The sequence below is a fragment of the Neltuma alba genome, unplaced genomic scaffold (assembly GCF_004799145.2).
Source record: "Neltuma alba isolate B1F8T4 unplaced genomic scaffold, ASM479914v2 tig00011119_pilon, whole genome shotgun sequence".
In the NCBI taxonomy this organism is placed as follows: Eukaryota; Viridiplantae; Streptophyta; class Magnoliopsida; order Fabales; family Fabaceae; genus Neltuma; species Neltuma alba.
In genome coordinates this window covers 299,049-443,227 of record NW_021635856.1, presented here as the reverse complement: position 1 = coordinate 443,227, position 144,179 = coordinate 299,049, and the positions used below count along the sequence as shown (strand labels likewise).

The following is a 144,179-nucleotide window of genomic DNA, read 5'->3' as shown; positions in this document are numbered from 1 at the left end:
GTTATTATATATCTATTTTGATATTTTGTTAGGATGAACATTTAGTGATTTTAATAGTATGATATTATGATTTTAATTTATCAAAAGAATTGCAAAAATGTCGAAAAGAAATTATAAGTATATAATTATTTTATTAGTGATTTAAGATATTTAATTGATATTTAATTCTTAATAAAAATTTAAATTATTTTTTAATTTTTTTTACTAGTTTGACCCTCGATTTGACTATGATCTAACCTACAATCTTAACTGGTTTAATGATCGGTCTGATTTTCAATACCTTGAAAAAATGATATTACAATAGCTACTTTTACTTTTTTCAGCTTTTAATTAGACTTGAAAATAATCTTATACCATCAAAATAGGTAAATGCATACTTTTTTTTTAAAAAAAACATGGTATTGACCTTTTATTAGAGCTAAAGATAGTGTGGGAGGGTGGGAGATATATGAGACCAATACTTCGTTTTCATGCTGCCCTTGCACGGTCTCCAAAAGTGAAGTATGGAATCGAAAACCTTGAAGACTGTGGGTTGAATGTGATAATAACGTAGCAACTAAATAATTAATTAACGGCGTGTGTATAGAGTAAAGTACCCACTTAAAAAAAAAATTGTATATCATTCCATCGGGGTGTTTTTTTTTTTTTGGCCTGAAAATTGCGTGGAGTGTTTGAGTCCTAAATAAAGCTATATTCATAAAGTTAGGATTGCCTATATAACTATATATTTTCGATCTATAAGCAATGCAAATTTTTTTGGCAGAAAAAATAAGCAATTTTATGGCCAATGAATTGTTGGCTAGAGATGCAAAAAAGAAAAAAAATAAAAAAAATAATTAACAAGTATTGATCTTATTGGAAGGAATTTTAGCCGCTTATACATAAGATTATGATTTTGAGTTTATCTGAATATAGAAAACTTTAAACAGAATAAAATCTTGGAAAAATCACAAATAAAGACCCGGAATTATCAAAATTATGCATAGGTCACTTGAATAAGCAAAATTAATATGAGGGACTCAGTCCATATTGCAAATATGAAATATTGGTGAAATGTCTGAAATGCTTCTCAGCTAAATGACAAGTTGACTATAGGAAATAATAAGTTCATTTTAACGAATGATAACTTCAGTAGATCAGATCACAACTTGGTTGGAGGTATGTCAAATAACAAGTTAACTATAGGAAATAAAAGTTTATTTTAGCAAATGACAACTTCAATATACCAAATCACAACTTGGCTGAGGGGCATTTCAGACATTTTGCTAAAATTTCATATTTACAATATGAGACTGGATCCTTCATGATAATTTTGCTTATTTAGGTGACCTCTACGTAATTTTGATAATTTGGGGGTCTTTATTTGTCACTTCCCCTAAGATCTTTTTGTTTGCCATCTTTAAGAGATCTGCTTCCAATTGAGCTCCGCAATACTAAAGCCTAATTTAATTAGATAATCAAATAAAAAGATTCAAAAATTAGAACAATCTCTCAACCCCGTTGACTCAGTCTAGAAGATTGCCTTCCGTACATAAAGCAATGCTGTAAAGTGGAGTCACTGAGATCAGAAACAAACAAACAAGAAACAACACTACAAATTTTATATGATTATCACGCTTTCACCCCATTAATTATAGTTGATTCAGTCTTTTAGGATGTTTGTTTAATTAACAAAGTTCAAATGAGAAGGAAGAGGACAACGACAAAAAACCAAATGCTCATGCATTGGGACGGATGGACCTAGTGGACCCACGTGTGTGATTGTCGTTGATCCCACTTTTGATCCAAACATGGTCTCTCTGTTTTTTCCCTCTTGCCAGCCAAATCTTGTCCCGCAAGGGTAACATATTGCAAAAATTTACTCCGTCCCGTGTTATACATAAGCTTTAAATTTGAAGAGAAATATAATATATTTTATAAGTTTTAATTTGAATTTGTTTGCATATTTAACGCATTTTTCTAATCTTATTCTGAACTATTTATTATTACTCATTAGTCATACTCTATCTTATAACTTTTTTCATTAGTTTTCTTATTTATTATACGAGTATATTTAAAAATAAAAATATATTTTTATTTATTTATTAATTTTAACTAATTATTTGTTATTTTTAAATTAATTATTTGAAACCTATAATAAAGATCGAAGAAGTATTAAATATATTAATATTAATTCTCACAAGGCAAATAAAAAAAATTCAAATCATTCAACTGTTGGAACTTTCGTCTGACTCTGCACTCGGCATCTCCGTGAGAGGGCAACTGCAAAGGAGATATATGTGTGTGAAATCCACAAACAAATCACATTTAGTTTCTTGTTATTGAGTTTTCCATTTAAAATATTTTGGAATCATTTGAGCTCTTGAAAAAAATATATGCTATGCTTTGATGGAAAAAGCCTTACGATGGTTCGAAGAAAAAGAGGCATAGCCACCAATACCTGAACTACCAGAATCGATTAACTTTTCAACTATGTTTAGATTTATGAAGTTACAAAATTTTTGGGTGGAGGTTACTTAAAATTGTTTTATCAGATATAAACCATTGGATTCGGTGCAACTAGATTAGTGTCATTAACTGCCACAAACAACCATAGAAAATGGCTTCTTTTTCTTGGCCTGACTTAGAACAGATACTTTCAAGAACTGGCCAACCAATCAAACGGAACCACAAATTAACGTATCACAACTATCAAGACTCACAAGTGCTTGGTAAGATTACAAAACTTGGCTTTACGCTATATCTAAAATTAATCACTTTGAAAATTACTTCTTCTGCCCTAATGAAACTAATGAAAGACCTAATTAACTAATCCAAATAGATTAATAATACTACTTCTAATCCTAATTATAAGAGCTAGTTAACTAATTTGAGGAGATTAAAGAAAAAATTAAGTTATTTATTTGCCATAAATAGGTGTTGTCTTTCTTAAAATATCCTTGCTAATCAATTATATTGGTTAGAACTACTATTATTAGAAGGACTATCTTGGACAAAAAATACATAAATATTAAAGATAAAGTGGATTAAGATCTTATGTTAAGAACCGGAGGTAGTATTAGTTAAATTAATTAGTGTGATATTTTTTCCTAAAATATTCTAAATATCTTTCTTAATTCTTTTCCTTTCTCCCTCCTTTACTTGATTGTCGTTAAAAGAATATCAGTAAAGTTAATTTGCGAAAAAATTGATAAGCATGTAAAATATATATTACATATAGAATTAATATCAATTCCTCAATCAGGTTCTGAATACCACAGTATAGTTTTTTTTCATAAATTTAAATTAACACACAAATGAACATCCCAACACACTCGTTTCGAATAGCCGAACACTCCCCTAAAGAATGAGGATTTTGTGCTACCATTTGTTTTAGCCTAACATCCAACTGAAGTTTGAGTTATTTTACACAAGAAAAGCTTCGAAGTTATACACTAGCTCCAGTAAAAACTATTTAAATATAAGATTTTAATTTATTTTTTCCCTCTAATTTATAATTTGTTCTTAAAAATACTTTTATCTATTGTAAAACATTTCCACCCTAGTGTCATAAGTGTCATTTTAATACATATGATTGAATAAAAATAATTTGAAAATACAAATACGCATTTGTTACAAATAACTAACATAACTAATTTTTTTAATCTCATCAAATTTAAATTAGTTATCTAATTCTTTTCAATCATTCAACTCCTGTTAACAGGCCTCTACTGGAAAATCCGTGGGGAAGGAAAAAACAAAAGGTCCAACTTGTTGAATCTGATAGGCCGTTAGTTGCCACCAACTTGTCTTATCTCCGGACTCCCGGTAACATGGGCCCGTATTTCGCAGCGATAATTCTGATGCTGCCGTCTGTTCCATGAATTGCATACCGTGGTAGTGTTACGATGGGCATCCAACGGTCAATGACATCCCTTGAGAAGGCCATTGGCGTAATTATCTTCATGAATATATGCTTTTTCTATCAGATATGCACAGTGAATTTGACAAAGACACCAGTAGTCATAACTCACAAGAAAAGAGCCGCTGTATTATTTCCATGTGCAGTATGTCACATCCCCTCTAAACCACATATTACATACTTAAACCAAAATGCTTGGAATATCAGAAAACGCAAGCACACACAAAAGAAGCTAACGGAGAGGAGGGACTAAAGACACGCAGCATCATAAAGACATGTGGGGGGGGGGGGCTCACAGAGCTTTGATGATATCTTCAGCACTGGAGACTGTGAATTCTCCTGCATTCTCAACATTTGCAACCTTCACCTTGAGATCATCAACCAAGAGGGCGTACCTCCTCGAACGGGTGCCAAGGCCTTTCTCTGTAAGGTCAAGCTCCAGCCCGAGAGCTTGGTTATATTTGGCGGAACCATCAGCAAGGAACTTCACATGCTTGTTCTCAGGGAAACTTTTGGCCCATGCGCCCATTACATATGGATCGTTAACTGCAACATTATATTTAACCACAAATCAGCCACCTAATGAAACGATCTATATCAACATAAATCTCATGCTTACGAGCTCATCCCAGTTACATTAGTTTCATTTTGCACGGCTCTTTGAAATTTAGGAGACTCTTGTCTTTTATTCAACTCACGACACTACTAATGACAAATCCTCCTCGAGCCTTGATCCATTATGAATAATATTCATTCTCGAGTGTAAAAACCTTAAATTTTAATTTATAGGATCTTATGGACTTCATGGAATCTCCTTCATGTATTTCTATAAATGAAATTCCACAAAGCCTATAAATTAAAATTAATGAGTCACATAATAAAGGCACAATTAAACCTGATTCAAAATTGAGTACACTATAAGACTTGCAGATAATTTTCACTTAAATAAAATAAAAAGCCATGGCTGTGCAACATATTCAGAGTTTTGACTGGGCCAGATTGAATGAATTAAAGGCACCGGTGAGTAAGCGGCAGCATAGGAAAGTAGTCTATACCATTGATAGAAATTCACTAGCGCATGCATCTTTTGGATGAAGATCCATTCGGAGAAAAAAAATTTCGGGAAGAGAAATTAAGAAGCGATATATTACCACTGACACAGATGATTTCATCCACACCCTTTCCTTTCAGCTCCTCTGCTCTCTCAATGAAGCCAGGCACGTGCTTCAAGCTGTTAGATGGATAAAAATGTAATTTTAAAATCAGATAAAAAAAACTTTATACTCAGTTCGAGGTTGAAAATATATGCATATCCTCTTAGGATAGTTATGTATTATTCCAAAATATAAAATTTTAGGATCCTATCGACTTTGGCTTGCGACAATGACAGTGTCTTTCACGGACTTTTATTTCCTATCTGTTATTCGTTCAATAATCATTCCGCAGTCCCAAGCTCCACAAGAATTTAAACAGCTGAGGAAAACATTCAGACTTGGGTCAGGTCTATAAAATGAAGTAACCAGAAGAGATAGCCCCAACAATTTTACATTCAATACCTGAAAGACACAGACACCCTACCATCGACTTCGATCAAGAGAAAAAGGGCGAGATTAAAGCGACGCACAAAAAATGCAACAGGAATTAAAAAAACAGCGCATTTTGATCAAGGCCGATTCGCTGTACACTGATTTCGGCCAGAAGCAGTTTGATCGGGTAAACTTTAGGGTTCATTATGGTCGCAAATTTCTTCTTCGCCTAACTGTCATATGCAATAAACTGCGGATAATAGTGAAATCGAAGAGCTCTCACCTGCAGGTAGGAGTGAAGGCACCGGGAACACCGAATATGATGACCTTCTTGCCGGCGGCGATAGAGTGGATAGACACGGTTTGAGGTTTGTTATTCTCATCCAAATAGGACAAAACTCCGTCGGGAATCACATCTCCAACTGCGATAGGAGCCATCTATGCCGCCTGAACAAAGTGAAGTAACAACAATGGCGGTGTATTACACTAATCCCGGTTCAGTGGGAAAGCCGCAGACCCGTGTGCTATATATAGGGGCAAGCCCTGCATTTCCACGGACCTTACTCGATATTGTGCTATATTTGATAATATAATTTGGAGTCCGCGCATTTTAAACTCGCTTTTAAAAAATGATTTCATAAAAAAAAATTCAATGGCCAGGGTGTCTGACTTGGACTATGATTACTTTAGCCCAATTAACTAGTGCCACGTAAGAAGAGTGGGCAACAACATCCAATCCAAAAAGAAAAAATGGAAAATGAGAAAGACTCAACATGACAAGTCAAAAAACGTAGCAGAGTTTGTTCGCTGGCTAAATTAATCTAATTTTAGATTAAATTAAATTAAATTTATATAAAAATAATTATTTTATAAATTTTTAATAATATCTCATACTTATTATTACCGATAATGTAATTGTAATGTCTTAAGCACTCACCTGAAGCATTCACATGTTTTATTATAAAATTTAAAATGTCAAAGAAAGCCAAGCAGTATTTGGGATAACTCTGATTCATGTCAAGAATGTGTGAATGGAATAAATCCGTGATTCTGTAGACTGCGGGATGGTCAATATGTTTTGGTGAAGTTATAATTATCGGATATTTTCATTCCTAATTTCAGGTTCTTTTTTTGGGGTCAAATCATGATCTAACAAATGATCATTAATAATTTAAATTCTGCATCTCTTTATCACATTCATTCATGCATTTCACCAAACATGCACCCAGCAGGACAGCGGCAGTTTTGTTGGCAAACCTTGGTTGTAACTTGTAAATTATTACTTTTAATCATTAATATAAAAATTAGTTGACTAATTTAAATAGATTAAAAAAATTTATTAGGTTACTCAGGTGTTTTTTCCCCTAGAATACCTTTATTAATTATATATTAGCTAAGACTACAATTTAATTGAATATTTAACATATGCAATCTCTACAAGAATTATTTTGAAAAAAACTAAATAAATATGAGAGATAAAATGTATTGGTGTCTTATATTTAAAACTAAATTAAAAGTCAAACTAACTTTTATATTAAGAGCCTGAGGTAGTACTTTGCACTGCCTCAGTATTCTTTTTTTAATTAAAATGGAAACTTACATTTGAATATATAATTGTAAATATAAACTGTTTTTTTAATTTGTCATAACTCATGTATTATTATAGTTAAAGATTTTGAAAAAAATTAGAAAATAATCTATTGTCATTATCTATATAAAATCCTCATAATTATATGTACCTTCTTATATCTACAAATGTCTTCCAAATTTATATTGAGGTTTTAAAAATTGGGATAGTCATTAAATTGGCTGAAGTGTAAGTTCAAGGTTCGCTTAATAGAATCTTGGATGAATTGGTCCTCATTAAATTAACTTATTTTTAATTTGATATATTATTATAGGAAAATGTTCAAGAACTAATGTATGTTTGAGACATGGAATGAAGAGATGCATTCTTTGAGTGCCATTAACGAATGAATATTGAATCAGATATATATTCTTTATATTCATTAAAGAATAAACATTCATTCAAGGATGTGTATCCTTTGAATGAAAAATTCTAATACATATTTTATCCAAGTTCATTAATAAATGGACATGATTACTTGTTAAAGGGTGCCAATTAAAAACTCCATCAAAACAGATCACTCATACTTTCATTTATCATTAAAATTTAGAGAAACTGAAGCATTCTTAAAGGTTTCTCTACTCCTTTCTTCTCACTGGTTACAGGTTTCTCACCCATTCAACAGATTTTCAATTTCTACAACTCAATAGTGTCAAATTGTAGATGGTTTTGGTGTTTTGATACAGAGCACCATGTGCTATGTGAGGGATACTTATCTCCCATTTATATTGACCAAAAGAGAAAAAAATAATTGCGCCAAGCAAGGAGAGAAATGAGGCAAAGCTAGAGAAAGACCAAAGAAGAATAAGAGGGGAGAAATTACCACTGAATGATTTAAACTTTAAAATTAACATTTGAAAGGCCTTTATTAAAAGTATGCTGAATTTTCTGGGCTATAGGGTGATTTTGTCTTGAAAGTATTCATGTAGATGTTTTTAGTATAATCAATTTAAGAACTTACACACACATGTTAATGATAAGTTCAAACTTGAGATCTTATCTAAACATAATGAGTTCATTTTTAATACAGTCCCATGTCCCCTGTTTGGCACTGCAATGGCGGATGAATGTCTACTAGAGAAATAAATCACAATAAATTCCTCTTCTCTTTTCTCCTATTTGTTATCTGTCTCTGCAAGTGATGTTAAACTTTCATTTGTGTCACTTATTATTCCATTAACCAATGAGTAATTGTAATTCTGCACGACATGTGAAATTACTTTAATTCAGAAAATTAATTAATTCAAAGGACTAAAATAATGGAGCTTATCTATCGATAATCCAACTAAATTGACAATAATGTTTAAAAAATAAGTAAAATCGTCAAAACTTACTTTTCATTTTTTCAATAGTAAACCAGATGATAATTTTTTGTTTGTGAAAAAAAATAAATGCTCTGAGGTTTAGGAGAACAATGAAAGTTTATTGCCATCCGAGTTTAGTCTTGTATATTAAGATAAATTATAATAAGAAAGAGGTTAATTAGAAAGGAGAAAATAAGCGTAAAAGGGCAGACAGTTGCTTTATATTCACACTCTTATTCTTCACAAGTTTCTGCTAATACTTTCTTCGCTAGTTGAAGGTTGAAAAAAAAAATAAAACAAATGTTATTTATAGTACAATTTCCCCCTTTTGGATCACTTCATTCATAGATTTTAGCTGTGTCTCCGAAACGGGTCCGAAGAAATGCCAAGTTGAATGATAAAAAGCATCATAATAGTCCTCCCAACAACTTGAATCTTGAGAAGTTTGATGATGATCCTGAAAAATTGTTTTGAATCTGAACTCATTTGTAAATGTTTGAGCGGCAAGAATATGCCCCATTGAGTCTGAAAGAAAATTCCTTAATGTCCTTTTGTTTGGTTGATGAAGATACCCCATAGAAGAATCTATCACATCTTTACATTCCTTAAAGTTGTTTCCGCATAAAACAATGATGTTACTCAATAGATCAGGCTTCCAATTTGCTTTCATGAGATTGTTGTATAATCCCAAAGCACAGTTTTGCATGAAGAACATAGTTGGTTTCAAGAATCGTCGCATTTCATGTTCCTTGAGCAATAAGACGGAACAACCAAAAGTTTCTAAAACTTGACATTTAGTTGCAGAAGGAACATAATCAAATACTTCTATGCTTCCAATCCATTTGAAATCTTTTTTCATCAATATTGCAAGACTAAGATGTAACATAAAATTTCCTTTCAATTCGCCAATTCCATAAATTGCAATTTGCATCTTGGACCCTGATCCCAAAACCTTAGGTGAAAATTCAGATATCAGCATATTTTGTAGCTTGTCTCGAAAACTATGATAAAATTCAGAGACCTCAAAATTCTCCAAGCATCTTTTCACTTCTTGAATCAAAATTTCAACTTTGTTGGAGTTTTTCCTTTCTATTATCTCTCTATTTAAAGAGAGATTACAATTTTTCCTTTCTATTCTACCTCCATCCAAAGGACGACCATTTATAAGTTGGAGTTCTGTCTCCGCAATAGGGTTAAAAAACTGCCAACTTAAATCTGTAAAAGCATGATGATGATCACTTTTGAGTAAAATTCGAGTGTAAATTTTGCGGCAGTTGAAATATGTTTCATCTGATGATATCTAAAGTCTTCAACCTATTCCCAAATAAGACAATGTTACTCAATAACTAAGTTTCCAATTTGCTTCTAAAAGGTTGTTGTATAATGTGAAGCTACAGTATGGCATGAAGAACATGGTTGGTTGTAGAGCTTTCCTCCTCCCGTGTTCGTTTGATGATAAAACAATACAACCAAGAGCTTCCAAAATTTTGCATTCAGTTGCAGAAAGAAAAGGATCAAATACTTCTATATCTCCAATCCATTTAAAATCTTTTTTCATCAATATCACAAGACTAAGCTGCCATCTAGGATTTTCATGCAATTCAATTTTACCAATACCATAAATTACCATTTTCATATTTGATTCCAACCCCAAAATTCTAGATAAATGCTCAGATATTGGTGGAGTCTGTAGCTGTTCTCGAAAATTATGATAGAATTGCGAGTTCTCAAGTTTATTTATATATCTTTCCATCTTCTGCTTCACTAATTCTTCTTCGATAGGATCATCCAAACAAGTTGGAGTCCATGGCTCTGGATCATTCGTTGGTGCAGCCATTTATCCCTAACAGAATAACAAAGTTCAGGTGGCGGAACACGCTGCACGTTATTAGAAACCTTCAGTTGCAGTACGTATTACTTATCCAACTATCAAAGTGATAAAATATAAATCGACCCTTGAAGTATATTATATGGGAAACAATTTCAGATGATGGGCACTATAAATTTATCAAATCTGAATCATCTGTATTTCATTTAAATGGTTCAGATTTAATTTTTTTATTTATTCAAAATAATTATTTTAATATGTATAAAATCTAAGATAAAAATAATCTCTTAATTATCATTCTTTCAAAAAATAATTCTTTTCTGTTTAAAAATAATTAATTAAAAATTTTAAATCAGATATAGACGATATAGGTTTGATGATTTTAAAGTACTCATTAAAATGATGAGCATTCAAACTGGTTGCACCTAACATCATAAAGATTTTTTTTTTTTGGTTAGTGTAAAAGAAAAAGACCATGAATGAGGCAACTAGAGAAGGAAGAGAGCTCAAATACTAAAAAAGTGTTTGGATGAAACCAAACCCTAGTTTTAAAAGTGTTTTTACGGTTTACGAAGTAAATATATGGAGGAATTTAACTCGTTTTACGTAAAAGTGCTTCTTAAAATATTTTTCAAGATTGCCAAACACCCCTTAAGAAGGTGCAATCATTTCATCACCAAATGCTTGTGAGGAATGTCTGTGGCCTCCTTTGTGTTGCCAACTATAAGTGCTTATAAACACATTTTATATATTTCAAAACAAAACTCATCTCATATATATATATATATATATATATAATATTTTATAAACCATAATTAAAAAATCACTTGTAAGTCATTTCCAAAAAGGCCACTAAATAGTTAACATTGGATGACTTGACATCCAAAATTAAACGTACATTGATAAACTAAAATAACGGAGGAAGTTGGTATAGAGTATAATTTATTGTTATTCCTTATGATGTATGACCCATGGCTAAACATCAAACATAAAAAATTAAAAAAAAAAAAAAACAACAACATAAAATCGTACATATATAAAACCTTGACAGTCACGTGAGGACAATGTCAACATGAAATCGAAGTCACAGCATATTAATCAACATGACAATTTTTTAAAATTAATAAAGTTAGGGGAGAAAAATACCCGGTGCAATGCAAATGATAGATGTCTTCCTCTGTGTCTTCTTTCCTAGTCGCTCTATCTCCTTCAATTACTCTTCACTAAGTCTACCAATGTCTCCTTGTCTCCGTCCTCTTTATAAATATATAAGGGATCAATCTGAAATCATACAGTGTTTTAGTGTGGGGAGGAAATCCTGTGATAAATCCATTCACAGGATTTTATTTTGATTTGGATTGGATTAGAAAAGGATTTGAAAACACATCACTGAAAAAAAAATCGTCAAAACTAAAACATTATTAATATTTTTTTACATCTTTCAAAAATTTAAGAATCACACTTAAAGTAGTATTAATAAATTTTTTAAATTTTTAATATTTTAACTATATTATTTCGAAAAGGAAAAAAAAAAGATCTTCGACGATTTTGTTAGATTGGGATTAAAAGGATTCGAAACAGAATTTATTTTATTTGAAAAATATTTTTTGCATTTTTCTAAAATTTAAGAATTACATTTAAAATAGCGTTAATAAATATTTCCTAATTTTAATATTTTAACTGCATTATTTCCAAAAGAAAAATAATTCAATGATTTTGTTTAATTGGGATTTAGGGAGTGTTTGGTAAACTTTAAAAAAACACTTTTAAATATCATACTATGATTTGGTTTGAAAACCATTCAAACGCTACCCATTTCAAGAAAATTATGGTTTAGCTCAAAACCATGATTTTAGTATAGAAACTAAAGTTTTAGAAAAGGTGAAAAAATTTTGCTGATGCCCGTGGAAAAAAGAGGGAAGGTTTAATGGAATTATTTAATCTTATATTTTATATACACACTAATTCTTCATTAATTATATAAATTTATGTTTATTTATTTTTTAAAAAAATATTATGGGATTTCATGTTTAAAATCTTTAAGGTAAGATAATCATTTTTCTAAAAACACATTTAATTTTATATTTTATAAATATATACACAATAATTATTAATTAATTATATTTTTCATATATGATTTATTATGTAGGCAAAAAAAATTATTTGCAAATTTATTATTTCAAACAAAAACATATCTTTTATAAAATTATTATATTAACTTATATCCTTTTTAGTAATCTGCACATAAAAAAATACTTCTGGTAACAATTATTTAAACATTCTTTATCTAAATCACATCACAAAATCTATTCTCAAAATAATTTTATTCGCAAAAGTTATTCTTCAAACCATGATTTAATTTTATCCAAACATTCTCTTAAAAGGGTTTGAAACAGAATCATATTTGATTTTAAAAATATTTTAACCATATTATTTCAAAAAGGGGAAAAAAAAAGATCTTTGACGATTTTGTTAGATTGGGATTAAAAGGATTCGAAACAGAATTTATTTTATTTTAAAAATATTTTTTACATTTTTCTAAAATTTAAGAATTACATTTAAAATAATGTTAATAAATATTTCTTAATTGTAATATTTTAACTGCATTATTTCCAAACGAAAAACAATTGGATGATTTTGTTTGATTGGAATTCAGGGAGTGTTTGGCAAACTTCAAAAAAGCACTTTTATATACACGCACACTTCATTAATTATATACACACTAATGATTTGGTTTGAAAATCATTCAAACGCTGCCCATTTCAAGAAAACCACGGCTTAGCTCAAAACCATGCTTCAAGATTCTGACGTCCGTGGAAAAAAAGAGGGAAGGTTTAATGGAATTATTTATTCTTGTATTTTATATACACACTAATTCTTCATTAATTATATAACTGTATGTTTATTTAATTTTGCAAAAAATATTATGGGATTTCATGTTTAAAATCTTTAAGGTAAGATAATCATTTTTCTAAAAACACATTTAATCTTATATTTTACAAATATATACACATTAATTATTAATTAATTATATTTTTCATATATGATTTATTATGTAGGCAAAAAAATATATTATTTGCAAATTTATTATTTCAAACAAAAACATATCTTTTATAAAATTATCATATTAATTTATATCTTTTTTAGTAATCTGTAGTTCTGCACATAAAAAAGTTGCTTTTGATAACAACTATTTAAACACTTTATCTAAAACTTTTTCTTTATCTAAATAATTTTTTTCGGAAGTTATTCTTTAGATCATGGTTTAATTTTATTCAAAAATTCCCTTAAAAGGGGTCGAAACAGAATCATATTTGATTTTTAAAATATTTTTCCAAATACTATAAAAATATCAAAATTTGTTCCTCCATTTTTTTATTAAAAAAAACCGCCAAATATCAGGCTGACAATTTTTTCCCCAAAGCTAATCCAATTTGATTCAAGATCTTTTATGTGATTTTATAAAGTTGTCGCAATTCCACATTTTGGAGTTTCGGAGTCCATGTTTGAATTCATGTAAAGATATGAATCTATGTAACATAGGTTATCATGCATTTCTAGGGTTAAATTTTTTGTGATAGCTCAACGCATTATATGCAAGAATAAGCATCCGAAACATTTTCCCCCTTTGTCCTGGGGGAACAAGATATGGCATAGTTTCATTGCATTTGCAACTTCTGCTAATGACTTTGTTTAATACTATAGATACACCCTAGCGTGAGGAGGAGGAGGAGATTTCTATGCGTATAGACTTTTAAGCCATGTACATCATACAAAATATATCTCAAACAAAAACATTTCAAAGGGTCAACGAATTTAATAATATCGGTCAGATGAGTTAGCCTTTCCTCTCCAGCAGAAAAATTATTATCACCCTCTTAGTTTATTCCCCATGCCTGCAAATTATCAGAGGATTCAGGAAAAGGGATTAAACAATATTGTTTAATAATTAAACTTCCTTTTCCATTCGATCGGAAAAGCCAACCATGTATGCTTCTAAGTGAGTAGCTATAATGAAGGAGCAAACTTCGAATACCAAAAGAGAAAGGAATTGTAAAAAATGCATGCAAGCGAAAAATAGGATTCTAAGGGAGAAGGGTACCTGAATTCGGCCATCAGAGGTTCCAATGACAAAGGTTTCTTCATTTCCATCGACAGCCATGCAAGCAATCTTGCCATTTGTACCAATCCGTATTGTATCAATTCTGTCCTGTTTCTTCCTATCCCAAATTTCCACAGCTCCTCCCCTGCATCCCAAGTAAATTAACTCTGAGCTCATTGCCATCGTCCTCACTTCTGATGCAATTACCAGTGATCCAATCATACTGTAACTGGAAGTGTTCCATATCTTGCAAACAAACACGAAATAGTGTTAGATGAGTAACTTCGGCACAATATTCATTGAAGTAGCATCGATCAACTTTATTCGTTTTCATGCTACAAAACTCTCAACCCTTGGGCAAGAACTGTCGTTTATTCAAGAATCTGAATAAATTCTGGGGTGATGAAAACAACAAAGGAGAATGAAACTCTCGTGTCTGAGTTATGAACTATTTTAAATTTGTCAACATTAAGTTTGAATTAAGTTCATTCTGGAGGTAACACTGATGTGGGAATCACGCGATTTGTTTAATTTTCCGTTCTTTTTTTTTTCTTCGATACATTTCCTGGTAGAGATATGTCGAAATTACATTTAGGAAGGATACCTTTATAACAGCTCCATCCAAGGAAGAACTGGCTGCATACATATGTTCACCACGAATTTGCAGGGCATAAACGGGATTTGCTTTACCAAGCAATCTTTTAGAACCACTTTGAATGGTACTGACTGTTCCTGTTTCCAAATCTATCTCCTGAAATTTCAAACGAGTATTACTTTTAGAATGGCGAAAATAATCACGGTGGGTTTAGACTAACAGAACTCAAAAGACTTGTTACCTGAATACTGTTGTCGTGGCATCCGCAGTATAGTCTCTTATGAAGAACAACCAAGCATCTGACGTATTTGTTACTGTTTAACAGCCTCGATTCTCCATTCAATGATTGAACCTTAAGAAATAATAACGTGGGTTCAGAATTTAGAAGAATAAATGATTTTGCTTTTTTAACTAGTATGTAAGGATTGACTGTTAAGCATTTTGCTTTTTTAACTAGTATATAAGGATTGACTGTTAAGCATTTTGCTTTTTTAACTAGTATATAAGGATTGACTGTTAAGCATTTCATTCATTAGGGAGAGAAGAAGCATCAAGTCCAGGAGAGCTAAAACTAGGCCACTTGTAGATTTATTTTTTAAAGAAAGAATCAGAGAGAGACAAGTAGAAGAAAACAATACAACAAATAATCATAGCAATTAATCAAGCAGGATATTCGGGGTACCTTAACACCATTTCCCTGAGGAATGTAGCAGAATTTGCTATTGGCTACAGCAAAATTATGAATCTGATCTTTCATATCATGCACTTGTACACACTGTATTACTGACTTTCCTATAGACCAGACCTGGTCATCAGTGAAAGGAGAGTTTCATTAAGATGAAAGTGCAACAGTAGTTTTTTTGTTCCAAAAAAAAATGCAGATGACATTACCTTTACAGATCGATCAAGCGAACCACTGTATAGCCTGTCACCAGATTCTGAAATTGCCAAACTTGAAACCGCCTTCATGTGTTCTTGCGTCTCTTGAATCAGATGGAATAAGCTCCCCCTTACTGCCCAGACCTTCAGACGTTACAAGGAATTTGTCAAATAAGCTTAAGTTTTTATATTGCACAAAGTTGTTAGACAAATCAGATCATAACTTTTGTATTTATTCAGATGCTGGTTCGTCCTTAATTTCAAGCTCAAGCTGGCCAAAAAAAAAAAAAAAAAGCTATTCAATCTACATCAAGCACGTCCCATAATTGCATGTCATTGGATTCATTATTGTCAATAATAGATCTATGTTTGAACATAATTAGGTCTTGCATGAACCCAGCATTTCCACTAACTATCAATCACATATCGGTAGTTTAATGACATTTATATTCGTTAAAATAAGCAATGATTTAGTTTCAGTTGACTACCTCAGGTATTCAAGCAGTTTGTTCTCAGCACATAAAAATCATTGGAGGTGCTGAAAAAATTGTAACAATTTAATCACCTTGATAGTTCCATCTGAATGGCCTGAAAAAATTTTATCCTTATGACAAATGACAGACAACACTTCTCCATTCTCACTGCAATCTACCTGAATTAACTCTTTATGCATCCAGATACCCTGTTTCAATCAAGAACATTTACATCACTAACACAATGGCTCTATTTTAAAATGATTTTATAATATAGCAAACTTACAGCTTTAGATTCATTCTCTTCAACCAGAACTTTAAGCATTTCAGACGCTAGAGGGGAGAATCTCTTCAGCTCTCTCAGACCTTTTAGGACATCCTTAGTGTAGGAAGCAAGATCAAGCAATCCATCTGAGAATGTACAATGTCAAGCACAATCCCCATTTTCTGAACTACAATAATGACACTGAGGCCTTCTTATATGTATCGGCAAACACTATAAAGGAGAACAAATCAATTTACTTTAATGCTCGAAGCTTTATGCTTACAGCATAAGGAGACTTGGTTGGCATTATTCAAAGTATGAAGACGCCAAAATTGTGATATACATAAAGTCTGACATAAATTAGTTTGTTGCAGTCTGTGTCTTACTTTTTCACATTTCCAGGAGCAGGTCAACCTGCTTTTTATTATTTCTTAAACAAAACTTTTGCTTCTACCAGAAAAACAGTGCCTGTACAACTTACCAGGGTACTGAAGAAAGGTATTTAGAGCAAGCATAGAAAGGATTCTATCTTCAGTGTCCTTAGCAGATTTTAATATAGATACAAAGCGCTTGAGCATGCAGACACAGGCTGCTCCCCGTATTCCTGTATCTGGTAGAACGGTAAGCATGTATGTAAGCCATGTGGCTGATACAAAGCATGCCGAACTTAGTTGTGTACTTCGGCTTTTCAGGCCTTCAGCTAAAGCCTCAAAAAGTAGGCCAAACTCATGGCCAACTAAAACCGACGCAATTTTTCTCTCCCAATCATCAGTTGCCTTCTCTTCTTCCTGTTGATATCAATTAGAATTAGAAATGAAAATAATAACAAATAAGGAAACCAAAACCATCATCTCTAATGTCAGGATGCCAGACTAGATACAAGAGATTAAAAAAGATGTTTGACAAACAAGATCCGGGACTCAAAACACAGTAGTAAAGATTTAGAGAAATATACTGGATTCGTTTCAAGTTCTCCACTGATATGGCTGATATCATCAATCTGATCAAGATTCTTATAATTTCTGTTAAAGCCAGCACGTTTGAGCAGGACTTCTCTGGTAAGAGACTTTCCAGCGAAGTTGAATCTCCCTTGTAATGACACTATCGTCTCAGCAGCTACTACTTGGACAGCCGGGAAATCACTGTTTCTGAGGCATGAAATAAGAGTATCTAAAGACTCTTCACGGTATATGCTCATCTTTCTTGGTTCTGCCTGCAAACAAACCTATGATTACAACTTGCTAGCACAAGTACAGCAGTTCAGCTTCTCAAGTTTGAAGGCATAGCTAACATGCAAATGTTCCTTTCCATTCTTACAGGTATGGTGAGATCTAACATAATTTCCACACAGAAGAAGTGGATAAGAGGGATAGACAGATTCAAACCAGAAGATCAAGTTGGAGTAAGAGGCCAGCTACGACTGGACAGTGATCTTGAAGGGCTGTTTGCATATAAACGAGGAAAGTGTGCATTGTACTGAAAGCACCTTCTTCCTTTATAAAGTGGAGGATTTGTTCATTGAATGTCCTCCTGAAGGAAACCGAAAGGTTGAATTAGCCAATTAAGGAGCACATAATAACCACAAAGTAAATTAATTTGTTTAATGAAAACATATATATGAACCAGATTTACCTATTTAATTTGACTAACTCAGAAAAAAATTGAATTGTCTTAAAACGTTCTGCATCATTCGCCCCAGTGAAGCTTTCCAGAATGGGAGACGGCTCAACTTTTTCAGCAATGAGATGCCTGCAAGTTCCATCTTCCTGGATGCATCTTAATAAGATATCCACCGCAGCAGTCCTCTCCTCTGCCCACTCAGCTCGAAAACTGCCCACTATACATCCAATTACTCTACCGTTTATCAAAGTCTTGGCTACTGATGATGCGATTCTCTCCTCATTATTTCCAAGAATCTGTGCCAGTAAAAGTACAGCAGCTGACTTGGGCTTTATGTACATCTTAAGCAAGTCTTCCTCTTTCTTATCGAATACTGTTATGAGAGACTCCAATATGGCCATTTCCGCGAGAGTCGTAGTAGAAGGCTTCAGGAGATATATCAATACAACAGCCTCTGTCAAGCCTTTCTTGAAAAGAGCCATAATACATTCTACATCCGAGTCCACTCGGGTAAGCGTCTGAATAACAGCATTGTCCCTAGAACCCATCTCGGCCAGAAGAAAAACTGTTGCTTGAAGCACCTGGGGATCAACAGAATTAAATAGAATCTCCATGAACCCATTAATGATTGGAGGTTTCGATAACATGCTTTGGATATCCACTCCCAGGTTTGCTTCTTTCCAACATTGCTCAATTTGAAGCACAGCCATTTCAGACTCCTCGAGGATCTCTGACAGATACAGGTTGTTAATTGCATGTCGCAACTCACTAATCATCCCATCAACATTGGCTTGGGTTATAACACTACTAGGAGAAGTTGAAGGCGTTGCTGACTTTATTGCTACTTCAGCTTCAGCATGCAGACTCTCAGATGGAGATGGAGATGGGATTGAATTGGGATTCTGTTCTTTCCAGCCTGCAATTAGTCGTTTGAGCACATAATTTGTTTTAGGCAGCTGGGTATTTTGCAGCTTCTGGCGGGTGATTGGACAGGTTGAGTTCCCCCAGTTGAACCATTCTTCGATCGCTTTTCGTTCATATGTCTGTCCTGTCTCAAGAGTTACTGGATCATCAAATAGATTGCTAGTTATTGGGCAGACAAAGTCCTTGGGAGGCGTACATTTTCCATTTCCAGGGGGCTGGTGATCATAATCTGCCATGATGTAGTCTGGGGAACTGGGAACAGAAAGAATCCAAGTTTGAGAGAACACAGCAAACAACAAAACTATGATAAATGAATATTTCTATGGCATACCCTCCGGGTTCTGCAAAATTAATTTGCATGGATTCTTGGATTTGGCTTCGTCGAGGCTCCAGCGGTACCACCGTGTCTTTTTCCTACGGGACATAGCTTCACTGCTTCAGAGCATAAACTATAATAACCAGCATAGTAAATTCAGTCCGCATTGGATTTTGCTCTTCTTGTAATTATCAATTACCTTAGTTTCTGCCTCAAATTCTGACGAATAACGAGGCATATTTTCGTCCTCGGAAGACTCAGTTTCAGCGTCCATGTCTGAACGGGATGTTACGGACAGTTCTTTAGAAGATTCTTGGTGTTTGAGGATTTTGGGAGAGACTCTTTGAGGGTAAAACGGTGCATTCAAGCACTTGGCGCTGAAACTGCTACTCGAAAATTCAATAGACGTCTCTGTTTCGGTCCAAATTGGCTGCGGTCATGAATTAAAAGAAAAAAAAACGACATCATGTATCACTGACAGCCTTGAGTAGTTCCAATAGGATTAAAAAGTTTAGGGTGTTCGATTAGTGAAAGATCACGATTCAATGTGCAGGAGACAGAAATACTGTCCAACCTAAGATCTGTTGATCCTCTGTGTTTTGATATAAATATGACCCAACCATGCAACTTTTTTCTTTTCTTTATGAGAGGAATAACATATACTTACTAGAATCCGGACGCTTGAATTAATGGAGTCAAACTTTTTGCCTTAAGCATCTATTTTTTCCTCATGCGGAATTGAAGCATTCCCTCAGGAGGCGTTGAAGTTCAAAAGGGGGAAATTCAAATTGACATTACCGTTAAGATTTGTATTCCCAGGCCAGAAAAGTGCTTAAGTCCGTTCTTTATGATATTGATCAAAGAACTGATAACTAAATGAAAATCACACACACACACACACATATAAACCAACAACTTGGAAAAATATAACAAAAGTACAACATTACATTATACCGTCCGTTCTTAAACAAAGGTATATCTGTTTGCACCATCTCCTGTTGGCTCTGCTTCATCTCTGCATCATCTCCGCTGTTCTTCAGAACCGACAGTGGCAGACTGACTGATGAGTCGCTAGTGTTACTCACCAAAACTTCTTTGAAGTACTCGGCAACAATCCTGCAATTGTCATCAATAGTCTCTTCGTAGTCTCTCTCTAATTCCCTCAGCTTCGAGGCTTGATCGTTGGTCATTCGCGATAACAATTTTGTAGGGGGTAAGACAACAGATTCGTCCAAAATTGAATAACCATCTGGATAGCGTGCTGAATTTTCTGATGTTGATGGCAGTATTTTTGCTCTCTGTTCATCGAAGGATCGGAAAACTGGGAGGAGGTGGAGAGAAAACAGCTGCTCGTAGAGAACAGGAGCGATTTCCGAGCGGGCCAACGAAGGGTTTAAATAGAAGACTTGAAGGAGACTTAAGGCGGCTTCGACTTGTCGTTTGTTGATCGTGTATATGAGAGAGAGAAGGAAAGACGAAATGGGATTCTGAGGCAGAGGGAGGAGAAGCTTCTCAGCGAGGGTGAGGGAGGAGGATCGGATGGTGAGGCTGGAGACAGATATAGCATTATCGAGAGTGTCAGCCGCGAGATTGAGGTGTTTGAGGGTGATTTGGTTGGAGATTGAAGAGCGGCGAAGGAGGGTGGAAATGAGGCGGCGTCGGAGTTCAGAATGCGAAAGGACCTCGGAGAGGAAGCTGGTGGTGTGTCGAAGGATCTGAGAAGAAGTGGTGGCGGTGATCATGGTGGGACTGAGGAAGGGCTTCGGAGGATGAAGACAATAGAGTCAGACTTCACAGTGTTTGAGCTTTGAGGCTATCATTGGCACCGGCAATACTCGTTCAATTTGCTGGCGCGAAAAGTCTCTGAAGAACCGGCGGACGGCTAACTCTGAAATGACCAATTTGCAATTTTAAAATCGACATGCAAAAATTAAAATTATTTAATAGCCTGCTGATCTTAAATATAAAATCTCAATCTATTTTCTCTCTTATATTTATATATTTTTTTTCAGAGTAATCCTTCTAACAATGATAATTCTAGCCAATACACTTGATTAGCAAAGATATTTTAGGAAATATAACACATATTTAGTACAAATAGCTAACTCAACTTACTTCCTTAATCTCTTTAAATTAGTCAACTAGCTTTTATAATTAGAACTAGAGGTAGTACTTGAAAAGTATGAAAAAAAAAATGATAATCAACATTTTTAAATAATGGCAATTTGGTTTATGGCTACATTTAGGAGGTGTTTGGATACCCTGAAAAGTGCTTCTCAGAAACACTTTTTCACAAATCGAGATAAACTCCTCTACATATTTATCTCGTAGACCGTAAAATTACTTCTGAAACTATAGTTTGGTTTCCATTCAAATACCCTCCTAAACCGTGCTTTCAAGGCTATAAGTTGACTGAAGACTTTTAGCGTTGAGTGAAGGAAAGAGAAAATCATGATCAATCGTCAATTGTAACGCGCTACTTCGTATATATTTGTTCTCAATATTATATAATCATTATATGCCATGTTTAAATTTAGGAACTCATTCAGGCATGGCCAATGGTATTTATATTGAGGTAACTAATTTTTGATAAGGAGATTTAGTTTTTAGAAGTGCAAAATCCAATAAATTAAAAAAAAAGTAATGATTAAATTATTAATTTTAGTTTGTATATTTGTACGTGTTATAGGGATGAGTAAGATGACACTAAATGGAAGTATATTACACCCTTCAATATCACAATGCTCATTTTAATTTTCACATCTCAACATGGCATTCAAAAACTGCTAAGGGGCATTATTGTTATATATGGGTCTAAAGCAATAGTTTCATGGTGTTTTATTTGATTAAATTACATTTTTTTCATGTTTTAGTATCATGCTTTTTTTTTTTTTTGCTAGTGGGATGAGATAGGTAGGAATGGGGTATCCAAGTTAAAAAAAAAAAAAAAGAGGGAAAAAGGAATGAGATAGAAGGGAAAATTCTTTACCCCTGAAGTAATGATATTCAGTTTCTATTCAAAAAAAAAAAAAAAAGAAGGGAAAATGAAATGAGGGGTATTTTGGTGATTTCATTGGCTTTAAATTTTGAGCAGGGAACCCGGATATGCCGCCCCGCCGGCCTATTTGACCGTTACAAATAACTGAACCTTAAAATTTGGATGTCCTTGTCAACCCACATGCATAAGCGAGCAAAGCCTCCTCTGGCCCAATTTCATACTCTATAGAACACGTTTTTTTTAAAAAAATTTTATTTTTTTCCCTCCACACATCTTAATATCTTATTTTGCCTTGATGCATTTTTATTTTTATGTTTATTCTATTTATTTAATAAAAACTTAAAATAATGTTAAATTATTTTTAAAAAAATGTCTGAATTATTATATTTTTCCAGCTAAATCAATGTAACCAAGGGCTTGGAAGGGCAACCTACAAGAGGAGCCCGATGGAATTTCCTACCTTTATAAAAATGGAGGCCCACTTAACGTTTTTGGGATCAAAGATTTCGAAATCAATACCTGGGCTTATCCTGGAAGGCCGATACCTGGGAAACAGGTCCGGCCCAATCAAGACATTCAATCGTTTTATTTTGTTATTTTTAATAATACTACTAAATACTCTTCCAGTCCTAAATATAAGAGTCTTATAGTATAGAGGTCTTATATTTAAAATCAGAAGAGTAAATAAATAAATAAATTTACTTGGCATCATTTTCAGCCCTTGATTGGTTAAACAAATGGTGAAATATGGACTAGTGACGATAACACAACAAAAGACCCTCCCAAAAAGGCATATAAGACGAAGAAGAATATGACCATGAAACGACACACAGCTGTCAGAGCCTACGTTGGAGGCCCCGATGGACGACATGTATATATATGTCGCATCATCAAACACACGAAAGAAGAATAAATGGGCAATGGAAATCACATGGCCTGGCGTTTTGGGATTATTTGTTGTAAATAAAAATAACCCGTTCTTTGCGTTGCAGCGAAGCACGTATTTATCATGACAAAGTTATTTAAGGAAACCAACTAATTTTAAAAAACAAATATTCAATTATTATGTCATAAAATAATACAACAAAAGCATAAAATTTTTTTGCTGCCTCCACCACATAAAAAGCATTTCAAGTCACTGCATATATTTTCAAAATCATTCTTAATTATCCCATCGATATGTTCTTCTTAGGATTTGCCAAGACAAAATCAAATAGAAATGGAATGTTTTCGATAATTAGAGTTATTGTTTTGAAAATTTGGACGTGATAGATAGGGATAAGATGCTATATATTTTAATTTCCCGTCGCTGTTCTATGTGATTCTCTAATTTTGCATGGATTATATCTCGTTATTGTCATCATGTCATGTATATCCATAATTTTGAAGTCATATATGATGCTTGCTTGTTTTTGTCCTTCTTCGAATCTGTTTTTCCCCCTTAGTCGGGTGCATCGCAAGAAAGGATTTAATTTGGTCACGAACATAAATATTATTCAGTTAATATTTAAATTTACAATAATCAAGTACTATATATATTAGCAACAAAAATTCAAATTTATATTAATATATTAATCGTTCTCATCATATGCCGGATAGAGCATTTATCACAACATCTTAGATATTAGACATGTAATTCGATCAACTTAGATGTTAATTATTAATAATGCTTCATCATGCCAACAATTTGCAACAAAAATTCTAGGGAGGATTAAAAAAATAATCAGTTAATCAATTACATCTTCTTCACATCGTATAATAATACCCGTTTGGTTTTAACTGTAAGATACATTTTATAGTATAAATTACATTACAAAATAAATTTTATATTTAAGATCAAAGGAGTATATTGTAACAATCACATGATGTTAGCTAGGCATTCCCTATTCAAACCTTAACCTGTCAAGTTATGAGGGATTAATTATTTTCACTAGACCTAACCCCATTAGTAAATGAATAATGTTTTTATTGCCTTAATACACATGAAAAAGTTTTGGATGAGTTAAGCATGCATGAAGGCACGCTAATCAAATATAGGGCATGCATGTCTTATAATTCAAAGATAAAGATTAAAAAAAAATTGAAGAGCTAGATCTCGTGCTAGAGATGATGAAAAAGACGAGGGCGTGCAGTTAATGGAGCTTGGCATTCATCAGATGATTGATGATTGATGATACAAATAATTAAAATCTTGATAGGATAGACCGATATACATAGCACCATATATATCGTTGAAGCTAATTAAGGGAAATAATAACAAAGAAAGCTGAGATGGATTTGCGTGCATGAACAATAATAGACGAAGAAAACTAGTGTTAATTAACAATAATAATTAGGAGGAAGCAAGGGATTGCAGGAAAAGTGGGAATGAATCAATTGAGGACAGCAGATGAGCACGCAAGCTAGCTAGCTAGAAGTTTTATTGAGGACGAAAGAGTATAGCATCATGAGCAATCAGCCTTGGAAAGTCTTAGAGCAGATTGACTGCTCATGATGGTATCTCTTTTCCTTCAATTAATTGGCATCATCCATCTGTCTTCTTCTTCTTCTTCTTCTTCTTTAATGGCGAAGTTTTGATCTATCGAAACCCTGCGCCTAGTGCAGGAGCCCAATAGTCTGCTCCATTGTCACTCCCAACTTGCATTGTGCACGACACTGGAACCAGACACAACCCTCTACTTCTCAGGTCCTTCTTCCTTTCTTCTCTTGATTCCTACACACACACACACAAAACAAAATCGTCAATATATATATATAGATACTGGTTCCATTTATCTTTAATTTCAATGTTTTATCGTAGCAAGAGTATACTTAGAGGAAAGAATTATTAATTACCTGCTGATTACTGCCAGGCGCTTTCCTCTTCAAGCTGTTTTCATGCAGAAGCTGAAGATGAAAAGCGGACAGAAAAATTACAATGAGATGAGAATGTGATGTATATACTCAGCATCTAACCTCTATCTTTTGTTTAATATGAGGTAAAAGTAATTAATGAACCACTTGTATCTTCTGAGTAGCTTTGGTGTAATAATATATTAAATCTGACAAAGCTGGTGAAACGTCCTTTTAGTCATATACTTTGTTCATTTAATAACAATAAGAAACTGCAGCATCTTTCCAAATGCAAAAGCCCCAGACCCATTTTTAAGGGGTTAATGGATCCAATGAAAAAGCCATCATACCTGACCAGGGTCTTCAGGGAATATACAATTATTCTCTCCTTGAACCTAACAACAGATTATAATATTGATCGCAATTAATTAATAATCATGACTCAATTACTAACCAACACACACACACAGCTGAGACTAAAACAAAAGCAATTAAATTAAACCAGGCACATGCAAGAAATTAAGGAAGAACTCTTACTGCAGATTGTTGTTGTTGGTGCCTGATGTTTGATGAAGCAGTATTGCCCAAGTATGGTAAGCTGAGAGCCTGCAGTAGAATCCGAGGGGCAGATTGAGAACTTCAAGGAAAAAGGAACAAAGTGAAATGGAACTTTAACAGCTAGCGTGCAATGCCATCACTGACTGACTCATATGGTTGTTTGGTAAGAAAAGAATGAAGAAGCATCACCTCGATCTGACTCTGAAGGAATCTGATATACCCAATAGCTTCTAACAGCACAGACGCTGTGTCAGTCTGCAAAAGTCACAAATAGCACACCCCACTATATATTAATCATGCATCCACAATACACACACACACTCTCTCTCTTATATTTTGACTGATACGGAAAGTATTATGGACGTGAAACTTCATATATGACCTTATATAATGAATAAGAGTTTGAACGGTGAAGGGTTTTTTTCCTTTTTAAACTCCTTTTTTGTTTCTATTTTTCATTATTTGAGAAGCGACTTTTATTATCATTTTCTTAATCGAGAGATTCAATTCTCCCATACAGAAAATGCATTACCCATTTGTGTCCCACACTTTTTCTGACACGAAAAGTCGAAAACCTCATGAAAATGAGAGAATCATGTCTAGACTCATGCTCATGTTCGACATTTATGTGATCAGTGTTCAAATAAATTTACATTTTTTACTTTGAAAGTATATTGGGAAGGCCAAATTAAAATAAAGTATAACTGTAACTTGTAACTAGAAAAAGGTAGATGCTTTTTATACTTGTGGGTTTATTTTTTTCCTGCCCTCACAGAGATTTATATTATTTTTTTAACGGGACTTTTGGGTATAAACTATAATTTATAAATACGTGCATTTTAATTTAGTCGTCTAAATTAAGCTAGGCTTACCTTCCCAAATGGAGAAACTAGCTGATGAAGGGCTGTGATTCTGTCACCCAGCTTCTCCTTCCTAACCTGAAATTGAGAAGATAATGACAGGCACACATATGGTTGACAGTTAGTTTCACACATGGATTGGTTGTTTCAGTTGCCTGAGAATAATTATTCTTCTTCTGGGTTAATTTGAGGAAGAAAGAGACAAAGAATCAGCATGATTGAGAATAGGACAAGTAAAAAAGACAAGAATTACCACTCACACATGATGTCTGTGTGGGTGTGCTATCTAAAAGCCTAAAAGAGAGCTGAGGTTTTGGAAATTTCTGCCTGGCTAGTTTATAATACGTTGTTTTTGCATTCAATACCTTGAAGGTGGACTGAGCTCCAGAGGAAGCTTGAACCCTAGCCTTCTTCACTGCCCCACCACTTGCACTGCTGTTGCACTTGACAACGAAATTTTGGTCCATTAGAATTAATATTTCATAAGCACGAGTAAGACTAACTGGAAATGAAGAAGAAAATTGAAGTAATAATAATTATTATAAGTTGGTTCGAAGACAGCACAAGGAGACATGAAACTAAAAGGAAGAAAACGAATCCCTAGCAATTCACAAAAAGCAGGATGCGCGAGGAACTCTTGATATTCTTAAAGACACGCTTTCAGGTGTCTGGAAATTAATTTTTCTTGCAGAACCCAAGACTTTAACTGAACAGAGAACACCTTCTTTGACATAAGTTCCAAGGGAACCTAATGTCTTGACTTTTTCTAACTCACAACTTTTAGACCCTTTTTTTGTTCTTAAAAAATTCTCATCTATCGGATACCGCCTAAAGGCATCGAGTAATGGTAAAGTTCCATAAACATAGTTTCTGTAACTTGTCCGCAAGAAGAAGATGAAAACAACAAGGAGCTGCGATCGGGAGTGTTATTATAAGTATGCTTATAGGAAATCTGGTATCTTTCTCTTACCTCAGAAGATGGATCTGGCAGAGACGGCTTAGCATCGGTTTGATTGTTAGAGAAATCCAACATATTGCTGCTGAAACTTGTGACACAGGACTTCGGGGAAGAAGCTGGTACTACCATTTGAGGCCAACCTGCAGGTTTCACTGCTTGAAATTCTTCGCTGCTTCCATGTCCATAGCCATAGCTGTTCACTGAACTTTCTTGCTTAATATCCACGAGAGCAGCATTCGGTGCCTGAAACTGACCCATACCTCCTCTATCTTCTTCAGCCACCGATCCAGCCCTTTAACCAGAAACCATAAGTTTATCACCATCAGGCCAGCTGCTCAAACTAAAATAGATATACATGTACATATCGTGCAGTATAGGAACTATATATTATATGTGTGGATACGTACATGAGAAGTTGGGTCCATGAGTCAGGAAACTGTTGTTGATTGTTGAGGTCATGTTGCCAAGAAGGAAGTTGCTGATGATTGGGTAGAAAATTGGAGGGAGAGGACAAGAAAGGAGAAGGTTGTTGAGGTCGCATGGTGTTAATATTGATGTTCCACCAGTTAGGATTGGCCATCATTTGCTGCACCGGTGAGCTCTGATGAAGAAGATGACCTCTATTCATGCCTTCTTCTGATACTGCAACTCTCTCTCTCTCTCTCTCTCTCTTCTTCCTTCTTCTTCTCTCTTTCTTTAATTTCTTGATGCTCCTTCCCGGACAGGGGTCTTTGTAGAATCTTTGAGAGGTCCTCCTGGTGTTGATTATGTAGGACTAGCTAGGAGAGGAACCATACTGCTAGTTGGTCCCATATATATATTTTTTATAATGCCATTTGAATAGAGCTAGCTAGAGTTCTCTGTGAACCGTCTCTGTCTTTTGTTTTTCTCCCTCCCCTTTCTTTCTTTATTACTTTGCTTTGCTTTTATTTTCTTCCTTCCTTTCGATGTTTTTCCTTTCTCGCCTTTGCTTTTTTTCTATTCCCCCCGCCTTGCTTTTGCTTTATCTTAAAGTAGGACAGAAAAAGGTAGTACCAATTCCCATTAAATTAAGAATTCCAATATATATGTGTGTGTGTGTATGTGTATGCATCTCATGACTCATCACACTCGAGTGCATGATATTTCTATGATATGAAGCTACGTGGCCCTTTCATGATGCCACCTGTGCATGTTGCATACCCTTTTGCCCTCTGTGTGGCAATTAAAAGTAAACGAATGTGTAAATTTTTGGGAATTTTGACTTGTACAATCCAAACACTATAAAGGATTCCAAACCTTTTAATCAATGCGTCATTCAATATTATTCATATACCTAATATCTCCAATGACTGAAGTCGATCGTGTATTTTGTGTGTGTACGTATTGATGAAAAAAAAAGTTTAAAGCATATATGTTGCTAATTAATTATTTATTTATAGTGTCAATCCTTCCCTGTTTTTTGGCTTTAGAAGTAATTCTACTTTTGAGAATATGATCCTGTTTGATGTGCATGGTTGATTATATTGAAATATATCTAGTTATAGTGACGGATGATAATAAGGATGCGTTATATACTTGCCAAAACCTTGTTACTTACTTGGCTTGCCCAAATAATGTGTACATATATATAATCTTGATTTAGTAATAGATTGAAATAAGGAAAAATTTGATTTGCTCAAAACTCCATATTAGGTAGATTAATTGAAGTAGGAGGAGAGTGAAAATCAATTTTACTTATTGCTTGAGAAATCAAGCGTTGATGATTATTATTTTCCATATATAATAATACTTCCATTGGAGCCTATGCTCTAAGAGTCTCGGGTTCAAAATATAAAATGCATTCGTTAAGAAATCCTTGATTCGTAATACAAGTTACCTATATATAGAGTTACTAATTACTATTTTTTGATGTTATCCCTATTTATTAGTGCCACAAATTTGATATCGAGAAAGAGAAGAGAGGTGACGGATGAGAGAGATTGAATAGGGACAAAATTTTTTAAAAAAAATTCTCTCAATTTAAGAAAAAAAACTTAGAGTTGATCCTCTTTTTCAATTTCAGCGATCCATGTCATTGAAAGTAAATTATATTTTGAACCAGGCGATAATTTTTCAAATGGTACATGTGTTTGTTAATGAAACCAGCAAATTTATATTTGCTTTAGAGATACACTCATAAAAGCCAATCATCAATAGAATGAAAAGAACAATTGCAAATCTTAATAGAACGACGAAGAAAATATATTGATTTACTCTGACTTTATGTTGTATGTGATATTTTAATTTCTTGGCTAGCTACTTAATTTGGCGTTTCACAGTATGATGTTTACAATAATCATATAACCAGGAAATGATGTGAAAAAATAATTTATCAGAGATAATTTATCAGAGGAAATCACGGAAAATATCTTGGGACTTAAAGTAGGGAAAAAAGATCCATGCTTCTTTGAGTCAACATCCAATTGTCATTTTAAAGATAAAAGGTCCTTAAAAGTAGAAGGGGGAACATCCGTGACAGCCTTCTCCATGTGCAATATTCTTCAATTTATCTATTTCCAATAATAGTACGCTATATCCAAAAAAAGTTTAAAACTATCGCTTGAAACATTCAATTCTCAAGGAGATTAAAACTGAAGTACCCCCTTTTTAATGCATTATTATTGGATACTCGTACTTATGGTACAAAGCACATATCTTCGAAATGGGGAAAAAAATTTCTCATATCCTATATCTAATTTTATGTATATTACAAGTCCTACATGAAAGAGTCTCACAAATATAGTACAGTTTAATTTATAAGTCAAGGAGTTCTCCCTAGTAATAAATTAATCTTTTGGGGTTTGATTCTCCTTTTAAATTTGTGCTCATAATAAAAATATTTTCATTAAAACCATGAAATTCACAAAAATATCATCACAAATGCCCACAATAACAATAAAAGCTACTACTTTTGGTCATTAATATAAGAGCTAGTTGACTAATTTAAATAGATTAAGAAAATTAGTTAAATTAGTTATTTGTAATAAATATGTGTTGTATTTTCTAAAATATCCTTGCTAATCAAGTATATTGATTAAAACTATCATTATTACAAGGAATACCTTGAGAAAAATAGATAAATTAATATGAGAAATAAAATAGATTGAGGTCTTATATTTATGACTAAAATAAAAGTCAAACAAGTTCTTATATCAAGGATCAGAAGTAGTATAAGTCAAGAGGCTCTTTGTTAATACTATCTCCAGTCCTTAATAAGAGAGCTGAATAACTAATTTGAATATATTAAAAAAATTAATTAAATTAGTTATTTGTTATAAGTTGTGTTGTTTTCTCTAAAATATCCTTACTAATCATGTGTATTAGCTAAAATTATCATTTTATTGAATATTTAACATGTATAACTATTATAATGACTACTTGAAAAATAAATAAATAAATATAAGAGATAAAATGGATTGAGATTTTATATTTAGGACCAAATTAAAAGTGAAACTAAATTTTATATTAAGTACAGATGATGGTAGATTAGTTTTGTAGGATAAGGAAAATTGCATTTCATCGATCCCCAAAGAAAATTGTACATGCAATTAGCTGAGCTTAACCAATGACACGGCACTTAAATATAGGTGGCAGGGTGACACACACGCACACACACTCATGTATGTGGGTATATTTATGTTTTTCGTATCTTGGTAAAAAGTGAAAAAGGAAATTTGGAACTCTATATATGTATTAATAGGGGAGAGTGCGTATGATTAGCAAAAAGCTAGGAGAATCCTGGACGCAAGGAGCAAGTGGATGATAAGTAAATAAGCTGCATCCACAAAAAGCAATATATTCATATGTGATATGAAAATATACAAATTAAAAATCGTCCTGTGAACCAATCCTATATGGCCGTATATCATTGACGCCCTTTTTGAAAAGTCTTTCTCATTATTCACAGCAGTGCAGAAGAGCTCTCGAATCAAATTGTATGTTCGCTACGACTTTACTTTTATTCCTGTAATATTTTTCCATATATTTTCGTATAAATTTATTTTCTTGAACAGGAAAGCAAATTTTTGTTAAAGCGTTCATTTAGTTTTAGTGTTTACTTTTTGGAGGGAAGAGCATAAATCCTCATATAGAGTAACGACCAATATAGTTTAATTTATCAAAGTTTATCTTTTTATTATGGGAGATTGTTATGAAATCTCAAGTAAAAAGCATAATCACGATAGTAAATGATAACTACTCACTTATTATTATGATTTATTGATGATTATTTTTTTTCATTCAGAACCTCATTATAATTCTCGTTTTTATTATTTTTTAGTTTGCAGATAGAATTTTTTTTCTTTTAATTTCATTTAAAATAAAAACATTATATTCGTCTTTTAAGTTATCATACTCAAATTAAAAAATGTAATGAGTGAAGTGATATATATATATATATATATATTTGAATGGATTAATGCTATAGGGCTAAGGGTCTCCAATTCCAAGAACTAATTAAAAACCATCACACAGATTTTTGATATTGGCTTTAGAGCACCTCTGCTATATATGAATTAACGTTCGTATGGAAAGTGTGGAAACATCGAACATAAATAGTTCTAATAATTAACAAATAATTGATGAGACGATTCATCGGGGAATCCCCATGATTGTCCCCTAGCTAGCTGTGTTACTGCCTCCATCATATTTGTAAGATACTTTTTATTAAATTATACATATTAAGAAAATTATTAAAATTAATTAAGTATTTTGATTTGTAAATTTTTTTATAATATTCCAAAATTATACTGAATTAAAACTGTTAACTTCTATCATCAATTTGAATCTTAAAATCAAACCTTCTATCCAGATAAACCAATTAGCTATGTAAGCATTCTTTTTAAATAATTCATTAAATTTTATAGAGTGTCTTGATGTAGTAGCATATGTTAAGGATAAAACGCTCATGCTTCTTTCTGCAATCCTCGCCAAATTTTGTTGGCTGTGTGCATCTGGAACTGAGCATATAATTATTCACCCCGCAACACACACTTGCCTGCATTAACTTCTATGAACATTCTAATTAGACAAATTAAAAACTCAAATTGTTAAAGTAATTAATTAATTAATTAATAATGGACACAAAACGATTATTTGAATTTGATATTGAGACAATAGTATAATTATTGGGGAAGACAAACATTCCCTGAAACCGCATTTTGAGGTTACTAGCAAACAAACAGAAAAAGCCCTTAAATCTGGATGAAGCTATTGCACTTCCCAACAAAAACCAGAGAGGCCAGAAAAAATATAGGAATGAGATTCACAAGACAAGTTTGGTGGTGGTGTTGCACTGCCAAATGTTTTGAACCCATAACTTCATTTCCAATATAACTCTTCAGTTCAATTCAATCTCTTTTCTTTTCTTTTTTTATTTGGCTTTTTGTGTCCTTTCCCCACAAAACAAGCATCACCTAACTACACTTACCTTCTTGTCATTATCCTCTTTCTCTCATATTCCTTCTTCTCTCCGTCCCCTCTCTTTTCTTTCTCTTGTTTTTTTTCAAACATATATTCATAATTAATTATACTACTCTTCTGTCGCACATGATTTTTTCTTTTTATGTGTTCAATTTGTGTATAATTAAATTATGGAATCCTTTTTTGAGATGCAGGTTATTCAAAGTACATTCATCATAACAAATAAGGCCCTTTTTCTTTTCATACATTTAACCAACACCCCAGTCGGTGCTTCTCCTGACATCCAAGTCAACATGTTGTCAATATGATGTTGAAATTTCAGACGGATTTATAAAAACAAGAGAAGAAAAATTATATTTAACTTGTTTTAAAAAAGAAGAAGATGATGATGATGATGATGATGACATGTCTGGTTTTTATAGGAGATAGAAAACGAAGATTTCCATAAAACTAGTTTAAATGTATTAAGTGATGTGTGAATACATTTGGCTAATTAAACTCCGTTTGAATATATATTTTACTTTCATTTGTTTGAAAAATTATAATCAAAACAAGCATTGATTGTTCTAAACGATTATATAAGTAGCTAGCTTTGCTTTTTAGTTAGTAATGTGTAAGCATTAATAATTAATGTTAATGTTGACGTCCTATGAGTTGTCTTTTTTTATGATTTTGATCTTCAGGAAATCAAGGGATGAATCGATATGGTAGGCCACTGCCGACACAAGAGGGTGAGTAAGGAGTGACCCATCAGAATCAGATAAACATATATTGTACTCACAATTCAAAAACGTGTAATTATTTGTGTTACACCTACAAACGACAATATTGAAACCTCCAATGTCGTTTGCTCCTAAACCCCCTAATCCTATAAAAGATTGTCTCAATATTTTTGCTCATTGGATTCCTCATCTAATCACATGCAATATTAATTAGATACAGTGGACTCCCTTCAAAATTAGTTAATTTACTTCATTATGCCTCTTCATGATGCCAAGGCTTGAAAAAAGACAAAAGAAAAGATCCTGCATAACGCTACAACAACAAGAAGCCTTGTATTATTAGAAATCAATTATATAAAACTTGATTAAACCTGCCTACCATGAATTTTATGTTTCACGCATTCAAATAGGAAAGCTATATGTGCTGATCATCCAAGAATCTCTTACTTTGGTGTTATATATATATATATATATATATATATATAATAACGTACAGAAAAGAATCTTGTGTTGGATTATATATAAGAGGAGTAATGGGCATTTTCCGCAGTAATAATTATAGTGCATGTTATGTATGTTTTGGGAGGGGGTGACTATATTATAAGGACAGAAACCGAATGTAAGATTTGATTCTTGTATTTTGCAGTTTATGTCCTTACACAGGCACATCTGGTTAATGATTGGTCGCAACAATTTGTTTAGTCTCAGAATTTTGTGTGAACACAATTCTCTTTTTTTTTTTTTGATTGAAAGCGAACACAATTCTCTAGTACTATTTATAGTTCTTAGTATAAGAATTTGTTTGGCTTTTATTTTGTTTTTAAATATAAAATTCCAATCCATTTTGTCTCTTATATTTATTTATTTATTTCTAATATAGTCCTTATAATAATAATAACTTTAGTCAATATGACAATATACTTAATTAGTAAGAATATTTTATGAAAGATAATTTTTAGTTATTATAAATAACTAACTTAATGAGTTCTTTTAATCTGTTTAAATTAATAAATTAACTTTTATATTAAAGATCGAAACTGATAGTTCATTCAAAGCACGTAGCCAGAGATGGATAAATGAGGATTGAGGCGAGATGGCCCCACTAATATTTTATTATGATATACAGTACTTGATTAATTATTTCTCCGATTTAGGTAGAGAATGCATCTTAGATGATCTAATTATTGTCATCAAGACTTTTCGCCAATACCGCCACGTTATCGCGGTTGACGGCAGAGATAGACGGCGGAGATAGGGTGGAAGTCGATAGAAGAATGTTGTTGTATGGATCTCTCCGAAGCCTAAGGCTCTGTTTGGGTGCTCCAAAACCGTGGTTTCAGAAGCACTTTTCCGCAAAACGAGGTAACCTCCTCTACATATTTATTTCGTAATCCGTAAAAGCACTTCTGAAACCATGGTTTGGTTTTTATCCAAACACTACCTTAATCTCCTATCACTAATCTAAAATTATTCTTACTCTCAATTCTTTTAAAATGATTCGTCCTCTAGACACACACAGACACACACACATTTACCAAACGGGGTCTCGCCTGAATGGGTCGAGTGACTCAGGAGTCAGGAGTATATCTGCAACTCAGGACTCTTACAAAACCTGTCTCCTAAAAGACTAGCAGAATTATTATTTTAAACCCAACAGTCAGATTAATCAAAATTAATTCCCATAAATTATTGACTGAGCGTAAGAGCATCCAAGGGAGAATTTATCATTCTTTCAAACCATTTCTTGCGTATGGGAAACGTAACATTTACTTTTAATTAAAAAAAATATTTTTCGTTTTTTTTAATATGCGTGTTTGTGTATATATGATAACAACTCGATCGGCCTCTTTAGGAGTACCAAGATATCTTAATCTCCATTATTTCTCCATTGTCTAATTAATTACTAGCCCCGAAACAGGGGTTAACCCTTTATTTCCCTTTTTTTTCCCAAAAAAAAATTTTTGTGAGTGTAGATATAGTCATTCTTATTCATATTCAATATTAATTGCACAGAAGAGACGCTATCATGTATTGATACGATATATATATGATGAGTATTTGTTCATCACTTTATTTTTATTGTGCTATCCTATATTAGTTCCACTATCACATATATTACACGTGGACCGAAAAACTTGTGGCTCAAAATTAATGCTATAATAGCATTAATTAGGCACAAGTCATGAGCACTGATCTGGGATATACTATATACCATCCCTAGCTCTGCACTTTTGACTTTATGTGCAGTGTATCATTAAATTATTTTACTAGTCATCTACCTTTAATTAATTGACAGTTATATATTAAAATATCTGTGTCACTGTGCACTCTATATAATTTATTCCCTTCATGCATATCAATAACTAACGCCCGTGGAGACTAAGATAAGTTAAAGAAATCATTATATTATTAATTCGTAGTAATAGCAGATAAGTTGGTTTTAATAACCCAGCAGCAAAAATATTATGCTGAGAATCCATCTTTCAATATTTTATATTCAATCTGATATTCAGTATAATAGCTGCTTAATAAATTTGAATATATTAAGAATGTCAAAATGTCAAATAAATAAATTAAATACAATAATGGCTTTTAGATGCGTCCAGTACCCAAAAATATTTTTGTTGCATCAAGTGTTAAAACAAAAAATACCTCAAAATGCTAAATGTATCTAAAAAATACGTCGATATGCTAAATGCATCACAAAAAATATTTCAGAACGCTAGATGTATTTAAAAAAAATACCTTAGGGTATTAAATACACCTTAACCCTATAATAAATGTAACACCACAAAATACCCCTTCTTAATTTATGAATCAATTAAATTAGTTTAAAAAAATACTAAACATTATACTCTTCCGGTCCTAAATATAAGATCCTTATATACACTAGTATAAGAGTTTTATATTTGGAACCGGAGGAGGAGTACATAAAGTAGATTAAATTCTAAAGCATCATATTCGAAACAAAATTCAACTCTTGAATTATCTCCTGTATTAGGTAGTATTTTGGATTTAACATTATCCATGATAAATACTACTACTTTTACTGCAAGATTCTTTTGTGCGCGCGCGCGAGACTTCATGCGCATGTTTTCAATTAATCCAAGATTATTGACCTGAGTTGTGCTGAAGGAATTTTCAAGTGATGAAACAGTAAAAACGCACAATGACCTGGGCATTGCCGTACAGAAACTTTATGGATTCTCCACTTCCTTATAATTTCAAGACAGCATTCATGCAATATATTAAAAGATTAGTACTCCTCCGGTCCTTATTATAAGACCCAATTTGACTTTTTATTTGGTCCTAATTATAAGACCCAATCCATTTTGTCTCTTATATTTATGCATTTTTTCCCAAGATAATCCTTCTAATAATGATAGTTTTAGCCAATATACTTAATTAGCAAGGATATTTTAGGAATGACAACACTTATTTATTATAAATAACCAACTTAACTTACTTCCTTAATATCCTCAAATAAGTCAATTGGGTCTTATAATTAGGACCGGAGGAGTATAATGTTTATTCCTTTAATTTTTTTGTCATGGTTTTGCTCCTTCAAGTGTCAAATCATCGGTTTTTATTTTTTATATTTCTTTTCATTTAAAATATTTGTTCCTATAACCCTAATGATTATATCAGCTGGTTGGGGCTATTCTAACTTAACTATAAGTCTCATGTTCAAGACGTGGGAACGCAACATCTTAGGGTCTAGAGGCTCCAACCTTAATGGTTCTTGTCATGTCTCGATCCCGATTAGTCTGGGGCCGTTGATATGCCTTAAAGGTGACTTGTCCTAGGATACCGGGTGGTCAATCCAAAAAAAAACATTTGTTCCAATAATTCAACAAAAATTTGGATAATCTTGCCTTTTTATAGATCAAAACCTATCATTTAAAATTTGAGAGACCAAAACCAAATTGAGGGCAAACTTGAGGGTCTAAAAATTATAAACCAAATTGAGATAAAACTTGAGGGACTAAAAATTATATTAATTCTACACTAAATTAAAAAAAATTTCCCAATGATCTATGAAAGAAATTCATAGAGATTGAGGTTGGCAAAAAAAATCATAAAGATTTATTACTTTTGCCTATCCACACTGATTAATTGAACCTGATGATTGATGAGATCAGCCCGTCGCCCAAATCAGCCCCCCACAATCGAATTATAACATTTATTTTAGCAACCTGGAAAAATGGAGAGCACAAATAATTAATTCGTCGGCACAATATCTCAGTTGATTATAAAATAAAATATAATTAAACAAACCCCACCAATACTTCTCAGATGGAATTGATTAGTTACATTTTTTTAAATTAAGCTCCACTACTGGTCTTGCTTTTTAATTAGTGTGATCTCTAGCTCTTTTGTCTTCTTATATATGCTGTTGAAAATAATTATCAGCTTTCTATATTTAATTGTACCCCAAAGATTTTGATTGTTAGTTAAATATTTGAGGGGCGCTTATTTTTTTTCCCACTAGCCGGCCTTTTCTAGCCTCCCATGTGTTAAAAGTGAATGTGAATTAGTACAAATATTGGGCGGGGAGGAAATAAGTCAAATGAGAGAGGAATTAAGTAGCAAAAAGGCTTCCAGAGAAAATAATAATAACATTATTTTGAACTAATCTTTTGGACTAATTAATCATTCATTACTACCATCTTTGCTTTGTCCAGACACGCGAAGCAATGATGGAACCACGAGCAGAACCAGATGTTCATTCACATTACTCTATCCGCTAAGCACATACATAGTACTATCTCTTATCCTAAATACTCTTTCGGTTCTTAATATTAAAACTTATTTGATTTTTATTTTAATTTTAAATATAAGGCTCTAATCTACTGCTCTCATATTTGTTCATTTTTTTAATAATAGTTCTTGTAATAATAGTAGTTCTAACCAATATACTTAATTAGTAATGATATTTTAGGAAAATTAACACTTATCTATTATAAATAACAAACTTAACCAATTTTCTTAATCTACTCAATTTAATCAATTAGCTCTTATATTAAAGACCGGGAGTTGTAATATAAAAGCTAGTTCTAAATATAAAATCTTCATTCATTTTTTCTCTTATAGATTTATAACTTTTTTCTCATAATATCTTTATTGATAATATATATTAAGGAGCTGCTGTCAAGAGGTAATTTCAATACATATAATTAAAGAGGGTAGTTTAAAAAATCAATACATATGTTACAAATAACCAATAAACTAATTTTTTAATATTCCCAAATTAGTTACCTATTTTTTATATTAAGAATAAAAGACAGTACATCTTGTTTCTTTCTTTTTTCCCTTTTCATTTATTGTCACTATTTTAAGTATATCGATGAAAATGTGTAACCATTGTGCAAAATTTCCATATATTTATATATCCATTAAAAGTTAGAGAGAATATTTCAAAGAATTCAAAAAAAAAAAGATGAAAGAATTAAAAGGAAATGTTAAGTGTTAGGACTCTATATAACCCAATAACACCAAAATCGTCTCTTAAGTCTTTACAAGTGTGCGGTTGCAATTTAACCCTTCAATAAGCAAGTACATAGGATTCATTTTTGGCTATAAGTAGTGTGCCTAAGGAAGTATGAGGGATGCACAAATTATTTTTAATGGATTAAAAAATGATAAAAGAAAATGTTAAGTCACATGCTACGTGAATGGCTGGCGTTCAACTTTATCCTCTAATTGAGTCCAAAATACAAGAAGACAAATCAATATAGTGAGTCAGAATTTTTTGTTTTGGATTTTTTGGGGGGGGGGGGGAGTAAAGATGAATCATGTAACGTTTTTGTTTCAAATGAAATTTTTGTGTTTTAGAACAATTTGTATACAAGAAGGCACTAATTGGTACAGAGAAGAACTTTTTTTTTTTTGGGGTCAAAGGTACAGCGTAGAACTTATTATTTTCAAGAAAAAGAGATAAATTCTGTCAATAGTAAAATTGATTTTTGGGCGTTGGGGGAAATTATAGACGGTGGTCACTACTCAATCATGATGAATAATTTGGAGTCACGCATGAAATTTCAAAAGACGAAAATGATTGGGTAATTGAAAATATTTGAGAGGATTTGGTGAGATGATGATTTTTTCTGATATTTTGTCGTGTCCCTTTGGAAAGACAAGGGAGATAATTAAATGTGTAATTTTGGACAAGTAAGTAAGAAAAGTCCTGAGAGAGGAAGCAAAGGGTCAACTCATTGTCCCGAGGAAAAATTTTTAAAAATCAAAACAATGCACCAAATCCCACAATTAAATCTGGAAAGATAGGGATATTGATAATAACTGAAAATAAAGTGAGGAAAATGACAATGTGATGTCGATTGATATTAATCCAGACCCTCATTAATCAATTAGCTTCCTCGTTTGTTACTGCCCTCTCCTCACGGACATACTAACTTTATTTGTAATTTTCTTTTGAAACATTCTTCACTGTAAAATTTATAGATACTTAAAAATCTAGACATTTGAATTGCACTAGATAGAATTTTTAAACAAGTTTCAGATATCTTTAAGCAATAAATTTTGAAATGAAAGATTTTTCATCAGTTTCTTTTATTAAAATAAATTTTTTGCATGGAAATATTGAAAGAGAGTATGAAATTTCAATGAGTTTAATTTGTTTAAAAATTTTAATTAATTATTTTACACCTTATCTTTCTCTATTATTTTTAACCGTGCCTATTAAAAGCTCTCTTCTCACGTCCTCCCTTCAATTCCACTCCAGCCAAATAAGGGGACGAAACTTAATAAAGCTCAAATACTGAGTAAACATTGATCTGATATTCTTACAACAAGTAATGCTGTTTATAATAAGATATAAAAGATAACCATATAAGTAATTACAAATAAACAACTATTACAATAGAGATTTTTTTCCCCATAACATAGTAAGGATATAACTAACTATATTTTTTTTTATTCCCCGATGTTAGATGAATATGATAATCATAGCATAAAAAGCAGTTTTTAGCATTTTTAAAATTTGTTATACTCAAATATAAATAGCAATTTATTCAGTCAACAACAACTTCATGTAAATTATTTAAAAATCGAAGCTAATTTAAAGAATACACGAATAAAAATATACGTTAAAATACCATGAATTCCAGATGACAATCATTTCTACTCTATAATTAATAACCTTGGGTATGTTAGAAACAGAAAAAAACTACATGTCAATTAGAAATAAAAAAGTTAAACTCAATAAAACATAAAAATATATTTTCCAGATTTTTATTTTAATTTAAAAATCAAAACTTAATAGTAAAAAAGAGAGGATAAATTGTGTCTGCGGCAGACTCTAGGACGCGACTTGCACAAGCCGAAATGTGATCAAAGTGAAAAATATTGAGGGGGGATAATTTATAAATACTTTGGCAAATATTATGTAAAAGCGCCCATTACCTAAATAATTAAGGCCTGCGCTCCCAGATATTGAGCTCCTGGGAGTGGGGCCAAACGAACAAAAAAATTTTTTTTTGGGGGGGTGGATTAAAGGGGAAAAGCAGTTAAAAGAGGGGAGAGAGGCGGTTTGTGGGGCCCGGAGGGGTGATAGTTCCGTGAGGAGGGAGCCCTGTACAAACATAACTCTTCTTCTTTGGGCTTTTCACGCTCGACAGCGACATAAAGTCTTTGTACTCTTCTATAGCCTGGGCCCCACCCCCTAGGCCTATTCACCCACCCCTCCCTCGTTCCTTTATTTTCTTTTTTCCTTTTTAAAATCCTCTTCCCATCCCAACATCAATTTAGGCCCACAGCCCCACACCGTCATTATTTCCTCCTTTATTTTTATTTTTACATTTGTTTATAAAACATCCTCTTCATTTTCCACATTTCACCCGGTAGTTCCTACGTCATGCGCGCGTCATACATGACATCGTCATTTTTCACGGGCCGCTCATCACCCGGAGCCAAGTCATGGGTCGGACTACTCGGACATCCACATGATCCATCACACGATTAGTTAAATGGGTAAAACGGACACATCCAAATTTTGTTGAATTATAAGTTCGTGTAAAGATCGAGAAAGACGGGCACTTTTCGAAATAGGATCATTTGATATAAATGTTTTATGATAATAATTAAGAAGAAATAAAATTTAAAAAAAAACAGAGAGGGGGGGTGGGTGTACATGGAAAATGACTTGGGAAATTGATAAAAAAGAAGAAGTGAAGAAGCAGAGAAAGTAGAATGATGAAGGGTGGTTGTAGCGGCCGCGTGCGACTGAAAATGGCACCAAACGTGACGCTGATTGGCAAAAGGAAGGAAGGTGAGTTGAGAATGGGAATGTTATTGGAGTGAGGATGGAGTTGAACTCAACCCAACTCAACTTTATGACATTAATTTGAGTCTTGTGGTTCTCGTTTCGTTGAATCCTTTTGGCCAACCCACACACCTTTTAATTATATTTTCCAGACCTTCCATTTAATTCCACGCCTCAATCAAACCTTCCCACAAAGGTTCTTCTTCTCTTCTCCCCCCACTAAATTCTTCCATGCCTTTCTACTGTTACCCTACGGCTGTTATCCACACGCGCACACACATGTTCTTTTCTCCATTTTAATTTGTTTTGTTTGCATCTACTACGCCCACTATAAAATGAGTGTAAATTTTATAAAATCTCATCCAAAAGGTCTTTAAATTTTTTGCATTAGTGATTGTCACGTGAGGAGTTTTTTCTGTTTCTCTTTTATTTAATAATGCCTGCTGTCCTTAATACTATCTCCCCGATCCTTTATATAAGAATTAGTTAACTAATTTGAGTAGATTAAAAAAATTAGTTAAATTAGTTATTTGTAACAAATAGGTGTTGTCTTTCGTAAAATATCCTTGTTAATTAAGTGTATTGGTTAAAACTGTTATTATTATAAGGACTACCTTAAAAAAAAGATAAATATGATAGACAAAGTGAATTGGAGTCTTATATTTAAGACCAAAATAAAAGTCAAACAAGCTTTTGTATTAAGGATCGGAGGTAGTATAAGATTTACACCAACTCTAAAATTAAGGAAAATTACGTACAGATCCCACAGAAGAGATTTTATTCATCCAAGGTCCCACAAAATATCAAAATTACAGACATGTCCCAAGGGACCTTAGAGTAATATATTCTATTTATAAAATGACGTTACTGCTCCTCATATTCCAAATTCACATTTGCTTTATCATTGCGATTTACAACCTCAACAGCGACTATTAACAACCCAATGAGAAGGTATTGACAACTTAAGCAGTATCCGTTAACAACTTACTTTATAAGATCACATAACCTCCACATAAGAGTAAATTATAACCAAATAGTATAATACAACAACTTTAACACTAAAATGGGAAGTTTTTTGAAATAATTAAGAATTTTAACTAAACCCAATGGGATTATAGCAAAATTTTAATAAGGAGATCCATTGATAACCTCAACGGTGAGTATTAATAACCTAAGGAGAACTGTTAAGAACCTTAGCAGTGTCTGTTAACAAGTGACTTTATAGGATAATATAACCTCTAATTATAACTAACTAAATTATAACTAAATAGTGTTAAAGTTAATCTTATATAGTTGTTAGATATTATATTATCCTATAAAATTAGTTGTTAACAGACACTGCCTAGATTGTCAACGGCTCTTCTTGGGTTATTAATACTTCCCATTGAAGTTGTCAATGAATCTTAGTATTAAAATTTTGCTATAATCCTGGTAGATTTAGTTAAAGTTCTTAATGGTTTCAAAAAGCTTTCCATTTTAGTGTTAAAGTTGTTGTATTATACTATTTGATTATAATTTACTCTTATGTGGAGGTTATGCGATCCTATAAAGTAAGTTGTTAATAGATACTGCTTAGGTTGTGAACATCTTCTCACTGGGTTGTTAATCGCTGTTAAGGTTGTAAATCGCAATGACAGAGCAAATGTGAATTTAGAATGTGAAAGGTAGTAATGTCATTTTACAAATAGAATATATTACTCAAAGGTTTCTTAGGACCTGTCAGTAATTTTGATATTTTATGAGACTTTAGATGAATAAAATCTTTTCTGTTAAACCTGTGTGTAATTTTTTCTAAAATTAATGGCACCTTCTTCGTTGTTCTAGATCAATGTATTAAAATTAATGGCATCGTCACCTTATTTAAATGTATATGCAATTCTTCATTACTATACTAGGATCATGTTTTACTTTTATAGTCAATAAGAACGAGTAATGATCAATGGAAATTAACCAAAACTAACTAGGAACAAGAAACACCCATCAACTACAAAAAAAAAAAAAAAGAAGAAGAAGAAGAAGCCTTTTTTAGCAGACGGTTGCTTATTAGTAACAGTCCCCACAAATTGGTGACATGTTGCTATCAAGACATAATTAATTAATTTAAGTAGATTAAGGATATTAATTAAATTAATTAATATGATATATTTTTTTTCAAAAATACTTTAAGCATCTTTTTTAATTTCCTCCCTTCCCCTTTTATTTGATTATTGTTGGACATCAATAGGATTAATTTTAAAAAAATTAATAAACTTGCAAAATAGGTCTTACATATAAAATCAACCTCAACTTTCTAGTTAGGTCCTATATCAAGGACCACAGACATATGAGATAAGTAGTATGTGAAGAGAATTTTGTCTCGATTTACGTAAAGTATTTATAAGCACTTAAAATAAACAAATACAAACAAGTCGCAATATTTCATTGCTATTATAGTGCATTAACAAAAAAGAACGATCCCGAGTCTTAACTTCAATATAAATGTCAAAATAAAAAATTTATAACAATGGTCCATGGGCACGGCAAGAGACACTAAAATAAGAGGAATTAGTTGCTTAGTGCCTACCCATCTTAGTTGCCAAGTGAAACCCCATTATTTGTCAATTTGTCCAGTGTCCACTCACATTCTTTCAAATGCAAAGTTGAATTTCCCCACATATCTTAATTAATCTTCAGTTTAATCATTTCTCTCTCATGAGTTTTGTTTTGGCATCTTGCGATTTTTAATTTACTCACCTATATATATATATTGTAGATTAAATTTTATAATAATATCTTAAATACTTGGATTGGTTTTTAGGTTTCATTATTTCGCTATATTTCGTTTTACATTTACATATCATTCCTGAAATTCATTAAACATATGTAAATAATAACCACTTCAAACTCTAGGTTCTCTGTTTCCTGCTTTTTTGTCAGTGAAATCGAAGATTAATTCATGGGCTTTTGTGTTGTGCACTTGTGCGTGTTGTGCCTTTCAAGGAATTTCGAATTTTGTTTATGATTAGGCATGTCTTTTTGACATTCTGAGAGCGAATTGGTCCTTACAAAAATAGGAACTGTTATAAATTTGTCGGGAAAAAATGACTTCTTCAAAATTTTATACTTTTTGGTATATTAATAATAATAACAACTTAGTTATTTTTGAAAAATAATTTTATTTCACACATATTCAAAATTTAATTTAGAGAAAATTTGCCATTGGTTGAATGCCGAGTCCGGTTACTTTTCACCCTGTTCAAACGCACAAACGTCTCTATTTTTCTATTTTTAAAACTTTTTTGCCAAGGTTTTTAGAGTCTTTGCCTTATTTACAATTTATTTATTATTTAATACTATCACTAATCCTTAATATAAGAACTCGTTTGACTTTTATTTTAGTCCTAAATATAAGACTCTAATCCACTTTGTCTCTTATATTTATCTATTTTTTCAAAATACTTCTTGTAATAATACTAGTTCTAACCAATATACTTGATTAGTAAGGATATTTTAAAAAACATAACACATATTTATTACAAATAACTAACTTGACTAGTTTTCTTAATCTACTCAAATTAGTTAACTAATTTTTATATTAAGGAGTAGAGGTAGTAGTATTTTTAATCTCCTCTACACACTTCCCCTCACTTTTCATTCAAAATTTTATCAAGCCCAAAATTGTTTTATACTCCTCCGGTCTTAAATATAAAACATATTTTGTAGTATAATTTACACTATATATTACACTACAAAATATACCTTATATTTAGGACAGAAGAAGTATTATTATGATTTCGGGTGAATTAAGGTGCCAGCGGCCCAAAAAGAAAGAAAACTGTCACGCACATATTTGTCAACCTATGAAATATGGGCTCTAGGCCATTGTTTGTAAGGCCCAAAATGGATGGGCCCATAAGGTTCTCAAATCTTGCCCCAATTTGGGGTAGACAAAGCCCAGTCTATTATTTGTTCATCACGGGCGGCCTCATTGGCCGACAATAGCATCCCCTCCGTCTTTCAAATTACTCCTGCCGTGGCCGAGTCCAGGGGGCAACGTTACGCCGCCGGAATGTCGTCCTATCGTCGAAGATTACGCTGGAACTATCCTAAATCGCAGAACCTGTCAGGCCCTAATATGTATAAATCCTCGATCCTGCACAAAAGTCAGATAACCGTAGTCCAAAAGACCGATGCTCAAGGTAAGGCTTAGGCGCCATTGTAAGAGTTTCTCAGGATTATCCTTGAACAAGTGAGGTATTTTTGAAAATAATGTTATATTTACAACAATTCACAACAAATTTTATCTATTTTCCTTGATCTTGACGAAGTAGGTATTTTTGTTTATAAAAACAGAGATTTCAATCAATCGTGTCGTTCTTTTTTGACTTCTCACAAATATAAATATAAAGTTGATAGTTGAATATACATTGAATCGTCATGTTTTTTTGGAGAAAACCTCTGAAACGGTACATGGTCAAAAAAGTAGAGAAAAGAATCTCTTGAATAGGTTTTTGGAACACGGCATGTCTTGGAAAATGTTAACAGACTTCTCAGCGTGCAGCTAGATGGCCAAAAAGACAGTGCCTAAATGTGAAGGTGTTTCTGCGTTTTTCATTTTTGGCTATGAACTGTGTGAAAAGGAAAAGAAAGCCCCTCCCTCTCTCTTTAATTGGTACTTCAGAGGCAAAGAAATGATCAGCATTATAAACGGAGTCGCCCAATAGGAGTCCATGAATGTTGTGTTGATGATATGACAGAATCCTGTGAAGAAAGAACGGGACTACTGTAGTGTTGCATGGCTTAAAAGTGGTTCTAAACTGAGTCACCCAATATTCATATTTCATAGCTTTCAGTTGTTTCGTTTTTTTTTTAATCTTTTTCCTCGCGTGATTCAGTTATCGAATTTGAAGCAAATTTAACAAAAGTGACAAACTCAGTGAATTTTAAAAAAGGACTTGATGTTAATTTTCCCGGGAGCCAATCCTCCACAGTCCACACCAACTTAAAAGTCAACTTTTACTGAAGCTTTGTCCCAGCGAATCAGTCAATAAACAAAGCAAAACGTGCCTCTTTGTGCATCAAAAGAGATACGCTTCTTTTTACTAGTGGGCTGTAGAAATGCGCATCATTCATCCACAGTAACACAGACAGCTTTGTACGTACTCCATCTTCCCGTTGATGACTTGATGACTTTTTTAAATGCTCCATTATTCTTGTCAGGTTTGTTTTCTTAAATGTAGTTTCATGTTATAAATCCGTCCATCACCAATACCCTAAATTTGCCGCCACTCGAATAATACCACTGAGCACTTGCTAAAACTTTTGTGTTCAAGTGACTCAACTGGTGAAGGGCTCAACTTGTCATATCAATGCATCAATCACTGCATCTGAAATTTTCGTGCTGTAATCTTCAAACAGAGGATCCCAGAACAACCCCTGAAACCAACTGAATGATTGCTAAATTCTTTTTTTTTTTTTTTTGGGGAGGGGGGGGACAAGTGGCTTCTGGAAAAATCTTCCAAAAAAATTAAGTCATCTAAAGGAAAAAGATTTGACCCTGCCACCAGGACTCTGGGGGAAGATGGTATTACATATGCACTGATCCCTTTGAAATATGTTGTCCTCAAATATTTACCTTGAAGTTATATATGCTATCACCCTCGCTTCTATCACATTCGAAAGGTTAAGATATTTGCTGATATTGGTTTTCTTAGTTGTGTTCTACTGAATGATACAATTGAGAGCGAATTGTTAATCTGTTCTCATTTTGTAGTTTGTTTATTACATATGTGGACTAGACATCTACTGGACTCCGTGGCGTTCAAATATTCTTTTTCTCGACTAAATTGGGTGAATGGTTATAAAAAAAATTCTACTGCAAAAAATTATCAGCCAATGTGTGCGCACTTTGGAAATGGTGGGTTATCTCTATCTTTCTCGCTCTCTCTGTTTACTGTCAAATCAACTTTGATTCCTTGGGGGTTGCAGAGTAAATTGGCGTTTCATGTCTCACATGCTCGCCGCACGATATCGCAAGTGCTACGGTGAACTTGTAACCTAAAAGTCTCTTTTTTTTCTTCGCTGTTCGTCTGATATTACCTACAATAAGATATCCTTTCAATTCATTATCAGGCTACTCTTCTATCTTGATATTGTGCCAGCTGAAATGAATCATTGTTAATGACGTTTAAGAAAGAAGCCTAAAGTCTTGGCAGTTACTTATACTCTGGGCATGCACGGCATTTTTTTTTTTTTTTGGGTCTAAAGGAACTTGGTGTCTAAGTTCAAAAATTTTGTTTTCTTAACAATCTTTCTATCTATTCATATATTTATGCAACCTGCTATGGACTGTGAGGCTTATTTCTACTTCATGCAAGGTCACCGAATTTGCCATTAAACAATTGCGTGGGTAGCAATTATGTTTTCCTTTTAATATGTGTTGCAGTTAATTCTGTCATTTAGCAATGGGATTTTATAGCAAATAAATAGCATAAATACCACAGGCTGCAGCAGCTGCTGCCGTGACATATGGAGCCATTTTCTAACAGTACAAACTAGCATTTGTATTAACTCTTGATTTAATTTAAGTGATAAAGAGTTACTGATTAAAGTTTTGACTTTCTTATGTCAATGACTGTGAACTAATATCAGTTAACCAAAGGATCAATCCCTGGGACGGTTTTCTCTTGCAGGATGACATCGTGCTATACAGCTGCACTTGATGAATAAAACAAATTAATGAAAAGTGACAGCCAAATGATTGTTCAGACTAAATCAAGGTTCATATAATTCACTGTGTTTTCCTAGATTATATCAGAAGAAACGAATTTCATGCTAACCCACCACTTTAATTTAGCACATATTTTTATTATACTGTGTGATTGTTGGCTTATAGACTTTTTTTATTTGCCTGCATGTTGAGTTGGAGTACGAATGACAACTGAGTCGAGAATTTACCTTCATAAACGAGAAATATATTCCTGGTTGCTTATGTTCTTCATTTCCTGAAGCTCCCTTGGATAATATTTCGTCTTCAAAAAATCCAAAAGGGTCATAATTGCGTGTCCGTCTGTGTTGCCGAATGAAACAAGCCAAATGGGACCGGGTGAAAAGGGTTACATAGCTGCAGCACTGTCAAATAACCATTTTCTGATCTGGTGATTCTATATGTATGTGTGGTAATCCGTCACTTTCAGGTTAAATCATTGTACACGAAGTGAAACGAAGGGCCCCTTGAGTGCCAATAATTTATATTTGATGCAGGGCCCCTTAATGGCTATGGTTGCAATGCGAGTTGGAATACAATAAAATCTGCAGGCTTTTTAGCAGTATCCCACTACATGACTGTGCTAGGGGACAAGCGTGAATCCTTGCGTTATGAACATTGATAAGACTCTGTTTCAGGAAAAAGGTATGAATAGGCATTCCATTGAGCACAAACAAGACTGAGTTATGCTGTGCTTGAGCTGCATGTACTCAGTTTTGTGACTCTCAGTCTTGCTTGCATTGCACCCGCATGGTGATTATATAAAGCCTACTTTGGTCACAAAAAGCATGCTTAGTTTTTTAATATTATATGCCTTCCTTTCTACTCTAGTTGGTTTTTTCGCTTAGGATCCCAACATCTGTCTCTTGCCTGAGGATCATTACCCAAACGAGAAATACAACTAACCCTTAACAAAAATAGGATTTCTGATCTAGAGCACCCCTCCTCGCCGGAAAAAATAGAGATCAATCCGTACAGATAAAAAGTTAAGGACGTGAGGGATCACGCCTTAATTAAGTTAGATTATTACCATGAGTTACAGCTGAGTATGACTGTTTGTATCTAAGTGCTCTCTCTCTCTCTCTCTCTCTCTCTCAGAGACTGCACAGGTTAAAGTTTTCTGTTATTTATGGAATATTTTATGCACTTGAGATGCCCATTATTGTACTTCATCTTCTTGAAAAATCAAATATTAAGATAAATCAAATCATGTATGTAAAGTTGATTTTATACTATGTGATTATCTTATTGATTTTGTGCTATCTTTCTCAAAGTTAGAAATTAAAAAAAAAAAAAAAAGCAGTAAGGGCAGCCGGGCAACTGAGATGGTGGGGCCATAATTCTCTTGCAAGTGTGCAAGACTAAGAGGTGTAGGCTGCTATTGTTCAAACAGGACTATGATAGTCCAATTAGGACTATAAAATTTAATACGAAAAGAAGAAAAAGGAAGTTGGGACTCCACTTGATGTTCAATCAAATCCCAGATGGGGCAGAGATAGTGTTGTTTTGAAGATTCATGCTGTCTCCTACCCCTTTACCTAAAAGTCTTTGTTCTGATTATGACAACCATTTCACATGTTGAACTTGGACACATTACTAAAGTGCTTGTTTGAGGGTAGTAATTCTTTTTTCACCTTTTTATTTTGGAGTGCTGGTTTAAGTGTTGTCCTGCTTGGTTGCTCTTTTTGGTTGGATTTGGGCTTTTGGGCATTCTCTGCTGGCTTTATTTTGTTCTATTTTTATGAAAAACAAATCATACAAAAAATCGAAGCTTGTTAACATGCCGACATAATTAGGTGACGGAGAAAGTGATTATCAAATAGTCTAAACTTTGATTATCAGTCTCCTTAATCATTTTGTTTCATGTAGTTGTAATGCATATAAATTACTTATGCATGACTATGTCTGTGAGTCATATTCTGGATTAATGTTTACATTGAAAAAATAATGATTACATTGCAATTTAACAGTCCTTAGCTGAGAGGTCCTTCTGCCAACTTTGGTGACCATTTAAGCAAACATGTTTTCAAGCACATATATGATTTGTAAGGCTCTGTTTAGATAGACGGAAAATAGGGAGAAGAGAATATTAAAATAAAAAATTTCTAAAATTTTTGGAAGGTTTTTCTCATATTATTCTATTATCCTTTTTCTTATTCAAACAAAAAGGAATAGAAATGAGGAAAGCCAATTCCTCCTGTTGTAGCCTATCACGGGACAGATTTGAAATTATTCAGCAGATTCGAATAATGCCTCCATCACTGGATGGAAGATGAATATTTGTATTGGAAATTAAAGATTAGTTACATGTCACAGTTCTTGAAGAGGCAAATGGGTGTGATGCTTTGAGTGAAGAGGACAAAAGATTAGGAGCCTGCATTGTGGGGAAGACTTATCTGAATATACAGTTAAGAAGGTGGAAGTGGAATGATTATAGCAAAAGTGAACGGCAAATTTGGGCCCACAAATTGCCATAACCATAAAACAGCGCATTATAGTTGAGCTTTGCCGAACAAACTCTCAAAAGCAGAAACCAGATTAAGATATCTCCCAGCAGCCCTATTGAATAGTGTGTGTGTGTGTGGGGTGGAGTGGCCATCATAATTTTTGTTTGAGAAGAGGAAAAAGAATTACAAAAAAAAAGGAGTTAAAGAAAGAGATTGAAGCACTGCTCGATACCAAACAGTGGGATTGCCACTTTGAGGGGCCCAAGCTAGCAGCAAGAACTTTGACGCTAGACAGTTTTTGGAATGTGGGTCCTTTCATTGGATTCTCTTGTTCAACGTTTTGATTATGGGGAAAATCTCCCCATATTTCATTTTTCACTTTAACTTTTTTCGCATTGTATTGAGGATAGCAGAATAAAATACACTGTATAAAATTTACAAATAGTACTGTTTGTCATGAATCTTAATATATCTTGTAATATAACAATCTTTTATATATTATTATATGGTCTGATTGAAAGTAATTCATCTAATGCAATTTTTTATTCATAATATTCACAATCTCAATTTTGTTCAAAGAGAATTGAGTATTTTGGAATCAATCCAATCACAGCAGATTTTAGTATTTACACACACACACACTTATTGATATTATTTGCAATTCACAATCTTAATCATTTAGCTATAAATCCCTAATATGACAAGTTGGTCCGGCCTCTTCTTATTTGATTTCATGTTAGTTTTGCATCAGAAAGATTTCATATTTAATTTTTTGAGGATTGATATTAAATAATAAAAAGAAGATATATTCTAATTATTCATTCATCAAATGATGTCTTTCTTTCATGTATTTTTGTTGGGGGTAAAACTTTAATGTATTTTTATTAACAAGAGCCATATAATTGGTAATAATGCGGCAATATAATTTAGGGTTAAGGTACATCTAACACCTTGAAGTATTTTCTTAGGTGCATCCAACACTCTAAAATATTTTGTGGTGTATCCAGTACCTTGAAGTATTTTCTCAAGTGCTTCCAGTATCGTAAAGTATTTTTTTATGCATCTAGCATCTCAAAGGTTTTTTAAATGTGTCCAGCACCTAAAAATATTTTTCGGTGTATCTAGCACCAAGGCAAAAAAAATATTTCAGGATGTTAGGTATCCCTAAAAAATACTTCGGGATGCACTATAAAATACTTTAGGGTACTGGATGCATCTGAGAAAATACTTCGAGATGCTGGATGTACCATAAAATATTGTAGGGCGCTGGATGCACCTAAGAAAATACTTCGAGATACTGGATATACTTTAACCCTATAATTTATGAGTGTGTGATCATTATTTAACAAGCTGGGCTCCGGGGATGAATAAATAATTAAGTATAAGTGGCTCCTTAAAATTAAGTATTTTCATCAATGTGGTGTTGAAGACTTTTTTCTTTTCTTAATTTTTTCCATGCGTATGGTCCTTCACGTTCTAACAATTATAATAACAAAACAAAGAAGAGGCTTTGAAGTTAATACAGTATGCAACAAAAATGGGGAATGGAATTGTAAAGAGGAAAGTTTTTTTTTTTGGTGATACATAAAGAGGAAAGGTTTTCTGGGTACGTGGAATTGGGTCATTCCATCCACTAACGAACGTAACGGCGTCTTGTCTCCCACCAACCCCTCCATCTTTTCCTTCCCACTTTCTTTACATTTTTTTTCCGGAAAAATAAAATAAAATGACCACATTTTGGGGCCAAATTATATATGAGCATTTAATCATAAAAAATCCTGAAACTCACAAATTAAAAATAATTATATTCTTAATTATTTCAAGAAGTTAAATTCGTTGTTGAGTTTCTGAAAAATCATAAATATTCCTGAATTTAAAAAAAAAATGTTATTATCAAACCCATAAAAATCCTGATGCATTATTGTAGGGGCCTTACAATTTATAAACACAACCCATTCCATATTGGCCAATAAATTTGTAATGAAATTGAAAAGTTAATATACTACCTCCGGTTTTAATTATAAGAGCTAGTTGACTAATTTGAGGAGATTAAAAAAAGAAGTTAAGTTAGTTATTTGTAATAAATAGGTGGTATCTTTTCTAAAATATCCTTACTAATCAAGTGTATTGTCTAGAACTATCATTGTTAGGAGGACTATCTTGGAAAAAAATGCATAAATATAAGAGACAAAGTGGATTGGGGTCTTATATTTAGGATCAAAATAAAAGTCAAACAAGGTCTTATATTAAGGATTGGAAGTAGTATTATGTTACGTTTCACCATAATTCATTGATTAGAATAGTACTTTTCCAAAATTTACTAATACTTTATAGTAATTTTAGTTTAAACAAATAATTACATTTCTAGAGGTTTTTTATTTAAAATTTTTTAAAAATTTAATGTATACACATATATGGTTTTTTTTTTTTGCCAGAGTTTTTTTTATTCTTTTAGGTAGGTTCCGAAACAGAGAATAAAAAAGATGTGAATGGAATGGTAAATTATGGGTTTTTTTTTGGGGGGGGTCAATTATAGGTGTGTCATTTGAGAATTGAGAAGCATTAGTGTATCAGCCATAGGACATCACATATATAATACTTCTCCTCCTATGTTTAGTATAAGACTTTTATTGGTTAAAAAAAATATAAAACTTATTTTATAGCGTAATTTGTATTGTAAAGAGAATCTTATCTTAAGGACTGAAATGAATATATACACATATATGATAAAATTATAATATTCATGAGTTGTTAACCGTGACGACCAAATTCAAGTTATGAATAGAATCATATATTCAGCTCAGTGAAGAGGTAATTAATAAAATAAACACTCTGCCTTTTGGTTTATAAATATTTTACAATCCTATCCATCTATCTTAAATATGAAGAAATTTTTAGAGATTTGTTTCTATCCAAATTATTAAGCCAAAAAGATAATGCTACTAATATTTATTATATTAAGTTTTTTAATCATACATGGTAATATGTTTTAATTTTTAAATATTATTATACTATAAATTCACATTAAAAAAATAGGATACATACCACATGTGATTGGAGAATTAAACATGCTAGATGTAGAAAAATCTGACTGAAATATTCTCCAAAACAAAAGGCTTATATATAGTGCGTTAATTATATTATTTTTCGATACAAGCATTAATCATATCATCACAACTGTTGGCAAAACAATTATATTATTCCAACTTTTGATTTTTTTCAGTTCCATTATTTGTTTTATTTATTTAGTTAAAAATTCATTTTCATTACTAAACTCAATTTGATTTCGATCAATCTTTTAACTTCACTTTTATTTATTTATGCATGTGCTTGGTTAAAATAACAAGAAGAAAGTTTTCATATTCTATAGTGCATTGTTAAAGAAAGATATTAACAATCCAAAATTACAAGTAGGATCAATCCTCATGCTTCTCGATTTCATACTACTAAATACTACCATTTTTTATTTTAAATATAAGAGTTAGTTGATAATTAAATTTAGTTTTAAATATGAGATTTCAATTAACTCTATCTCTTAAATTTATAATTTTTTTTAAAAATATTCTTATTAATTATAACAGGTTTCTATCAAATAGTTTTAATTATAAGTAAATAACTTAACTAATTTTATTAAAAACTGCAATTTACCTGTTGACATGCATCCACTGTACTGCTGATAACGCGGAGTGTGTGCTGTTTTCTGGGCTTAGCCTCTGACTCGTTTTTAATTTCAAACAAGGCATCTCGTACACACAGGCACAGTCAGTTTTGCTTCATTTCCCATCCCTTTGTCTTCGACGTTGGTTTCATTTCATTTTCCTTTCTTCCTCCTCATATGCATATATCCTGTCATCTCAATCCGACGTTCCCTTTCCTGTTCGCAAATTTATATTTTTATTTTCCCGGAGAATCCATTCAGTATATACGCCCAGAAATTTTGTTGCAATTTGTGATAGGAGATCTTCTGCATTTTGCTTCCAAAATCGATGTAAATTTGGCCTTTTCCAGAGACCCTTTTCGTCCCTTTCTTCCTCTGTTCCTCTGTTCCTTTTTGTTTTTCCTCTGTTTCATTTTCCTCCATGCTCTGTGCTTCTTACTTTTCTCGCGCCAACTAGCAGTCTTGCACATGCTCTTCATCCCACGCATATTTTCTGGGACATACAAATAGTGACTTTTTACTTTCTTAGGAGCTGTAAGAAATAACCGGTTTATCTTTTGAATGTCTGTAATTTCATTATACAAGTAAGCAAACGCTAATCTCGGGGAAAAAAAAAAGGATATAGAGATAGCTTTGCCGGGGACTTTCTGTGACTTGTCGGCGTGGTTGCCTACATAAAGATTCATAAAATTAATAAAAAAAATGTGCACAGTCTTCGGGGAATTTTAAACAAAGAATAAAGCGAGAAATTAATTTAACATTATTCCCCTTGCAAATTACGAGCTTGATAATATTCCCTTTCTTAATGTATTAATATCAATTCCCCTTCTTTTTCTTTCTTAATAATAAGACACAGCGCGCCCAGAGTTTACATAGGAACACAACAGAATCTGAAAGCTCAGAGCAAAGTTCTGTTCATCAACATATCTTTCTTCCACTGCTAAATTCTGTTTCTTCAATCTCCGTTTCACACACGCTCTCTCTCTCTTTCTTGTTCTTCTTCTTTGCCCGTTTCGTGGTTTCCGATAATCATTTCCCTAGCCGAGGTTTGATGTCTGTGCCACAGGAGCAGGACTATGTGGGCTTGACAGAGCTTCCTTCAATGGAAAAAGGCTCAGACAAGTTTTCTCAGAGAAGCAATAGTGGCTTGAACCTCAAGGCCACTGAGCTACGACTCGGACTGCCTGGGTCCGAGTCACCGGAGAGGGATGGTGCCGGCGCCGGAAAGAGTGCAGCGGTCTGTGGGGCCAAGAGGGGTTTCTCAGACACCATTAATGGTGGTTCTGGAAAGTGGGCTATGTCAGGGAATGGAGGATCTGAGGCAGGTTTGGGTAAAGATGGTGGCTTGTTTTCTCCTCGAGGTGGCACTAACCCACAAACATGTTTAGGTGCTTCCCTTGCCAAAGATGGCATCCCAAGCTCACCAAAGCCATTGTTGCATGAGAAGAAGCCCCAGATATCTGCTGTTCCTCAGAAGTAATATTACAATCTTTCTTTGATTTTTCACTTTTGTTCTTTTGCTTTACTGTTGCGTTTTATCACTGTTTTGTCCATGTTGCTTGTTGATGTTTCTGCGAATTCTTTATAATATGTTGGATGCTGCACAAAACTCCATGGAAAATGAAGAGAGAAAATCTTTCCATTGGAAATTTTGATCAATCTCTTGTTTATGCTGTTGCTAAATTTCTTGTTCTGGTAGCTCTTGATATAAGAAAATCTGCTCTTAGTTTAAAGTAATTTTGAGGATACTACTTTTCTGTTAATCATTCATGGGGTGGTTTTTCTCTTGTTTCATCCGTTTTCTCTATATGATTTCTTGTTGTATATGTTTCCGGATTGAACCCCTGCAAATTTTCTTCTGATGCTTTCATGTATTTCCCTTATGCTGTGTGAGTTCTATGACTCTGACTCAAGCACAAGGATACGCATCCGTTTTTAGCTAGATCACTTCGCTATTGAATTATAATCTTTGCCTCCAGTCAGAGAAGTTGTGTCTTTGCTTAGGCCCGCTATAATTAAAGTTTGGTGCGCTCTTCTTATGTGAATCAGGGAACAAGTTGTGGGATGGCCACCAATCAGATCTTTCAGGAAGAACTCGATGGCCTCTAATCCTCAAAAGAACGATGATGATGCAGAAGCCAAGTCTGGATGTCTTTATGTAAAAGTAAGCATGGATGGTGCCCCCTACTTGAGGAAAGTGGATCTCAAAAACTTTGGCAGTTACCAGCAACTTTCTTCAGCACTTGAAAAGATGTTCAGATGTTTTACAATCAGTGAGTTTCCGTCCACTTGCAACTCATTCTTTACCTTTAACTGTAGTTTCTTCATCATCTTTTTTGAGATCATGTGAAAAATTTGAACTATGCACGGTAATGAATCAGGATCAACAGTCTCTAAAGGCTAATACTTTGGAGCCATGGATGAAAAGCAACGAATAGTCTTCTACCTAATGAAAAAAACATAATATACCCATTTAAACTTTGATAGTAGAGATTTTTCCATCTTTGTGACGCGAGTTACGGCCCAATTTTAGTCTAGTCCACTGAGATTTTGCGCGTTTTGAAGATTCTGATGTTTTAATCCATGACATGTTCAGGTCAATGTGGATCTCACGGAATTTCAAGTCATGATAATTTGAGTGAAAGTAGGTTGAAGGATCTGCTTCATGGCTCAGAATATGTGCTCACCTATGAAGACAAGGATGGTGATTGGATGCTAGTTGGTGATGTGCCTTGGGAGTAAGTGCCATCCATGTTTCATAATGTCTGAATTATGGTTTCTGGTTAGATTGTCGGAAGAATGTCAATTTGAATCTTTTCCATGTTTCACCGCGTATATTATCAGCTGTTTGTTTAGTGGTTTTAAGACAATGACTCTGCTGCCCATGTATTAACTTCAGACCTTGCTCTCGTTCCTGCATGAGCAAAAAACAAGTTATTACGTGCGTTCATCTTTCTGATATTATCCCTTTGTTCTTGTGTCAGGATGTTCACTGCCTCTTGCAAGAGATTGAGGATCATGAAGAGTTCTGAAGCGATTGGCCTAGGTAACCTTATCTTCTACTTCTATCATCTAATTTTTGAAATTTGAAAGAAACATATCTATTTTTCAGCAAGACTGGTTTACTTACATACATACATCTCATTTGTTGCAGCACCAAGAGCAATGGAAAAGTGCAAAAGCCGAAACTAGGGCATGCTGCAACTGATACACATATTTGAGCACATATACACAAGAGGTGGCTTTCTTCCTTGTTTATGTAAAATTACAGTCCTAGTAATGAGAAATTTGAGTGTACTACTAGACTTGTTAGTGGACAAGACATGATGTAGAGGGGTTTGAGGTTTCTAACGTTTGTTGAATCTTCCTTCTCTCTGACTTCTTAAGGCTAAAGGGTTTATGTTTGTATGTAAATTTCATATTTGATTCAGTAACTTGTTGTCTCCCTGCTTACTCCTGTAAAAGCAAATAGTGTATGTATGTAAGTGAGCATTTTGTTATCTATAGAATGAACAGAAGATCAATCAAACCAAGTCGATGAGCATCCACTTGTGGATACGATTAACAGGGCACACAAATAATTGTGTGGATGATGATCCGATATGATTGAAGCGAAGAAGATAGGGTTTGTGAGATGTGAATCGGATGTGTCTGGTAATGGAGACTGTGTTATCCTTGACGCCTTTTTCTGGTAACAGTTGACAAATACGAGGATGGATTGGTGGTTAGGGGACATGTCTTGTCGTGGCAAATGTGGTTTCTTCTTCATCTTCATCTTCTTCTTCCTCCTCCTCCTCACATAAGTTAAGATCAATCACATGGCTCACTTGAGCTGACTGATCATCAAATGCCTCTGTGAGCTTCATAGCCAAATTGGTTTTTCAAGAAATTATCAACTTAAAAAAAGGCAGTTTGCATGTTAACTTGATGTTCGTTCATATACGGGCTGTTTCTCATCAGATTCCTACGTCACAAAAAACAAAACATGCTTTTCTAAGGAACGATGGCTTGTTGCGAATGATCGGCGGGAGTGGCGGTGGCTGATGAACGGAGCTAACTTGGAAGACACATAAGGGGAGGTCAAATGCTCCACTAACGCAGAGTTTACAATATAAAAGGCATTACTTTGGATATTATTTTGATGCATCATTCTAGTTTTCTGAATTGACTTTCAAATATAGAATTGACTTTTTAATTCCCCCTTTGTTTTCTGAAAAAATTATGTGCAAGTTTTAAATAAGGGGTTTACTTATAAATAAGTACGGTAATAAATCTGCAAAAATACAGTCAAGTCCCTTAAAACTGGTTGTAATTTGTCATCGGTGTGAAGAGACCTCACCGTCCCAGTTTCGTAAGCTAATGGCCTTTGCATTGTACTGCTGGATTAGATACGAAAAATTTGAGGAGTTGTGATTGATTTTTCTATGAGTGGGAGGTTCCTTTGGAGAGTCTCCAGAAAGAAGAGTGAGGGGGGAAAAAAAAAAAGATCCTGAAAAAGGATAAGAATGGATTTGTGAGAGAACCAAAACAAACAGGGAAATGAGATTGAGATTTAGGATTGGCTGGGGATCGCAGGCATTTTTATTTATTTAACCCTATTCAATTTGTAAGTATAAAAATGTCAAGATCTTAACCCTAAAAAAAATGTTAACAATGAGGTCATGTTAAAGAAATTAAAAAAAAAAAAATCGAGGGTCTATAGGCAATTTCAAAGTTGAGGGAAGACAGGCCTCTCTGTATTGATGCTTTTTCTCCCATTTGGGCCAGATTTCGAGTTCTCATACTTCCTCCTCATGTTTTGCTTTTAAAGCTTCTTCTCAAGGGTAGGGTTTAGAGTTTAAATCTAACAAAATGAGTTAGTATATTGTAACATGACAAAATAGTATTTAAATTTTTATTGAAAAATTTATTTATATTTAGTGTCTGACCTTGAATATAATTGTTTTCAATAAAATAACAGATGTGTCTTAAAAAAAAAATCTCTTTCCTTTCTTTTTAACCCCCCGTTTTTTTTTTTTGCCTGCTCTTGTCCTCTTTTTTCCAATGGAAGGCAACATTTTTCTTCCTTCTCGTCCTTTTTTCCACCTCCTTTTTATCCATGAGGGTATATTTTCTGTTATTTCAAAGTTTTTTCTCCGAAAGGGGTACACTGGTCAAGGCCGATAGCATGAGGCTGTTATATTTTGTCGAGAAACTAATTCATAATTATCTTTCCAAAGCACCTGAGATTGAGATAATTAATTTTAATTGGTTAAGATGTATGCATGCAAATTAAATAAAAAGCTTTGGAATTGCTTTCTGAACAACCCAGTCTCTTGAACAGTGCTTTACTTATATGCTACTTCCTATTAATTCGTGCTTTACTCTTACATTGAAAAGGTAGTTTCCACTTTCCAGAACTTGTCAAGCAAATTAAACGCGCAAAGTCAATCGGCCATATGGTTAGTTAATTTGTTAAGGGTACTTTTACCCTTTGAATTATCTTCTCAGAGATACTGAATGAATATCCTAAATTATTATTAAAAAGAGAGCAACATTAATTTCTTCATTAACCCTGCGTTATCTTGTCAATGATTAGTTCTTTAAGCAACAACTCCGTCAACTACGCTCAACTGGAGTCTCCGGTTCAAACCGGATAATAACATGTTTGTACTTTGCATGTATGTGTGTCTTCAATTGTATTATATGAACAAGAATCAACGACACGACCAAGAAAATCGTGAAAAAGGGGCCAAATGAGTGCCAATAAATTAATGTAATGTATTATTCATGTAAAAGATCAAAATATCATTTTAACAAATCACTTTGACAGGCTGCTTATTTTTTGATGAAATGCGCTATTTTGTGAGGATATGAATAATAACAACAACAATAACAACAATGACACAGTACAACTAAAAACTTGGTAGAATCAATAATGGACCTAAAAATAGAGTCTTACCAAATTAAATTAGAAATTATAAATGGGAGTAAACCCGTCTTGAAGGGGGAAAAATGAAAAATAATCTTTCTTGGGCTGGAACCAAGTTGGCCGAAAGAAGCACTTCATGCCATCATTCCAAGCGTTGTCGTTTAGTATGATGGCATGAAATGCTTATTTCTCTTTCTTTTTTTGGAAAATTACTGAGACTTGAGAGCGACAGGAAGCTAAGCTGAGTACATGTTTGGAATAACATTGATTAAAAAGTCTCAGCATTGAGTTAGAAAAAAAAAAGTTAATTAATTGGATGAAAAAAATAGTATTTGGCATAATTTGTAAAAATTTGTTGGGGCAAACGTTAATCCAAACAAGTCCTTGTCCAATAACAGTGAGAAAAAGGTGAGAATAATTGTTAGAATGCTGAAGGCAAAAGCAATTCAAACAATAATACACCTATTTAGGAATATGTTTGGATTAGCGATGATAAAATAACTTTTATTTTATTGACTTTATAAATTTAAGTTAAAGTTAATTAGTATAGTGTGATTTATGTTTGAATTGTCTTTTGTTAAAAAAAGAAGAAGATAATTTTGATAAGCTAAAACTTGTTCGAATGCCTAATTAATAGAAAAATAAATATAGATGTAAAATGACTGAACACGACGTGAGTTTTATTAAACAGTATATAACATATATGATAATTTTAAGAGAAATGTTAAAATTAAAAATTACAAAAATAAAAAGAAAAATTTGAAAATACTAAAATATTTTAGTTTTAGGGAAAATTAGGGAAAAGTCCTTCCATTGAAATATAACCGATGAGAATGATCTAAATCAAAATATAAGTACTCTGTGTATAAAATTTACAGAGTGTCAGTACTCGGTGAGTAAAAAAATTTATCACTTACTTCTTACCAATTAAATTTTAACAAAATTTTTTTTCTCAATTTCTCCTAAATTTTATGAATATGATCCTAGATAACAGATAACATTAGATTTATTTTTTTAAAAAATCATTTCATTAATCTTGGAATGAACTCGAGGGGACAAGTAAAAGCAACCTCTCACTTACAAATGTGAGCCCACTTTTTTGGGATAACATGCGTTGTAGAAGGCAAAAATAACATAATGTAGCGTTGAAAAAAAGTCACCTTAGAGTATAAACCCTTGTACTCACAACGCCCATCCAAACATACATTTTAAGTTTGAAGTTGATTTCTGTAACAGAGAAGTCAGTTTGTTTGGAGCTCACTAACATAATCTCAAACACATTATACAACCTGGGTCCGCCCTGGATGAATAACAAATTTGATTTGAGGTAATGAATTAAAAGGATACATGCATGCATGGAAGCTTAAGTGTTCATATTGATTGAAAGGTGGACATATATACAATAGTAGGCAGTAGGCTATATATATATATATATATATATATATTGTTGGTGGCATTTATATATATATATATATATATATATAAGAAATGAACAAACACAGGACAATGATTAAAGTATAATGAATATAAGGTAAGCATGTGTGGAACTGGAGACATCATCATGATTTGCCTTCAACTCCTATTAATTTATAACCGATGCAGCCAAACTCTCTTATTTAACACACAACTTTAGAAGGATGGCAGGCAAATTCCCTCCTCCTCCTCCTCCTCCTATTTAAATAACGGCCAACTTAAAGCCATATACTCCACGACACGTGAAAAGCCAACCCCATATACGTCATTCCTGACATCACCTTCAATGTTCTATGCCTTTTCCTAGTAAACCACCACTTTAAAAGTTTTTAAGTAACGCCTAATATTTTGGATTAATTTTTAATAGTATTTGATATTATTGTGCGAAAATTATTTTTTCAATCAATATATATAATTGTACCCAGCATGACAACATAAAACATGAAACCTACAATCTAGTTGGAAGTAAATAAAGTTTAAATTAAACTATATCTAAGGTGGCAACCTACGTCATGGAATAAATCAGTTGATCTCCTTTGTTGTCAAATAATATTTTTTAATTTTTGAGAAAAATATTACTACCTCTGATATTTAATATAAGAGCTAACTGACTAATTTGAACAGATTAAGAAAGTTTGTTAAGTTAGTTATTTGTAATAAATAGATGTTATTTTCCTTAAACTACTCTTTCTAATCATACGGATTAGCTAGAATTGCCATTTCACAAATTTTTAATCATGCGAAAAATGGATAAATATGATAAACAAAGTGTATTAAGGTCTTGTATTTAGAATAAAAATAAATGTTAAACTAACTCTAATATTAAAAATTAGTAGAATTTAAGTTATTTACGAGCATGCCACAAACTAAACTTCAGAGTCAAGATGTTTATAATTTCCACCCTTACAAAATTCAATGCTTGTGAGCCGAACATTCAGGTGACATATACATGTGCACGTACACGCATATCTATCTACTTGATTATACTTTAAAACTCAAATTGTAATTATAGAAAAAATAGGAATCTTATACTTAACTTCAGAGTTCGGATTTTTATTTTAGTCCATACAACTTCCTGTGCTTGCGCTAATAACTTAGTATGCAAAAACATTATTACTTAAATTAATCATTCAACTCTTATATTAAAAATTAGAAGAACTAATATTTTAGTGCACATGCCCCAGCATAATCAACAAAGTTGGAGACATAAATAATCCTTAAAGTTTGTGAAATAGCTGGGGGAAGAGGCTCCTGTATTTGCATTTGCCAATTTTCAACCTTGCCATTAAGAGCCATTCGTGTCCCAAGTTCCGCTAGAAAAAAGGACAATAATATTGACTAATACTATTATTTTTTTAAAAAAATTATAAGATAAATTGATGGGTTTCAAAATAATTGAGCCCCATCATTTTATATTTGGACTTTTATAAAACAGGCCTTTTTTTTTCCCTTCCTGATTGGACGTCTTTCTTAGATTAGCTATTTTATTGAGACGGGCTTTATTAGACCAAGTAGCCTCTTAAATCCATGATTGGAATCTAATCATATTTACATCCTCCACGTAAAAATGCAGTTAAATAAATCTTAATTATTGTATCATCCCTCTAAGGACCATACACAGATTAATTAAGGCGTGCCATTTGATATGTGAAAAGACAGAGATGAGGATCAAATCCAAAGTCCTTAATCACGCTATATCATCAGAGCAGCTATAAATAAATATATATATATATATATATATATATTGACGGAATATGATATAGGAGGCAAAAATCTTGGGTTCAACGATATTTATAAATTAAACGTAATTAAAATAACATGCATACATTATGCAATTAGGTTGCATATACAAATACATAAATTTTAAAAACTTATATACATATTTTTCATTCAACACGGATCAAAGCGATTGATCATACGCTGGTACATAGAATTGATCCATATATATAATATAGTATAATATGATATAATATATAAATCAAAGGGGACACGACGAATCAATTAATAGAGTGCAGGTAACAAATGCAAAATAAAGATTGGACATAAAGTCATGATGATCGAACTAAAAAAATTAAATCAAGTGTTACACAAATCACATTCAAAGCAAGAGATCAACTGGGGATGTTGGTTTTTGAAAACAAATGTAAAAGGTTAGGGGACAAGCACAGAAATTGCCACATTTCCAAGTAATGTGTGGGGCCAGTAGTAGTGTTAATTAATGAAGTAATTTGTATAATTAATAACATGAAAAAGGGTTTACAACAAGACATGTGGGTCAGGGACCATATATTTCCTTGTAACTTCCAATTAATAATAGGGTCCCAGTCCAGATGTGTCCTAATTATTATAGAGGCTTCTTGTAGTTTTTTAGTGCCAGAAAATCCCTCAGCCAGGCAAAACGTGGATTCATGGCTGATTCAGCATCTTTCAACTTGATTCTGGAGATCTAAATATCAGGTTTTAAACTGGACACAGATCAATCATGATTCCTTTTCATTAATCAATTCATAACAAATTAAAAGATCACCCAAGGGGCATCCTCTTCATCATCGGACATCTCAAAACTTCCAAAACAATGATATCAAACTCAGCACTATACTAATGTGGTATACAGTACGTATATAATTAAAAGTGGGCTATACTTAGGTGCTAGTCCCTTATATATATAACATGGTGAAACAATGTTTATATTCCCATAAGAAGATATGCTTATATTTAGTGTTTAATAGTGTCTCGAATAAAATTGCCTTCAATAAAATGATGCTTGTGCTTAGCCAAAAAAAGGGGGTTATACTTTTAAAGTATGCATTTCCACATATGCTAGTGTATATATGAACAATGAATGTATGTTTTCCTGTCATACATTTAATTAGAAACGAGAAACCTCAATCTTGACAAATCCTGCTAGTTAATGTGAGTCTGGGAGTGTTGGATGGAATGAAATGTGAAATGGATCGACACAAATCTTTTCAAACACTTCTTCTTCTTCTTTTTTAATCATAATTCACCCATTATACTTCATGAGGAAAGAATTTAAACTCACGATATCATGCTTAAAAACATAGAGCCACATTTGGATCCGACACAAACCTCTACAAGAGTAACCATATATATTCATAGCGATATGTCAATATGTCATGCCCCCGTGTGTAAATTGGTGATGATCAGATTGAAATAAGGTAATTATTATATATCCACAATCTGATATATGTATATACTATTCCGATTCTAAATATAAGACTCATTTTGTAATGTAATTTACACTACAAAATGAGTCTTATAAGGAGAAATAATATATATTAAAATAAAATAGAGGGAGCGCAATTTCCAAGGCATTAATATGATGTTGTGTATTTAGAGATCGTGGGAAGTAATGCGAGGCTGAAAGAGAGCATGTGCCACAAATCTAGAGTAGATATACAGATCGGATACCGTTTATATATTCTGTGCATATCTTTTCCCACTTCTCTTTGTCTTATCTTTTTTTGCTTTCTATTATATACTTACCACATCGAACCTGATGATCAGCACAATCCCTCGTTTCTTTACTTTATAATTATCAATATCATTAGTTGTTGTTATTATTATTATTATTATCAATTATTTATATTCATCCTCAATCATTAATGTCTTTCTCTCTTCATTCCTTCCAAAACACACCACGTAGGTTCACGCGCAGAGTAAAAGTTCTCTCTTATTGTTGAAAATACGTACTTAGTACGTATCACATATATATATATATATATATCCAGTTCTTTATTTGAGATTAAAATGTGGGATGGAAGATTGAGATATACGAGTCAATTAAATTTATTAATTAGAGATGAGACCTGGCGCAATATCAGCGATCCATTAATGTTTCAAGTCATTGTGATCCCAGAGGAAACAGAATCAAAGAATCTGTCCAAACATAGGAAGATTGAAATAACAAAGGTTTAATTAGGTGATATAAACAGGATAATTAACTTTAGATAAAGCGAGCTTGAAGATTTACTGACTATATGAATGGGCTTGGCAACAGAAACATTATTATTAATTATCTTTCCATTACATATACGTGCACCCACAATATGGAGTGAATTCCTTATATTAGTCTAAAATAATAAATTGAATAATACTGACATAAAATACGTTTTGAAATAATGGCCCCTTCTTGGTTTGGTACGAGGATTCTTTTTTTAAGAAAAAAATAAAGCATGAATGGTGGGAATGGGCGAGTTTTGATGGAATGAAATGAATATGTATGCAAAAGAAAATATGATGAGCTGCCAGAAAAGAAAGACGAAAGTACGAAGATATTTTTTTATCTTTTTTTAGCATGAATTATTTTTTAAGAAAGACAAAAAAATCACCATATATAACGATGTTTAAAAAATGAATACATTATTATAACTATTTTATTTTTCTTATCAAGGTTTAAAATATATTAAGTTGCAAATGACTGAGGTGCTAAACACACTTGGCAAGGCATTTTATGGACCATGACCATATATGAAGCTGGAGGGACAAAATAAAGGAGATGCAGTTCATGGCGTTCTACGAATTTGGTGATGATTCCGAACTATGTCAGCCAATGAGTGGATCAAAAGAGAACAATAAAAATAGTTTTTTTTTTAAATTCAAGGAAGATTATCTATTTATATTTTCAACATAATTATTACGAATTAAAATTAATTGACATTGGTTGTCAGATTAATTTAATTTGGCAAGATATTTTAAATACGAGAAACAAATTAATTGGAATTAGTTTGACTGAGTGAAGTACAGTTCGATTGTGGATTAAAATATTTAAGATAATGAAGGATATTTTTAGCGAGTTTACTCTAGAAATTAGGGAGAATTATCTCTGACTCTCTCTAAAAAAAGAAAAACAAACATTATATTTGACTCCAACCTTAGTGGTTTGTTCCAACATGAGTATATATAATCACTCCAAGTGCCCGTTTGGATTAGCGGTGAACAACTGTGATTTTAGATAATCATGAATTTTATAAGTGACACTGGCTATAAGTGACACTAGTTAATTGTGATTTTGTTTGGATATTTTTTTTATAAGTGATTTTAAGAATTGTGATTATGTTTGGTTTTCATTTATTAAAATCACTTATGGGTGTATAATTACTAAAAAGGACATGAAGTTAATGAAGTTGTTTACATTTTCATAATTATTATATTTAATAATAAATTTTATTAAATATAATTTAATAAATGACATGAATATTTAAATATTATTTTTATTTTAAAATTATTATTATTTAAAATCACTTGCAAAATTTATGTGTAGTACAAATATTAAATAAAAAATCCCATATAAATAAGAGATGAATGAAAATATTTTTTTAAAAAATTGATTAGCAATTTTAGTAACATAGATAAGGAAATTGAATGTTCAATCAAAATTATAACTAAGAAATAAAATTTAAACAACAAAACTAATTAATAAAAATGATAGCTAATTATTTTCCCTGTATTGCAGAATTTGATCTCGAATTGAGTCTCGAAGACGATCCATTTCTGATGAGAAAACTATGTTGGCACTTGGTGATTGTGTTGTTTCAATCATATGTCATCTGTTATCTTACTTTTTAAAAAATGTCTTTTAGATAAACTAAAAGAAAAACAGTTTCATATTGTATGTTTTTAAAAAAATTAAAATAATTACCATTAGAATGAGGGGTAGATTGGAGAAAATTTAGTTACTTAAGATTCATCGGGATTTTTCAAATGTATAAACTACTTCTTGTTGCTTATCCTAAAAGTGCGGTAGAAGGTTAAAATCACGATTCATCGGGATTTTATAAAAATTATCCAAACACCCTAAACATGTTTCATAAGCACTTATTTGAATTTAAACGGACTTATTTGAGATCCCACCGCTTAACCAAATAGGCTCCAAGTGTCCTTCTCTCTGTAATCATCAAAAGGAAATGTTTCGAATATTATGATAACTTTTTTATTTATGTGTACATAGTGAGAAGGAGAATAATGATATCTGATCTGTTAGGACCAAAATAATGTTAATTTATAAACTCTATTTTGAATATATGTCGGTTGCAAAGTTTTAATTAAAATCTCGCTCCTGCAAAATTACACAAAACTGCACCATGTCTAACCAACAGGCAGCTCTTCGAAAGAAAGACATCGAATTCTAAACAAAATCAAAGCTGATTATTGTTTATACTTGTTCTTGTTCGTTGGTCCATTTAACTAATTCCTTTTTTAAAAGTCCATTTAAACAATTTCAATAATACACCACAAGAAAAGCGCGCGTGTGTGTGAAGGTGCAAATTAAAATTTATATAATTCAAGTGTCTCATGTATGGGAATTCCACAAAATTGCACAACATCACTGATGCATTCAAAAACCTAAATTATTAATTAAAGTTTTGCATTGCGTAAACAGGTCAAAGGCGACTATATTTATAAATAAATAAAAAAAACTTAGTCATTGTTGTAACACTAAAAAAATAATAGTAATATATCATTAGGTGAGTGCATAACGTTCGGAACATGACTAGATACATATGTGGCGAGATTCTATTAGTCCTCGAAAGTATAAAACCCAACCAACGAACACAGCAGATAATTTGGTTTTACGAGAATCTTGTGTATTTGTATATTGCAATCACCTGTTTCACGATTGTACATTAAATATGTTTTATTAGGTTAATTAATAATAATTATTAATAATCAAATAATAATGTAGTGCGAATTATTTCATAGCTTTACATCATGCCCAATAGAGACGACTCGTAATGCGATAAGCTTCTCTGATCAACCATATAGCCACCTGCCTAACCCTATAGAAAGGATGACAAAGAAAGAATATGACTTTATAAATAAAATAATAGCTTCCAACATTTTATTTCAGAATTCGATTCTTGTTAATTTTTTAATTACGTGTGTTCACACACACACATCTTTTTGGCTGAATTGGTAGTCTTGTTTTAGTGCTCCAGCTTATAACTACCACATTTCACTGTTATTATTATTCTTTTCCCTGTTCTAGGTTTAGAATTGCCCCCCATTTTATTTTAAATTGGATTGATGAGACATAAAAAGATATATTTTAACTCGTAACTTTGACAAATAAGGAAAAAAATATTGCTCATTGTTGACTTTGCTCCTTTTGTTTGTATTAAAATCGAGAGAGAGAGAGATAATTTTCTTTATGGATGTCATTCATATCACTCCATATGGATATATTTATTTTTATTATTATTATAATTGTTATCACTGATTAGCTCAAAGTGGATGCAGAAGTGGAGGCAGCCATAATTGTAAGTGGTGCTTTTAGATCAGCAACATAACCCTAACCCGACGTTATTTGAGTTGAGAAAGAAAAGAGAACTAGAAGATAAATTTTTTCTTTTTTTTTGGGGGGGGGGAATATATTGACAATATAATATTTTTTTTCTGTTTGGGGTATCAAGAGAAATTTTTTGAAAACAATGGAAAAGTGAAGAAGAAAAGGCAAGTTTTCAATCTCAAAAAAAGTAGAGAAATTTTAGAGAGAAAAGATGCTTTTCAAAATTGTTCAGAAAAGAAGAAAAACATTATGGATACTCATACTGTTGTCATTATATGAAAGTAATCATTTTTCCTTTGTTTTTTTTACCTATTTATTGAAGCATGAGTGGATAAATAAAATTTACTTTGCCGTTCAGATCTTCTCTCTATTTTCTTCCTCTTATTTTATTTTCTGTCATTTTCATATATTCGTCCAAATAAAGCATGTGAGAGTTCAAAGGGTGTAGAAAGGAAAAGGGACGAGGGGAAATAAAGTTAATAATAGTTGAGTCAAGTGAAAAGTACATTGATATCTCTTAAGCAAGCTTTTATATTCAAGTCTTATGCTGGCAAAGCTTTTCATTATTCAGGGGTGAGAGGACTCAAATCTATACTAATTATAAATAAAGCGTTCTTATATAAGAGGAACATAAAAAAACATAAATATCGGATCTTTTGTATACTTTTTCTCCCAAAAAAATATGATACAAAGAAGCTAGAAGTAGTGTATTTTTATATTTATACTCTTTTTTTTTTTTTATCAGTGTTGATCACTTAAGGAGGAAAAACAGAAGCACCACGGGCAAAGTAAGAGGGAGGAATAGGAGCTGAGGAAGAGAATGAAAAGGAGGCAAATCCCGGATTAATTATGTGAAATAAAATATATAATATTATATTTCTGTTCACAATATTAATATCTATAATTACATGCCTCAAATTATTTATGACTCACAGGACAATGACTTCAAATCCTACTATTAAGACTTTGTTGGAGAGTAATTTTTAAATATGTTTTGAAACCAAAAACATGCTTTAATTTTTCTGATAAGTCTTCGAGATCTAACTTACATATATACACACACAGTGTGTGCGTCCTGTGGTGAAGCAACAAGTGACACAGATTTATTTAAATTAATGAGTGGGGTTTCTTGTAATTGCATGGGTTCACATGTCTGGTTAACAAATTGAAGGATTCTCACTTTCCACCACATAAACAACTCATAAAATATGACCCACAAATCGTGAGTGATTCTGATACAAATTAGATTTGGACTCGTTACCATTTAACAATAATTATACCCCCCATTACTATCATTAATTCAATTATTCTATGACATTTAACCATCGAATATATATACATATTATATATTTATCCTTCTTAATTAAGCAAATTTATACCATTTTTAATTACTTTTACAACATCTTTCAACTTAAATTTTTGAATGCTATATATATATATATATATATAATATTGCTCTCTCCGCCTAAATCGTATACATTTTGAAACTCTATAATTGATTTTGGGATGTGTAACTCAAACGCGATTTGCTCTTAATTAATAATATTTTATGTTATGACTATATATTTACTTTGCTTTGTTGATGAGCTGCTTGATTATGGATTAAATTTTACAGCTGGGACTTTTTTAGAGTATTATCATCCAAGACAAATTGACCAAGAACTAGGGAATCACGTGCTGATGGAACCCACTTAGGGTCTTGTTATCCACATGCTCAGGTATCAAAATGATAAAAATGAAAACGAAATTTAATTTAATCATATATATAATGTATTAATTGCTCATAAATATTCAAAGAAAAAAAATTACTCAAGTGGCTAGTCACTTTAGCTAACTATCAATACTTGCCAGCTAGTCCTATCATATTTTTCCCCCCATATATAGCATAATTAGTTTGTAAATCGAAGTCTGAGGCTATACATGCTATTTATGATTTATGAAATTTTATTATATATATTTCTTGCCCACACACACACACACACACACACACAAATATATTAGTATTTGGTGCAATTTTTCAATAAAATTTGAAATTTTTAAAAAAAATTAAAGATATATAAAGTAATACTATAAATTTTACTGGCTTCTTGTGCAATGCATGGAATGTTTTTTCTAAATTTTTTAGTGATGTTACGCTCATCTTATATTTATTATGTGATCTATTTATATTAAATTAAAAGAGAGAGAGGGATAAAAAAAATTCACACTTGCATTTAGCCAACCTTATGGGCGTGGCTACTTGTTGTCCACCAACACTAATTATTTAAGATTGTAAAAGAGAGACAATCCCTTTCAGAGATAGCATCCCATCCGAGGGCTTTAAAAAACTTATAAACGAGCAGAAAATTTAATTAATAACGTAATCATCATTATTAGTATTAGAATAATAAAATTACTCAGTTGTGAGAGAAAAGTCGAGGCAGAAGGGGGGAGAGAGAGATAAAGGGGCATAAAATCCAGGTATATATAACATTCAAATCTACGCACAATCGGCTCCAGCGATGCAATAATTCCAGCAAAATAGCTTAGAAACAGCTTTGGAAATCTCTGATTCTCTACCATCTCTCTTCTCTCTCTCTGTACAAAGCTTTCTGCAACTCGAAGTTCCGGGGATTTTCAAAACCCGGAAATTAAAAGCCTCTATCCCTCCCCCCCCCTGTGTCTCTTTGTTTGGTGTTTTATTTTTCCTCACACAGACACACATCAGAGAAGAAAAGAAAGAGAGAGGATGGGAAGCGGTTATTTTGGAGAGCTAAACTTGGGAAGTACTGAGAGAGCAAGTGGATCTTCTGCTTCGTCTTCTTCATCATCAAGGAAAGGAAAGAAGAACAATTCGGACAAGCCTAAACAACCCCAGAGAGGTCTTGGAGTTGCTCAGTTAGAGAAGATCAGATTACATGGCCAAATAGATTGTGGATATCCTCCTCCTCCCCCTCTTCACGTCCCTTATCCTTCTAATTTCAACAACGTAAAACTGTAACCCTATATATTTCTATCTCCCAATTCTCTCCTTTTTTTAGGAGAAATTATTTTTGGTTATTAATGGAGTTTTTGGCGCTCATGAACATGCAGCAGGAAGATCCAAGAGCTCAATCCGCTTATTCATCAGTACCATCATCGTCTTTTTCTTATTCTCCGTCATCCTCCTCCTACTCACCTTCTTACTGCTTCCATCCCAACATTGCGCAGGTATATGTGTAATTGATCTATTTTCATCGTATCAAGTCTCAATCAGTTTCATTTCTGCACACTTTAACTTGGTACAGCTGTACGATATTTCACTGTAATTGTTTGTGACCCTTCTTTAACTATGCTGCAAAATCTGTCTATGCGTGCAAGATAGCTGTTTGTACGACAAAGGAATCATGGGTAATCTTTAGTATATATGACCAACTTGTTTTTTTAATCGGAAAGTTCATGGGGCAACCCTAGCAAATCTTTTTGTCAGATTTTTTTTAGAGCCGGAATCTTCTTAGCAGATTTGAACCAACTCAGCTTAATATTGTGTTGAAGATGAAAGAGTATTTTATTAGTATTTTGAGCGAGTGAAGACACAACGCTATACGTATTGAGGAATGAATCTGTGTCCTGATGCCAAGTCAAGACCCTCTTTCGCATCATCTTTCACCATCACCTTCACCTAATTTGCACATAATAGTCCTCACTGTTTTTTCTTGATATGTCCGTTGTTAAAGTTACACATGTACATGAAAAGAGTGAGTTTTGGAAAATACTGGATTTTGAAGTAATAATTGTTTGCAAGCGCAGATGGGCCTACCCGAATACGAAAGAACAAACATCAGATATGGAAGTTCTCAGCCACCTAATGCAGCAAGGTACTTTAATCTGCCTGATGAACTCAGACTATATATGTAGTACTGTTCGATGAATTTATGGCTGATATATATGTGTGAACTTCTTTATCTAAAACCAGATGGGACAATTCCAATTCCGTCTTGCATACACAATCTTCTGCTCAACCCAACGTCACAAGACCGTTTCTAAATCTTTACGTAAGGAGATTTTCCTTTTGCCCCCCTCTTCATACTGATCAATACTTAACAGTTTGTATCTGATTCAAACTAATAAGGTCTTCTACTTGTTTCTTTCCATGATTAATCAGGATCACTCACACCTGCACATAGATAGCCAACAGCATAGGAGTGGATCCTTTGGCTCGAGCAGTCAGAATTCTGAATCAAGTGACCCTCAAGAACCAGATTTGGAACTCAGATTATCTCTTTAGCCATCAGCAGCTCTCAAAAATGTAATGCTTTCATTTGCAATTTGATGATTAGTTGCTATCTTGAAAAGTTTCAATTTGAAGATAGCCATGTGTAATGCAAGATTAGAATGGCCCAGTTTGCAAAGACAAATCACCATTTTCTTCTTTAATTACATAAATTCTCAAAGAAATGAGAAGAAATTGTTTTCTCTAACTAGCTGTCCTTGTTGCAGTATCTCACCTAAATTAAATTAGCACCCAGCATCTGGCTATATATATGTATAGTAGTCTTCATCATTCAGTAGTTTTATCTAGTTGAGGTGTAGAGGAACTTATTGAGCCCCTATTAAGGAACTGATATTGCCTACTAGCACCAAAAGAAACAAAAGATCTCCCGACAGAAATGCCAGAATGTTATATTGGATACAATTTTCTCACATGCATGTCTCTGATGATCATTTCTACGGTGTCATCAAGTTTATATATGTAAGATTCGTGGGTTGAAGTTCACATCAGCGTTGCAATTGACTGCTCCGAGAAAATAAACCTACTCTTACATGCTTTATTATTATTGTAGTGGTATCCATGCTCTTTTTCTCGTCTTAAATATAGGACTTAATTATTGATGAATGTGATTTGATCCTAAATATTATTGATTTACTTTAGCTACCCTCACTTAATATTTTTTTTGTCATATGGTCCTAATTGATTTTACAATTCTTTTTACTCTTTGTTTTTCTCGCATAGTCACTTCTGATATGTTCATCGTTAAAATAGTGGTATCTTAGAAAAGGTAATACATAAATTTTTGTATAATAATTACAAACAACAAACTAAGTTAATTTTTTCAATTTTCATATTAGTTAATCAAATCTTATATTTATGAACTGAGACAGCAAGGTAATGAGATGTTTACCTTGGGCCTGAGATGGTTGCTTCGACAGCAGCTCATACAACTTGCATAATCATGCTCTTGTTTAGGTCGACTTTCTATTAAAAAAAAAAAAGGGGGGTTAGAGAACAAGCCATATGTCATGTTACTTCCTCTTCTTAATATAAGAGTTTGGTTAACTTTTATTTTTATCATAAATAGAAGACCTTTATTTATTTTGTCTCTCGTATTTATCTATTTTTTAAGGTAGTATTTGTAATGATGGTAGTTCTAGCCAATATATTTAATTAGTAAGATATTTTAGAATAGACATACATATTTATTACAAATAACTAACTAAATTAATTTTTTAATTTATTCAAATTAATCAACTAATTCTTATATTAAGGACCAGAGGTAGTATTTGCTAATTGCTTTTTTTTTTTTTTGGCCTGAAGTATTTGCTAATTGCTACTACTACTTTCATTGTCGAAGCTAATCAGGGACTGACTTTTTTTCTTCCTTGGGAACGAAGGGACCACAATTAGATAGAAAATTAAAGCAATTTAATTAGCAGATGAAATAATACTGAATGCTTGTGAGAGTGTCTCCAATTAATGTACCTTAATACGAAATTTACATCAAATAAATATATATATATATATATATATATCATATGTACATGATTGTTGGGTAAATATATAACCGAAACGAAAAGGATCAAGGTTCATCAACCTACTTTATAGGGACAGAGGTCCATCCATCTGTCAAATCCCATGAATATAGCAAGAAACTCTTTGACAAATCAATCGCCAAAAGAAGTCTTTAGTTACGAGATTGAGATTCTGATATCCCAGGAAGTATGGCAAATGACAATTTTCGTTTCACACATGATCGCTTGTTAATTACTGACTCGATCGCCCAAATTAAGACAATCAGCCCACTAAATATATAATTGGTGGTGTACTGGTGTTAGTAATGCTACGTAGAATATATTCTCTTAGTTCAAAATTATATATAAATCACTTTTAACTAATTTACACCTTTTAATAAATTAGTTAACTCATGGTATTTTAAGTTATAAATATTTTTCATTAGAAAAAAAAACTAAAAAAGTTATTAATTTCACTTTGAATAAAGATTAAAAATGCCTTATAAATTTTAACATGATACCTCAAAAATTAAGCCTTGTAGTTTTTAAATGGATGGAGAATATATATGTGTGTATGGGACTAAAATATATATTTAGTTCTTTAATTTTATATAAGATTTTAATTTGGTTTTTAAATTTTAAAAGGTATACTTTTAGTTTCTTAACCATAAAATTGTTAATAAAAAATAATCGTATTGAGATATTAAATATTGGTAAAACATTCTCAAATAATAGTAGCATATTAAGCTTAATTTTTAAAATAATCATGATTTTCATAAAAATCATCATTTAAACCTAACAATTGTATGATTAAAGAACCAAAAATATACTGTTTAAAATTAACAAATCAATTAAATTAAAACATTGTAAAAAGTTAAATTACCAAACTATACTTCGGCTATATATGGCTAAAGTATTTGCAAGCTAAAGAATCCATCTTAACCAAAAGAAGCAGAAGCCAGTCAAATCATACCACTTGATCGAGATAAATAGTAAATGAATAATGTACGCGTTGACAAGTAACTTTCTTCCCGCCCATCATAATAATAAGCATAGAATGTTTATCTTAATTTGAAACATGCAGATTGATATTGAATGATCTAAATTGAATATTATATATTTTAATTATTTTTTAGTTTAATAGATACAAAATCAAAATAAAAATATATAACTAACACTTTTTTTATAAAAAAATTGTATATTAAAAATTTTAAATCTAAATTATTCGTACTAAATTTTGAATGGTTTAGATTATACTATGGTGGTAACCAGCGATGAGCACTAAATGATGGTGCTAACTTTATTTCGAAACGTAGTTTAATTGTAAAAAAATTACTTTAGCTCCTTTTCCCAAATCAAGATTTTGACGTACTGTTATGAAAAAAAAAAAATTGTATCTAACAACAAATATTCATGGTTTAGTCCATATGGATAAGTATGACGTGCCAAAAAAAAATACAGGTTTTAGGCAAATTGTATAGAATGAAACGTTCTATAGAAAAGAACACATATTCATAAGAATAATAATTTAATTTTGACTAAATTGCATTCAAAATATTGGATCACTAGTTGTCCCATATTAATTTGATTTAATCATTCATTAAATTTAACATTGGTGTAATTATTCTGTCAACTATGGAAACTTGTCGGTCAGTCCCTTTTGCTTTCGTCGGGGGGAAGATTGTTACCTTTATTTTAATAAATTCTATAGATGAAATCATTTTAATTTTTATACTTAGCAGTAAGATAATGATATGTTTTTTGGCTGCCTCTTGGAATAAATACTGTATAGCTCTTTTTTTTCCTTAATGTCTTTATTTGCTGGCTCTTGGAGTCATTAGTAAAGTAGTGGAGCTAGCTTTGATTGTTAAACATGTGGGTTGCACAAAAATTCAATGGACAAATTTGGGAAACAGAGAAATCAGCGAATTAAGGAAAGAAGCGAATTTCTTTTTTGGTCCGAAAGAAACGAATTTCTTTTTAGGTGGGTGGCAATTGTCTTTGTCAGAGCTGGAATTTGCAGGAGTCTTTGATGTTTATCATTTTGCTGAATGCATAATAATCATTAATAGTAATACCCACTCAAAGCTTTGGCTTTTATTGGGGCAATTTGTTTGTACTATATCTGTATTCTCTATCTCTTAATCAAATTTTCCAGACGCAAATGATGGGAAAACAGCTGTATGTTTGTGTCAATCGGTGAAAAGAATAATAATCCTCACAATTTAGCACTTAACATAAAGCTCCAACATGGATGAGATTAATAGTCATAATAATGCCTTCCTCCTCTATCTTCCATTCATTATTTTTATTTAAATACTGCCTTGGCTTTTTTTAATATAAGATTTGGTTGACTGATTTGAGAAACTAATGAAGCCAACAAAAACTAATTATAAAATATGTCCTCTAAAATATTTATGTGCATTATCAGGTTATATATCAATTTATAAGTCAGAAAAATTAATTTTAAAAAAATGAAGATAATACTTCAAAGTAATTTAATCTATTTAACTTTTTAAATCTTTTTAAATTAGTAAAGTAGATTTCATATTAAGAATGGAGATAGTATAATATAACTTCCCCAATATTTGAAAGAATCCTCCAGATAGATATAATGAAGCCGCGCTGTTATTTGTAATCTTCCCTTTACCTGATCTCGTTTAACATGCTGGAAGCCTGGAAATATATGTGGGTCAAAATCCTTTAGCTATCATTCAAATTACACAATTATTATTTACACGCGTATAATGGTAATTATATTATATATACTGTGGTTAAACATATAAGAAAGCTTACTTTTTCTGTTTGTTTCTTTTTTCCCGGGGTGGGGTTTAAATGATGACCAATGAGTCATCGCTCAAGAAACTCACAGGATCGGGAATAAAAAATTTTATAATTTTGAGTTAAGATATACTGCCTCCAGTCTTAATTATAAGAGCTAGTTGACTAATTTGAAGAGATTAAAGAAATCAGTTAAGTTAGTTATTTGTAATAAATAGGTGTTGTCTTTCCTAAAATATTTTTGCTAATGAAGTGTATTGGCTAGAATTATCATTATTAGAAGGACTATCTTAAAAAAAATATAAAAATATGAGAAACAAAGTGGATTAGGGTCTTATAATTAGGACCAAAATAAAAGTCAAATAAAGTCTTATATTAAAGACTGGAGGTAGTACCATCTTATCTCCTTACACTTTAAATTATTTAATTTTAATCCCTCAGAATTATGTTAGAATCAATGCTTTGTGTTTAAAAGACCTTTGGGATGTAAAATGCCCAAAACAAACATGCACAATTTAGCTATTTAGATTTGGGTTTAATTGATGTTCCTCTCCCCAGCTTCTTCCCACTACTCTTTTAATTGACTTTAATGAAAGGGTTGTTAAATTTTTGCTGGGATAGTGGTTGCAATTAGTGTTCGTCAGTGTCTTGAATATAATCATTTCTAATAGAAATATACCTTCGCCTAGCACGCTGCATGCATGAAGCTAATGCATACAGAAATAGACACAATTGATATAGAGTGAGGTGAATATATATATATATATATATATAATTTTTTTCACCAGGGAAGGTGAATATAGGTATATGGCTTTATTCAATAGATTTTGACGCATTAGATGAAGTGATGGGAAGAAAAATAATAGAGATTAAAAAGAAGTTGGATTTCATTTTTGTGAAAAATCATGTAGTCAGAAGTAGAGCCCATCATTCTCTATCTATTTTTCTCCTTATTTTCACTTAAAATCACCTGAAGGCTGCATTTGGTAGAAAACATTAAAAATGAGAGATTTGGATTGTAATTGCAATTAAAAAAATCAATTAAAAGAGTGTTTAATATAAGAGATTGTTTGTTATATGGGATTAGCCAAACCCATGTATGCGGGATTAGAGAATACCACAGGGGAAAGTGGTGTTCCCCAATCCCATCTCTATGGGTTTGTTTAATCTCATATAACAAGCAATTACTTATGTTAAATACTATTTTCATAATTTTTTTTCAATTACAATCCAAATCTCAATCCTTTATTTTTAATGTTTTGTACTAAACAGGACCTAAGGGTTCAAGGCAATTTTTAATTAGTGAACAGCCTGTGCCATACTAACTAATGATGTGTCAAGTGGGTCTCCTGATTCGAAAACAAATTAGAGATTCGTCGGTTAAATAACAGATGGCAATGGCACAGATATAGTCGGGCCACATGCCCACAACAATGGGCCTGGATGGTCTCATTAATATCAAACCTCCTGTAATAGACCCATTATAGCTGTCGGACTATAACGGATTAAGGACATAAATGAAAGAAGAAGACGAAATTAATAAACAGTGAAAGATACAAATTATGGTTCCTCCTCAATTTAAATGAGCATTGGGCTAGTTTTGGTTCTAAGCTGGCATGATTAACAACCAAAAATGAACTCCCACAATTGTAATTCACACAACTAGAATAATTTTTACCAGCTCAACTATGATATACTATCTTTGATTCTTAATATAAAATCTAATTAATTAATTGAAAAAATAAAAAAATTATTAAATTACTTAATTATAGTGTGTGTGAGCCAATTCCATACCTATGCCTTATCCCATTGCTATCTTATTACTGAGAAAACTAAACTTCTTGATGAATAGGGAATCCTCCCTGTTTAAAATATTTACGTGTATCATTATTAGATTATATATCAATTTATAAGTCAAGCAAATTAGTTTGGAGAAAATCAAAAGACATAAATACTTTAAAGCCTAATTTAAAAAGACTTTGTTACGCTAATTCTGTGTTTCTTACTGAAATTTTTTAGTATTTATCCCTGTAGAAGGCATTAGCACCTCGCACCAGGATGCATCATATGCATGGTTTCTTTTTTTTTTTTTTTTTGGGGAGTCTCCAAAAGTGACCTGAAAGTCTTAGTCCATGACTCTGTCGTTTGCCTAGACCATAAACATATATATAAGCGTGTTCAATTAGCAGCGCTTTCTCCTCCTCTAAACAAGGCCAAGTTTTAAACCACTTACTAATGTTGGCAATACCTTGCGAATCCTAGGAATGAAGCTTTTATTAACGTGTTAGCACCAACCTGCAATCTGACGCTTTCGTTACCGGGACATTCTGTGTCCGGGGACATTAGTGTCCACTGTTCCATTAAACAAACATGGCAGTCCTGCAGAAGGTCATCGTTTTGATCCTTCTTCGCTTGTTCCTTGCCGCAGCAGATGCCACTCATCACAAACATCACCACGACGATCATCATCTCGCCGAAGATCTCCTTGACTTCCTCAAGCCCCTCAATCCTTTAGATCCTCATAAAGGTTCTTCGTCTCCGCCACTTGATGATGATGATTCTGGTGACAAAGGTCCCTTGGGTCTTCTCCTTAATCCTTTGGATCCTCATAAAGGTTCTTCGTCTCCACCACCTGATGATCCTGATCCTAGTGATAAAGGTCCCTTGGGTTTTCTCCTTAATCCTTTTTCGGATCCTGGCAGTCCCCCCGTAAACAAACCCACTGATCCTTTGTCTGATGGAAAAGATTCGAACCAGGACGACGTGCCTGCGAAACCTGATTTTGAGACAGCTTCTTTAGGGACGTGGGAATTGTTGAATGTAGACACTGGGGTGTCGGCCATGCACGTGCAGCTAACGCCCAATAACAAGATCATCCTTTATGATACCATCATTTTCCGCATTTCCAGGATCAGAGCACGACCAGGCGAATGTATTACGTATCTTGATCGCGAAAATGTAACGAAGGAGGATTGTTGGGCTCACGTCGTCGAATATGATATTGAAACTAACCAAGTTCTCAGGCCCATCAAGGTTTGCGTCTCCGTAATAATCCTTATAATTACATGAATTCGCATGCTCATTTTAAGTATGAACATGTGTGTGTATATATATACATACAGATAGAGACAGATCCGTGGTGTTCATCAGGAGGGCTTGCCAATGATGGTACCCTCGTCAGTACTGGTGGCTTTTTGAGCGGAACTAGATCTTTGAGATTCCTTTCTGGCTGCCCAGATTGTCAGTGGAGAGACTACCCTAATACATTCAGAGAAGATAGATGGTATATCCACTCCCTTATTCTTCTTCATTATTTCTTGTATCTGTGTTCATATATAGAATAATGCAGATTCAAGAAGGAATTAAGCATATTTCTGGTGATAGGTATGCGACTCAAGCAAAGCTTGCAGATGGAGGGTTCATCTTGGTTGGAGGACGCAGAGCTTTCAGCTACGAGTACATTCCACTAGAAGGCCAAAGAAGCGACAACCTTCACTTCTTTGCGTTCCTCTACGAGACCTCCGATCTGGAAGAGAATAATCTCTACCCATTCGTCCACCTTTCCGTCGATGGCAACGTCTTCATCTTCTCCAACAATCGCTCACTCCTTCTAAATCCTAAGAACAACAAGATTGTTCGCACCTATCCCGTCCTCCCCGGCGGCTCCCGCAACTACCCCGCCTCCGGCATGTCCGCCCTCCTTCCCATCAAGCTCGATGCCGACGGCAAAGCCGACACCGCCGAGGTCATGGTCTGCGGTGGCAATACCCCGGACGCCTTCCACATCGCGGAGACGCTCAAGCAATACCTCCCAGCTCTCCAAGACTGCAACAGAATGGTCATCACAGATCGTGTCCCCGCGTGGGATTCTGAAATGATGCCTTCAAGAAGAACCATGGGTGACCTCTTGAATCTACCCAACGGACAGCTCTTGTTCATCAACGGTGCTCAGAATGGCACATCGGCATGGTGGGACGCCGAGGTTCCCAATTTCACGCCGGTGCTTTACAGGCCCGACAAGCCTAAGGGTGAGAGATTTAAGGTTTTGGCCGCCACCTCCATCGCCAGAATGTATCACTCAACTTCCGCTGTGCTTCCTAATGGCAAAATCTGGGTGAGTGGAAGCAACACTCACGACACTTACAGGGACGTTGATAAATACCCAACCGAGACCAGAGTGGAGAACTTCTCCCCTCCTTATCTCGATCCGGCTCTCGATGGGTTCCGGCCGGTGATCGACGAGAGAACGTCGGACAAGCTGTTGAGGTACAAGCAAACCTTTGAGACTAGGTTCACGGTGAACGATCGAACCGCGACTTTCACGAAGAGTGATATCAAGGTGATGATGTATGCGCCGCCTTTCACAACTCATGGGTACTCTATGAATCAGAGACAAGTGGTGCTGCCGCCGGCGACTCTCACCTCCGAACTCGGAGGGATATACAAGATAGCCTCCATGGCTCCGGCGTCGGGTGAGATTACTCCGCCGGGGTACTACTTACTGTGTGTTGTGCACGGTGGGGTGCCTAGCAAGGGAATATGGGTGCAAATCGGGAGCTGAGAACAAAGTTTAATTACTTTGGTGACATACCTTCTTCTTATTGTTGTTCTAATTAAGGTAGGGCTCAATTCTGTTCTAGATAAATATTATTGTTTCTGTGACTTTGACCATTCAGGAATTACGACGTACAAGTGCCTTCTCAGAATATCATGAAGTATAAAGCCTTTTTTTATTGCCAACACGAATGAATTACGTATCAATTACTATGATGAGAATGTTTTACTCTGAGACTCTCGACTAAAGTACTAGTTTAATTTTTTATTATACCCACTCACTTTGTAGATAATTTCAGGGGAAGGACATTAGTGTTTTTTTTTTAAAAAAATTTATATGGAAAATGCATGCATAATGTACATAGTGTGTTCATTTATACCAATATTTAATTTTTTTTATATAATCATCTTATATATACTACTTTCGAAACTTTAAGCTCATTTAAGGGAAACGAGTGCCTTCCATTCATCTAATAACAGTTGGTTCGAAATTTTTAATTTAAATATATAGTTTTCATAATATTATGCTAATTCCAGTTTTTAAAATAAAAGCTAGTTGAAAATAATTTGAGTAAATCAAAAAAATTAGTTAAGTTAGTTATTTATAATAAATATATGTCATCTTTTATAAAATACTCTTACTAATAATGTATATTAGCTAGAACTACTATTTGATGAAACTTTTAATAGTATATAGAACTACTATCATAACTACTTTAAAAAAAAAGATAAATATGAAGGATAAAATCGATTAGAATATTATATTTAGGATCAAATTGAATTTCAAACTAACTTCTATGTATTAAGGACCGTAGGTAGTATGGCATATACATATTTCACCCCTCACACAGCAAAACATCTATATATATGAATGCACAATCCCGTGTGTGTGTGACATGTAATGACTTGTAATGATGCAACCGAAATGTTTGAAAAGGAATCTTCATTTACATTTTTTTTAACCGTGGTTTAAGACTCCGCTTTTTTTCGTACCAACGTAATCAGATACTATGTGTGTAACGAAAGTTTCTTTTACCACAGCTTCTAAACGTGGAATCATTTGTCTCCTCAACATCATATGGAAGAAAAGAAATCTGGCTTTGCATGACGGTAAATGTTATCCTCCATTAGTTACAATCAAAGCGGTTTTCAGTCTTCATTCTTTCTCAGCCTCAGCTTTCATGGAGCCAATTCGAGATAATAGCAGAAGTTGTCTTGTGGACCCTCTTCTTGGCATCATCTGCCATCGTGCATGGTTTGCCCTTGAAGGGTTTTTTTTTTTTTGGTTGAAGAATCATTCTGGAGTAGTTGGCAACTCTTTTATTGGTCAATATTTCAAAGCCTCTTCATTTTGGATCCATAATTCTGACCTCCTTGAAGTAACATCAAGAACATCATTAACAGTCACTTGTGTTGACAAAAACTTCATCCATGTCCCAGTGAATCCTCCCACCTCGACCAGCATAATGCGGCAGGACTGTTCTCCCTAACTGCATGGCCTTTAGTAGCTATTATGCTAAAGTCTCCCCCCCCCGCAGTTTTTTTTCCAGCATTTTATTTCCAAGCTAAGTTTTTGTAATATGCAAAACTCTAGTTTATTTAATATTATCATGGGAGGTAGTACAATAATTGTGATGCCAAAATTTGAGTAGTTTTTTATCTATAACAGTTGAGGCACATAAATATTAACATATATCAATTAATATAAATTTTTTGTGAAACTGTCTCGTTTATTAGTTATTATTTATCCTTTTTTTTGGTTTCATGCAATATACAACTTATTTCTCAGGGAAAACGTGTTAAAGTGATGGATAAATATTGATAAATGAAAATTTCGGCATGTTCATTGCCTTTTCTCTACCTCGATCCTTCATTCTCATTCTGAATTGAATATCATAGAGTCCCACTTTATATGAATGAAAATAAAATCTGAATGCCATGCGCTCACGCGACTTTTACACGCGCGCGCATGTTCTCCAAAATTCTAATTCCCTTACGTCATCACTTTCGTATTTATTTCTCAAAGTGCTGCATAGCACCGTTACAATAGTCGTTTGCACGACATTAATTCCGCGTTCCAGCTACCTCATTTCCATTTGAATATATATTTTGCAACACTTGTTATTAGTATTTACTTATGTTATATATACTCCAGGTCCTAATTAAATAAATATATATATGAGATTATTCATTTTGCCTCTCTTATTTAGTATTTTTTTTTCCCAATGTTGTCCTCATTAATTTCATAATTTTTCTCATCTTCTTTGTCCCTCACATTTAGTATCTTAATTAAAAGAGGGGTGTTTTAGAGAAAAGGGACAACACAATGTAATTACTCTTAATAATGGCAAATAACAGATTCAGCCAATTTTCTATATCTCCACTTGAATTACCCCTCATTGATTAGGTTTTATATTTAGGGGTGGAGGGAGTAATATGATAATAAATGATTGTTTTCTTAAAAGGAAAGCGGAGAAAGATAAATGAATCAAATTTCAAAACTAAGTAGTGGGTATCACAACCAGGAGCCTAACTCATTTATGATTCCTGCCATTAATTCCATAGGCTCCTCTTCATTCAGAAACAATCAATGTCCCAATGTCAAATCCTATGAAGAGGTCAATGCATACGGAAATCCAATAATCTTATACGAAATTATTATCAGGCCCCTTGTATGCTTGTAACCTACTTATATATATGAAGTTGCTCACAACCCAATCCATAGCATTCAAGTTTGTTGTATAATCCACAGAAATATGGCAAAATTCAATGAAATATTTTTAGCTTCGTTCATATTTGCAGTTGCGCTATTATTCAACTTATTGTTGGCTCCAGTGGACGCCAAGTTCTCCAAGAGCATGTACATCACCTGGGGTCTTCAACACACAGCGATTCAGGGCAACGGTGAAGATCTTCAGCTTGTTCTGGATCAAACTTCAGGTCCAAAAGAGATATAGCACAAAAAATAATCAGTTCTCAGCTTATTATATAAGTACTAGCTAGTGTGATTCAACAAGAATATACATATTTCTGGTATTTCCTTCTGCTTTCAGGATCTGCTGCTCAAACAAAGAAAGCATTTTTATTTGGAAGCATTGAAATGCTGATCAAGCTGATACCTGGTAACTCCGCTGGAACAGTTACAGCCTATTATGTAAGTTCACTTAGACCCAAAAGGTGTCATTATATATATTTATACATGATTTCTCTTGTATCTTTATGGATCGATCTTACCCGTATATATATGTGTGTGTGTGTGTGTGAAGTGTTAATCTGATACATATATAACTATCCAAAACGTGTGTAGCTATCCTCCACGGGAAGCCAGCATGACGAGATAGATTTTGAGTTCTTAGGCAACGTTTCAGGACAACCATACATTGTCCACACCAACCTATACACACAAGGAATAGGCAACAGGGAGCAACAATTTTACCTCTGGTTCGATCCAACGGCTGACTTTCATAATTACACCATTCATTGGAATCCCAAAGAAATTGTGTAAGTCAACTTTTGTTCCTAGAATCCTAAACAAAGAAACATAAACATAAACATGCCTTGATAACTGCAAGTTTTATGAGTGTTACATATATATTATCTCAGATGGTACGTTGATGGGCTTCCACTTCGAGTTTTCCGAAACTACGAAAAAGAAGGCATTGCTTATCCAAACAAGCAAGGAATGAAGGTCTATACCAGTCTGTGGAATGCAGATGACTGGGCAACTAGAGGTGGGCTTGTTAAGACTGACTGGAGTGATGCTCCGTTCATTGCCAGACTTAGCCATTTTAGGGCAAGGGCTTGCAGGTGGAATGGACCAGTGAGCATTAGTCAGTGTGCAGCCAATGTCCCTGCGAACTGGTGGACGAATCCTATTTACAGCAGGCTGAGTTATGGCCAGATGGGTCAGCTGAGTTGGGTCAGAAAGAACCACATGATTTATGACTACTGCGCAGATTTCAAAAGATTTAATGGACAAATGGCTCCTGAGTGCTTTAAAAATCAGTTCTAAGTACATGTGGGAAATTGCTCTCAAGTTTCCTTCTTCACCTGCTTTTGGGTCTGTTTCAATCCTGGGTGCTTTCATTCCTGTTCACTAGGAGCTAGCGTAATAAATTAAAAGAGCATTTCTGTTATTCATTGATTATTTATTTATGTGTCTTTATGAAGAAGCGTTTCTTACTCCTAAGTTCTTACAAGCTTATCATTATGAGGCAACTCGTGGGTGTGATATTGTGTGCATTAATAGCAAGACATTGCTGAATAAGAGATAGAGTGAACTTCTGCAATTAAAAATGGTCCGGTATGTTCTTCCAAGATGCTGTCAAGTTTCTCTCGTTTTCATGAATCCAGATCCAGTGAAAAACTGCGTATATCTGAAAAACAGCGACCAGGTCAACCTCGATCTTCTTCAACTCGTTCTATGCAAAATTGATTGGTTGGATAAAGTAGACATGAGCAACTCAAATAATTAAATTTAACGGATCAGATTAAAATCCGACTCGTCATCTTATCAATTAGAATAAACCTGTCGTTTACATCTGATTTCCAAAAAGCATTGCTTCGCATGAGTTTCCAGCCAGACGTACGAGCATCCCCGGATACTCAACGGGCTAACTAGCGCCCAGCTATTAATTAAAGCCCCTGTTGAAATCACCTATATGCGTGTTTTGTATTACCGAGATAAAATTCCTTTATATACTTATTTTGTATTCTGTAAATTATAATTAAAAAACTGGTTATAAATATTTTTAAACAGGTCCTAACACAAAAAGTGGACACTAAGGTCTGAATTAAATGTCTTTTTATTTTTTTTCTATGTGTATATACATCCACCACTAATTAGCTCAGATATTTATAAACTTCTCCCCAACATGACAAATGAATCATATGTAGTTTGCTGATAATACATGTAAAATGCAATTTGTTATAGGTTTTATGATATACTACCTCCGATCCCAATTATAAGAACCAGTTGACTAATCTGAAAAGATTAATGAAGTAAATTGAGTTAGTTATTTGTCCTAAATAAGTGTTGTCTTTCTTAAAATATCCTTGCTAATCAAGTATATTGACTAGAACTATCATTGTCAGAAGGGCTACTTTGAAAAAATATATCTAAATATGAGAGACAAAGTGGATTGGAGTCTTATATTTAAAAAAAAAAAAGTCAAACAGGGTCTTATATTAAAGACCGGAGGTAGTATCTATTAATTTATTAATTGAATGGAAATTTGTTTGTGCAATACAAAGGATAACTAACAGCTTAATATTAACATTCAAGATTTTAGATGAATTAAAAATTTAATTTTAAAATAGACCAAAAAAAGGTAGAAAGACAACAACGAGTGCAATAATAACGAGGGGCATAAAACTCGAGACAATTAAATAGACAGGAACATAACGATAGCCAATATTAGTGGTATATACACTTCAAATATTCTCACATTATCGGAAAATTAAAGAAGACGGGAAAACAAAATTGAAACGAGAAATGGTCGACGAAAAAAAAGTGGTCGTAAATAAACCATACATCGTGATCTATGCATTGAAGTGCGTAGCTCCGTGGATGTTGATTTTCCGTAGTTTTCAAAGAAGAAATGTTACAGTAATTATCGCGGTCTATTCTATAATTACAATTATTTGTTTTCAAAATTTGTTGTCTATCCTCAACTTGTCTCAAAGGACGATTTTAAAAAAATTACTTGAATCCACGTTCTTATCTTTAATATCCTTATTATTCTATGTTAAATTTTTTTATTTAAATATTCTCCATTGATCAAATTAAATTAAGTTAATAGATTATTTTGATAAGAACGTGAAAATTGAAATTGAAATACAAAATAAAATTTTTACTTTTAAAAAATTATTCATATAAAAAATAAAAAAGTTTACATAGTTTTAAAAATTTTGAATAAGTTTTTTTCCTACATATACGCTTCTTTTTATCACAGATAATATTATTCCAGGCACTGTTACATGTTAAATATAAGTATCTCTTTTAGTTGATATTTAAATTTTAGTTTGTCATGTTATAAGGACCAGCCTCGTTCTCCTGCTATATCCATCCCTTATTGGTTTTGAGCAATTTATACAATGTGTGTGCATTCTAATTTCTAAATTTGCCATGGTCCACTTACAGAAGAACTTAGATCATTAGATGTCCCCCTCGTCAAATACTGAGAAGAACTATATAGAAGTTTACACGCGCGCGCACAAACACAGCCCAAAACATGAGTAGGTAGAGGCATAGCACGATGGGCTCGTGAATTATTAGCGGAGAGGCAGTTGGGTGGGGCGCGCGATCGAGTGTGACGTTTGCAACTTGCAAGCATATGAAGCAGGTATCGGTCGTTATTAGACAACGATGTTGTCTTCCCCCGAGATGTTTACTTACCTGACGTTGGACTTTGCTCCTTTCGGGAATATGATCAGATTATTATAACACGGTTAAAACAAATTAATAACATTTGTTCTTATCAAGACTTGTTTAAAATTCTATTAATGAGTCACACTCGTGCTGTGACTGGAATAATTCCCTTTCTTCCATATAAGGTGAGAGCTAATAACGTTACTGTTTCTAAATGGAATTGTGTGAGGCAATGTGCCATCCTCGCATATCAATAATGATATGTTAAAAATCACATCATTCATAAAATCATTAATGATTTTATGTTATATTGCAACAACAACAAGTCTTGTCTTACCAGGTGGAGTTAGCTATATAGATCATATGACGTCATTGTACTCTATCAACAATTAAATTCTTAAATATGTTGTCAACCAAAAAGTCTCATTCAATAATGACCCTATTGAATGTTCTCTTCAATCTTCTTTTGCCCTTATTTATAGTGTGTGTGTTTTTTTTTTGTTGTTCACTCAATTCACTGGAGCTTTGCTCCGATTACATCTGGATCTGACCCGCTTTGCGCACTTAGCTGTGGTGGGTGAGTCTCTCAACGAGGATTTCTGCATACACTGAGGCTCGAACTCGAAACTTCGCTTAAATGGTACCAAACTGCTTACCAGTTGGACCAACCCCCGTTGGTTATTTACAGTGTGTTTTGATTGACGGTAAAAAAAAGTAAATTTTTTCCAATAGATTGGTGTACTGTGCCTTTGATTGGTTTTTGTAAAAAAATTAGCTTGACAAAATCTTGTTTGGATAAAGAATCAAAACAAAGAAAACAAAGAAGTGGAGATGAAAAAGCCAGAAGCCAAAAGTAAGAAGCAACTACAAGTTGCTTTCGACTTTTAGTCCAGAAGTCCATTGTAAATCTATCTGCCTAGCAGTCAATCCAAACATACATTTAAGCTTGAGCTATTTTTTCATGGCGTGGAAGTCAGTTTGAGATGAATAACTTGATCCCGAACACACCCTTAAATGGCTTCTTATCGTGTGACTTATCATGCGCCTCCTGTGCCATTCTATTTTATAATTTATGCAAGCCATGGGATAAATAAGAAGCATGTGAAAATAACTAGACATTTTTTAATCCTATCTTTTTTTGATAGAGATGAAATATTTTCATAATAAAAAAAAATCCTGTTAAATTAAATCAATTGAAGACGTGAAGTTATATTATTTGTAAGTGATAAGTTGATTGATTTCATCCACATCTAGCGATGGCTTTGATGTTTTTTTTTTTTTTTTGACCAAGGCTTTGATGTTATCTTCTCCACCCACTCCGACGCACAAACAATACATTAGAAAAGCACAAGTAAGAATGTAGGTGTAGAAAGTAACATTAGACGCATATGTTGGTAAAATGAAAAGACTTTTCCAAATGATTTTAAAAGTAGAAAGTTATTTGGGTATTTTTTTTCCCTTCATGAAATTATCTGTATGAGGAGTTAATATGAGTTGCTTTTCAACAACTACAGATTTTTGAATAGCTTTCGTCCACTTTTTTTTTTTTTTTTGCAAATAATAAAAGCTGGTTCGAAGTAGTACTTTCCAAACAATTTTTAATTTGTTAAACTGGTTTTTTTTTTAAAAAAATCCAAATACAAATTTTGTTATAACAATTAACAAACTAATTTTTGATGAATAAACCTTTGATAAAACTGAAAAGCAAAAATATACTCCGAGAATGGATTGATTATAATTTAGAAGCTCTGTCGGGATGGGCCTCACCATACCAAGCATGAGGTGCAGGCACTATTTTTTGTTTTTTTTGGCTGCAAAGGCAGAGTTTAATAGTAGTAACTCAGCACTGTAAAAATTGGATTTTTTTAATTAAGTACAGTTTATTAATCATTATATTGTATCAAACAATGTTGAAGAAGTCGTTATAATTAGAGCACTTCACTCTTAATAACATTAGAGTATAATTTAGGGTTGATAGTCCTCAATTGAAACCTGGTTGAGAAAGTATCAATCAATTAAGAAATCCAAATCTCTTTCACTTAGTTGATGGATAAAATCACCCATATAATATATAATATAAGAGTTAAAGTGTAAATTTGTTTTTAAAAATTTTCTCAAAAGTACTCCTCGATCTTTCGGTTTTTAATATAAGATCCATTTAATTAATTTGATTAGATTAAGAAAGTTAGGTAAGTTAATTAATTATAAGAAAAATGACACATTGTTCCTAAAACACCATAATCATATTTCTTAATACCCCATCTCCCTCTTCTACTTGATTGTGATTGAGAGAGTATTCATAGGGGTAATTTAGAGAAAACTGATAAATATGAGAAATTAGTCTTGTATTTAAGACCAAAACCAACTTAAGAATTGTGTCCTATATTAAGAACCGGAAGAGTATTAGATACTAATTTTTTTTTGAGTGTAAATTTACCATAAAAATTTAAAATTATCCTAATTTTGCCTCTCACTATTAAAAAATTAACATTGATCAGTAAAATAGGAGCATTATCATTAATATCTTTAATAGTAAGAGATAAAACTGCTATAATATTGAATTTTCAGTATAAATTTGTATATTAGAAACCTTTTAAATATTGTTCTTGAATAAAAAATTTTAAGGATAAATTTGCAGAATAACCCTGCATTTATAATATGATGTAGTTATGCAGGCGAGTGGGGGAAGAGATTAAGTGATTAACCCATGCGATGGGGCCTGGAATTTACAAATGTGTCCCTCTGCGTTATCCGCAAGACCGCAAGTTCCCGTGATGTCAGATGTGAACTAAGTCAAACGACAAAATTGCCCTTGCCTCTCCCGTCCGTGTCATCGTGCACTTCGGAATCTATCTCTGTGGCTTTGGTCTCTCTTCTTCCAAAGACAGAGATCCTCTCGTAATCTCGTATACCCTTTTTAGATTCAGATCGAACAGTTTTAGAACCCTAGCTTCTCTTTTATGCGCTGCTAGTTTCTTCATCCCTCCTCTCAACATTCGTCATGGAACGGATTGTAGGCGGCAAGTATAAGCTTGGCCGCAAGATCGGAAGCGGATCCTTCGGTGAAATTTATCTTGGTCATATTTCTCTCTCTTCTGCTCTGGACTTGTGAACGATTGCTTTTTTTATTTTAAACCCCTTTGCGTCACTGCAAACCTATTGATCTTCGTCAATTTCTTGTTTTCCTTTTGTTCTTGCAGCTACGCATATTGATACTTTCGAGATCGTCGCCGTCAAGATCGTAAGTCTCTTTCTTTTGCTTTAGTCGACGCCTGTGTTATCTGCTTGTATAGCTCTATAAATATTACAGGATCTCGGTGAATTGTTCTAGCAGGTTTCGGTATTTTATTTTGTCTGAATTCGCATGCAAATTAGTATGTTGTTTGGCTTGTTGGTATCACCTTTAACCAATCATTGGTGGCAATATAAATCGTTGAGTTCGTCCTTGACTATTTTCTTCTTGGATGTCGCAGGAGAATAGTAAAACAAAGCATCCGCAGTTGCTTTACGAGGCAAAACTGTACAATATTCTTCAAGGAGGAAGTATGTGCTAAGCAGTGCTAAACTTTTAGTCTCTTTATCTGGGTTTGGTCCTTTTTAGTGAGTACTTATTCACACAAAAGTTCTGACGTGGTGAATTATTAAATTCTGGATGCTTGTGTCTTTGATACTTGTCATGCAGGTGGCATTCCAAGCATAAAATGGTCTGGCGTTGATGGGGAGGAGAATGTGCTTGTTCTTGATTTGCTGGGACCGAGTCTTGAGGATCTGTTTGTGTATTGCGGAAGAAAGTTTTCATTGAAGACAGTCTTAATGCTGGCTGATCAAATGGTAAGCTGGCATGCTTTATTGTCTAGGGATGGATGCTCACACGCTTATTCATCATAGCACGTGCACGTAATTGTTCTGATTAATGGTCAGTGCACTTGTGTCTCTGAGTTTGACGTTGGTTGAAATATTCGGCTTTCTTTATGGATTTTCTTTTGGGTCAGTTTAATACAACTTTCCCTCCTCCCGAAAGCAAAATTTTCTCCGTCTTTCTCTAATAATGGTCCGGCAAATTGCCCCTGGTTCGTTGCATAGAATTAGGAAAAATTTAATAAGCGTCATCATTTTTTTCCACCATAACTGTACTTTTGATATTTTGATGATAACTATTGCTTTTTCTTTTTTCAGATCACTAGAATAGAATATGTGCACTCTAAGGGGTTCTTACATAGGGATGTAAAACCTGATAACTTTCTCATGGGACTTGGCCGGAAGGCTAACCAGGTAATTACCTTGTGATTTCTGTTCTCTCTTAGTCAGATTTGATGGGCCTTTCCTTTGAGTCAAGTTTTTCTGTTTTATGTAGCAATATGTTGCGCTTCTGTTCTATTTGGCAGGTTTACATAATTGATTTTGGTCTTGCGAAAAGGTATCGGGACTCCACCACCAATCGCCACATCCCTTATAGGTATTTAAATTTATTCCATTGATGGATGCTAATTTTTTTTCTCTCTTCTCCTGCCTCACCAGAAGTAAGTTCAAACTGTCTTTGTATATTTTGCTTCATTATTTCCTTTTTCTTCCTGTTTTTTTTCCTCTTGTTCCTCCAGAAAATGATCCTGATTTTTAACTTACTATAATAATTTTGCCTCTCAGGGAGAACAAAAATTTAACAGGGACTGCACGCTATGCAAGTTGCAATACTCATCTTGGGATTGGTAAGTCGGCAAGTTATTGAACCCTCGCATTCCAAAATAATGAAGAGAGAGAGAGAGAGAGAGAGAGAGAGAGAGCGAGTAGAAATCAATTTCCTCATTTGCTTTTAATACTTGCAGAACAAAGCCGACGGGATGACTTGGAGTCACTGGGTTACGTTCTTCTGTACTTCTTGAGAGGAAGGTATGCCATTGCTCTCCAGCTACCTCCGCAAGTCAACCCCCAACCCAAATAATCTGCTATTGAGAGCGTTACAATGAAGCATGATCAGTTTTAAATGGCAAATTTTTTTGTGTTTAGCCTTCCTTGGCAAGGTCTAAAGGCTGCAACAAAGAAGCAGAAGTATGATAAAATATGTGAAAAGAAATTGTCAACTCCCATTGAGGTGAATGGCTTGCTTTCCTCCCTTTCTTTCCTCTTTTTCTCATGTTTTGGTGCTGTCTTGAATTCTTAATGATGACACTTATTTGCATTCTTACTTGCCAAAGGTCCTCTGCAAATCTCATCCTGTAGAGTTTGCTTCATACTTTCACTACTGCCACTCTCTGACTTTTGACCAGCGGCCTGATTATGGATTCTTAAAGCGTGTATTTCGGGAACTATTTACTCGAGAAGGTACTCATTCTGCTTATCATTTGAATTGAATAAAACGATGCAACTTACAGATTTGTGCTTGTATAACATGAGTGGTAGTCTTTGGTTATGGAGAACTATTGTAACCGAACTGCCGTATTTTACGTGCATGTCTTGTTAGGAGATCAAAGGGAAATGAATTAATGACCCTGAAATGGATTTGCCAGAAGATATAGCTTGTAGAATTCACAAAGCTTTCCTCATATGTGTAGAAACTATACGTCTCAACATAAAATTGCAGTCTTTTTATCATGTGTTAATGTATTTGTTCTGCACTAAATTTGATTAGCATTTAATTGTGCCCAATGCATGAAGAAATGCACCAAATCAAGAATTTGGAATGGGCTATTTTTATGCAGCATGCATAACTTCCTTTATTCCCATTTCTGCGCTTCAGGATAATTTTTTTTCCTTTGTTGTCCCATTTTGGTGTATAACAGGTTATGAGTTTGACTATGTATTTGATTGGACCATCTTGAAATATCAGCAGGCACAAAAGAACAAATCTCAGCCACGCATACCTGTAAGAATGCCTTATTGCTGAGCCAATCCTCATTCCCTTTTGTCCATCCTGTCCTAGAGCGGGGTGGAGACATACTGATTGTTTGCATTTCAATATTTCTTTGTCTCTGCGAATACTGAATTTTGTCATATTTCAGCCGGTTACTGGAGCAAGCAACACTCGTGCAATGCCTATGGATGTTGACAACCATCATGGTTAGGCTTAGTTTACTGCTCTTTGTGCATATTGAATTAGTGTAGTCATTCAGTAAATGTTGGAAAAGATGGAGGGGGTTACATTTCACTATTCGTGTCCATTAATACTAAAATGTTTTATGTGTGGAAGCCAATATCATGTTTATTATTATCTAATCGAGCAGCTGTTGATGCTTTTTCAGTTGATGTATCAGATCGCATTAGATCAGGCAATGCTACAAGTTCTGGTGTTAAATTGCAGTTTAAATCACCAATGGGCAAACATTTAAGTTCTGAACATCCTTTTAAGAAGAATGTAAGTCGTCCTGCTAAGAGCAATGACTTCTTTCTTGTTTTGACCAATGCAACACTAAAATCTTAATGTTTGTTGTGAACTATTATGTTAAAAATTTAGCATATGAATGTTTATCAATCATTTTATTTTGTAGATTTTTCGTGAGGAGAATATGCCCTCTACTTCATATTCGCTTTCTGGTATCTCCAAAAGGGACTCCTTGAAGCCCATCATGTCTGCTGAAGCTGCTAATTCTGGACATGAACATGTTGGTAAAATTGGCCCTTCTAGCAGCTGGATTTCATCTCTGCATCGTGGCAAATGAAATAGTGCCGATATGGTATTTCCCTGTTCTTTGGCGTCTTGATTCTTGTGTTGTAATGATTATTATTATCAGTCTTATGCTTGACCAATTATATCATGCTGTATTTGCAGCTGTGAATCTGTTCAAGAAAATTCTCGTGCATATGTCAAGCTGCAAATGTGTGGTGGTTCACTTGCTTCCTTTCCTGTGTATTTAATCGAGAATATCTCAGTGATTTATTAATGGAGACTGTCAAATTTGCTGCCATCTTGTGCTACTTCTTTCCCAAGGTGACTACAAACGATTGGTATAATAAAATACAGACTACCCAGGCTTCGCTCCTGTGCTGTACATAGATGTCAAATGTGGCACACAGCAATCTTGTGTATTCATGTTTCCTTGTAATGATAATGTGTGAAAGCCATTTCCCCCCTTTTGTCACTTGATAAGTTTTGTTGTGCCATGTGATAAGTGGCGATACAGTTTGGTTTGAATTGGTTGACAATATTATGAATTGCAGGTGTATCTTCAGTTTCTTTTATAGACATTTATTTTATTGCGGCTTTATGTTTACATAATCGTGTTGTTATTTTCTGTCTAAAATTAGAAACTCTTTACTGCCCATATATCATGTTATGACGATCAATAATAAAATTCTTAGTGTGGGGGAAGCATAAACTGGGAAGAGTTTCATGTGTATGTTTCTTTGACTGCTTCCTTCCTCATCACATCATTTTCCTCTCACAGTGGTAAGTCACAATTTCTTGTCAGTAACCAGGTCACCACAAATATAGAGGAGCCTATATCAGGTCATCATAACTTTATGAATATCGAAGTTAGTTTTTGGTGGCTCTACTTCACAATTACAAATGATTATGGACTGGTCTCTTGTTGGGCAATGAGCTGGGCTCAATTGTCAGGAACCATATCTCATTTTCTGAAACTTTTCCATTCTTTTAAACTTTGATTTTTTATTTCAAGGAAAGTTCTTCAACAAATTTTATATTTAATTATTGTCAGCGGTAGTTTGAAGGATAAGAGGTTTCTCCTGTAATTTACCTTTGATTTCATGAACTTATTTTGTGTCCACTTTAGCTACTTTAGCGGCTCAGCTGGTTACTCGGGAATCCCGATTATTCCATTTCCTGATTTTAGCGATGTATAGCGGTCAAATAGGATCATTTTCTTCTCAAGACATTTTACTTTTTTTCATCATGTGGGATTAATTCCTGTTTATCTACTTTTATCCATGTGGGGTGGAAAGAAACATTTGTATTCAGCTACAAAGTTTATTTTGTATACTGCAGGAAGTTCCATTTTTTTATTAATGGGAGTCTCTAATTTTCTTTGGTGCGACCAGGATGCTCAAGCAGCACTTCTCTACTTGTAGGTAGCACAAAAATTGGCACTCAGCCAGGTTAACTTGTATTGACATTCTTGGGATTAATGGGTACAATCTGGTTTTGTCAGTCTTGTTCAAGGTTCGGAAATGGTGCTGCATATTTTATGTTCTAGTGATTAAATTGATTGCAAATGAGCTGTTCAATTATCATTTCGTATTTTTCACTTTTGCAGGAGTCTTCTATTCCAACCAATGTTTATGAGGGATGAAGTATGAGTAAGTAGATTCCCCTATCAACAGGTGCCTGCCTCTCTATAGTCTTGCTTCTGATGTATAGATCTGTTTAAACGCCATTGGGGTGGGAATGCATTAAAGATATTACGGTCCTAATATTCCTATCACTTAGCATCTAGCCATGACTGGCTTTTGAATAAACTTACGTGTATTCTATAGTTATTATTGGTCATATACTTGGAGGAAATGGAGAGCTACTTGATGATATCACCTTATTTGAAGAATTATGGACCTAAGTTTACCTGCCATAGCTAGCTTAATCTGTAGTCATATGGATTGGATGGCAGCAAGTTGCTGAAGTTCTAAAATGCTTTCCGGAGAAATGAATTAATCTACTCATCTGTTACGATTTGGTATCCTAATTTTTCAAAGATTTTGATTTGATGCATTGGAGCTGTGCTAAGCTCTTTTTGCCGGTATTGGATTATTCTGACACCTTTGATCAGGGACTATGAAGAGCCGATATGTTTGTTTCAATTAATCATCCAAGGAACAAAATGATTTTGTAGCTCTTAGTGATCTTTTGAATGTTGTGAGAAATATTGATGTTTTAGACTTAAAGAGTATGAAGGATTGGGTTTTCTTCGGTGATAAATTGTGCAGGAGAAAAGAATGACGGATTAATTGATGCTGCATCATTAGGCTGTGGATCTAGTTAGGCTTTGTAACAAATTTTAAAAGAGATGCTTTCTATGTGCGTTTGATGCTGTAGCCAATAGGCCTTTTCACGAATGGAGTTTTTTTGATTGTTTTTTCGACATTTCTGTTAGAAGGCTGCCACTTCATGGACAACCTATGCTCTTTTTTGGTTAAAGGTGCTGGTTCTGGGCTCAAGGGAAAACAATTCTTACGACAGAATACATTTGAAGGCCGGTAACTTTGGTATCCTGAGCTGGATCTGGTTTATCCACGATTTTATCCAATGCCCATTTGGATAGATTACAATTGCAGCTCATAGGTTAGCGACTCGTATATTTTGTGTCTTCTCTTCCATTTTTATGGGTACCAGTTTAGGTAACCATAATTTTTCATTTTTATTTGTATTTCTTATTTCAGCATTTAAATCATGCAGCAGACTGATCAAATGAGACGGAGAGAATTGATTTTCTGATGAAGATAAAAACATGTAGACTGTTGGGAGATGTTTGGTACATGACACGTTTCTTCCTCAGTGTTAACGCTATGTGACCACAGACCAATTCTTTTTTATTTTCTAAATTATTCACAGTCCACCCGGGTGCTGCAGAATATGAATATCTTGGGGTCCAAGCTGTCTCACGTTTCTAAGATTCTGGTGGAAAATATCCTTGACTTGGATCGTCGATGTGGCTGAAGGTTGTCTAGTTGTTGTAATTACAATTTTGAAATGCAAGAATTTCAGAGTTAAATATTTGCTAATATATTTTAGAGGTTTTTGCTCTGTATCCTGGGACTCCAGTCCGTTTGAGTGAAAACAACTATGCCTACCAAACCAACGAATGGTCTTTCGTCCTGGGACAGTATCACTGAATTTATCTCATACGTTGGCGATAAAAGATCTTTTATGGCAACTAGATGCGTGTTCTCCTGGCATATTTATGATTTCTTTCCGGTTGATAATTTGCTAGTCATTTGAATGACGAGAAGTGCTTAAACATTGACTGAATTCAATTTTAGTTGCTCCGGTACATTTTTTTTTTGGGTGATACTTTCCTCCAGTACATTTTTAATGAATTTGACTTGGTTCAATAATACATAGTATTTATTTAAAATTTATAATTAATTAATTTACTGTGATGAACATACCACTGACTTTTTATAAGGGATCTGGAAAATTGTACAAATTTTTCTAATTTAATGTTTTAATTTCTTTTTAACTTTTAATCTTTAACTACATGTGGCAGTTAAATTAGACTTGTATTATGGACTAGAAAAGTACTACTTCTGGTCCTAATTATAAGAGGCGGTTGATTAATATGAAGAGGTTAAGGAAGTAAGTTGAGTTAGTTATTTGTTTTAAATAAGTGTTGTCTTTTCTAAAATATCCTTACTAATCAAGTGTATTGACTAGAATCATTATTATTAGAAGGATTATTTTGGAAAAATGTATAAATATGAGAGACAAAGTGAATTGGGATCTTATATTTAGGATCAAAATAAAAGTTAGACAGAGTTTTGTATTAAAAACCAGAGGTAGTAGTTGAGTTTCTGCAATGAGGCCTACAAATGAAGGTATTGAATACCTTGCATTTATTATGAGAAAGTGCACTATTGAAAATTTTATTGGTGAAAATAATCAGAATTAGAGTATTCATACTCTGTATAAAATTCAAAAAATTAGGGATAAGTTCCTTATGGATAAATTAATTGGTAAATAAATAATTCTTAAGACTTTGTGTATCTCAACTTTTATAGTGTGCAAATTAGACCTCTATGTTCAAATAGTGTTTTTACAAATCATCTTTTTTGTGCAGTTTAACTTCTTTGATGTGCAACTTATTTTTTCTTGTACAATCCATTATTGTAGAAATTATTTGCTAATTAAATTTCTAACGAGAGATTTATCTCCAAATTTCCCCATGCAGTTTGTGGTACCAATGCTCCTTGTAGGTAAAAAGTTATCAAATTCTTTTCGCGGATAAAGCTTTCACCAGAATTTTTTTCCCTCAAATTTTCCTATTTAATATGCATGATTTATGTCGTTGAAAGGCAATTATTTTTTATCCTTAACGAAGGCAACTTTTAATTTTTCTTTTTTGGTGACTATTTTACGTGAAGGACAGAATATTGTCTAATGTCTGCTGTTTATTACTAAAAGATAAAAGTCACTTGTATTTATAAAATTATCGTGTATTAAATAATGCAAACTTGCGAGCTTGACCACGCAAGTCGACGGGGCAAATAATACCAGTTGACTGAGCAAATAAAACTTTTCACGTTATGATCAATTCAAATTTGTGAAAGTTATGTCCTAAATATTAGAACTAATTAAAAATTCAATCTGATTCTAAATATAAAAATTTAATTTATTTTGTTTGGCATATTTATTCATTTGTTTAAAAATAAATCCTACACATATCTAAGTTTTTATTCGCATGATTAATAAGAATTTTTTTAAAAAATAACATCTATTTATTACAAATAATTAATTTAACTAATTTTCTTAATATTCATAAAATAATTATCTAATTCTTACACTAAGATCTTTACCCTGCTTGGTATGAGAGAAATGAAAGAAAAATGAGAAGAGAAAAAATTTTAATGAGCCTAATTTGAAAATTTGAAATCGGATTTCAAAATTTTAATAAATATAAGATAAAAGAGTAATAAAAAATTAATTGAAAGTTTTTAACCTAACTTCAATTTTTTAAAATAAGTCCATTAAAATTTTTCCTTCCCTTCCTTCCATTTCCCTCCTATCAAAAGGACCCTTAAAATCAGCATCATACGAGTTCCATGAATCAAAGCAGCATAGGATATAATCAAATACAGCTGGACGGTCCCATGATGTGCGCAGAATTCGAACCGGAGTGAAACGCATCGAGTAGGCATTGCCGGTTTCGCTTTAAATATCAAATTTGATCAAATATGTACTACCAACTCACTTCACGCCCATTCCAAGCAAGCAATGCGGCAAACATCGCCGTCGTATTCATAGATACTTGTCCCTCTTTCACCCGGGCTAAGTCAACAGACATATACTCGTCGTTAGTTGCTGGTGTTGCATTGACCCTCCACTTTACCAAGACAGAACAAGATATCTGCAAGTAACCCACAAATATAGCCCTCAAAATAGATTTAAGGCCAGAAGAGAAAAACAAACAGACTGAATTACTCGAAGGAGGAAGCATGGTTTCGCATGAAATTCATGAATGTAGATACCTGACTTTCTGTATGGCTCATTTCTTAAACACCAAAATTGGTCTATTGAAACCAGTTTTGGTCCCTGACAATTCTGAAGTGATATCTTCTACGGTTCTGAATCCAACCTACAAACATGTCCAGACACTAAAATTTTAGCAAAATGATAATTGATAGGAGGGGAAAAATAAGATTCCTCTGTGGTTTGCTCTATCCTGGCCTGCCACCTCAAGTGTTGCCCAGATTGCTTCACCATAATAACCCCTCGTGCTTTTGTCCATGTCTAGAAAAAGCCTCTATCGGACACTTTGGATATCAGATCATTGGAAACTCACATAAAATCCAATCATGGTTTGATGGATGGTGTTTTGGACAGATACATGGATAGAAAAATCGACCGGACATCCACCCGTTGTTATTCCTACTTATTGAACCACAGGATGGCAAGGAAAACAGCCCAAACCACATGGAGAAAATAGTAATTTACTCTAATAATTGAGCTACACAAGCTACACAACAAAAGAACTAGTTACATATTAAACCTATTTTAAGAATGAAAAGTACCACGAAGCAACAATTCATACAAACCTTGTCCAATAGTATTTCCTGAAACTGTTCTGGACGAAACATTATATTACGGTAGTTGACAGCAGTAGTCTACATATTGGATGGAAAAAAATAAGGAGTTAGTGATACCTAACCACAAATATAGTTGAGAGCATAGTTAAAAACAATACATGTGCATTAATTATGGAAATAGTAGTTCTATAATCCTTTTCTAGGCTCTAGTGACAGTAAAAACAAGAAAAAACTGAATAGAAGCAAAGAAAGACGAACACAATGATGGGCCTGTAACTAATAAGCCTAGCGTGTATCTGACTTACATGCTGCGAGGTGTGAGCTGGAAGACACACACACAGCTGGAATACAAAACATAGACAAGGACAAGTAAGCAAGCTAATTATTACCTCTGAGACAAGACGATTACTTTCATATGATTTCCATGGCTGAGGTTCCAACACAAGAACACCACCCTGATCACAAGTAAAGATATTTATGTAACTAAAGGATGAGAAAACAACCATAAAGTCACAATACCAAACCTCCCTCTTAATAAATGAGAAGAACAAACAGAAACACAAAAACTTCAATTTCAATTGATTAAATGCAAAAGTGAAAAGCGAAATCATAATTTGACAGGAGGAGATGACACTTACTGGTCGAAGCATTTTCCAAATCTTTGCAAATAATGTGAGCAAGCCATCATCCCCCCAATTGAGCTGTACCCATTTTGTCACACTCATACTGCATTGCAGAAGGAGTAAGTCAACTTACCCATTTTTAGCCACTTCGTAATAAAAGGAAATAAAACAAAGTCTCTTGGTACATAACAAGGGAAGCCCATTTATTATAAAAATACAGGTGCAATGCAATCCAGGAATTAAAAAACAGACAAAATTACAATACTTCGGTAATGCATTAGAATAGCAACTATCTTGTATAAGTTAATAAAGAAGAGAAAAAGAAACCAAAAATAATTGGTGACATTTATGTTTCCATCCATCCTCTATTATTAAAGCAATGGAATTTTGAAAAAGAATTAACATCCTAAAACATGTTAAGAATGACAATTTTATATCCATTACCCAAAGGGAAGTTTTCTCTACCAAAGGAAACTTTGTTTTATCTTGTAATGCACAACAGTAAAAACAGCAACTAACCATATAATTGTGTCATAGCGTTTTTCTGGGGAATGATGACTCTTAACAATATTATCTCTTTGGAATGAAACAACATCAGACAGATTTCTGCCCTCCATAGATGAAGGTTCTTTGGGCTCTTCATAAGATGATGAGACAGTAACACTCTGTTCTAAATTACCATCAGGCTGGTCCTCAACTCTTAGCTTTGAGGCGTTTGCAGGTTTCTTCACAGAAGACTCTAATTTGACTGCTTTTCTCAGATTCCAGTATGCATCCTGAACCAGATCTGGCAGAATGGAAAAGGAAAATATATAAACTAAACATTTTTTGATGCTACTGATCTGAGGGTGCAGACACTGAGAAATTCCAGCTACTTTTTCCTAAATTTATGAATCAAATTAATGTAAACTACTTCATTAAGTTCCTATCAAGCATCCAAACAGGATTTCAGAATTGTCAGTTTATTTTTCACATATGAGTTAGGATAAGTTAAAACTTTTGAGGCTCAAAAGCCACTTGATGAAAAGAGCAATCCAAATCATTCTCATATTCCTGCCGAAATAGCAGGACCATAAGGATGCGTCCCAGAAGCTTGAGTAGGCTAAATGAGTGCAGTGCCACAAATAGATATAAATTATAAAGAATTAGCTTCTGCATTTGATGCATTTTGAATGTTTGTGAGAGCTCTTTAACAAACTCAATCAAAGTTCATTTCAAACTTGAAGCACAGCATTAAGGAACAAACATAAATATTAATAAGAATCTTACTAGAATCAATGTCAATTCCAAGAATGCTCCGGCAGAGAAACTTCTTTGCTGAGGGGTAAAAGGCAGTATTCAGAACAACATCACAATACATCAACAAGAAAGACTTCATTTAAATGTGAGTTTTAACAGCATAAAATTGAAAAAACAATCACATTCCATGCCTCTATTAAAACAAAAGGCAAAAAAATACCATCAGTAAATATTATCCCCACAATTCAATAATTGCAAATCAGATATTTTTTTTCCTTTGCAACTATTATATCCTTGTTCCGACTAAAGATCTAGCAAGTAAAATTTTAAAGTATCAACAGTCCCAATCATCATCGTGGTCATATAAAACTCAAGAAGACAGCAAGCCAATTACAGCAGTGACTGCAAGTAAAAATAAAAAATGTGCCTTGCAAGCCAAAAGATAATCATCATCAAGCAGCAAGCATGTTTTACCTCAATAACGGTTTTAACAAACATATAATAGAACACCAATCTTATCTGTTACTTTTCATGATTAAATTCCTCTGGTGCTCACTGTCATCATGGCATAACAATCAATAACAGAAACAACTCTGCTTTTCATGGCAACAGTGGCATGATCATGTGGTCTAGACGTCAGTTTTAACATTATAATGCACAGATACAATTTTTTAAGGAGTACAGACAAGGGTTAATTGCAGCTTTATTTAAAAACTTGGCATCAACTTAGTCAGTAAAGACATAACATGTGGATAATACAAATAACCCAAGGATACATCCAAATTATTTTTGCTTTGTTGCTTTATAAACAAGCACACACACAAAAAAGTAAAAACATAATAAAATGAATGAAAACTGGTTATAAATCACATTAAAATAAAAGTCCTGCTTGATTTATGTCACCTAGGTGTACTCACTACATCAAACAAGCCCATTCAAGGTAATCAACATCCATAAACTTTGTGGGGAAGGTACAAAAAGACAATAAAGAAAGGACATGAATCTTAATTTGCCCAGTCTCAAGCATTTAAAAAAAGTAGGAACTTTTTACCAATTTGGATGGTAATTCTCCCGTTGTTGCAGCCAATATCAAGACAATCCTTTCCCTCAAACCATTCCTTCCTGAAGACTTTCAATCGAGGATCTTCATCTAGGTCTTGACCTATCTGAAACATCATTAGTTGTATGCATCAAAATCAATCTACTATGAACACAAAAAGAAGCAACCCCTAAAATAGAATGGGCACTCTTATTATCAAGGCATAGCACAAATGTGACTAGAGATAGTATAGTCTAAGACTGTGTGTCACAAGGATGGAAGTGAATGAGCCCACTTCCTTTCTTTACACCCATTCATTTTTTCTCCGTATAGGCAGAAACCTTATGAGTGCGTAACAGAATGAGCCAAAATATGCTCAAGCTGAGGCAAAAATACGTTGATGAAGCACAGATGAACCCAGCAAAATTTAAAAAAAAAAAAAAAAAACACACACACACACACGGAGATATATATGTGTGTGTATATATATATAGTTACAAATTTTGATTGAGTATTTGATGACTTAGAAATACTGAAAAACTCAAATAATATGCATGTAGGCAGCCAATGTCATGCTCTATATATAATTTTTTTAAATTTGATAGTGAAGTATTCACGTGAAAGATCAACGCTTCAAAGACATAACCCATATTCTAAGCAACCAAACAAAACGATAGGAAAAGTTCAAATTGATCCAGTGATGATACTTGAAAATTATTTCGTAGTCATTGTATATAAATGCGAAAATAAATAAGTGGTTGATGATGAACGATGGTGCTGAACCTTGAAACTCTCCAATTTTCCGAAGTTTTCTAGCAAAATAGAACTCGCATGAAGTGCAGGGAAGCGAAGATTAAGGAAAGAAGATTACTCGATAGCCATAGTAATTCCTGTAATTGCCATAAGGAAAGACTTCCTTACGCTTTTTGTTGTTGGTTTTCGCCGGGTTTTGGCTTTGAGTTTCACCTTCGCCCTTCACATTAAGCTTATATTTGACCGGGTTTCGGCTTTGATTTTCATCTTCGCCCTTCGCATTATTTCCCATTAATTCCTTCTTCCTCTTTCCTCCTGGAAGCAACTCTGTATCACTGTATAAGAGCTTGACGAATCGAGACCTGGGAAATAACTCTTTAAGGGTTTCGCGCGTTTTGACGGAAAAGGCTCTAACACGATTTGCCAAGGAATACTTTATTTATTAAATACTCATTCCGTTCTTTATTATAAAAGACAAATAATCAAATTACGTTGATAAAAAAATAATTAAAATTAATTGAGGACAATAAATATATATAAAAAGTATAATATTTTTTCTAACAATGTCCCCATTAATAAGGAGTGAGAGTATGAGAGAGAACAATTAAATTATTAAAAGAAAGAAAAATGAGAGGGAGAGAGAGTATGAGTTGGAGACAAAATAAATAAGGGTAAAATAGGAAATCAATTCAAAAAAATAGAGACAACTTTTAAGTGTCTCTTATATATGAGAACATGCCATAAGCATCAAATGTCTCTTATAACAAAGAACAGAGGGAGTACTTGATATGCAAGACATATTTATAAGTTTATCAGTTTTTTTAAAATTAAACTTATTGATATTTTTTAACAAAAAAAAATGAAGTGAGAAAGAGAAAGAGGAAACTGAGAAAAATGGATAAAATGTTTTAAAAAAAATATCATATCAACTAATTTTATATTAAGAATAAGAGAAGTAGTATTTATTTACCAAAAAAAGTTAATCACTAGGAGTAAGCAATCTTCTTCGGTGTCTAGTTTCGAAATTGCAAGAATTATTAGTCTTGTCATGTAGTATAGATACAGAAACTAGCATGCGAAGCACCGAGAAGAGTATTATTAGATGATCATATACGTAACGTATGGGACAATCCCATTAATTTAAATAGGAGTTTTCTTTGTAACTATTCTTTCGATCCTTAATATAAAACCTATTTAACTAATTTAATTAGATTAAAAAAATTAGATAAGTTAGTTAATTATAAAAAATATAACATGTTTTTCTTAAAACACTATAATTATCTTCCTTAATATCCTCCCTTCTTTTTCTACTTGATTATGATTGAGGGAGTATACATAGGGATAATTTAGGAATAATTGATAAATATGAGAAATACATCTTATATTTAGGACCAAAATCAATTCAACAATTATGTCATATATTAAAGACTGGAGAAGTAACATTTTAGGTTTTGTTTGTGGGTTTTAACTACTACTCTCTCTTGTCATTAATATAAAACATAGTTGATTAATTTGGAGAGATTAAGAAGGTGAGTTATTTATAATAAAAAATAGATGTTCCCGTCACTAAAATATTCTTATTAATTATGTGTTTAAATTACCTATTGATAATAATTTATTAACATATTTAATGAATATAAGAATTATTTGAGGATAAAATACTTTATATTAAAAACAAAATGAATTAGAATTTTATATGTATACGTAGGATCAAATTAAAAATTAAACTAATCCACAGTTAAAATTTTAATGACATGCTTTCGTCTATAAATAACTAAATTGGCGTCTACACAAAGTGAAGGAAAATGTTGAACCAGATAAGGTGATGGTCAAACGTGGTACCATGACTTGTTGACTGAAATAGATGTCGACAAAATTTCACTTCGCATGTTTATCCGACACCAACTTCCAATAGAGCAATACTTTGATCAAGGTTCAGATTCATGTCAAAATTAGAATTCTATTTATTTTTTTTTATTTTCAATTCTTTATTAGTTAAATGAATCTTAATATATTAAATTAAAATAATATAGTAATATTAATAATATATAATGTATAACGTTAATATATATATTAATTCATGGCTTATTAAATATTATTATTAGAATTAATATACTTAAATATCTTGGGTAAAAGAGCAGTTCCTGCTTGCAAAATAAAAAAGATACGTTGATTTTTAAGACCACTAGGAGAGGAGCAAAAAATGGTTACATATATTGCAATATGGAACGGAAAAAGTTGCATAAATCCGCTTTTATAAAGTGACACAAATGAGAGCCATCCGAATTGAGGCTTTGCAAGGAATATGCACTGCTATACATCAATTGGCTGGAACACACCGAGCTTGCAAGAATAAACTACATGCATCTCATATATCCTTTGCATTTTTATGTAGCATAAAATTTCTTCTAACTTTTGGTGTCATTGAATTAATTAGCCAGCATATTACCTAACTATGTTTCTAATCAGAAGGTTCTGGCTGGAGTGAGTCACCATAAAGAAATCCTTCTTTATTATGCCCTCTTACAAACAAAAGCATCGAGTGGTAGCAAGAGAGATAGTTTTCTGCGTCAAATTGGTAAGGCGTAAATAGGGGTGTTCAAATCATCCCGTCCCAATGGGTCCATCTCGGTCTTGATCACTTTGGGACGGGACGGGACGGGACAAAAAAATTTTAGGAACAGGACAAGTCCGAGACAGCATGGGACAGAATGCAAGACGGGGTTGTCCCATCCTAGGGTATATAATTTTTAAAAAATTGCAAATATGACAAGTAAATAAAATACAAAGAATTTTTCTGATGCCCTAATCTATTATCATTTCAATCCATCTCCCTCTCAGTCTCGGCTCCAGATCCTCACCTCCGTCACTCCTCCTGGGACTCCTTCTCTCTAGCTACTGATTGTCATGAACCTCCCTGCTGTTGCTGTCATCGCAGCTACATGCTTGCATTATCCTTCTTGCCTTCGCTCTGCTCTATGAATACTCATTGCTTCGCCATGATTATCGCCCTTGTATTCTCCCTGCGTCGCGTTCACTGCTCACTCTCCCGCCTGCCGTCGCATCGTCGTGAGGTAAGCTCATTCCTGTTACTGCCTTCACTCTGCTGTCTTTGTTCATCTCTGATTGCGTCTTCTTACCCTATCTCTCCCCTCAATCGCCAGCTCTGTCCCCATGAGCCCATCGCTATGAATCGTGATCCCATCTTGGCTTCGCTCTAAACTGTCCCTATATCGCATGAATTGATTAGTTAACTGACAGATCAAGAAAGATGGACAAATGCTATTACAATTTTAGCATTTAATCTTTGCATCTTCTTCATCCGTGGCGTCAGGTTGAGGTTTTGCTGAATCAATTTTAATTAACGAAAGTGTCTAATTTGTTAGAAATAATTATAAGTATTGTCTATTTTCAAAAGTCCAAATTATTGTTTTTAGCTCAAAACAATTTGTTAGGCTTGGAAAAAAAAGAAACAAGAAGAAATTTTAATCAAAATGACAGGCCCAATATTCTGACTAAAGGCCCAAAATTGAAAGGAGAAAAAAAAACAATAGGGATGGGATGTCTTGGTCACTTTCGAGACAGGACAGGACAGGATGCGGGACAAAAATCCCGTCTTGTCACTGTTCACCGGAATAGCCTTGTCCCGATCTCGTCCTGTCCCGTGAACATCTCTACGCGTAAAGCTGGAATCATGTGTTACAATTGATCCAATCACCAAGGAAGATGTAGTAGATGCTGAGCTAGCGTTGGCTGTGAGGACCCCATGCCGGCCGAATTGAAGGGAAGAGGCGGCCATAAGATATTTACTGTGTTTTTACACGTAAAGGGTATTGAGTAAAAATCAAATCATATTTTTTTAAAATAATTTTACGATAAATATGTCAAAAAAATTTATCTTAATTTGCATAAAAAAACTAAAAATATTTTTTAAAGAGCACTTTCACCCGTGGAGCAGGTAGCGAACATTAACTCCCACTCAAAGTTCAAATTGTATGATGGTCGCGGATAAGAGTTGATGGGTTTACCTCTTGGTGGAGGTTTTGTGCGGCGTGAATAGCCCGTATAATGAGGATATAACGACCAAATCAGGCTCATGGTGCCACGAAGAAATTAAGGAAAATATGGGCCGAGTAATTGAGGCTTAACTTTAGTGTTTATTCAATCAAATTGTCTAATATGTATAGCAAAATTAAAAGATAAAATTTGATATCTTGAAACTTAAATTACGATAAAATTAAATCCTATCTAATCAACTCTAATTTAAATAAAACATAAAAAATAATTAATAAAATTATGACTAATAATCTAACTAATTTGGGCCCCTCTAAGTGGGGTTGGGCCTAGATCTTCCTCTTTCAACAAATACAAATGAACACAAATCAGGAGGTGGTGAAGCGGTTTTGATGTGTGATTGCGAAATTCAGTCTTCATAAAAATTTTGAAGTGCTAATACTAAATTAATTATAAAAATATTTGAAAGCCTGAATTGATTATGGCATTATCTAACAAAGTCCCAAAATAATAAAAATTTATCCTACAATGAATCAATAGGAAACACCTTGCGCTAGTCATTCAGAAGAAATAACTAAATATCGGACAGTATGAAGTACAGAGAAATACGGGATGGCGCTAAACATCTGTAAAATTTTTGTAAATGGGCCCACCATCTAAAGGTGGATTATGGGAATGAAAGCCACGTGGCTGACACTGTCTTGTGTGATCGACATGCCACCGGGGGTTGCGTTATCAAGCGAACAATGCCATGGGTCCTGTACTTATGCAAATCCACAGTTACTCTTTTGATACAGATACAACATATGCCACAAAGTTTCAAGAGACTAAACTTTTACATATAAAGATCCTTCCTGCGTATTAAATTTCAAATATTTTTTCCCTTTCGGGAGCAATTTTCATCTTCAAAGAAGTTCCACCTATTAGATTGAGGCAAACACTAACAACATCGCCTCTTGTAAGGTAATTAAGGCCAATAATAAAAAGTGCCTTCATAAAAGCTCCAAAAAAAAAACAGAGAGATAACAACCTTGGTATTTTTACTAGAGACAGGTCTATGTCAATTGGATGCCTGATTTACATTAAAGAAGAGAGGAAGTCAGGATGATCTCTGTGTAGCAGGAAAGTAAAAGTACTAGCATACCCCTTTATCACGTCTAGGTGGCTGCCACTGCCCTTTAAGCCCAAGGGGACCTAGAATAGAATGTTTGGAGGGAGTTCCCTCTGTTGGACGCACAAGAGCTAGAGATCCACAACAATCAAGCAAAACTGAAAAGGTAATAAAGATACAGAAATTAACAGCATTCGTTAAAAGAAGTTACAACCAGAACTTTCATCATCTATCCAATTGTACTACTACCTTTGCTCTTTAATATAAGAGGTCATTTGATTTTTATTTTAATCCTAAATATAAGACTCCAATTCACTTTGTCTCTCATATTTATCAATTTTTTTTCAAGATAGTCCTTGATATAATAACAGTTTCAACCAATACATTTAATTAGTAAGGATATTTTAGAAAAGACAATACCTATTTATTACAAATAACTAACTTAACTAATTTTTTTAATCTACTCAAATTAGTCAACTGGCTCTTATATTAAGAACCAGATGTAATATAATACTAATATTTATGGCTTTGAGAAGTTTATTGTCATTAGTGTTTTAGCCTGGAAAATAAAAATATAAATTTCATTCACACTACAAAAATTGCTAAAGAATTGATACCATGTTTAGAAAATTCTTTTTAATAACTGAGCAGTATAATCAGTTTAGTAGAGTCACAAACTACAATCAAAAGAGACAACCTAATATTACAATTAACACTAGAATACAAAAAACAGAGAGAACCTTTAGAGCTTTCATAAGGATAATATCATAATATGACTAAGAAAAAGGTGTAGATAGGCAATGGATAGATACCCTTTTTCACCATTGTTGCCTCCCATTGTGACAACGATAATCAACTCAGCTGAGTCCCAGACACTATTGAGATCCTCCTCTTATGCTACGCCATGGAAAAATAATTGCGATTTATTAATGGTGATATAATAATCCAAAATACCCCTGCTCGTCCATAACGGGTGCAAAGTGATAAACATATTTAGGAAGAATCGATTCCGAAACCTCTGGGACAATGTGAATAATCTCATGTATATATAGGATAGATAGATAAGAGGAAAATAAATGAAGGTATGAAGAACTAAAATGTAAAAGACATGCAGAAAATAATGTGTATGTTTACCAACAAAACCCAAAATCCAAACAAGAAACTTTGTCTATTACAAAGAGAAACAAGAACATAGAAAAAACAAACAGTAACTAGAAAAGTCTCCATTTTAGATTCTGTATCTATACTTTGCTGAGAAAACTTATATGTTTACAAAAGATTAAAGAAACCTAGGAAGCTATTCTATGAAAATTGTACAAATGAATATTACAACACGAGAAAGTAACAAAAAACTCAATAGGAGTCTCCATCAGCTGTGGCATTTCAGAGTCTGCATCTCCATCTTTCTACTATCTCTCTTCCAAGCAAACAGTACATCTAGTTAGCCTTATTCTCACCGAAGCCTATGAGTTATGGGATGATGACTTTGAAAGACCCACATATCAATAAAGTTCCGAACCTGAAACCCTTAGAAAGGTTTTTGGGGATCTGAATATTGTATTGTATTATCCTTGAATAGTGCTACGTATAGGACTCCAATAAATAGGGCATTGAGAAACCCTAAAAAGAATATAAATAATACACGTGTACAATGCTTTACAAATTACACTAAAGAATCATCCAGAATCATTTATTCCAGGCCTGTCTTTCTTATTAGGCTTATAATATGTAAACCTAATATTCTTAATATCCATTCTCAAACTTGGGCTAGGTGAAGAAAGCAGTCCAAGTTTGCCTCAAAAGGCCTAGAATTTTGAGTGAGTCAAAGCCTTCGTGAACATGTCTATAATTTCCTCAAAGGACAGTACATACTGAACAGACAGTTGGCAATCAATTACTCGGTCTCTAATAAAGTGAACATCAAGTTCAATGTGTTTAGATATAGCATGATATACCAGGTTTGTGGCTAAGGCAACTGCATTGAGGTTGTCACACCAAGTGATCAACGATTGGCTTAGGGGAGCACCAAGCTCTCCGATGAGTGATTGAATCCATGCGAGTTTAGTTGCAAGGTTAGATAACTGTAAGACTCCTATAGCCTATCTGTAGATAGTTCGATTATTCATAGGAACCCAGTCAGCTTTCAAATCATGTCTATTAACCACCATAGGTGTGGGAACTAGGAGTGCACATGGGCTGGGCTGGGCAGGGCAGAGCCCCTGCCCGATGCCCTGCCCAAAGTAAGAGCGGGCTACAAATTGCAGCCCGATGCCCGGCCCTGCCCATAGAAGCCCTAACCATTTTGGGCAGGGCATGGGCAGGGCTGGGCAGGGCGGGCTTCGTTGCCCAAAGAGTGATGCCCTGCCCTCATATCATGGGAAAAAAAATTCTATACACACCTAAAAATTACATTTTATAATTATACATTTTAACACATTAAAATCATCTAAAAATAATTCAAAACAAGTGAAGTCATCTAGAAATCATCCAAAACATATCTTAACAATTATCCAATTAAATAACATCAATAATGCATTTCAAGCAAGACAATCTCAATATTATAACTGAAGCTTTGAAGTTCAAAAGGCATCACTCTCCACAATTTCCACAAAAAAATAGAACACCTGAAAAAATACAAATAAAAGTAATTATAACTTTAACATATTAGAAACAAAACAATTTTAAAAAAAATGTACTTCTAAATTTTAAAGAATGAATAGATGCACCTTACCAACTTAGCCAATCACGCTTATAAAATGACCCTTCAACCACCAATAGCCATTCAATTCTCTCCTCCAGATGTGGCAGCACCTAGGAAAGAACATCAAAGAATAATTACATACCAAATTATGAAGTAATATATGGTGAACACTTTACTCTTCAATGAATCCAAAAGGTGTAAAGCTGTTTCAGTTTTGGTATGATTGTTAATTGATTTAAGCTAAGAAATAAAAGCAACATATATATATATATACCTTTTAATTATTGAGGCTATATGAATTGAACAAAGATAATCCTGGACAAATTAATTAAAAGGTATACCTCCGCAAAGGTTGAACAAATTAATGAGCTACAATAATACTTTACTATAACAATATAGCAAAATAAGGTGTTCCTTGAAGCCAAGGGGTGATTATTATTGAATTCTCATACCATAATTAATCTCCTTAAAAATTGGTCATATCTTCCGTATTTGGGTCTAATAAAAAGGAATGGCCAAAATAGCAAGGCGTCCAATAGTATCAAAACAAAACACATCAAACTGCTAGCTGCCTAAAGAATAATCCTGATGGGTGATGGCACAAATTAATGTCTATTCATTTTTTGGTCTACCTTTACGAAACCGCTAGCTAAGAAGCAATGTCTTCATTATCAAATTTCCAAGCTTATTCATGTTCCCACCATTGCTTATCAAATTATTTAATCAGAGCAACAAACTAATTAAGTAATTAATCAGTGCATCATACATTCATACTTAATTCATTTCCTTGGATCGATTAAGACGGCAGCCCAAAAGTATAAGTTAGATGCAGCCATATAAAGTAGTTATTTTAGTAACTTCATGCGAATTAAATTATTGCAGATTCACTTAACTAATATATCAGATAGCCTCAATAACATGCACACCAAACATGAAACACGGATAGAAAATGGGTGGGAGAGACTAACTAACAGAGTTGGAGGCTGCCTTGCTGTGAGTTGCTTCGCTGGTCAGTGGCGCTGCTTCACTGGTCAGTGGTCGCTGCTTCGCTGGTCGGTGGAGGAAGATGAAGTGGAGCTGGTCGGTAGTCGTTGCTTCCGGTAGACCGTGACATGGCGACAGGCAGAGGGAGACTGAGAGACAGAGGGAGAGCGAGAGGGAGACTGAGAGACTGAGAGGGAAGAGCCGAAGAGGGAGATTGGGAGAGGTAGAACTCGACACGGCGACAGGCGAGACTAAGAGAGTGAGACGGAGATTGAGAGCGGGACTTCATTCGTGAGGGGTTGGCGGTTGCTGCTTGGCTAGGGCTGGTCGAGTGGTGAGTGGCGTGCCTGAGCTGAGTGAGCGAGTGTGAGTGTAAGTGGTCGCTGGCTGCCGCTATGATTGGTACTTTGGAAGACCAAAAAAAATTAAAAAAAATAAAAAGTAATATGTCTCGGGTAGGGCCAAACAGGCAGGGCAGGGCACCCTGCCCGAAGCCCGGCCCTGCCTGTGATATGCCCTGCCCAAAAGTTTTTTTTTTTTCGGGCTTCAATTTTTCGGGTCGGGCTGGGCTTTTTTTCCCCGGGCTTGGGCGGGCGCACCGGGCGGACGGGCATCGTGAACACCCCTAGTGGGAACTAGCGAGGATCTTTCCATTCCAAACCATCTCAATATATCAAAAATATATTTTTCTTGCTTTAGGTAGAGTCCTGTTTCATCTCTATAAGCTTTAACACCCAAGAAATGATGTAGATTTCCCAGATCTTTAAGAGCAAATCAGAGTTGAATTGCTAGACAAGCACAAACATGACAAAATCTCTACTTTTGATAAAGAATAAAGATGTGTCACATTTTGAGTGAATAAAACCTCAGCGAATCAAAGTAGTCCTTAGCTTATCAAACCTGGCTCTAAGAGCCTGTGTCAAATCATAAAGAGCCTTTTTTTAGCAAATAGACATGATTAGGAAATTTAGTTGACTCAAATCCTTTTGGCTGTCTCATCAGTACCACTTCTTGAAGGTCACCATTTAGAAAGGCATTGTTAATATCCAATTGCCTAACTTGCTAGTTCAATGTTACAGAAAGGGATAAAATGAACCTTAATGTAGAAGGTCTTAGAACAGGACTAAAGATCCCATCAAAATCAATTTCAAGACATTATTGGAAACCTTTAGCTACTAATCTAGCTTTAGGTTTATGAACTATTCTATTGGCATTTGTTTTGAGTTTAAAAACCCATATGCATTCTATCAACTTTCTCTTCCCTAAATAAGGCACAAGAACTTGGATTCAATTTTTAATTAAAGCACTATATTCATCTATCATTGCTTTCTTGCATTGAATAGTTTTCAAGGCTTCTTGAACATTTAAAGGCTCGGTAATACATGTCTTAGCAGTAACCGTTCCAATCTAAGGAGCTTTGGGTTTGTAAATACTTGCTCTACTCCTGGTGATCATGTGATGTGGAGTTTGAACTACAGAGGATTGGTCACTCTGAGTAGGAGAACTTTGTCTTGCTTGTGAAGTTGCTGAGTTTTCTCCTTCTTGCGTGTTTTGAAACTCATTACTCTAAACTTGGGGAGAATTTGGTGTGTTCTCTAAATCAGATGAGGAAGAATTTAACTCATGATTTGATTTTGATTGTGTAGTTTGAGAAGGAGACATACCACCAATATGAGGAGGTAGTACTGGATCAGAGACGGCACGAGGTTGAAAACTTTCATCCGAATAAGAAAAAGGCAAGGAGGAAGCAAAGGGTTTAAAGAAAACTTTGGGTTGTATTATCGCTTTTGGTACATTCTTCTTATCTATAAACCCCTCAGAGAAAGGAAAGTCATTTTCATTGAACACAATATGACGAGACATATAAACTCTGCCTATTGGATTGAGACATTTGTATTCTTTATGGTTGTTACTGTAACCAATAAAGACACATTTCATAGTTCAAAATTGCAACTTATCATCATTATAAGGCCTTAAGTAAGGATAACAAGCTAAACTAAAAACTTTGAGAAAACTACAATCTAGATATTTGCCAAACAATCTCAAATAGGTAGAAGCCTCTCTAATAACAGTTGTAGGTAGTTTATGATTAGGTTTATAGCTGTATGGATAGCCTCCCACTAATAGAATAGATGCATTTTTGCTTGTGCTAGGAAGGTAAGACCAACCTCAACAATATGTCCGTGCTTCGAGAGGCATAAGGACAAGAGTGCCTAAAATGAATGCCAGCGTCATCTAGAAATTTACTAAACCTCCTGTATTCATCTCCCCAGTCACTTTGAACAATCTTTATACTAAACTCAAATTGTTTTTCAGCAAAGGATTTAAACTGAATAATGTTGATAGTGCTTCATCTTTAGTTTTTAAAGGAAAGATCCAGGAATAGGGATTATATTCACTTAGAAACAGTATGTAATACTTATAACCATTCATAGAATTAACAGGAGATGGCCCTACAGATTTGTGTGAATTAGTTCTAATAGTTTAGATTCTCCGAAAGTAGATACTTTAGAAGGTAGAGAATGCATTTTGCCAAACTTGCATGACTCACAGAACAAAGGCTTATTTTCATTACTAGAAACAATATTCAAATTACAATCACTAATAATCTAATTTACAACTTTACTACTACAATGTCTTGCTCCACAATGCCAGGAATTTTTAATAAAAAGACTACTCTTAGGTACTGGATCTCCAGTTTCTTCAGCAACAAAAAAAACAACAGCACTACCATCAGCCTTCTATTCATAAACACGAAACATTCCAAATCTATTTGGAGCTCCTTCTAGCATTATCTTCCCTGTTTCCTGATCCTTCACAAAAACACCACTAGAGTTAAATACCATATCAACATGGTTATAAATAGCCACTTTGTACACATTGATTAAATTTTTCTGTATCTTAGGAGTATATAGTATTACTTGGAGTTTAACACTTTCATTAGGCCACATTTTGAATAGTGGAATTCCCTATTTTTTCTACTCCAAGTTTAAAACCACATCCAACGATGACATTTATCTTACCACTGGGTTTAGCAACCTTATCCAACTTATTAGGGTCATTAGTCACATGACTAGGAGCACTACTATCAAGATACCAGGCGTCATCATTCACTGTAGGTGTGTGGTAGTTCAGCATAGAGCATGAGCAGATGCGACTTCATCTGGGCTCCTACAAGTTGCTTAGCCATACTCTAAAGACTGAAAAAAATTGATACTCTCGTTTATCTTTGATGAAACTTGTAAAATCATAGTGTTGAGAAGCCAACCAAAAAGAAGTTTATCGGCAGATTTCTAATCTTCAAAAGCAAGATTTAGTTTGGAAGCTCCATTTTCAGTGATGAATTGGGAGGACAAGGCTTGGTCCCATTTATGAAACCTTCAAGCTTATATCCTTTGATAATCGAGAGAACATAAATTAGTCAAACTAAATAATTAATCCTGTTTAGCTTGACAAAACACCATTGAGATAACATGTTGGTCTTCTCTGTCAGCTTGGTGAATAAAGATACAGAAACAATGCAGCTAGAGTCCCCACTAGTTGCTTTGCCTGCGGATGCAGAAGGGTTGGCATTGTGTGGAACTTTGCTTTCATTGTGAGACTCTGACATGGAGGCTAGCCTGGCAGCTTTGATACTAAGAAAGGTTTCTAGGGATTTGAATAGTGTATTGTATTATCCTTGAATAGTGCTCTATACAGGATTACAATAAACAGGGCATTGAGAAACCCTAGAAAGAATGTAAATAATACACGTGTACAATACTTTACAAATTACACTAAAAAATAATCTAGAATCATTTATTCTAGGCCTGTCTTTATTATTGGGCTTATAATACGTAAACCCAATATTCTTCATACCCTTAAGTAAGATAGAATTCATAGAATTGTTGGGCTTTAAGGGAATAATATCGACCACCAAATTTTTTTATACTCATGTTATACTGTTCTCCATTAGTACTATAGACATAACATCAACCCCATTTTCTATGACTTCCTCTTGGGTTAAAAGACCCAATAAAGAATCTTCCACAACCCTTTTGCTCAAAACCTGTCTCTGCTTGATTTGAACCTCTTTAGTCGTCTTGGATTAAATCAAAAATAAAATCAAATTATGCAGTAAAGCACAACTCGGGTCATGTTTCTTGAGGAGCCTTTTATTAGTTCTTAAGTTAACTAAATGACAAAAGTATTAAAAATAAAGGGGCTGAAAAGGGATTTTTTTACTTTTTATAAAACTAATTATGACAATAAAGAAATATTTCTAAACTACTTTTTTTGTATTTTTAATAAAAAATAAAAAGCGTAAATTTGGATTTTTAGAAAATCAGTTATGAGAATGCTTTTTGAAAACAAAATGTAGCAATCCTTGCTTAATAAAAATATGGGAGTAAAATAATGTATCAAGTTAAAAAAAAACAACCTCAAACACAGTTTGGGTTAAGTAAACTTAACACTTAACTACCTAAATACTAGATAGTAATCAAACTATTAAGTCACTTTTAAAAATCACTTGATATGCAATTTAAATTGAGTTAATAAAACTTGTTTCTCTCTCAAAGAATGCTCACGGAGCCACTCAATTGCAATACATCTCAATCATAAAATTTAACAACACACTAGATAAAATAATTTTAATGAATGCAGAGGAAATATATATAAATTCAAATCTCAAGTAATACAACTCAAATTAAACTGAAAAATCCAATTAGCAGAAATTATAACGCATAACCTCAGTCTCCAAATCAAATGAAAATATTCCTAACACCGGAAAAATGTAATGAAGTCAAAGAGAAAATTAATTGAAAAACTAAATATTCCCCTAAATGAAGTTCCAAACTCAAGCTACTTCTCCATCTCGAAGAAGCACAATGGAATTAGCCTCTCATGACTCTAGTAGCATCCACAACATATTTGAAGGAGTAAGAATCCATGAGGCTGTGGAGGTTGGATGGGAATTAAGGGGTGTTGCCGTCTGATGGTAGGTAGTGTGAATATGGTCGAAGGTGATGATAATGGTTATAGAAGGGATGGACGACACACCGCTACTCGTGAGGATTGAAGAAGATGTTGAAGGGTGTTGAATATCAGATGGTGTGGTTGTGGTGTGTATATGGCAATGAAGGACATGAAGGCTGTGTGAGTTTGTGTGTGATTGTTAAGGAGAGGGTGGTATATATAGAAAGAATTGAAGGAGGCAGCGTGGCTTCTATCTTGGAGCTGAAAAAATAGATAGATATGTGAATCAAATCTGAAGGAGGATTGGAATCGGTGGATATCGCAATTCGAGCTTCCTTTTTTTTCATGAATCAATTAAGATATAATCATCTGATGCTTAATGCCCAAGTTGTATTTCCAATTCCCTCCCCCCCTTTCAGCTTTCTATTATCTTTATTTCCTTTTTGTTAAGGCCTGCAAGAGATAAATTAAGATACTATCATATAATTCAAAATCAATTATTTAAAAAGAGATAAAAATATGATAAGTTTTCCTATTAAATCTCTAATTTCATGCAATCAGTATTTAATTCAAAATCTCCATAATCAATGCAGTTTATCCCACTTTAATTAATAAATATCCCTAAAAAGATATCAATTAATATATTAAAATTAGGATTTATCACTGCCTGTTGCTATTGTAATGCTTTTTTTGAAACAACTTAAAGTGCCCAGTAAAAGTATTCTCATTGTGTGGCTTCCAATGTTTTAGTATGGAAATTAGTTGCCTGTTTTTATAGGCCTAGCTGTATGCTGTTTTAGAGATGTGTTGTGCGTTTATAAAGAGTATTTAAGGAGCATCTAGATAGAGGGTTTAGGACAAGAATAAGTGGTATGAATGTTTTATTTTGCAGTGCGGCTTGTTCTTGAGTTAGAAAAACAACTCTAAAAAAGCATACATTCTAAGCAAAATACCAAAACGCGATACATCAAAATTACAAATATTCTAGAAATAAAACATGTGACGCATATCAGTTCGATTTTCTTGTGTAATTATATATAGATTTTGGGTGAAAGCTCTACCGGAATTGACAAACTCAGATGGGGAAGGCTCCAAACTGAGAGTCTTATGATTCTGATACCGCCATTGTTCCCAGTTGCATGAAACAATTTGCTGAGATGCATTTATGAAGCTCAGGAGTGGTTGACTGGGAGTGAGATAGGGTTTAGAATCATCAGAGAAGTAGCGTCTCAGAGACCTTACAATGGCCCTCATAGCACCCTTTTTTTTGTAACTGAGAAATGAATATGTATAGGGATCTTTGCCCTAAATTCTGAATAATCAAATTTGCAGGAGCTCCTTGCAGCATTATCTTCCCTATTTCTTGATCCTTTACAAAAATACCACTAGAGTTAAATACCACATAAGCATGGTTATCAGAAGCCACTTTGTACACACTGATTAAAGATGTGTTGTGCGTTTATAAAGAGTATTTAAGGAGCACCTAGATAGAGGGTTTAGGACAAGAATAAGTGGTATGAATGTTTTATTTTGCAGTGCGGCTTGTTCTTGAGTTAGAAAACAACTCTAAAAAAGCATACATTCTAAGCAAAATACCAAAACGCGCTACATCAAAATTACAAATATTCTAGAAATAAAACATGTGACGCACATCAGTTTGATTTTCTTGTGTAATTATATATAGATTTTGGGTGAAAGCTCTACCGGAATTGACAAACTCAGATGGGAAAGGCTCCAAACTGAGAGTCTTATGATTCTGATACCGCCATTGTTCCCAGTTGCATGAAACAATTTGCTGAGATGCATTTATGAAGCGCGTTTAGAATCATCAGGCTTAATTTTTTTCTCGCGGGAAGCTTTTCTTTCAAGAGACTAATAAGCACGCCTATCAGGAGCAGGTGACTCAGAGGTAGCCCTGCGTTCACAAACAATTACCCTGCCTTGCTTGTAGGATAAAGCTAGGAGAAGCGGAAGGAGCGGCCCACACGGCGACCAACGATACCATCCTTGCAATCAATCAATTCATTTTTAGTAACAAAAACACTCTCGCTGTTCTGCTTCCCTTCCTTTCCTTCCGGCCATTTTATCTTGAAGCTTCTCTCACTTGTCCGACGGCTGCAACTCCTCGGCTCCTACTCGCCTGTTCTCCTGTTCTCCGACCACGGTAAACATTTATTTTCACCTTTCATGTAATTAATAAGTTAATAAATCGTCTTAAAGATAATCCTCCACGTGAAATCTTTTGGCAACTTCTTTTGGCAACGGCCAAAACTATTTCTTCGTTTAAACACACGTTTAAACACTTTAAACACACACTAGTGTTATCATATTTATTCACTTCCACACTCCTATTTCTTGTCCATACAGATCCAGTCCTTTCTCTGTGACAACAATGACAACATCGGCAACATCGGCATCGAAAAGACTACGATCCAGTACATTAATAAGAGAATCAGGCATAACATCAGGTCGGGCTGAATTTCTTATTGATATTTTAAGGAAGATTGAAAATAGATTAGACAATGATGAGGAAAATATCATGGACTATGATGCGATCCATTTAAAAATAAACACCACAGCTGAACCGTCGGACACTCGCCGAAAAATTAAGAAGCTTAAAAAGATATACAAAGAACGAGATGTAAGTTTGTTGTTTGTGTTGTAAGTATCTGTTGGCTTTCTCGTATATTTCTTTCTTTCCATTTTACAATTTTCATTTTATTTTAGGAAAAATAGGAAAAGGCCCAAAAAATGAAAGAAATATTGGGTAACAGATGGTGGGACTATTTTTTATGTGTATTTAGCAGGGTGGAGGAACGTCGTCGTCAAAGGGAAAGGGAAGGAAATGAAAACCAACGAATTATAAGAAAGCTGGAGCGACTTCAGATACCCAGAAAATTACTAGGCGAAATTATAGCTATCATGGAGCATGACGAAACCTTCAGAGGAAGCGTATCATCGATTTCATCAAGTGAAGGTGTGATAGGTTACTTAAAATCTTATAAACAGCAAAAGCGGCGGCGGAGGAGCTTATAAACGACGAGGACGACGAGGACGACTGTCCTCAATCAGATGTAAGGACTCATCATCATCATATCATCATCAGGTAATCAGGTAAATGGCAAAAAAAAATTAAGCCTGATGATGATGATGTTTGTTTGATTTTTGGGTTAATGTAAACTGGGAGTGAGATAGGGTTTAGAATCATCAGAGAAGTAGCGTCTCAGAGACCTTACAATGGCCCTCATAGAACCCTTTTTTTTGTAACTGAGAAATGAATATGTATAGGGATCTTTGCCCTAAATTCTGGATGATCAAATTTACAGGAGCTCCTTGCAGTATTATCTTCCCTATTTCTTGATCCTTTACAAAAATACCACTAGAGTTAAATACCACATAAGCATGATTATCAGAATCCACTTTGTACACACTGATTAAAGATGTGTTGTGCGTTTATAAAGAGTATTTAAGGAGCACCTAGATAGAGGGTTTAGGACAAGAATAAGTGGTATGAATGTTTTATTTTGCAGTGCGGCTTGTTCTTGAGTTAGAAAACAACTCTAAAAATGCATACATTCTAAGCAAAATACCAAAACGCGCTACATCAAAATTACAAATATTCTAGAAATAAAACATGTGACGCACATCAGTTTGATTTTCTTGTGTAATTATATATAGATTTTGGGTGAAAGCTCTACCGGAATTGACAAACTCAGATGGGGAAGGCTCCAAACTGAGAGTCTTATGATTCTGATACCGCCATTGTTCCCAGTTGCATGAAACAATTTGCTGAGATGCATTTATGAAGCTCAGGAGTGGTTGTTTGGGAGTGAGATAGGGTTTAGAATCATCAGAGAAGTAGCGTCTCAGAGACTTTACAATGGCCCTCATAACACCCTTTTTTTTGTAACTGAGAAATGAATATGTATAAGGATCTTTGCCCTAAATTCTGGATGATCAAATTTGCAGGAGCTCCTTGCAGCATTATCTTTCCTATTTCTTGATCCTTTACAAAAATACCACTAGAGTTAAATACCACATAAGCATGGTTATCAGAAGCCACTTTGTACACACTGATTAAAGATGTGTTGTGCGTTTATAAAGAGTATTTAAGGAGCACCTAGATAGAGGGTTTAGGACAAGAATAAGTGGTATGAATGTTTTATTTTGCAGTGCGGCTTGTTCTTGAGTTAGAAAACAACTCTAAAAAATGCATACATTCTAAGCAAAATACCAAAACGCGCTACATCAAAATTACAAATATTCTAGAAATAAAACATGTGACGCACATCAGTTTGATTTTCTTGTGTAATTATATATAGATTTTGGGTGAAAGCTCTACCGGAATTGACAAACTCAGATGGGGAAGGCTCCAAACTGAGAGTCTTATGATTCTGATACCGCCATTATTCCCAGTTGCATGAAACAATTTGCTGAGATGCATTTATGAAGCTCAGGAGTGGTTGACTGGGAGTGAGATAGGGTTTTTTAAAATCATCAGAGAAGTAGCGTCTCAGAGACCTTACAATGGCCCTCATAACACCCTTTTTTTTGTAACTGAGAAATGAATATGTATAGGGATCTTTGTCCTAAATTCTGGATGATCAAATTTGCAAGAGCTCCTTGCCGCATTATCTTCCCTATTTCTTGATCCTTTACAAAAATACCACTAGAGTTAAATACCACATAAGCATGGTTATCAGAAGCCACTTTGTACACACTGATTAAAGATGTGTTGTGCGTTTATAAAGAGTATTTAAGGAGCACCTAGATAGAGGGTTTAGGACAAGAATAAGTGGTATGAATGTTTTATTTTGCAGTGCGGCTTGTTCTTGAGTTAGAAAACAACTCTAAAAATGCATACATTCTAAGCAAAATACCAAAACGCGCTACATCAAAATTACAAATATTCTAGAAATAAAACATGTGACGCACATCAGTTCGATTTTCTTGTGTAATTATATATAGATTTTGGGTGAAAGCTCTACCGGAATTGACAAACTCAGATGGGGAAGGCTCCAAACTGAGAGTCTTATGATTCTGATACCGCCATTGTTCCCAGTTGCATGAAACAATTTGCTGAGATGCATTTATGAAGCTCAGGAGTGGTTGACTGGGAGTGAGATAGGGTTTAGAATCATCAGAGAAGTAGCGTTTCAGAGACCTTACAATGGCCCTCATAGCACCCTTTTTTTTTGTAACTGAGAAATGAATATGTATAGGGATCTTTGCCCTAAATTCTGGATGATCAAATTTGCAGGAGCTCCTTGCAGTATTATCTTCCCTATTTCTTGATCCTTTACAAAAATACCACTAGAGTTAAATACCACATAAGCATGGTTATCAGAAGCCACTTTGTACACACTGATTAAAGATGTGTTGTGCGTTTATAAAGAGTATTTAAGGAGCACCTAGATAGAGGGTTTAGGACAAGAATAAGTGGTATGAATGTTTTATTTTGCAGTGCGGCTTGTTCTTGAGTTAGAAAACAACTCTAAAAATGCATACATTCTAAGCAAAATACCAAAACGCGCTACATCAAAATTACAAATATTCTAGAAATAAAACATGTGACGCACATCAGTTCGATTTTCTTGTGTAATTATATATAGATTTTGGGTGAAAGCTCTACCGGAATTGACAAACTCAGATGGGGAAGGCTCCAAACTGAGAGTCTTATGATTCTGATACCGCCATTGTTCCCAGTTGCATGAAACAATTTGCTGAGATGCATTTATGAAGCTCAGGAGTGGTTGACTGGGAGTGAGATAGGGTTTAGAATCATCAGAGAAGTAGCGTCTCAGAGACTTTACAATGGCCCTCATAACACCCTTTTTTTTGTAACTGAGAAATGAATATGTATAAGGATCTTTGCCCTAAATTCTGGATGATCAAATTTGCAGGAGCTCCTTGCAGCATTATCTTTCCTATTTCTTGATCCTTTACAAAAATACCACTAGAGTTAAATACCACATAAGCATGGTTATCAGAAGCCACTTTGTACACACTGATTAAAGATGTGTTGTGCGTTTATAAAGAGTATTTAAGGAGCACCTAGATAGAGGGTTTAGGACAAGAATAAGTGGTATGAATGTTTTATTTTGCAGTGCGGCTTGTTCTTGAGTTAGAAAACAACTCTAAAAATGCATACATTCTAAGCAAAATACCAAAACGCGCTACATCAAAATTACAAATATTCTAGAAATAAAACATGTGACGCACATCAGTTTGATTTTCTTGTGTAATTATATATAGATTTTGGGTGAAAGCTCTACCGGAATTGACAAACTCAGATGGGGAAGGCTCCAAACTGAGAGTCTTATGATTCTGATACCGCCATTGTTCCCAGTTGCATGAAACAATTTGCTGAGATGCATTTATGAAGCTCAGGAGTGGTTGACTGGGAGTGAGATAGGGTTTAGAATCATCAGAGAAGTAGCGTCTCAGAGACTTTACAATGGCCCTCATAACACCCTTTTTTTTGTAACTGAGAAATGAATATGTATAAGGATCTTTGCCCTAAATTCTGGATGATCAAATTTGCAGGAGCTCCTTGCAGCATTATCTTTCCTATTTCTTGATCCTTTACAAAAATACCACTAGAGTTAAATACCACATAAGCATGGTTATCAGAAGCCACTTTGTACACACTGATTAAAGATGTGTTGTGCGTTTATAAAGAGTATTTAAGGAGCACCTAGATAGAGGGTTTAGGACAAGAATAAGTGGTATGAATGTTTTATTTTGCAGTGCGGCTTGTTCTTGAGTTAGAAAACAACTCTAAAAATGCATACATTCTAAGCAAAATACCAAAACGCGCTACATCAAAATTACAAATATTCTAGAAATAAAACATGTGACGCACATCAGTTTGATTTTCTTGTGTAATTATATATAGATTTTGGGTGAAAGCTCTACCGGAATTGACAAACTCAGATGGGGAAGGCTCCAACTGAGAGTCCTATGATTCTGATACCGCCATTGTTCCCAGTTGCATGAAACAATTTGCTTAGATGCATTTATGAAGCTCAGGAGTGGTTGACTGGGAGTGAGATAGGGTTTAAATCATCAGAGAAGTAGCGTCTCAGAGACCTTACGATGGCCCTCATAACACCCTTTTTTTTGTAACTGAGAAATGAATATGTATAGGGATCTTTGCCCTAAATTCTGGATGATCAAATTTGCAGGAGCTCCTTGCAGCATTATCTTCCCTATTTCTTGATCCTTTACAAAAATACCACTAGAGTTAAATACCACATAAGCATGGTTATCAGAAGCCACTTTGTACACACTGATTAAAGATGTGTTGTGCGTTTATAAAGAGTATTTAAGGAGCACCTAGATAGAGGGTTTAGGACAAGAATAAGTGGTATGAATGTTTTATTTTGCAGTGCGGCTTGTTCTTGAGTTAGAAAACAACTCTAAAAAATGCATACATTCTAAGCAAAATACCAAAACGCGCTACATCAAAATTACAAATATTCTAGAAATAAAACATGTGACGCACATCAGTTTGATTTTCTTGTGTAATTATATATAGATTTTGGGTGAAAGCTCTACCGGAATTGACAAACTCAGATGGGGAAGGCTCCAAACTGAGAGTCCTATGATTCTGATACCGCCATTGTTCCCAGTTGCATGAAACAATTTGCTTAGATGCATTTATGAAGCTCAGGAGTGGTTGACTGGGAGTGAGATAGGGTTTAGAATCATCAGAGAAGCAGCGTCTCAGAGACCTTACGATGGCCCTCATAGCACCCTTTTTTTTTGTAACTGAGAAATGAATATGTATAGGGATCTTTGCCCTAAATTCTGGATGATCAAATTTGCAGGAGCTCCTTGCAGCATTATCTTCCCTATTTCTTGATCCTTTACAAAAATACCACTAGAGTTAAATACCACATAAGCATGGTTATCAGAAGCCACTTTGTACACACTGATTAAAGATGTGTTGTGCGTTTATAAAGAGTATTTAAGGAGCACCTAGATAGAGGGTTTAGGACAAGAATAAGTGGTATGAATGTTTTATTTCGCAGTGCGGCTTGTTCTTGAGTTAGAAAACAACTCTAAAAAATGCATACATTCTAAGTAAAATACCAAAACGCGCTACATCAAAATTACAAATATTCTAGAAATAAAACGTGTGACGCACATCAGTTTGATTTTCTTGTGTAATTATATATAGATTTTGGGTGAAAGCTCTACCGGAATTGACAAACTCAGATGGGGAAGGCTCCAGACTGAGAGTCCTATGATTCTGATACCGCCATTGTTCCCAGTTGCATGAAACAATTTGCTTAGATGCATTTATGAAGCTCAGGAGTGGTTGACTGGGAGTGAGATAGGGCTTAGAATCATCAGAGAAGCAGCGTCTCAGAGACCTTACGATGGCCCTCATAGCACCCTTTTTTTTTGTAACTGAGAAATGAATATGTATAGGGATCTTTGCCCTAAATTCTGGATGATCAAATTTGCAGGAGCTCCTTGCAGCATTATCTTCCCTATTTCTTGATCCTTTACAAAAATACCACTAGAGTTAAGTACCACATAAGTATGGTTATCAGAAGCCACTTTGTACACACTGATTAAAGATGTGTTGTGCGTTTATAAAGAGTATTTAAAGAGCACCTAGATGGAGGGTTTAGGACAAGAATAAGTGGTATGAATGTTTTATTTTGCAGTGCGGCTTGTTCTTGAGTTAGAAAACAACTCTAAAAAGCATACATTCTAAGCAAAATACCAAAACGCGCTACATCAAAATTACAAATATTCTAGAAATAAAACGTGTGACGCACATCAGTTTGATTTTCTTGTGTAATTATATATAGATTTTGGGTGAAAGCTCTACCGGAATTGACAAACTCAGATGGGAAGGCTCCAACTGAGAGTCCTATGATTCTGATACCGCCATTGTTCCCAGTTGCATGAAACAATTTGCTTAGATGCATTTATGAAGCTCAGGAGTGGTTGACTGGGAGTGAGATAGGGTTTAGAATCATCAGAGAAGCAGCGTCTCAGAGACCTTACGATGGCCCTCATAGCACCCTTTTTTTTGTAACTGAGAAATGAATATGTATAGGGATCTTTGCCCTAAATTCTGGATGATCAAATTTGCAGGAGCTCCTTGCAGCATTATCTTCCCTATTTCTTGATCCTTTACAAAAATACCACTAGAGTTAAGTACCACATAAGCATGGTTATCAGAAGCCACTTTGTACACACTGATTAAATTTTTCTATATCTTAGGAGTATATAGTATTCCTTGGGGTTTAACACTTTCATCAGGCACATTTTGAATAGCAAAATTCCCTACTCTCTCTACTCCAAGTTTAAAACCATATCCAACAACAACATTCATCTTACCACTGAGTTTAGCAATCTTATCTACCTTATTAGGGTCATTAGTCACATGACTAGTAGCAACACTATCAAGATATCAGGCGTCATCATTTACTGTTTCTGGTGTGGCCCAGTAGGCACTATTGTCATACTTAGAGAAGTTATTGTTCCTGTAGCTTTCGCCTTGCCTTTTGTTACCTGAACCAAAATGAAAAGATTTGTCATATCAATAACAACAATCATCTATAATGTGACCTTTGTTAGGACACAGTTGACACTTAATGCTTTCATTATTGTTACTGCAGTTGCTATTGCAACTATTATAGTTACCACGGCCTCCTCTTCCATTTCTTCCTCGGCCACAGCACCCTCTGCCATTTCAAGCTCCTTGCCAGTTGCTTCTAGAGGATGATCCAGAGCCAGTGCAAGCAAAGTGAACATAGTTTTTTATGAGGGAGAGTTTAGCTATCTGATTTAACTAGTCAAGTTTGCTCTCAAATGTAAGTAGTTAGTTTGAAACTCTATTAATGTTATCTCTTTTGCTTATTTTGAAACTTGGACAACCACGAGGCTGTAATCAACATCTAATCCTGCAAGTGCTTAGATGATTAGATTAGGCAGAGGTAAAGGACTTCCTGCTAGTTTAAGCTAGTTAGCAAGATTTTCATCTTAACCAGATACTCAAACATCTTTTAGCTTCCCTTTTGGTTGCGCTATAGTTCAGTACGAAGCATGAGCAGATGCGACTTCATCTGGGCTCCTACGAGTTGCTTAGTAGCACTCTAAAGACCGACAGAAGTTGATACTCCTATTATCTCTGATGAAACTTCTAAAGTCATAGTGTTGAGAAGCCAACCAAAAAGAATTTTATTGGCAGATTCTGGATCTTCAAAAGCAGGATTCAGTTTGGAAGATCCATTTTCAGTGATGAACTGGGGAGACAAGGCTTGGTCTCATTTATGAAACCTTCAAGCTCATATCCTTTGATAATCGAGAGAACATGAGTTAGCCAAATTGAGTAGTTAATCCTATCTAGCTTGACAAAACGTCCTTGAAATAACGTGTTGGTCTTCTTTGTCGGCTTGGTGAGTAAAGATGCAAATATAATGGAGCTGGAGTCCCCACTGGTTGCTTCGCCTGCAGATGTGAAAGGGTTGGCGTCGTGTGCAACTTTGCTTTCATTATGAGACTCTGACATGGTGGCTAGCCTGGTAGCTCTGATGCCACGAAATGTTTCTAAGGATTTGGATATTGTGTTATATTGTCTTTGAATAGTGCTCTGTACAGGATTACAATAAATGGGCATTGAGAAACCCTAAAAAGAATGTAAATAATACACGTGTACAATGCTTTACAAATTACACTAAAGAATAATCTAGAATAGTTTATTCTAGGCTTGTCTTTCTTATTGGGCTTATAATATGTAAACCTAATATTCTTAATACCCTTACATATGACAGAATTCGTAGAATTGTTGGGCTTTAATGGAATAATATCAACCACCAAATTTTTTATCCTTATATTATACTCTTTTCCATTAGTATTATAGACATGAACATTAACCCCATTTTCTATGACTTTCTCTTAGGTTAAAAGACCCAATAAAGAATCTTCCATGGTCCTTTCGCTCAAAACCAGTCCCCACCAGTTGCTATCATAAGGCCTTTTCCAGAACAACTTAAAGTGCTCAGTGATAGTATTCTCGTTGCGTGGCTCCAGATGTTTTAGTACAGAAACTAGTTGCCTCATTGCATAGATTTTTTCATCTTTTGAGCAAGCAACTTGTAGCTTGTTCATAGTTTTCGCATAACTAGGAAGTACTGCCATATTCTGATCTTCTTCGATTCTTTTGCTTCTTTGATGTTTTGATTATGCTTTTCTGCCTTAACTGTTATATTCACATATTCAAGTATTAGTTGAATTAGTTATGCAATCCTCTTGATCGTTATTCAATTTAGGGCGGGCTGATTGGCGAACACTATGATAATGAATCTTATCAAACAGTCTTGAGTTTTGATTTAGTTTTTAAAAAAATATTAAAATCCCGTTTCTTATCTAACAGTCTTGGTTTTTTTTCCCTAAAAAACAGTCTTGAGTTTTAAACTGTCTTGATTGACACAAGAATTATTTCACAGTAATATAAATGATCTTTTGTAAATAATGACATCAATATATTGAATGAAGGTACTACTAAGATTTTACTTATCTAAATCAATGGAAAGCAATATAATTGCATAACAGTAAAATCATACTGAAAATTTTAAGAAATTTTTTTTTAACATATGAGAAATGTATTTTTTTAACATTGTTCTCGAGAATTAATTTCTTGATTAAATTAATTTCTTATCGTTGAATAGTTCCTTCAATTGATGTCAGATTCATAATGGAATATTAATAATAATATTATTATTAATGTATACCTAGTCTACATGTAAATTTGAACAGTTGGCTAAAAAGTATTTAAACAATTTTTTTGGTCGAAATATTTAAACACTTTAAATCCAAACAAATATTTCTCCAATTCTTAATATAAGACCTATTTAACTAATTTTATTAGATTAAGAAAATAAGGTAAGTTAGTTAGTTATAAGAAATATGACGTGTTTAAAAAACACCATAATTATCTTTCTTAATATCCTTTCTCCTATTTCTACTTGATTATGGTTTAGGAAGTATCTATAAGGATAATTTAAAAAAACTAATAAATATAAGAAATATGTCTTATATTTAGGATCAAAATCAACATAATAATTAGGATCTATATTGACCGTAGGAGTAATAACTAACAATAAAATTCAGCACGTGTGGCGAAGTAGCGAACAGTTCATAATTCTTATTTCCTTGAATTGATCTTAAATTCATTGACATTAAACTACGCATAACTGATCAGTGATGATTTTTTTAAATTTTTTATTTGTTTTGCTCTCTTGGTGATATGATCAGTCATCATCAATTATTGTGTACCTCCGTGCGCCTTCATGTAAAACATTAAAGCATAGAGATTGCGGTTTCTATGTGTATTATATATTAGGGGAAATCATGCATTAAAACATTAAAACCAATGAGAATGCACATTATACACTAATCAATAAGCAAAAATACTGTATATTTTGATACTCCATAAATTAAACACTTCTGATCAAAAAATAAATTACATAATGTACAGCCACAAAAATCAGGCAAAAAAAAAAAAGCCGCAAAAAGCAGCAACGTTGTAACCGGAATCAAACTAATCAGAGAATGAAACAAGTCACGATTATATATAAATTAATTATTATCCAAAGAAAAAATTACATAACGTACATTCACCGGAAAAAAAAAAAGGATCACGATTATATATAAATTAATTGTTATCCAAAGAAAAAATTACATAACGTACTTCACCCCGGGGGGAAAAAAAAGGATAACGTTATAACCGGAATCAAACTACAGAGAGAATGAAACAAAGTCACAAGTATAAATTAAATACTACCACACTGATAATGAGAATGGTCATTTATTTATCCAGTGAGAATGATTATTTATTTATTTATTATTTTTGAAATAATTAATAACTGATTTGTTTGTCTTAAACTTACAACAAAAATTCAGGAAACTCAAACACAATTACACAAAACCCAAAAGTAATATTTACTCTTGCAAAAATATCAACTTCATTAGCACAATAACATCTTAGATAGAAATGCAAATAACAAATATTGATTGGCAGAATCAAAATCCCAATTTTATTAAATGGCCAATGCAAAAAGCAACCCCTTTGTTTTCCAAAGAACGCATAAAAATAAATGTTTTGATCTTGGTGGAAGGAATTACAGCCACGTAACGATGATAAGCAAATGGCTTGATCATGACATTTTTCCGAATAAATGTTTTACATTCTCGCAATACCCAGGTCCTTTCAATTCCCAAACCCAGAAACAATGCCTCCGCTTCAACCAACGACTCAACAATTGCTACTCGCTTCCTCCATGACCATAAAACGCAGGAAACAAACTAGAGAAGCCCTAGGCCTCATGCCTACCCTCACAACCAAAGGCAAAAAGAACAAACAAAACAACAACAATGGACACTCCAATCCAAAGCACTTCAATAGCCCATACATGTGCTCCGTAAAACCCATAGCATCGAATTCAACTTTGGTTGAGTTCCCACAATTTTAGACAATTGTGCAGCCTATGAAAGAATCTAAAGTACCGTTTGCTACGAAGTATTAAAAATAAAAGATTGGGATTATAATTGACAAAAATCATTACAATAGTATTCTTTCGGTCCTTGATATAGGACCTAATTATTGAGTTGGTTTTGGTCCTTAATACAAGACTCATTTATCATATTTATCAATTTTCTCTAAATTACCCTTATAGATACTCCCTCAACCATAATCGAGTAGAAGAGGAAGAAGGGGTATTAAGAAAGATGATTATGGTATTTTAGGAAAAACGTGTCACATTTTTTATAATTAACTAACTTACCTAACTTCCTTAATATAATCAAATTAGTTAAATAGGTCTTATATTAAAGACCAGAGAAGTATTTAGCATGAGTAATTATTTATTATATATGATTAGGCAAACCCATAGAGGTGGGATTGGGAAATACCACTTCTCCCCATGGTATTCTCCAATCGCACATAAGTGGATTTAACTTATCCCATATAACAAGCAATCTCTTATATTAAACACTTTTTTAATAAATTTTCTCAGTTGCATTCCTAATCTTAATATCTCATTTTCAATGTTTCCTACCAAACGCAGTTTAATAATTTCACACAAATGAGACAAAAATAGTACTGTTGCTATTTATAAATAACTTGTTACTCAAGCCCGCAAACGAATAAATGCATTAAATTAATAATTTTTCCCATTTGCTTTTATTAAAGTAAGACTATTAAAAATTACAAAAAAGCTCATTAATTAATTACTTGTAAGTGACTTATATTTAGTAAAAAAAACTTTTTCTTGTAAGTAACTAACAAATAGGAAAAGAGTGGCGAGCCCCAGTGGAGGATCAAATATTTGTTGTGGATATTCAGTACCTCCATATCTCTCAATCTTGAGAGACCGCACCAATACCCAAACCATACTCCGAGCCAGCAACAGCTTTTGATAAGCTCCATTTGCAACCTCACCAGTCAGAATGCAAGTAAAATGATTGCCCTTGAACTAACCCAGTCATCAGGATGCAAACCAGAAATGATAGCAACAAAACTCGAATGCAAATAAAGATGAAAAAAATCAGCTAACTCATTATTAGTTTGTGACGTCTCAAGGACGATTCGAATGAATCATCATTCTTAATTAAAAAGTCGAAAAGGACCATAACAGTGAATAATCCCGACTAGAAAGCACATAATATGACCCCAAAAAAATGTCACAATGTACAAAAAAAGGCTAAGAATACATGGGAAAAGAAATAAGAAAGCAAACGAACAGACAACAAAGTAAGCCACAAGAAGGTAAAGAATCAAATAACAATTCATCAACTTTCCCTGATTTTGTCACCGCCATGTAACTCTTCACAGAGAGACAACTGCTCAAAAACACTAGCATGGGAGTTCACCCATAACCCCCTATTTATAGGAACCAAAGCCAAGAACCTATGAACTCCCAACTCGCAATTCAAAGGGAGATGAAAAGGCCCACAATAAATGGCAAAAACCCTACATGTGCCAAAAGAATGAAAAAAAAAGGACACCTAAAACTTTCACATGATTAGTCCTCAAAACTTTTATGCTCTGATTGGATGAGAAGAAAAGTCGAGAGAAAAAAATGAGATGAAAGGAAATAAGGAGAAAAATGTTATCATTCATCTTGTTTAAATATACAAAAAAACATAGGAAGAAAAAAAAGCAAATATCTAAATGACTAAAGTATTTTATCCAAATATATCATATTTAAAATTAAATTAAATTAAATAATATAATAGAAAATTATATTAATATTAGCATCATCAAATAATTTAAATCAAGTTATTTGATTTATATACGTTTTCAGATTATTATATTTCAAAAACCTAGTTATTTAATAAAATATTTTTTTAACATCAAAAAATAAAAATTAAATATTTTTTAAATATAATAAAAAAAACATAGAGAAGAAGAATTAAGGAAGTCACAGGGGGAGGCAAACATGAAAATCTCCCCCCCCCCAAACCAAAATATAGAGAAAAATTTAGAACAAAAAATGTGATGACTTTATTTTCTCTTCCACCTTTTTTTTTTTACACATTTTATCTCCTATCCAAGTAAGTAGAGAAAAACCCATTTCTCTTATTAGTTTTTGCTCTAGTTTTTTTTTTCCTGATTTTTTTCCATCCAAACAGCGGTTAGAGAATTCTACGGTATTCATTATTGATGATTATTGATGGATGATGATTGATTATTGACGATTATTGTTATTGAAATTTATGATGATTGATGGCGCAAAAACAAACAAAAGAGGAATTTTTTTTTTGTTTTTGGACTGAAAGAGGGCATTGATTCGGAACAATGCATTTTCAAAAATGTAAAGAAATTATGCAGAGAGGCGCCTGGAACAGGAAGCGCCTAATCCCTAGAAAGGAGATTGTGGCCCAATGCAAAACACCACACGTAGGCTCGTACGGCACTCAAATCCACATGCCACACCGACCCTCCTTAGTTCGTGACATCTTTTGCTGATTGGGAACGCGACCAAAAGGAACAATTCTTTATTCTCCTCACATCCCTAGACGCGGAAGAAAAAGCATTTAATTGGAGTAGGACGCTTATCAACCTCGCTGTTCGTTCCTAGTACTGAGCTATTCCGGCTGCCCACAGAGGCCGAGAAATGGTGAGAGTAATTCCCATAGCGTCTTCGATTCGACCTTCTCTCTCGTCCTTCAGGTTAATCGGTGGTTCTCGTTTCTTCCCTTCCCTCTCTTCCTGTGGCCCCTTTCGGCCCATCTCCTTCTCTCATCTTGGCAGCGGTAGGCTCTCTCTCGCTCTCTGACTCTATTCAGATTTCGGTGTTCCTATTGCTAAAGTTCCGTTATTTTCGTGAGGTATTAAATCACATTACAATTAGTTGGCAAAAGAAAAAAACATTAAATCACCTTACAATTGGATTGTTCTCTTGGTGAATAAGCCTTTTAGTCGCCAGACGAATAATTTATAATTTGATGCGTTTTCTTGCTATTTACGTGTCAACTCGAAGACCTGACAATTTTTATTTCAAGTTGACAGTTTTACATCGGAAATACTGGCTAGCGCTTTCATTTAAATCTAGTTATTACCATGACAGAGCTTTCGTGGGAGGAGTATATTACAGCGGGCTATGGGGAGAAATAGATTTGGATATTTATACGGCTACGATTAGACTTGTGGCCTGTCCTGCAATCTCGCGTGAACTTATTTGCCAGAATGATTATTACATAGGACTGATCGCCCGCTGTCCCCCATATGATACATGCATCATTTCATTTTCTCCCACGTTCCCCCCCCCCCAAAAAAAAAAAAATGCAAGTAGTCGACTACACTTAATCTTCATGAACCACTGCAGTGGTATTATGGACTGTGAAATTCATATTTTTGTTGTTCTTTCTTTTTCCCAATGCATCACTTTTTAATTCTGTATTTTACTTCAGTGCCAATGACCTGTATGTTGAGGAAAATAGACTCTAATGTTGCTGCTTTGTGAACGTTGTTATTGGGTAGTACTTTATATTACATTGATACTGATAATAGATGATATTCTACATTTTAATTGATTTAGATGAACTGAAATTGTCATGTGGGTTGTTGTCCAGCTATTCCTCAGTCCCATAGCTTTGGCCTGAAAGCACCCAGGCTTTTGAGACGAGATGGGAGCCGCACGGGATTGATAGCAACTGGGATTGTGTGCCAGGCAAGCACAGCTGCTTCACCAGAAAATGTACTTGAGTGGGTCAAACAAGACAAGAGGAGAATGCTTCATGTCGTTTATCGTGTTGGTGACTTGGACAGGACCATAAAGTATATTCAAATGAAATACAAATTACTTATCTCTAGAATCTTATGTAGTCTTCAATAGAACCAAGTTGTGGAATGAGTTTTTGAGGGAGAAAATGCTTCTTATTTCAGATTTTATACAGAATGCCTAGGAATGAAGCTGCTGAGAAAGCGTGACATACCAGAGGAGAAATATACTAATGCTTTTCTTGGATATGGTCCTGAAGATTCACACTTTGTTATTGAACTGACATACAGTGAGTGTCTGACTAAGTTTTTGATCTCCTCTTAAGATGCAAGGGCCAGAACTTCTTGACAACCTCTCATATTGCAGCTCGCATTTTCTGATGTCAATCATATAAGCCCATGCAGTTGAAGTCTTCCAGTTTATATTCATTTTGTTTACAAATATTTCAGATTATGGAGTTGACAAGTATGATATTGGAACTGGATTTGGCCATTTTGGTATTGCTGTTGAGGATGTAAGTTTGCTGAACCTTTTATACCCATTAGTGTCCTTTATAAACTTCTTTGCCTATCTTACTGTTTTTGTTTCTGGGAGTTCCCCTTATTCTCAAGTATGCATGCTGCCTATTGTGTAATTGGTCTGTTTTCTTTCTTCTCTTTTGGATGATGTGGCAGTTGGGGCGCTAGTTTTGTTCCTTGGCACATCAAAATTTATTCTCCATTGATGCTTTAAATTGACATCTTCAAGGGAAATTCTACTAGGTTGCAAAAACGGTGGAACTTGTACGGGCCAAGGGTGGCAAAATAACAAGAGAGCCTGGTCCTGTCAAGGGAGGCAAAACAGTAATTGCATTTATTGAAGATCCTGATGGTTATAAATTTGAGCTTCTGGAAAGAGGACCCACACCTGAGCCTTTATGCCAAGTAATGCTTCGAGTAGGTGACCTTCAACGTTCCATTGAATTTTATGAGAAGGTGAGGGTCAATGCTGTTCTGATGCTTGCTTATGGTCTTACTGTTTATATTGCCCTGTGTTGAGTAATTTTGGTGGGTGCTTGCTGTTTAGGCTCTTGGTATGGAGCTTCTTCGAACTCGAGATAACCCGGAGTACAAGGTACAATGCTCTACTTACTTTTATGCGTATTTCTGCTCCCCTTAATAAAAAGTGCTTGGTACTCAGCAGATTAGATCTTATTATCCACGGCAATATCAGGGTTTTGTCTCCTGCACTACGGATACTAATACCCTATCACCTGTACAGAAAAAATAAGCTTGAGGGGAAGAGATAGATCGTTTTATGAATAAATCAAGGGAAGGAAATGTCCAAATCTTCTGAGATGTGATTTTTCCTTGCAGGAAATTTCCTGCAATAGTACTGTTATTCTATTGATATTTATGCATTTCAGTTTCCTTGTCAATTATTCTTGAGTATGTTTTATTTATGAATTGATTCTCACTAACATGTTACTTTACCCTCTGGTCAATTGTTTGGTTGACATGCCGAGTAATGTTGAATTAAAACCTAAAGTGGAGCGGAAAACTGATCTTAATTATCGTTTATACAAATATCAAGTTCTCGCTCCTATTAACTATCCAAAATCTTACATTGGAGAAGGCACTGATTGACTTTAGTAAAATTGTAAGGTCAACGTGATGTTATAGTAGAATTATTAGAGGCAGTTATGGATATAATTTTTGTGTAAATCCTCTGGAGTTAGAACTGAACTTAACCTCTATTATATTCTGATTTATATTTGAGTTGAAAACTTTTGTGTGCCGAACTGTTTTTATAAATCTTGAGATTTATTGACAATTCTGAGGTCCCATCTTGATTGCTTTTTTATGCCTCAAAAAATGTTCATTATCACCTTATTTAGTACTTTGGGCATGTAGTTTGCTTTTCTTTACATCTGACCCTTTGATCACCCTTGTCTTTTGATAGTATACCATCGCTATGCTTGGTTATGGTCCTGAAGATAAAAGTGCTGTTATGGAGTTGACTTACAACTACGGAGTCACTGAATATGACAAAGGAAATGGTTATGCTCAGGTAGACAATAGTTCTTCTATTTCAATTCTTTAGATCCTTTAAAAACTTCTCCTAGAGATGTTTGCCCAGAAAAACTTATCTTTATTGAGTAGCTAAAGGCACTATTTATTGATGCACATCCTAGGCTGTAGTATCTCACATTCTCACTAGGATCGGCCATCACATAAATCAGGGAATAATTTAAAACATAATCAAATCAGAGTAGAAATTGCAAAATCTGGAAATAATAGCAGCTAATAATAACTTGTAAAATCTGAAACTAAAACAGTTTATTTTGGGCCAGGCCCATGACGTCCTCAACATTTCTGCTGAGGTTTTCATTGTGTGATTGTGATATCTATAGGTTTTTTTTTTTTTTTAATTAAGCAAAACAGATGTAGTCTTTATACAAGATTTTCTTTAAAAATGAACTACATCGTGTTTCTTCATAAAATTTTCTTACCTCCTGTTAGATGATCCTTTCTAGAATTTAATTCTTTTTTCTGTGTTTACCCTTTTCAGATTGCAATAGGCACCGATGATGTTTACAAAACTGCAGAAGCTGTTAAACTTGCTGGGGGAAAGATTACCCGAGAGCCTGGACCATTGCCTGGGATCAATACAAAAATTACAGCATGCTTGGATCCTGATGGCTGGAAGACGGTATGCATCTGTGCAATTTGTTACATGAAAAATTTATTATGATAGAGTTGACAGTATCTTGGTGCAAACACTTGGTTTATGAAAATTTCTTGATACCAATATGGGTACTGTGACATGATTTTTTTTTTTTTTAAAAAAAGAGGGTTTTTGTGACTTTCTCATCATTTTTTATTCTGTCATAGAATGAATTTACTGTGGTGGTTATGAGAACTGCTCTACATGCTATGTGATAGGACTAGGAGAAGGATTAGGAGGGAAAGGTAGAATTGAAATAAAGAGAGAAGAGAGAATTTGTTTTCTAGAACCGGTATATGAATTATAGAAAGGGAGAAAAGACAGGAGACAACTAAATAATACTTCATAGATATCTGCCTTGTCTTACAACATTAAGTTAAATACCATACATACGATAATTGAACATAAAACTGTCATAAACTACTTAATAACCAACAGCAACCAACAATAACATAGGATAAGCCTAACTAAACCATAAAACGACCCTTAAAACTTAAAGCCTCCTCCTGGAGTATGCTAAGAGAGGACGTTGAATCCTATCATTACTCCTCCTTGAAAATGAGCCTTGTCCTCAAGGCAGAAGGATGGAAATTATGCAGCAACCAAGTCATAAGATTCCCAGTTGGAATCTTCAGGGGGTCTATTCTTCCACTGACTAAGAAGCTCCACATCATCTTGCCTTTTTCCTCCACCACATGAGAATCAAGAACTTGGGATTAAAAAAGTAGGCAGCCGCATGGAGGGGTCTATGCAGTTGCAAATTTCAATGAGTATTGATGATCTTCCATACTTTTTCATACCTTAACTCCTTCTTTTCAAAATTGTTAGCAATTTCTTTTTTGGTTTTGTCCGTTGTTTCATAAATATATGGCATTGCAGGTTCAGATTCACCATTTACAAGTCTCAAAAATTTTACAAGCGGACTCTCATTTTAAGTAATATTGGATGGAACTCTAAAATCTAGAATCCCCAAAAACCTTGTCTGCCACTTGCTTACCCTCACTTTTACTAGCAAAAGAACTAGAAACCCAATTGTTTGAAGCAAACATGGTTCAAAGAGCATTCTTTTGCTGCTATATGCAACTTAGTGTAAGGTAATCTGTTGCAAATCTTGTCATTGCAAGTCTAGCTAATTCTCTTCTCTTGGAATACTTTCTATACAAGTTAAGGACCCATGTATGCCTATAAATGAAGATCGTTATTTTCTTTGCATTGGTGTTAATATTATAAAATACCGGAAGTTGCCCAATGTCTTCAAGGATTAAATCAAGTTAGTGTGCTGCATAAGGGGACCAAAATAATCTTGTTCTCTTTTCTTCTAACATCTTCCCTGCTGCCATGAGATTTGTGGCACCATCTGTCACAACTTGCACCACATTATCCTCCTCAATTTCCTCAACCATATTGTCTAGTAATTCAAACATTTGGTTAGCATATTTAATCACACTATACGTGTCCACTGACTTTAGGAAAACCGTCCCAACCATCACACATCAATGTACAGCCGATTTCTCCCATTCCCTCTTATACTTTGCTAAACTTTCATGAATTTTATCAACTGCTTTTTTCAAGTGAGAAACTCTCACCTCATGAGAACTTGAAGGTTTCAAACCATCTTCACCAACAGAATTTAACATTTGAATAAACAGTGGACTTCTCACCAAATTGAATGGTAAAGCATTACCACAGATGCATTTACAAATATCTTGAATTACTAACTCTCTATCTTTTACCATCATATTCATAGTTTTCTGTTTGGTAGTTTTTGGTGTTCCTTCCTTCCTTTAATCATTTTGAGCTGTTGCCTCTTCAAATACATCAACACTATTAGCCTCTTTACTTTTTGTCTCTATTTTCTAGTATTTTAACAAACAACTTTTTAACTTCATTAGGAACACGTGTACGAGAACTCACATTCTCTCTAGTTATAGCCAAATGATGTTTCATCCTAGCTACCCTACTCCAACATTGATGTGAACAATATTTGCATTTAACCATAAGTCTATAGGGAGGAACACTTTCACAATGATTCCATGTAATATCAACTCCCTTTTTTTTCTTATTCTGATTCTGACTCATTTTTTCCACCAATATAATATCCAATAAAAGCAAAATAGAGTGAAAAAAAATTACCAAACACGAGTTGAGTAGAATGGATCACCAATCAACTAGCAATTCAGCAATAGCGTATAGAGTGGATCACTGTTTTCAATGTTCAAAGCTTTCTAATTTCAACCAAAAGGAACCAGCAACTAGCAATTCAGCAATAGTATATAGAGTGGATCACTGTCTTCAATGTTCATAGCTTTCAAGTTTCGACCAAAAGGAACCACCAAAAGAGAAGAAAAGAAGTAACATGGCTTACGGCACAAGATACAGATTAGAACGTGAAAAGGAGAGCAGTGGGAATAAAAAAGTAGGATTTCTTGCTTATCATTGCATTAACGGCACTTGATCTCCCTTATACATTAAAAAAAAAAAAAACGAAAAAAGGGGTTTCAGCTTGTTGGGTCCTGCATAGATCCAGATCGGATCTGCATGATCCACCAGTGTCACGTGATTCACGCAATTTCGGTGTGAATCATGTGATTCAGGGTGCAGTTCGCATAGCATATAGATTTTGTCAATTTGCTTCCACCGTGTTTAGTGAAGCCAACCATGGAATTCCCAAGACTAAGTCAATGCCTCCGAAAGAGAAAGGAAAAAAATCATCTTTTATGGTAAGGCTTTGTAGTTAGATCTTCGACTTTCTACAAATGGACTTGCAAGATGATATTTTTCCATCACCAAGTTGTACTCTAGAAGGAGTAATTTGTTGAACTGGTATCTTCAACTCTATCACTAACTTGTTCGACACTAAGTTGTGTGTAGAGCCTTTGTCAATCAAAATGAGCACTTCTTAGAAAGCAAAGTGCCTTGTACCTTCATGGTGGTATTCGATGCAATGCCCGAAATTGCATGTAGCAATATCGTGAATCCTGGCTTGCTGTACTCTTGGGGTTGGTTTCCTCAATCATCCATTTCTTTGATCAATTCCATCGATCTAAGATTAGTCAATTTCCACTGGTGCCCTGGACGAAACATTTCCCCACAACGGAAGCAGCGCCCCTTGGCCCTCTTTATTTGCTTATCAGCCTCGGAAGTTAGGGAAGTGGGTGCCTCTAACCCCATCAGAGGATGAAAAGTTTGCCTTCTGTCTTCTGGTATGTGGGAGCTAGGATCTATTTTATATCAGAACATCGAGTAAATTGTCATTAGCACTCTGAAAACGATGTGGAAGCAAGTGCAAATAAATCATGTTTGACAAATCTAAGGCTTCAACTCTATTGCTGATAGCCAGTTAGCCTGCTGATATGCACCTTAAGATGTAACAAGACAAGCAGCCGTGACAGCAAAAACGAGATCTTACCAGGTGGGGTAAGGTCAGTTGCCTGGATTACCATGTGCTATTCTGCTCTATTAACAATGAAGAGTCTTTGGAACCAGCGATAAAACAAGGGCGGAGTAATGTAATTAGGCAAGCAACATACACAGTACTCTCATACCTTGTCATCTTCATCATAGTTGCAGAATTCATGCAAATGACTACGATCATCAGAGTTTGCTGAATGACCCTACAGATACTGAACACCACATGCTGATAGACGGTTATCATGGTACTGTAACTTCTCTTGCCTTCGAGGAGGTGTAAATGGCTTGTGAGTTTTGAATCCCAAAAAATTGGTAATTTGCTCATTTTTTGAGTTGTGTGTGGCTTCACACTCAGAACCTGGTGAAACTTTATCTTCTCGAGGTGTCTGTCTGTCTATCTTCCTGTCCTGCTCCCTGAAACAACTACCAGCTCCCTGGCTCCTCAAATAGCATGCATTTTTCCATCATCTGTTCATTTTTCTGGTGGAAATGTAGCAATCCTTCTTTTATTTCTGATAAATATTAGCCTGTGGTTTAGTTTTTCCCTCCAATGTACAGGTGTTTGTAGATAATGTCGATTTTCTGAAGGAATTGGAGTAGTGCGTTTAAAAGCGCCGTCGTAGCAATCCCAGAAGCTGAAATCAAATCACTTGTGAAGAAATGGGCTTCTTTATTGAAGCCGTCGATGATCCAGAGAGTTAATCATATTCGATTCCCATTTTGTAGATAGATGAAGCAAGTTTGATCTCTTTAACGCATTCATAATTTTATGTTTTCCGTTTGGTATGTAATGATGCTTGAGTGTAAGCTTTGTAATTTATATTTGACAAAATTATATTGGAGATACTTATAATTTCTCTCAATTTTTTATTTAGTATTTATATTTTTTTAATTAAATCATTTAATTTTGTCCTTTTGGCTACAGTAACTCTTGTAACTTTGTTTTATTAGCATTGTTAGTCTTTGAGCAAGGGTTAATGATGTTAACGGAATAAAATTAAAGATTTAATGAAATGGAATTACGTGTATTTGTAATCCTAAAAAGATTATAATTAGCACCAAAACCCAACATGCACCTTATTTAGGAATCCCAATAATACTAAATGGAAAAAGTTTATTTTGCTCGCCGTGAAAAAATCAAGGTGGCGAGTGCGAGTTTTGGACTGTCGAAATGGTGGCAGGAGATTGGGAGTCAAGTTAAAACTGTGATTAAATTGAAAAAAATTAAAATCTTGCATATAATATTATAACCTTACACTATGTTTGATACGGGGTTTTCGGAGGAAAGGGAAGGGAAGTTATTTATCTCTCCTTGTTTGGCTGGTGCAATTTTTAGGATAGGATGGGTGCAATTCCCTCTCCTCGTTTGGTTAAGATATTTTTTAAAGAGGGAAGGGACTCTTTTCCCCTCCTCTTCCTTTCTAGCCTTCCCACTAAAAGTGGGATTTTTTAGAGGGAAGATGAGAAATAATATTTTAATTTCTCATATACCATTTTGATTTGTTAACCTCTAATCAGTCGTAAACATTTCTACATAAGAGAGTTCTTTTGAACATCTAGCAAGAGGTTGTTGAGATAATTGTCTCCAAAATTAGGGAGTATTTGTAAACCTTTTTTTTTCCTCTTCTTCTAATTCCAAGAGGTCATCGGTATTTTCTTTCACCTTTAAGGTCTTTTCTTTGATTAAAATTTATCA

General features: G+C 33.9%; 10 protein-coding genes and 1 long non-coding RNA gene across 24 annotated transcripts; 7 read left to right on the top strand and 4 right to left on the bottom strand.

Annotated features, from left to right (window-relative positions):
* Nucleotides 1–4,005: 4,005 nt before the first annotated feature.
* Nucleotides 4,006–5,934, bottom strand: LOC114761337 (peroxiredoxin-2B). Its single transcript, XM_028950682.1, has 3 exons — nt 5,711–5,934; nt 5,053–5,132; nt 4,006–4,447 (listed from the first exon to the last, which is right to left on the bottom strand). Exons 1-3 carry the CDS (start codon nt 5,863–5,865, stop codon nt 4,194–4,196), a joined length of 489 nt encoding a protein of 162 aa, XP_028806515.1. The 5' UTR covers nt 5,866–5,934; the 3' UTR covers nt 4,006–4,193.
* A 7,833-nt stretch (nt 5,935–13,767) lies between these two features.
* Nucleotides 13,768–21,129, bottom strand: LOC114761342 (putative E3 ubiquitin-protein ligase LIN-1). The gene is made up of 15 exons (XM_028950688.1): nt 20,308–21,129; nt 19,560–19,790; nt 19,376–19,458; nt 18,133–19,296; nt 17,886–18,030; nt 17,456–17,713; nt 16,982–17,288; nt 16,522–16,646; nt 16,328–16,444; nt 15,775–15,906; nt 15,566–15,688; nt 15,125–15,235; nt 14,893–15,039; nt 14,289–14,534; nt 13,768–14,082 (listed from the first exon to the last, which is right to left on the bottom strand). Exons 1-15 carry the CDS (start codon nt 21,100–21,102, stop codon nt 14,065–14,067), a joined length of 4,002 nt encoding a protein of 1,333 aa, XP_028806521.1. The 5' UTR covers nt 21,103–21,129; the 3' UTR covers nt 13,768–14,064.
* A 3,356-nt stretch (nt 21,130–24,485) lies between these two features.
* On the bottom strand, nt 24,486–28,411 carry LOC114761387 (transcription factor bHLH68). Its single transcript, XM_028950742.1, has 9 exons — nt 27,974–28,411; nt 27,579–27,858; nt 26,974–27,051; nt 26,621–26,686; nt 25,938–26,003; nt 25,728–25,796; nt 25,541–25,585; nt 25,194–25,244; nt 24,486–25,071 (listed from the first exon to the last, which is right to left on the bottom strand). The coding sequence occupies exons 1-9, from the start codon at nt 28,192–28,194 to the stop codon at nt 24,937–24,939; spliced, it is 1,011 nt and encodes a 336-aa protein (XP_028806575.1). The 5' UTR covers nt 28,195–28,411; the 3' UTR covers nt 24,486–24,936.
* A 17,853-nt stretch (nt 28,412–46,264) lies between these two features.
* Nucleotides 46,265–50,597, top strand: LOC114761357 (uncharacterized). 2 transcript variants are annotated; one of them, XR_003742128.1, is made up of 3 exons: nt 46,265–47,907; nt 48,683–49,159; nt 49,254–50,597. It is a non-coding gene; the product is annotated as an uncharacterized LOC114761357 (long non-coding RNA). The 2 variants fall into 2 exon arrangements; XR_003742127.1 differs by having other exon boundaries at nt 46,265–49,159.
* Nucleotides 50,598–51,314: 717 nt separating this feature from the next.
* Nucleotides 51,315–73,993, top strand: LOC114761355 (protein SPEAR3-like). Of its 3 annotated transcripts, XM_028950705.1 has the most exons (6): nt 51,315–51,341; nt 72,267–72,522; nt 72,627–72,743; nt 73,323–73,390; nt 73,489–73,567; nt 73,678–73,993. In XM_028950705.1, exons 2-6 carry the CDS (start codon nt 72,283–72,285, stop codon nt 73,798–73,800), a joined length of 627 nt encoding a protein of 208 aa, XP_028806538.1. In that variant the 5' UTR covers nt 51,315–51,341; nt 72,267–72,282; the 3' UTR covers nt 73,801–73,993. The 3 variants fall into 3 exon arrangements, with proteins under 3 accessions (XP_028806538.1, XP_028806537.1, XP_028806536.1); XM_028950704.1 differs by lacking the exon at nt 51,315–51,341 and having other exon boundaries at nt 72,093–72,522; nt 72,630–72,743; XM_028950703.1 differs by lacking the exon at nt 51,315–51,341 and having other exon boundaries at nt 72,095–72,522.
* Nucleotides 55,791–58,385, top strand: LOC114761354 (auxin-responsive protein IAA27). Its single transcript, XM_028950702.1, has 5 exons — nt 55,791–56,337; nt 56,911–57,134; nt 57,458–57,599; nt 57,846–57,907; nt 58,016–58,385. Exons 1-5 carry the CDS (start codon nt 55,913–55,915, stop codon nt 58,051–58,053), a joined length of 891 nt encoding a protein of 296 aa, XP_028806535.1. The 5' UTR covers nt 55,791–55,912; the 3' UTR covers nt 58,054–58,385.
* A 6,931-nt stretch (nt 73,994–80,924) lies between the features above and the next one.
* LOC114761352 (aldehyde oxidase GLOX1-like) lies at nt 80,925–82,644 on the top strand. Its single transcript, XM_028950701.1, has 3 exons — nt 80,925–81,116; nt 81,206–81,366; nt 81,468–82,644. Exons 1-3 carry the CDS (start codon nt 80,925–80,927, stop codon nt 82,642–82,644), a joined length of 1,530 nt encoding a protein of 509 aa, XP_028806534.1.
* Nucleotides 82,645–85,393: 2,749 nt separating this feature from the next.
* On the top strand, nt 85,394–86,649 carry LOC114761369 (probable xyloglucan endotransglucosylase/hydrolase protein 26). Its single transcript, XM_028950722.1, has 4 exons — nt 85,394–85,577; nt 85,691–85,791; nt 85,945–86,138; nt 86,241–86,649. The coding sequence occupies exons 1-4, from the start codon at nt 85,394–85,396 to the stop codon at nt 86,647–86,649; spliced, it is 888 nt and encodes a 295-aa protein (XP_028806555.1).
* A 5,201-nt stretch (nt 86,650–91,850) lies between these two features.
* LOC114761367 (casein kinase 1-like protein 3) lies at nt 91,851–98,825 on the top strand. Of its 11 annotated transcripts, none has more exons than XR_003742140.1 (19): nt 91,851–92,084; nt 92,208–92,248; nt 92,481–92,550; nt 92,690–92,838; nt 93,184–93,279; nt 93,393–93,463; nt 93,652–93,713; nt 93,831–93,894; nt 94,012–94,096; nt 94,200–94,326; nt 94,785–94,867; nt 95,004–95,061; nt 95,256–95,356; nt 95,490–95,675; nt 95,771–95,929; nt 97,000–97,120; nt 97,215–97,281; nt 98,091–98,233; nt 98,332–98,825. XR_003742140.1 is itself a non-coding variant. In XM_028950721.1 (15 exons), the coding sequence occupies exons 1-14, from the start codon at nt 92,009–92,011 to the stop codon at nt 95,658–95,660; spliced, it is 1,266 nt and encodes a 421-aa protein (XP_028806554.1). In that variant the 5' UTR covers nt 91,852–92,008; the 3' UTR covers nt 95,661–95,675; nt 95,771–96,212. The 11 variants fall into 11 exon arrangements, 1 of the variants encoding a protein (XP_028806554.1); XR_003742135.1 differs by having other exon boundaries at nt 91,852–92,084; nt 95,244–95,356; nt 97,030–97,120; XR_003742136.1 differs by having other exon boundaries at nt 91,852–92,084; nt 95,244–95,356; nt 97,215–97,257.
* Nucleotides 98,826–100,706: 1,881 nt separating this feature from the next.
* LOC114761383 (probable RNA methyltransferase At5g51130) lies at nt 100,707–105,712 on the bottom strand. Its single transcript, XM_028950740.1, has 9 exons — nt 105,467–105,712; nt 104,608–104,722; nt 103,587–103,634; nt 102,837–103,104; nt 102,333–102,420; nt 102,084–102,149; nt 101,704–101,772; nt 101,137–101,243; nt 100,707–101,015 (listed from the first exon to the last, which is right to left on the bottom strand). The coding sequence occupies exons 1-8, from the start codon at nt 105,638–105,640 to the stop codon at nt 101,154–101,156; spliced, it is 918 nt and encodes a 305-aa protein (XP_028806573.1). The 5' UTR covers nt 105,641–105,712; the 3' UTR covers nt 100,707–101,015; nt 101,137–101,153.
* Nucleotides 105,713–135,098: 29,386 nt separating this feature from the next.
* On the top strand, nt 135,099–143,390 carry LOC114761371 (probable lactoylglutathione lyase, chloroplastic). Its single transcript, XM_028950725.1, has 9 exons — nt 135,099–135,398; nt 136,218–136,422; nt 136,531–136,655; nt 136,816–136,880; nt 137,128–137,340; nt 137,432–137,479; nt 138,308–138,415; nt 138,917–139,057; nt 143,042–143,390. Exons 1-9 carry the CDS (start codon nt 135,260–135,262, stop codon nt 143,081–143,083), a joined length of 1,086 nt encoding a protein of 361 aa, XP_028806558.1. The 5' UTR covers nt 135,099–135,259; the 3' UTR covers nt 143,084–143,390.
* The last annotated feature ends 789 nt before the right edge of the window (nt 143,391–144,179 follow it).

Bases quoted from the DNA above. Each gene is read 5' to 3' on its own strand.
- LOC114761337 (XM_028950682.1), bottom strand. From the start codon at position 5,865: ATGGCTCCTATCGCAGTTGGAGATGTGATTCCCGACGGAGTTTTGTCC. The intron at 5,133-5,710 runs GTGAGAGCTCTT...TCCATCTAACAG, and splicing joins GCCTTCACTCCTACCTGCAG to CTTGAAGCACGTGCCTGGCT. The intron at 4,448-5,052 runs GTAATATATCGC...ATAATGTTGCAG, and splicing joins TGAAATCATCTGTGTCAGTG to TTAACGATCCATATGTAATG.
- LOC114761342 (XM_028950688.1), bottom strand. From the start codon at position 21,102: ATGATCACCGCCACCACTTCTTCTCAGATCCTTCGACACACCACCAGC. The intron at 19,297-19,375 runs GTATGCCATAGA...TTCTGTTCCCAG, and splicing joins AATTTTGCAGAACCCGGAGG to TTCCCCAGACTACATCATGG. The intron at 17,714-17,885 runs GTTTGAATCTGT...GTTTGTTTGCAG, and splicing joins TACTCCAACTTGATCTTCTG to GCAGAACCAAGAAAGATGAG.
- LOC114761387 (XM_028950742.1), bottom strand. From the start codon at position 28,194: ATGAATAGAGGTCATCTTCTTCATCAGAGCTCACCGGTGCAGCAAATG. The intron at 26,687-26,973 runs GTATTGAATGCA...TCTCAATTTCAG, and splicing joins GAGCTCAGTCCACCTTCAAG to GTTAGGAAGGAGAAGCTGGG. The intron at 25,072-25,193 runs GTAATTAATAAT...GTGTGTGTGTAG, and splicing joins CGCCTGGCAGTAATCAGCAG to GAATCAAGAGAAGAAAGGAA.
- LOC114761354 (XM_028950702.1), top strand. From the start codon at position 55,913: ATGTCTGTGCCACAGGAGCAGGACTATGTGGGCTTGACAGAGCTTCCT. The intron at 57,135-57,457 runs GTGAGTTTCCGT...TGACATGTTCAG, and splicing joins GTTCAGATGTTTTACAATCA to GTCAATGTGGATCTCACGGA. The intron at 57,908-58,015 runs GTAACCTTATCT...CATTTGTTGCAG, and splicing joins TTCTGAAGCGATTGGCCTAG to CACCAAGAGCAATGGAAAAG.
- LOC114761355 (XM_028950705.1), top strand. From the start codon at position 72,283: ATGGGAAGCGGTTATTTTGGAGAGCTAAACTTGGGAAGTACTGAGAGA. The intron at 73,391-73,488 runs GTACTTTAATCT...ATCTAAAACCAG, and splicing joins CAGCCACCTAATGCAGCAAG to ATGGGACAATTCCAATTCCG. The intron at 73,568-73,677 runs GTAAGGAGATTT...ATGATTAATCAG, and splicing joins GACCGTTTCTAAATCTTTAC to GATCACTCACACCTGCACAT.
- LOC114761352 (XM_028950701.1), top strand. From the start codon at position 80,925: ATGCACGTGCAGCTAACGCCCAATAACAAGATCATCCTTTATGATACC. The intron at 81,117-81,205 runs GTTTGCGTCTCC...ATATACATACAG, and splicing joins AAGTTCTCAGGCCCATCAAG to ATAGAGACAGATCCGTGGTG. The intron at 81,367-81,467 runs GTATATCCACTC...TTCTGGTGATAG, and splicing joins ACATTCAGAGAAGATAGATG to GTATGCGACTCAAGCAAAGC.
- LOC114761369 (XM_028950722.1), top strand. From the start codon at position 85,394: ATGGCAAAATTCAATGAAATATTTTTAGCTTCGTTCATATTTGCAGTT. The intron at 85,578-85,690 runs GTCCAAAAGAGA...TTCTGCTTTCAG, and splicing joins TGTTCTGGATCAAACTTCAG to GATCTGCTGCTCAAACAAAG. The intron at 86,139-86,240 runs GTAAGTCAACTT...ATATTATCTCAG, and splicing joins TGGAATCCCAAAGAAATTGT to ATGGTACGTTGATGGGCTTC.
- LOC114761367 (XM_028950721.1), top strand. From the start codon at position 92,009: ATGGAACGGATTGTAGGCGGCAAGTATAAGCTTGGCCGCAAGATCGGA. The intron at 93,464-93,651 runs GTATTTAAATTT...TTTGCCTCTCAG, and splicing joins AATCGCCACATCCCTTATAG to GGAGAACAAAAATTTAACAG. The intron at 94,327-94,784 runs GTACTCATTCTG...GGTGTATAACAG, and splicing joins GGAACTATTTACTCGAGAAG to GTTATGAGTTTGACTATGTA.
- LOC114761383 (XM_028950740.1), bottom strand. From the start codon at position 105,640: ATGGGAAATAATGCGAAGGGCGAAGATGAAAATCAAAGCCGAAACCCG. The intron at 104,723-105,466 runs GTAATCTTCTTT...ATGATGTTTCAG, and splicing joins GGAATTACTATGGCTATCGA to ATAGGTCAAGACCTAGATGA. The intron at 103,635-104,607 runs GTAAAAAGTTCC...TTTACCCCTCAG, and splicing joins GAGAATTACCATCCAAATTG to CAAAGAAGTTTCTCTGCCGG.
- LOC114761371 (XM_028950725.1), top strand. From the start codon at position 135,260: ATGGTGAGAGTAATTCCCATAGCGTCTTCGATTCGACCTTCTCTCTCG. The intron at 135,399-136,217 runs GTAGGCTCTCTC...GTTGTTGTCCAG, and splicing joins CTTCTCTCATCTTGGCAGCG to CTATTCCTCAGTCCCATAGC. The intron at 137,480-138,307 runs GTACAATGCTCT...GTCTTTTGATAG, and splicing joins GAGATAACCCGGAGTACAAG to TATACCATCGCTATGCTTGG.